The sequence below is a fragment of the Tyto alba genome, unplaced genomic scaffold (assembly GCF_018691265.1).
Source record: "Tyto alba isolate M040663 unplaced genomic scaffold, T.alba_DEE_v4.0 Super-Scaffold_42, whole genome shotgun sequence".
NCBI lineage: Eukaryota > Metazoa > Chordata > Aves > Strigiformes > Tytonidae > Tyto > Tyto alba.
Genome location: NW_024881318.1, coordinates 7,428,429 through 7,561,544, shown reverse-complemented (window position 1 = coordinate 7,561,544; position 133,116 = coordinate 7,428,429). Strand labels below are relative to the sequence as shown.

The following is a 133,116-nucleotide window of genomic DNA, read 5'->3' as shown; positions in this document are numbered from 1 at the left end:
CTGTAAGTCCGTGAGGGGAGGCCAGGCTGCCCTGTAAGTCCGTGAGGGGAGGCCAGGCTGCCCTGTAAGTCCGTGAGGGGAGGCCAGGCTGTCCTGTAAGTACACGAGGGGAGGCCAGGCTGCCCTGTAAGTCCGTGAGGGGAGGCCAGGCTGCCCTGTAAGTCCGTGAGGGGAGGCCAGGCTGCCCTGTAAGTCCGTGAGGGGAGGCCAGGCTGCCCTGTAAGTCCGTGAGGGGAGGCCAGGCTGCCCTGTAAGTCCGTGAGGGGAGGCCAAGCTGCCCTGTAAGTCCGTGAGGGGAGGCCAGGCTGTCCTGTAAGTACACGAGGGGAGGCCAGGCTGCCCTGTAAGTCCGTGAGGGGAGGCCAGGCTGCCCTGTAAGTCCGTGAGGGGAGGCCAGGCTGCCCTGTAAGTCCGTGAGGGGAGGCCAAGCTGCCCTGTAAGTCCGTGAGGGGAGGCCAGGCTGTCCTGTAAGTCCGTGAGGGGAGGCCAGGCTGCCCTGTAAGTCCGTGAGGGGAGGCCAGGCTGTCCTGTAAGTCCGTGAGGGGAGGGCAGGCTGCCCTGTAAGTCCGTGAGGGGAGGCCAAGCTGCCCTGTAAGTCCGTGAGGGGAGGCCAGGCTGTCCTGTAAGTCCGTGAGGGGAGGCCAGGCTGCCCTGTAAGTCCGTGAGGGGAGGCCAGGCTGTCCTGTAAGTCCGTGAGGGGAGGGCAGGCTGCCCTGTAAGTCCGTGAGGGGAGGGCAGGCTGTCCTGTAAGTCCGTGAGGGGAGGCCAGGCTGCCCTGTAAGTCCGTGAGGGGAGGCCAGGCTGCCCTGTAAGTCCGTGAGGGGAGGCCAAGCTGCCCTGTAAGTCCGTGAGGGGAGGCCAGGCTGTCCTGTAAGTACACGAGGGGAGGCCAGGCTGCCCTGTAAGTCCGTGAGGGGAGGCCAGGCTGCCCTGTAAGTCCGTGAGGGGAGGCCAGGCTGCCCTGTAAGTCCGTGAGGGGAGGCCAGGCTGCCCTGTGAGTCCGTGAGGGGAGGCCAGGCTGTCCTGTAAGTCCGTGAGGGGAGGCCAGGCTGCCCTGTAAGTCCGTGAGGGGAGGCCAGGCTGCCCTGTAAGTCCGTGAGGGGAGGCCAGGCTGCCCTGTAAGTCCGTGAGGGGAGGCCAGGCTGTCCTGTAAGTACACGAGGGGAGGCCAGGCTGCCCTGTAAGTCCGTGAGGGGAGGCCAGGCTGCCCTGTAAGTCCGTGAGGGGAGGCCAGGCTGCCCTGTAAGTCCGTGAGGGGAGGCCAGGCTGCCCTGTAAGTCCGTGAGGGGAGGCCAGGCTGCCCTGTAAGTCCGTGAGGGGAGGCCAAGCTGCCCTGTAAGTCCGTGAGGGGAGGCCAGGCTGTCCTGTAAGTACACGAGGGGAGGCCAGGCTGCCCTGTAAGTCCGTGAGGGGAGGCCAGGCTGCCCTGTAAGTCCGTGAGGGGAGGCCAGGCTGCCCTGTAAGTCCGTGAGGGGAGGCCAAGCTGCCCTGTAAGTCCGTGAGGGGAGGCCAGGCTGTCCTGTAAGTCCGTGAGGGGAGGCCAGGCTGCCCTGTAAGTCCGTGAGGGGAGGCCAGGCTGTCCTGTAAGTCCGTGAGGGGAGGGCAGGCTGCCCTGTAAGTCCGTGAGGGGAGGGCAGGCTGTCCTGTAAGTCCGTGAGGGGAGGGCAGGCTGCCCTGTAAGTCCGTGAGGGGAGGCCAGGCTGCCCTGTAAGTACGAGAGGGGAGGCCAGGCTGCCCTGTAAGTACGTGAGGGGAGGCCAGGCTGCCCTGTAAAGACCTGAGGGGGGGCCAGGCTGCCCTGTAAGTCCGTGAGGGGAGGCCAAGCTGCCCTGTAAGTCCGTGAGGGGAGGCCAGGCTGTCCTGTAAGTCCGTGAGGGGAGGGCAGGCTGCCCTGTAAGTCCGTGAGGGGAGGCCAGGCTGTCCTGTAAGTCCGTGAGGGGAGGGCAGGCTGCCCTGTAAGTCCGTGAGGGCAGGCCAGGCTGCCCTGTAAGTACGAGAGGGGAGTCCAGGCTGCCCTGTAAGTACGTGAGGGGAGGCCAGGCTGCCCTGTAAGTACGTGAGGGGAGGCCAGGCTGCCCTGTAAGTCCGTGAGGGGAGGCCAGGCTGCCCTGCAAGTCCGTGAGGGGAGGCCAGGCTGCCCTGTAAGTCCGTGAGGGGAGGCCAGGCTGCCCTGTAAGTACGAGAGGGGAGGCCAGGCTGTCCTGCAAGTCCGTGAGGGGAGGCCAGGCTGTCCTGCAAGTCCGTGAGGGGAGGCCAGGCTGTCCTGTAAGTCCGTGAGGGGAGGCCAGGCTGCCCTGTAAGTAAGTACACGAGGGGAGGCCAGGCTGCCCTGTAAGTCCGTGAGGGGAGGCCAGGCTGCCCTGTAAGTCCGTGAGGGGAGGCCAGGCTGCCCTGCAAGTCCGTGAGGGGAGGCCAGGCTGCCCTGTAAGTCCGTGAGGGGAGGCCAGGCTGCCCTGCAAGTCCGTGAGGGGAGGCCAGGCTGCCCTGTAAGTCCGTGAGGGGAGGCCAGGCTGCCCTGTAAGTCCGTGAGGGGAGGCCAGGCTGCCCTGTAAGTCCGTGAGGGGAGGCCAGGCTGCCCTGTAAGTACGTGAGGGGAGGCCAGGCTGCCCTGTAAGTACGTGAGGGGAGGCCAGGCTGCCCTGTAAGTAAGTACATGAGGGGAGGCCAGGCTGCCCTGTAAGTCCGTGAGGGGAGGCCAGGCTGCCCTGTAAGTACACGAGGGGAGGCCAAGCTGCCCTGTAAGTCCGTGAGGGGAGGCCAGGCTGCCCTGTAAGTCCGTGAGGGGAGGCCAGGCTGCCCTGTAAGTCCGTGAGGGGAGGCCAGGCTGCCCTGTAAGTCCGTGAGGGGAGGCCAGGCTGTCCTGTAAGTACGTGAGGGGAGGCCAGGCTGTCCTGTAAGTCCGTGAGGGGAGGCCAGGCTGTCCTGTAAGTCCGTGAGGGGAGGCCAGGCTGCCCTGTAAGTCCGTGAGGGGAGGCCAGGCTGCCCTGTAAGTCCGTGAGGGGAGGCCAGGCTGCCCTGTAAGTCCGTGAGGGGAGGCCAGGCTGCCCTGTAAGTACACGAGGGGAGGCCAGGCTGCCCTGTAAGTACACGAGGGGAGGCCAGGCTGCCCTGTAAGTACACGAGGGGAGGCCAGGCTGTCCTGTAAGTACACGAGGGGAGGCCAGGCTGTCCTGTAAGTACACGAGGGGAGGCCAGGCTGCCCTGTAAGTCCGTGAGGGGAGGCCAGGCTGCCCTGTAAGTACACGAGGGGAGGCCAGGCTGCCCTGTAAGTACACGAGGGGAGGCCAGGCTGCCCTGTAAGTACACGAGGGGAGGCCAGGCTGCCCTGTAAGTACACGAGGGGAGGCCAGGCTGCCCTGTAAGTACACGAGGGGAGGCCAGGCTGCCCTGTAAGTCCGTGAGGGGAGGCCAGGCTGTCCTGTAAGTCCGTGAGGGGAGGCCAGGCTGCCCTGCAAGTCCGTGAGGGGAGGCCAGGCTGCCCTGCAAGTCCGTGAGGGGTGGCCAGGCTGCCCTGCAAGTCCGTGAGGGGAGGCCAGGCTGCCCTGCAAGTCCGTGAGGGGAGGCCAGGCTGCCCTGTAAGTCCGTGAGGGGAGGCCAGGCTGCCCTGTAAGTCCGTGAGGGGAGGCCAGGCTGCCCTGCAAGTCCGTGAGGGGAGGCCAGGCTGCCCTGCAAGTCCGTGAGGGGAGGCCAGGCTGCCCTGCAAGTCCGTGAGGGGAGGCCAGGCTGCCCTGCAAGTCCGTGAGGGGAGGCCAGGCTGCCCTGCAAGTCCGTGAGGGGAGGCCAGGCTGCCCTGCAAGTCTCTGAGGGGAGGCCAGGCTGCCCTGCAAGTCCGTGAGGGGAGGCCAGGCTGCCCTGTAAGTCCGTGAGGGGAGGCCAGGCTGCCCTGTAAGTACACGAGGGGAGGCCAGGCTGCCCTGTAAGTCCGTGAGGGGAGGCCAGGCTGCCCTGTAAGTCCGTGAGGGGAGGCCAGGCTGCCCTGTAAGTCCGTGAGGGGAGGCCAGGCTGCCCTGTAAGTCCGTGAGGGGAGGCCAGGCTGCCCTGTAAGTCCGTGAGGGGAGGCCAGGCTGCCCTGTAAGTAAGTACATGAGGGGAGGCCAGGCTGCCCTGTAAGTACACGAGGGGAGGCCAGGCTGCCCTGTAAGTCCGTGAGGGGAGGCCAGGCTGCCCTGTAAGTACACGAGGGGAGGCCAGGCTGTCCTGTAAGTCCGTGAGGGGAGGCCAGGCTGCCCTGTAAGTCCGTGAGGGGAGGCCAGGCTGCCCTGTAAGTACACGAGGGGAGGCCAGGCTGCCCTGTAAGTACACGAGGGGAGGCCAGGCTGCCCTGTAAGTACACGAGGGGAGGCCAGGCTGTCCTGTAAGTACACGAGGGGAGGCCAGGCTGCCCTGTAAGTCCGTGAGGGGAGGCCAGGCTGCCCTGTAAGTACACGAGGGGAGGCCAGGCTGCCCTGTAAGTACACGAGGGGAGGCCAGGCTGCCCTGTAAGTACACGAGGGGAGGCCAGGCTGCCCTGTAAGTCCGTGAGGGGAGGCCAGGCTGTCCTGTAAGTCCGTGAGGGGAGGCCAGGCTGCCCTGCAAGTCCGTGAGGGGAGGCCAGGCTGCCCTGCAAGTCCGTGAGGGGAGGCCAGGCTGCCCTGCAAGTCCGTGAGGGGAGGCCAGGCTGCCCTGCAAGTCCGTGACGGGAGGCCAGGCTGCCCTGCAAGTCCGTGAGGGGAGGCCAGGCTGCCCTGTAAGTCCGTGAGGGGAGGCCAGGCTGCCCTGTAAGTCCGTGAGGGGAGGCCAGGCTGCCCTGCAAGTCCGTGAGGGGAGGCCAGGCTGCCCTGCAAGTCCGTGAGGGGAGGCCAGGCTGCCCTGCAAGTCCGTGAGGGGAGGCCAGGCTGCCCTGCAAGTCCGTGAGGGGAGGCCAGGCTGCCCTGCAAGTCCGTGAGGGGAGGCCAGGCTGCCCTGTAAGTCCGTGAGGGGAGGCCAGGCTGTCCTGTAAGTACACGAGGGGAGGCCAGGCTGCCCTGTAAGTCCGTGAGGGGAGGCCAGGCTGCCCTGTAAGTCCGTGAGGGGAGGCCAGGCTGCCCTGTAAGTCCGTGAGGGGAGGCCAGGCTGCCCTGTAAGTCCGTGAGGGGAGGCCAGGCTGCCCTGTAAGTCCGTGAGGGGAGGCCAGGCTGCCCTGTAAGTCCGTGAGGGGAGGCCAGGCTGTCCTGTAAGTCCGTGAGGGGAGGCCAGGCTGCCCTGTAAGTCCGTGAGGGGAGGCCAGGCTGTCCTGTAAGTCCGTGAGGGGAGGGCAGGCTGCCCTGTAAGTCCGTGAGGGGAGGGCAGGCTGTCCTGTAAGTCCGTGAGGGGAGGCCAGGCTGCCCTGTAAGTCCGTGAGGGGAGGCCAGGCTGCCCTGTAAGTCCGTGAGGGGAGGCCAAGCTGCCCTGTAAGTCCGTGAGGGGAGGCCAGGCTGTCCTGTAAGTACACGAGGGGAGGCCAGGCTGCCCTGTAAGTCCGTGAGGGGAGGCCAGGCTGCCCTGTAAGTCCGTGAGGGGAGGCCAGGCTGCCCTGTAAGTCCGTGAGGGGAGGCCAGGCTGCCCTGTGAGTCCGTGAGGGGAGGCCAGGCTGTCCTGTAAGTCCGTGAGGGGAGGCCAGGCTGCCCTGTAAGTCCGTGAGGGGAGGCCAGGCTGCCCTGTAAGTCCGTGAGGGGAGGCCAGGCTGCCCTGTAAGTCCGTGAGGGGAGGCCAGGCTGTCCTGTAAGTACACGAGGGGAGGCCAGGCTGCCCTGTAAGTCCGTGAGGGGAGGCCAGGCTGCCCTGTAAGTCCGTGAGGGGAGGCCAGGCTGCCCTGTAAGTCCGTGAGGGGAGGCCAGGCTGCCCTGTAAGTCCGTGAGGGGAGGCCAGGCTGCCCTGTAAGTCCGTGAGGGGAGGCCAAGCTGCCCTGTAAGTCCGTGAGGGGAGGCCAGGCTGTCCTGTAAGTACACGAGGGGAGGCCAGGCTGCCCTGTAAGTCCGTGAGGGGAGGCCAGGCTGCCCTGTAAGTCCGTGAGGGGAGGCCAGGCTGCCCTGTAAGTCCGTGAGGGGAGGCCAAGCTGCCCTGTAAGTCCGTGAGGGGAGGCCAGGCTGTCCTGTAAGTCCGTGAGGGGAGGCCAGGCTGCCCTGTAAGTCCGTGAGGGGAGGCCAGGCTGTCCTGTAAGTCCGTGAGGGGAGGGCAGGCTGCCCTGTAAGTCCGTGAGGGGAGGCCAAGCTGCCCTGTAAGTCCGTGAGGGGAGGCCAGGCTGTCCTGTAAGTCCGTGAGGGGAGGCCAGGCTGCCCTGTAAGTCCGTGAGGGGAGGCCAGGCTGTCCTGTAAGTCCGTGAGGGGAGGGCAGGCTGCCCTGTAAGTCCGTGAGGGGAGGGCAGGCTGTCCTGTAAGTCCGTGAGGGGAGGCCAGGCTGCCCTGTAAGTCCGTGAGGGGAGGCCAGGCTGCCCTGTAAGTCCGTGAGGGGAGGCCAAGCTGCCCTGTAAGTCCGTGAGGGGAGGCCAGGCTGTCCTGTAAGTACACGAGGGGAGGCCAGGCTGCCCTGTAAGTCCGTGAGGGGAGGCCAGGCTGCCCTGTAAGTCCGTGAGGGGAGGCCAGGCTGCCCTGTAAGTCCGTGAGGGGAGGCCAGGCTGCCCTGTGAGTCCGTGAGGGGAGGCCAGGCTGTCCTGTAAGTCCGTGAGGGGAGGCCAGGCTGCCCTGTAAGTCCGTGAGGGGAGGCCAGGCTGCCCTGTAAGTCCGTGAGGGGAGGCCAGGCTGCCCTGTAAGTCCGTGAGGGGAGGCCAGGCTGTCCTGTAAGTACACGAGGGGAGGCCAGGCTGCCCTGTAAGTCCGTGAGGGGAGGCCAGGCTGCCCTGTAAGTCCGTGAGGGGAGGCCAGGCTGCCCTGTAAGTCCGTGAGGGGAGGCCAGGCTGCCCTGTAAGTCCGTGAGGGGAGGCCAGGCTGCCCTGTAAGTCCGTGAGGGGAGGCCAAGCTGCCCTGTAAGTCCGTGAGGGGAGGCCAGGCTGTCCTGTAAGTACACGAGGGGAGGCCAGGCTGCCCTGTAAGTCCGTGAGGGGAGGCCAGGCTGCCCTGTAAGTCCGTGAGGGGAGGCCAGGCTGCCCTGTAAGTCCGTGAGGGGAGGCCAAGCTGCCCTGTAAGTCCGTGAGGGGAGGCCAGGCTGTCCTGTAAGTCCGTGAGGGGAGGCCAGGCTGCCCTGTAAGTCCGTGAGGGGAGGCCAGGCTGTCCTGTAAGTCCGTGAGGGGAGGGCAGGCTGCCCTGTAAGTCCGTGAGGGGAGGGCAGGCTGTCCTGTAAGTCCGTGAGGGGAGGGCAGGCTGCCCTGTAAGTCCGTGAGGGGAGGCCAGGCTGCCCTGTAAGTACGAGAGGGGAGGCCAGGCTGCCCTGTAAGTACGTGAGGGGAGGCCAGGCTGCCCTGTAAAGACCTGAGGGGGGGCCAGGCTGCCCTGTAAGTCCGTGAGGGGAGGCCAAGCTGCCCTGTAAGTCCGTGAGGGGAGGCCAGGCTGTCCTGTAAGTCCGTGAGGGGAGGGCAGGCTGCCCTGTAAGTCCGTGAGGGGAGGCCAGGCTGTCCTGTAAGTCCGTGAGGGGAGGGCAGGCTGCCCTGTAAGTCCGTGAGGGCAGGCCAGGCTGCCCTGTAAGTACGAGAGGGGAGTCCAGGCTGCCCTGTAAGTACGTGAGGGGAGGCCAGGCTGCCCTGTAAGTACGTGAGGGGAGGCCAGGCTGCCCTGTAAGTCCGTGAGGGGAGGCCAGGCTGCCCTGCAAGTCCGTGAGGGGAGGCCAGGCTGCCCTGTAAGTCCGTGAGGGGAGGCCAGGCTGCCCTGTAAGTACGAGAGGGGAGGCCAGGCTGTCCTGCAAGTCCGTGAGGGGAGGCCAGGCTGTCCTGCAAGTCCGTGAGGGGAGGCCAGGCTGTCCTGTAAGTCCGTGAGGGGAGGCCAGGCTGCCCTGTAAGTAAGTACACGAGGGGAGGCCAGGCTGCCCTGTAAGTCCGTGAGGGGAGGCCAGGCTGCCCTGTAAGTCCGTGAGGGGAGGCCAGGCTGCCCTGCAAGTCCGTGAGGGGAGGCCAGGCTGCCCTGTAAGTCCGTGAGGGGAGGCCAGGCTGCCCTGCAAGTCCGTGAGGGGAGGCCAGGCTGCCCTGTAAGTCCGTGAGGGGAGGCCAGGCTGCCCTGTAAGTCCGTGAGGGGAGGCCAGGCTGCCCTGTAAGTCCGTGAGGGGAGGCCAGGCTGCCCTGTAAGTACGTGAGGGGAGGCCAGGCTGCCCTGTAAGTACGTGAGGGGAGGCCAGGCTGCCCTGTAAGTAAGTACATGAGGGGAGGCCAGGCTGCCCTGTAAGTCCGTGAGGGGAGGCCAGGCTGCCCTGTAAGTACACGAGGGGAGGCCAAGCTGCCCTGTAAGTCCGTGAGGGGAGGCCAGGCTGCCCTGTAAGTCCGTGAGGGGAGGCCAGGCTGCCCTGTAAGTCCGTGAGGGGAGGCCAGGCTGCCCTGTAAGTCCGTGAGGGGAGGCCAGGCTGTCCTGTAAGTACGTGAGGGGAGGCCAGGCTGTCCTGTAAGTCCGTGAGGGGAGGCCAGGCTGTCCTGTAAGTCCGTGAGGGGAGGCCAGGCTGCCCTGTAAGTCCGTGAGGGGAGGCCAGGCTGCCCTGTAAGTCCGTGAGGGGAGGCCAGGCTGCCCTGTAAGTCCGTGAGGGGAGGCCAGGCTGCCCTGTAAGTACACGAGGGGAGGCCAGGCTGCCCTGTAAGTACACGAGGGGAGGCCAGGCTGCCCTGTAAGTACACGAGGGGAGGCCAGGCTGTCCTGTAAGTACACGAGGGGAGGCCAGGCTGTCCTGTAAGTACACGAGGGGAGGCCAGGCTGCCCTGTAAGTCCGTGAGGGGAGGCCAGGCTGCCCTGTAAGTACACGAGGGGAGGCCAGGCTGCCCTGTAAGTACACGAGGGGAGGCCAGGCTGCCCTGTAAGTACACGAGGGGAGGCCAGGCTGCCCTGTAAGTACACGAGGGGAGGCCAGGCTGCCCTGTAAGTACACGAGGGGAGGCCAGGCTGCCCTGTAAGTCCGTGAGGGGAGGCCAGGCTGTCCTGTAAGTCCGTGAGGGGAGGCCAGGCTGCCCTGCAAGTCCGTGAGGGGAGGCCAGGCTGCCCTGCAAGTCCGTGAGGGGTGGCCAGGCTGCCCTGCAAGTCCGTGAGGGGAGGCCAGGCTGCCCTGCAAGTCCGTGAGGGGAGGCCAGGCTGCCCTGTAAGTCCGTGAGGGGAGGCCAGGCTGCCCTGTAAGTCCGTGAGGGGAGGCCAGGCTGCCCTGCAAGTCCGTGAGGGGAGGCCAGGCTGCCCTGCAAGTCCGTGAGGGGAGGCCAGGCTGCCCTGCAAGTCCGTGAGGGGAGGCCAGGCTGCCCTGCAAGTCCGTGAGGGGAGGCCAGGCTGCCCTGCAAGTCCGTGAGGGGAGGCCAGGCTGCCCTGCAAGTCTCTGAGGGGAGGCCAGGCTGCCCTGCAAGTCCGTGAGGGGAGGCCAGGCTGCCCTGTAAGTCCGTGAGGGGAGGCCAGGCTGCCCTGTAAGTACACGAGGGGAGGCCAGGCTGCCCTGTAAGTCCGTGAGGGGAGGCCAGGCTGCCCTGTAAGTCCGTGAGGGGAGGCCAGGCTGCCCTGTAAGTCCGTGAGGGGAGGCCAGGCTGCCCTGTAAGTCCGTGAGGGGAGGCCAGGCTGCCCTGTAAGTCCGTGAGGGGAGGCCAGGCTGCCCTGTAAGTAAGTACATGAGGGGAGGCCAGGCTGCCCTGTAAGTACACGAGGGGAGGCCAGGCTGCCCTGTAAGTCCGTGAGGGGAGGCCAGGCTGCCCTGTAAGTACACGAGGGGAGGCCAGGCTGTCCTGTAAGTCCGTGAGGGGAGGCCAGGCTGCCCTGTAAGTCCGTGAGGGGAGGCCAGGCTGCCCTGTAAGTACACGAGGGGAGGCCAGGCTGCCCTGTAAGTACACGAGGGGAGGCCAGGCTGCCCTGTAAGTACACGAGGGGAGGCCAGGCTGTCCTGTAAGTACACGAGGGGAGGCCAGGCTGCCCTGTAAGTCCGTGAGGGGAGGCCAGGCTGCCCTGTAAGTACACGAGGGGAGGCCAGGCTGCCCTGTAAGTACACGAGGGGAGGCCAGGCTGCCCTGTAAGTACACGAGGGGAGGCCAGGCTGCCCTGTAAGTCCGTGAGGGGAGGCCAGGCTGTCCTGTAAGTCCGTGAGGGGAGGCCAGGCTGCCCTGCAAGTCCGTGAGGGGAGGCCAGGCTGCCCTGCAAGTCCGTGAGGGGAGGCCAGGCTGCCCTGCAAGTCCGTGAGGGGAGGCCAGGCTGCCCTGCAAGTCCGTGACGGGAGGCCAGGCTGCCCTGCAAGTCCGTGAGGGGAGGCCAGGCTGCCCTGTAAGTCCGTGAGGGGAGGCCAGGCTGCCCTGTAAGTCCGTGAGGGGAGGCCAGGCTGCCCTGTAAGTCCGTGAGGGGAGGCCAGGCTGCCCTGCAAGTCCGTGAGGGGAGGCCAGGCTGCCCTGCAAGTCCGTGAGGGGAGGCCAGGCTGCCCTGCAAGTCCGTGAGGGGAGGCCAGGCTGCCCTGCAAGTCCGTGAGGGGAGGCCAGGCTGCCCTGCAAGTCCGTGAGGGGAGGCCAGGCTGCCCTGCAAGTCCGTGAGGGGAGGCCAGGCTGCCCTGCAAGTCCGTGAGGGGAGGCCAGGCTGCCCTGCAAGTCCGTGAGGGGAGGCCAGGCTGCCCTGTAAGTCCGTGAGGGGAGGCCAGGCTGCCCTGTAAGTACACGAGGGGAGGCCAGGCTGCCCTGTAAGTCCGTGAGGGGAGGCCAGGCTGCCCTGTAAGTCCGTGAGGGGAGGCCAGGCTGCCCTGTAAGTCCATGAGGGGAGGCCAGGCTGCCCTGTAAGTCCGTGAGGGGAGGCCTGGCTGCCCTGTAAGTCCGTGAGGGGAGGCCAGGCTGCCCTGTAAGTAAGTACATGAGGGGAGGCCAGGCTGCCCTGTAGGTACACGAGGGGAGGCCAGGCTGCCCTGTAAGTCCGTGAGGGGAGGCCAGGCTGTCCTGTAAGTCCGCGAGGGGAGGCCAGGCTGCCCTGTAAGTCCGTGAGGGGAGGCCAGGCTGTCCTGTAAGTCCGTGAGGGGAGGCCAAGCTGCCCTGTAAGTGCGTGAGGGGAGGCCAGGCTGCCCTGTAAGTCCATGAGGGGAGGCCAGGCTGCCCTGTAAGTCCGTGAGGGGAGGCCAGGCTGTCCTGTAAGTCCGTGAGGGGAGGCCAAGCTGCCCTGTAAGTGCGTGAGGGGAGGCCAGGCTGTCCTGTAAGTACACGAGGGGAGGCCAGGCTGCCCTGTAAGTCCGTGAGGGGAGGCCAGGCTGTCCTGTAAGTACACGAGGGGAGGCCAGGCTGCCCTGTAAGTCCGTGAGGGGAGGCCAGGCTGCCCTGTAAGTAAGTACACGAGGGGAGGCCAGGCTGCCCTGTAAGTCCGTGAGGGGAGGCCAGGCTGCCCTGTAAGTCCGTGAGGGGAGGCCAGGCTGCCCTGTAAGTCCGTGAGGGGAGGCCAGGCTGCCCTGTAAGTCCGTGAGGGGAGGCCAGGCTGCCCTGTAAGTCCGTGAGGGGAGGCCAGGCTGCCCTGTAAGTAAGTACACGAGGGGAGGCCAGGCTGTCCTGTAAGTACACGAGGGGAGGCCAGGCTGCCCTGTAAGTACGTGAGGGGAGGCCAGGCTGTCCTGTAAGTCCGTGAGGGGAGGCCAGGCTGTCCTGTAAGTCCGTGAGGGGAGGCCAGGCTGTCCTGTAAGTCCGTGAGGGGAGGCCAGGCTGCCCTGTAAGTCCGTGAGGGGAGGCCAGGCTGTCCTGTAAGTCCGTGAGGGGAGGCCAAGCTGCCCTGTAAGTGCGTGAGGGGAGGCCAGGCTGTCCTGTAAGTACACGAGGGGAGGCCAGGCTGCCCTGTAAGTCCGTGAGGGGAGGCCAGGCTGCCCTGTAAGTCCGTGAGGGGAGTCCAGGCTGCCCTGTAAGTCCGTGAGGGGAGTCCAGGCTGCCCTGTAAGTCCGTGAGGGGAGTCCAGGCTGCCCTGTAAGTCCGTGAGGGGAGGCCAGGCTGCCCTGTAAGTCCGTGAGGGAGGCCAGGCTGCCCTGTAAGTCCGTGAGGGGAGGCCAGGCTGCCCTGTAAGTACACGAGGGGAGGCCAGGCTGTCCTGTAAGTCCGTGAGGGGAGGCCAGGCTGTCCTGTAAGTGCGTGAGGGGAGGCCAGGCTGTCCTGTAAGTGCGTGAGGGGAGGCCAGGCTGCCCTGTAAGTCCACGAGGGGAGGCCAGGCTGCCCTGTAAGTCCGTGAGGGGAGGCCAGGCTGCCCTGTAAGTCCGTGAGGGGAGGCCAGGCTGCCCTGTAAGTTCGTGAGGGGAGGCCAGGCTGCCCTGTAAGTACACGAGGGGAGGCCAGGCTGCCCTGTAAGTACACGAGGGGAGGCCAGGCTGCCCTGTAAGTACACGAGGGGAGGCCAGGCTGCCCTGTAAGTACACGAGGGGAGGCCAGGCTGCCCTGTAAGTCCGTGAGGGGAGGCCAGGCTGCCCTGTAAGTACACGAGGGGAGGCCAGGCTGCCCTGTAAGTACACGAGGGGAGGCCAGGCTGCCCTGTAAGTACACGAGGGGAGGCCAGGCTGCCCTGTAAGTCCGTGAGGGGAGGCCAGGCTGTCCTGTAAGTCCGTGAGGGGAGGCCAGGCTGCCCTGCAAGTCCGTGAGGGGAGGCCAGGCTGCCCTGCAAGTCCGTGAGGGGAGGCCAGGCTGCCCTGCAAGTCCGTGAGGGGAGGCCAGGCTGCCCTGCAAGTCCGTGAGGGGAGGCCAGGCTGCCCTGTAAGTCCGTGAGGGGAGGCCAGGCTGCCCTGTAAGTCCGTGAGGGGAGGCCAGGCTGCCCTGTAAGTCCGTGAGGGGAGGCCAGGCTGCCCTGTAAGTAAGTACACGAGGGGAGGCCAGGCTGCCCTGTAGGTACACGAGGGGAGGCCAGGCTGCCCTGTAAGTACACGAGGGGAGGCCAGGCTGTCCTGTAAGTACACGAGGGGAGGCCAGGCTGCCCTGTAAGTCCGTGAGGGGAGGCCAGGCTGCCCTGTAAGTACACGAGGGGAGGCCAGGCTGCCCTGTAAGTACACGAGGGGAGGCCAGGCTGCCCTGTAAGTACACGAGGGGAGGCCAGGCTGCCCTGTAAGTCCGTGAGGGGAGGCCAGGCTGTCCTGTAAGTCCGTGAGGGGAGGCCAGGCTGCCCTGCAAGTCCGTGAGGGGAGGCCAGGCTGCCCTGCAAGTCCGTGAGGGGAGGCCAGGCTGCCCTGCAAGTCCGTGAGGGGAGGCCAGGCTGCCCTGCAAGTCCGTGAGGGGAGGCCAGGCTGCCCTGTAAGTCCGTGAGGGGAGGCCAGGCTGCCCTGTAAGTCCGTGAGGGGAGGCCAGGCTGCCCTGCAAGTCCGTGAGGGGAGTCCAGGCTGCCCTGCAAGTCCGTGAGGGGAGGCCAGGCTGCCCTGCAAGTCCGTGAGGGGAGGCCAGGCTGCCCTGCAAGTCCGTGAGGGGAGGCCAGGCTGCCCTGCAAGTCCGTGAGGGGAGGCCAGGCTGCCCTGCAAGTCCGTGAGGGGAGGCCAGGCTGCCCTGCAAGTCCGTGAGGGGAGGCCAGGCTGCCCTGTAAGTCCGTGAGGGGAGGCCAGGCTGCCCTGTAAGTACACGAGGGGAGGCCAGGCTGCCCTGTAAGTCCGTGAGGGGAGGCCAGGCTGCCCTGTAAGTCCGTGAGGGGAGGCCAGGCTGCCCTGTAAGTCCGTGAGGGGAGGCCAGGCTGCCCTGTAAGTCCGTGAGGGGAGGCCAGGCTGCCCTGTAAGTCCGTGAGGGGAGGCCAGGCTGCCCTGTAAGTAAGTACATGAGGGGAGGCCAGGCTGCCCTGTAGGTACACGAGGGGAGGCCAGGCTGCCCTGTAAGTCCGTGAGGGGAGGCCAGGCTGTCCTGTAAGTCCGTGAGGGGAGGCCAAGCTGCCCTGTAAGTGCGTGAGGGGAGGCCAGGCTGTCCTGTAAGTACATGAGGGGAGGCCAGGCTGCCCTGTAAGTCCGTGAGGGGAGGCCACGCTGTCCTGTAAGTCCGTGAGGGGAGGCCAAGCTGCCCTGTAAGTGCGTGAGGGGAGGCCAGGCTGTCCTGTAAGTACACGAGGGGAGGCCAGGCTGCCCTGTAAGTCCGTGAGGGGAGGCCAGGCTGTCCTGTAAGTACACGAGGGGAGGCCAGGCTGCCCTGTAAGTCTGTGAGGGGAGGCCAGGCTGCCCTGTAAGTCCGTGAGGGGAGGCCAGGCTGCCCTGTAAGTAAGTCCGTGAGGGGAGGCCAGGCTGCCCTGTAAGTAAGTACACGAGGGGAGGCCAGGCTGCCCTGTAAGTACACGAGGGGAGGCCAGGCTGCCCTGTAAGTACACGAGGGGAGGCCAGGCTGCCCTGTAAGTCCGTGAGGGGAGGCCAGGCTGCCCTGTAAGTCCGTGAGGGGAGGCCAGGCTGCCCTGTAAGTCCGTGAGGGGAGGCCAGGCTGCCCTGTAAGTCCGTGAGGGGAGGCCAGGCTGCCCTGTAAGTCCGTGAGGGGAGGCCAGGCTGCCCTGTAAGTCCGTGAGGGGAGGCCAGGCTGCCCTGTAAGTCCGTGAGGGGAGGCCAGGCTGCCCTGCAAGTCCGTGAGGGGAGGCCAGGCTGCCCTGCAAGTCCGTGAGGGGAGGCCAGGCTGCCCTGCAAGTCCGTGAGGGGAGGCCAGGCTGCCCTGCAAGTCCGTGAGGGGAGGCCAGGCTGCCCTGCAAGTCCGTGAGGGGAGGCCAGGCTGCCCTGCAAGTCCGTGAGGGGAGGCCAGGCTGCCCTGTAAGTCCGTGAGGGGAGGCCAGGCTGCCCTGTAAGTACACGAGGGGAGGCCAGGCTGCCCTGTAAGTCCGTGAGGGGAGGCCAGGCTGCCCTGTAAGTCCGTGAGGGGAGGCCAGGCTGCCCTGTAAGTCCATGAGGGGAGGCCAGGCTGCCCTGTAAGTCCGTGAGGGGAGGCCAGGCTGCCCTGTAAGTCCGTGAGGGGAGGCCAGGCTGCCCTGTAAGTAAGTACATGAGGGGAGGCCAGGCTGCCCTGTAGGTACACGAGGGGAGGCCAGGCTGCCCTGTAAGTCCGTGAGGGGAGGCCAGGCTGTCCTGTAAGTCCGCGAGGGGAGGCCAGGCTGCCCTGTAAGTCCGTGAGGGGAGGCCAGGCTGTCCTGTAAGTCCGTGAGGGGAGGCCAAGCTGCCCTGTAAGTGCGTGAGGGGAGGCCAGGCTGCCCTGTAAGTCCGTGAGGGGAGGCCAGGCTGCCCTGTAAGTCCGTGAGGGGAGGCCAGGCTGTCCTGTAAGTCCGTGAGGGGAGGCCAAGCTGCCCTGTAAGTGCGTGAGGGGAGGCCAGGCTGTCCTGTAAGTACACGAGGGGAGGCCAGGCTGCCCTGTAAGTCCGTGAGGGGAGGCCAGGCTGTCCTGTAAGTACACGAGGGGAGGCCAGGCTGCCCTGTAAGTCCGTGAGGGGAGGCCAGGCTGCCCTGTAAGTAAGTACACGAGGGGAGGCCAGGCTGCCCTGTAAGTCCGTGAGGGGAGGCCAGGCTGCCCTGTAAGTCCGTGAGGGGAGGCCAGGCTGCCCTGTAAGTCCGTGAGGGGAGGCCAGGCTGCCCTGTAAGTAAGTACACGAGGGGAGGCCAGGCTGTCCTGTAAGTACACGAGGGGAGGCCAGGCTGCCCTGTAAGTACGTGAGGGGAGGCCAGGCTGCCCTGTAAGTCCGTGAGGGGAGGCCAAGCTGCCCTGTAAGTGCGTGAGGGGAGGCCAGGCTGTCCTGTAAGTCCGTGAGGGGAGGCCAGGCTGTCCTGTAAGTCCGTGAGGGGAGGCCAGGCTGTCCTGTAAGTCCGTGAGGGGAGGCCAGGCTGCCCTGTAAGTCCGTGAGGGGAGGCCAGGCTGTCCTGTAAGTCCGTGAGGGGAGGCCAAGCTGCCCTGTAAGTGCGTGAGGGGAGGCCAGGCTGTCCTGTAAGTACACGAGGGGAGGCCAGGCTGCCCTGTAAGTCCGTGAGGGGAGGCCAGGCTGCCCTGTAAGTCCGTGAGGGGAGTCCAGGCTGCCCTGTAAGTCCGTGAGGGGAGTCCAGGCTGCCCTGTAAGTCCGTGAGGGGAGTCCAGGCTGCCCTGTAAGTACACGAGGGGAGGCCAGGCTGCCCTGTAAGTCCGTGAGGGGAGGCCAGGCTGCCCTGTAAGTCCGTGAGGGGAGGCCAGGCTGCCCTGTAAGTACACGAGGGGAGGCCAGGCTGTCCTGTAAGTCCGTGAGGGGAGGCCAGGCTGCCCTGTAAGTGCGTGAGGGGAGGCCAGGCTGTCCTGTAAGTGCGTGAGGGGAGGCCAGGCTGCCCTGTAAGTCCGTGAGGGGAGGCCAGGCTGCCCTGTAAGTCCGTGAGGGGAGGCCAGGCTGCCCTGTAAGTCCGTGAGGGGAGGCCAGGCTGCCCTGTAAGTCCGTGAGGGGAGGCCAGGCTGCCCTGTAAGTACACGAGGGGAGGCCAGGCTGCCCTGTAAGTACACGAGGGGAGGCCAGGCTGCCCTGTAAGTACACGAGGGGAGGCCAGGCTGCCCTGTAAGTACATGAGGGGAGGCCAGGCTGTCCTGTAAGTACACGAGGGGAGGCCAGGCTGCCCTGTAAGTACACGAGGGGAGGCCAGGCTGCCCTGTAAGTACACGAGGGGAGGCCAGGCTGCCCTGTAAGTACACGAGGGGAGGCCAGGCTGCCCTGTAAGTCCGTGAGGGGAGGCCAGGCTGTCCTGTAAGTCCGTGAGGGGAGGCCAGGCTGCCCTGCAAGTCCGTGAGGGGAGGCCAGGCTGCCCTGCAAGTCCGTGAGGGGAGGCCAGGCTGCCCTGCAAGTCCGTGAGGGGAGGCCAGGCTGCCCTGTAAGTCCGTGAGGGGAGGCCAGGCTGCCCTGTAAGTCCGTGAGGGGAGGCCAGGCTGCCCTGTAAGTCCGTGAGGGGAGGCCAGGCTGCCCTGCAAGTCCGTGAGGGGAGGCCAGGCTGCCCTGCAAGTCCGTGAGGGGGGGCCAGGCTGCCCTGCAAGTCCGTGAGGGGAGGCCAGGCTGCCCTGTAAGTCCGTGAGGGGAGGCCAGGCTGCCCTGCAAGTCCGTGAGGGGAGGCCAGGCTGCCCTGTAAGTCCGTGAGGGGAGGCCAGGCTGCCCTGTAAGTACACGAGGGGAGGCCAGGCTGCCCTGTAAGTCCATGAGGGGAGGCCAGGCTGCCCTGTAAGTCCGTGAGGGGAGGCCAGGCTGCCCTGTAAGTAAGTACATGAGGGGAGGCCAGGCTGCCCTGTAGGTACACGAGGGGAGGCCAGGCTGCCCTGTAAGTCCGTGAGGGGAGGCCAGGCTGTCCTGTAAGTCCGCGAGGGGAGGCCAGGCTGCCCTGTAAGTCCGTGAGGGGAGGCCAGGCTGTCCTGTAAGTCCGTGAGGGGAGGCCAAGCTGCCCTGTAAGTGCGTGAGGGGAGGCCAGGCTGCCCTGTAAGTCCATGAGGGGAGGCCAGGCTGCCCTGTAAGTCCGTGAGGGGAGGCCAGGCTGTCCTGTAAGTCCGTGAGGGGAGGCCAAGCTGCCCTGTAAGTGCGTGAGGGGAGGCCAGGCTGTCCTGTAAGTACACGAGGGGAGGCCAGGCTGCCCTGTAAGTCCGTGAGGGGAGGCCAGGCTGTCCTGTAAGTACACGAGGGGAGGCCAGGCTGCCCTGTAAGTCCGTGAGGGGAGGCCAGGCTGCCCTGTAAGTAAGTACACGAGGGGAGGCCAGGCTGCCCTGTAAGTCCGTGAGGGGAGGCCAGGCTGCCCTGTAAGTCCGTGAGGGGAGGCCAGGCTGCCCTGTAAGTCCGTGAGGGGAGGCCAGGCTGCCCTGTAAGTCCGTGAGGGGAGGCCAGGCTGCCCTGTAAGTAAGTACACGAGGGGAGGCCAGGCTGCCCTGTAAGTACACGAGGGGAGGCCAGGCTGCCCTGTAAGTACACGAGGGGAGGCCAGGCTGCCCTGTAAGTACACGAGGGGAGGCCAGGCTGCCCTGTAAGTACATGAGGGGAGGCCAGGCTGTCCTGTAAGTACACGAGGGGAGGCCAGGCTGCCCTGTAAGTCCGTGAGGGGAGGCCAGGCTGCCCTGTAAGTACACGAGGGGAGGCCAGGCTGCCCTGTAAGTACACGAGGGGAGGCCAGGCTGCCCTGTAAGTACACGAGGGGAGGCCAGGCTGCCCTGTAAGTCCGTGAGGGGAGGCCAGGCTGTCCTGTAAGTCCGTGAGGGGAGGCCAGGCTGCCCTGCAAGTCCGTGAGGGGAGGCCAGGCTGCCCTGCAAGTCCGTGAGGGGAGGCCAGGCTGCCCTGCAAGTCCGTGAGGGGAGGCCAGGCTGCCCTGTAAGTCCGTGAGGGGAGGCCAGGCTGCCCTGTAAGTCCGTGAGGGGAGGCCAGGCTGCCCTGTAAGTCCGTGAGGGGAGGCCAGGCTGCCCTGCAAGTCCGTGAGGGGAGGCCAGGCTGCCCTGCAAGTCCGTGAGGGGGGGCCAGGCTGCCCTGCAAGTCCGTGAGGGGAGGCCAGGCTGCCCTGTAAGTCCGTGAGGGGAGGCCAGGCTGCCCTGCAAGTCCGTGAGGGGAGGCCAGGCTGCCCTGTAAGTCCGTGAGGGGAGGCCAGGCTGCCCTGTAAGTACACGAGGGGAGGCCAGGCTGCCCTGTAAGTCCATGAGGGGAGGCCAGGCTGCCCTGTAAGTCCGTGAGGGGAGGCCAGGCTGCCCTGTAAGTAAGTACATGAGGGGAGGCCAGGCTGCCCTGTAGGTACACGAGGGGAGGCCAGGCTGCCCTGTAAGTACACGAGGGGAGGCCAGGCTGTCCTGTAAGTACACGAGGGGAGGCCAGGCTGCCCTGTAAGTCCGTGAGGGGAGGCCAGGCTGCCCTGTAAGTACACGAGGGGAGGCCAGGCTGCCCTGTAAGTACACGAGGGGAGGCCAGGCTGCCCTGTAAGTACACGAGGGGAGGCCAGGCTGCCCTGTAAGTCCGTGAGGGGAGGCCAGGCTGTCCTGTAAGTCCGTGAGGGGAGGCCAGGCTGCCCTGCAAGTCCGTGAGGGGAGGCCAGGCTGCCCTGCAAGTCCGTGAGGGGAGGCCAGGCTGCCCTGCAAGTCCGTGAGGGGAGGCCAGGCTGCCCTGCAAGTCCGTGAGGGGAGGCCAGGCTGCCCTGTAAGTCCCTGAGGGGAGGCCAGGCTGCCCTGTAAGTCCGTGAGGGGAGGCCAGGCTGCCCTGCAAGTCCGTGAGGGGAGTCCAGGCTGCCCTGCAAGTCCGTGAGGGGAGGCCAGGCTGCCCTGCAAGTCCGTGAGGGGAGGCCAGGCTGCCCTGCAAGTCCGTGAGGGGAGGCCAGGCTGCCCTGCAAGTCCGTGAGGGGAGGCCAGGCTGCCCTGCAAGTCCGTGAGGGGAGGCCAGGCTGCCCTGCAAGTCCGTGAGGGGAGGCCAGGCTGCCCTGCAAGTCCGTGAGGGGAGGCCAGGCTGCCCTGTAAGTCCGTGAGGGGAGGCCAGGCTGCCCTGCAAGTCCGTGAGGGGAGGCCAGGCTGCCCTGCAAGTCCGTGAGGGGAGGCCAGGCTGCCCTGTAAGTACACGAGGGGAGGCCAGGCTGCCCTGTAAGTCCGTGAGGGGAGGCCAGGCTGCCCTGTAGGTACACGAGGGGAGGCCAGGCTGCCCTGTAAGTCCGTGAGGGGAGGCCAGGCTGTCCTGTAAGTCCGTGAGGGGAGGCCAGGCTGCCCTGTAAGTCCGTGAGGGGAGGCCAGGCTGTCCTGTAAGTCCGTGAGGGGAGGCCAAGCTGCCCTGTAAGTGCGTGAGGGGAGGCCAGGCTGTCCTGTAAGTACATGAGGGGAGGCCAGGCTGCCCTGTAAGTCCGTGAGGGGAGGCCACGCTGTCCTGTAAGTCCGTGAGGGGAGGCCAAGCTGCCCTGTAAGTGCGTGAGGGGAGGCCAGGCTGTCCTGTAAGTACACGAGGGGAGGCCAGGCTGCCCTGTAAGTCCGTGAGGGGAGGCCAGGCTGTCCTGTAAGTACACGAGGGGAGGCCAGGCTGCCCTGTAAGTCTGTGAGGGGAGGCCAGGCTGCCCTGTAAGTCCGTGAGGGGAGGCCAGGCTGCCCTGTAAGTAAGTACACGAGGGGAGGCCAGGCTGTCCTGTAAGTACACGAGGGGAGGCCAGGCTGCCCTGTAAGTACACGAGGGGAGGCCAGGCTGCCCTGTAAGTCCGTGAGGGGAGGCCAGGCTGCCCTGTAAGTACATGAGGGGAGGCCAGGCTGCCCTGTAAGTCCGTGAGGGGAGGCCAGGCTGCCCTGTAAGTCCGTGAGGGGAGGCCAGGCTGCCCTGTAAGTCCGTGAGGGGAGGCCAGGCTGCCCTGTAAGTCCGTGAGGGGAGGCCAGGCTGCCCTGTAAGTCCGTGAGGGGAGGCCAGGCTGCCCTGTAAGTCCGTGAGGGGAGGCCAGGCTGCCCTGTAAGTCCGTGAGGGGAGGCCAGGCTGCCCTGTAAGTACATGAGGGGAGGCCAGGCTGCCCTGTACGTCCGTGAGGGGAGGCCAGGCTGCCCTGTAAGTCCGTGAGGGGAGGCCAAGCTGCCCTGTAAGTACACGAGGGGAGGCCAGGCTGCCCTGCAAGTCCGTGAGGGGAGGCCAGGCTGCCCTGCAAGTCCGTGAGGGGAGGCCAGGCTGCCCTGTAAGTCCGTGAGGGGAGGCCAGGCTGCCCTGTAAGTAAGTACACGAGGGGAGGCCAGGCTGTCCTGTAAGTACACGAGGGGAGGCCAGGCTGCCCTGTAAGTACGTGAGGGGAGGCCAGGCTGCCCTGTAAGTCCGTGAGGGGAGTCCAGGCTGCCCTGTAAGTCCGTGAGGGGAGTCCAGGCTGCCCTGTAAGTCCGTGAGGGGAGGCCAGGCTGCCCTGTAAGTCCGTGAGGGGAGGCCAAGCTGCCCTGTAAGTGCGTGAGGGGAGGCCAGGCTGTCCTGTAAGTCCGTGAGGGGAGGCCAGGCTGCCCTGTAAGTCCGTGAGGGGAGGCCAGGCTGCCCTGTAAGTCCGTGAGGGGAGGCCAGGCTGCCCTGTAAGTCCGTGAGGGGAGGCCAGGCTGCCCTGTAAGTAAGTACACGAGGGGAGGCCAGGCTGTCCTGTAAGTACACGAGGGGAGGCCAGGCTGCCCTGTAAGTCCGTGAGGGGAGGCCAGGCTGCCCTGTAAGTCCGTGAGGGGAGGCCAGGCTGCCCTGTAAGTCCGTGAGGGGAGGCCAGGCTGCCCTGTAAGTCCGTGAGGGGAGGCCAGGCTGCCCTGTAAGTCCGTGAGGGGAGGCCAGGCTGCCCTGTAAGTAAGTACATGAGGGGAGGCCAGGCTGCCCTGTAAGTAAGTACATGAGGGGAGGCCAGGCTGCCCTGTAAGTAAGTACATGAGGGGAGGCCAGGCTGCCCTGTAAGTACGTGAGGGGAGGCCAGGCTGCCCTATAAGGACCTGAGGGGCGGCCCGGGCTGCCCTACAGGGGCCTGGGGGTAGGCAGGGCTGCCTTATAAGGACCTGAGGGGATTCCAGGCTACGCTATAGGGGCCTGGGGGGTGGCCAGTTGCCCCTATGAGGGGAGACCTGTGGGCACCTGTCCCCTCCCAGTCCTGTGGGGAGGGCAGGCTCCTGCTAGAGGGAATGTGAGGTGAGAAGTGGACCCCCTGCTGCAGAGGATGGGGAGGGTGAGCTGGTTTCACGCTGCACTGTAGCAGGACCTGGAGACGCAGTTGGAGTGGGGCAGCCTGTCCTGTAGTGCCTGAGGCTCCTCTGGTGCTTTCTCGGCCTTGGGGGCCAGGCACTGCTGCACTGTCTGATCCCTGCCCTGGCACCCAGCCATCCCCAGGGACCCATAGCAGGAGTCGAGTCCAAACACCACCGGGAGCAAAAGTCCCAGTCCCCAGATGGACCAGCCCCTGCAGACCTCAGGCAGAAGACATCTTAATTGAGGAGTTAATAATCTTGAACAGGCAATGTCAACTCTATTAGACCTTTTCCTTAGGGCTTGAGAAACCCATATGTTACTGACACAATCTGTAATTTACTATATCTCTAGAAAGGGCAAACTGTATGTGACTCAAGGCAGGGATACACTGATCCTGACCAGGAGGCAGTGATCCCCACAGCAGGCATGGGGCTGTGCTGTGCTGCACAAGCCCCTTGGCGGCAGGATAAGCTCAGCCAGCTCATGGCAGCAGCAGTCTGCAGGCAGTTCCTGTGTCGTCCCAGCCCTTATGCCACCTGCCTGCATCTGGAAGTGCAGCAAGAAGTTCTTGTGTGAACATAATTTAGGAATAGAGATGTTTTCTTGTAAGTAATTTATATGTTGTCTCTGTGTGAGCTGACACAGGCCAGATGCAGGTCCAACCACAAAACCATGGACGAAATGCAAAGAGTAAATTTATTCTCATTACCTCATGACCCAGAGGATCTCTGCAGCAGCATGTGGGTAGAGAAACACAAGCAAGGAGCTTGGTCCTTGCTAGCCAGAAAGAGGAGGTGAAGAAAGAAAAGATCTCAGACCTGCTGCTTTCACCTGTGTATATATCAAGGGTTTTTGCAGGTGTAGTTTTCAACAATGTTTTGATCTTTCCCACAGCAAGGTAGGAATCTCAAGGATGTTCGATAAGGTGCCGGAGTCTCTCACAGACTGTAAATGCAGACATTCTACCCATCAAGCACGCAAAGCTGAACAATAATTGATGTATTTGTTTGTTGGGACCCTAGTTGCAAGTCATTTGACCGTGTTTACAATCTTCCTTGCCAATCTCCCATTGCATTCCCGCAGGTCAAAGGACCAAAAAGGGAAACCTCTCTCAGACTGTGCCTGAAAGCAGGCTGCCCAGCTTCTGAAGGGACGTAAGATTTACTTGCAATCTGTATTCCTCTTTATATTGTGTCTTATTAATGCAGTTATCTTATTAAGACATTTGTTGTCTTGCTCTCATCCCAGGGTGGGATGGCAGGAGCTGTGCAGACAGCACTGCTCTGAGAAGCTGGCACAGCTGGCTATCAGGGTCTGTAGGGAGGACAGGCACTTCTGTAGGGGCCCAGCAGGAGGCCAGGCTCCTCCATAGGTGCCTGGGAAGAGGCTGAAGTCATTGGCACCGCTTGGAAGACAACCAGACAAGTGAAGTTAATGAAGACAAAAAGTTGTTTTGGTGCTCATGGGCACACAGACTTCCTTCCCAGTAGCTCCATGTCTAGACACTCCTCTTCCAAGCCAGGGTTTGCTTGGCTTTAGGTCTAATCAAAGAGTTGGTGTATTCAGAATTAGAACCAGCACCCCTGTTTTGGGATTACTTCTGTGCATTTAGTGAATGTGCAAGCCAAGTCTCAGCGTCGCTGGGGACGTTGGCATCCAAAAAAGCCTAACACCATCTATTGTGCTCAGTCAGCTGAAAAATCCCTATAAAGAAACCATGCAACATATTATAGACTGTATGCTCTTCCAGCCCTATATGGTCTGCAATTCTTGGCTAATCACAAGTACTTCTTCTCATGTCAGCCTTCCTTCAGATGTACTCTCCCACAACTGAATTGGTACTGAGCAAGTACAGAAATAATAGGCCAAGCAAGGATATGCCCTTGTAGGCTTCCTTCCAGGAGAGGCAACTCACACCACCCAATCTTCGTAGGATGCTTTGAAGGTGTACCAGTCCCAACCCCAGCCCTGACAAAGTGAACATGACAGCCTTTAGGAGAAAAAAAAAAAAAAAAAAAACAAAAAAAAACAAAATCCAGCACACAAGTCTCAAGACTTATTTTTAAAATGTGTATTTAAAGAACTAAGACTACAAAAGGCTCCTTCAGAATAATATTTGTACACTTGGTCTTTCAGAAATAAAATAGGACAACTGATGCCTCGAGTGCTTTGCACAGTTCATTATAATGCAGCAGTACCGATGTTAAATCTCGCCATGGTCTCTGCACAAGGAAATACATTAAAAGCCCTGGGGACTAGAAGTCATGCAGCTTCAACTTGAAGAACTTCATACACCTAGCCACTTCTGTTCCTCCAAAGCTAGTGACCTAGCTCTAGGTTTAAACAGCTAAACTGTGTCCTGGTTCCCACTGTCCTGTGTCCCTGTGCCCAGTGTTGCTAGCAACACTGGGCACAGGGACTTCAGAGAGACCAGCAGCCCTGAGGCATGTGAGCTTCTGAGTCAAAGCCATAATCATATATATGGTAACAAAAAGGGCACAAACTTTGAGGAGACCTGGTCAGAAAACAAGTTTGATGGCTTCAGCCCACTGTTAGTACCTAAGTTTGCTTCTAGGGGTGCACAGTCAGAACAAGTCCAAAGTTTAGGGATTCCCACAAATTAATCAAATGGGAGTCTCCAGAGCCTACCAGGGGCAAGCTATACCATGAACCTAAAAAACTGCAAGCCCCTCGTTGGAGAGGCAGTTGGAGAAGCTGACTGACGTCCTTCAGATCCTCAACAACACTGTAGGGTGCGGCACTTCCCAGTGTGTTTGTGGCAGCACAGCCTCTCGCTAGATAACTGTGCTGTGGTCTGCTGCACCAGGCAAGGTGCAAATCAGCTTCCAGTATCACTGCTTAAGCCTGGAGCACATCTACAGTTAAGCCAGACACACGGTGTAACTGTTGGTGCTCCTCTAAGTAAGCTCCCTGAGAGACATGACCGAAATGAAACCTAAATTACAAGTTTATTCACCATTAATGAAAGACTTCAGGAACAGGCAAAAGTATAACCTGAGATCTGAGTGGGATACATATGCCCCAAACACAGGGCAGCATGCCCGAAGCTTTGCACAGTGCTCTCCTTGGCATGTATGACTTCTAGCTCTCTGGAGAGTGGGAGGCTCCAGCCTCTCCCAGACGGCTGAACTTTAGAAGAAGTTCAAATCAAAAACTTCTGACGCAGATAGCCTCTGTGTCTGGGTCTGTGGCTTATATTCCTTTTCTTCCCCTGAGTGCAAAGATGGGATATCCGTCCAAGGAGTTTGCTGATCAAAGGCACAGATTTTTAGTAAGCACTTTCTGACTGTACAAATAATTATCAAAGTCCTCAAATACTTCCTTAAAACGGAGAAACACCAGCTCTGTGTGGCTGTGAATAAATGGAAACACGACCTCCGCGACACTGGCCAGACCAACAGTGTCTTCTGCCTGTAGGACCTACAGAACAAGATTAACAGCATTTAAACCACAGATCCAGCTCAGACAAGTGATCACTCCCAGTCAGTCACCTGAAAATGTCACCCCTTAACCAGTGGCCTTTCTTTCTCCACTGTCCCTCCTCTGTGTAGCTGCATCTCATATTAAATCCTTTCTGCATCAAATGTGAGTACTTACTGTGGCTATTAGTGATGTATCAAGCTGTAGCCGTCAACTGTGGCATAATCAGGCTCACCTGAAACAGAGAGCACAAAAAAATTAAGTCTGCTCATAAGAAGTGCTCGTTACAAGACTTCACACAGGACAGAAACAACCATGCACTGGCCACCCATGTTAAAGGGATGGGAAGAAAGGGTGCATGAGGCTCAAAGAGATGATTTGCTGAAGAACCAAAGCAGGACCTCATTTTACTGCGTCTCACTGCAGTATCCCATCACTGAAGTGTCAGTGGGAATTATATAGTTTATGCTGTTGAAGCAGAGGAAGTCCCAAACTGCAGATACTGGTGGGATCCCAAGCATAGATGGCCTTAAGCTTCAGAAATACCTACGTATAGGGCTTTGATCGGAACTTCTCCTGGGTTAAACCTTGCCTCCAAAGTCGGTGCCCAACTTTACAGCATCCCAGTGGGGACTGGACTTAGAGCAAGAGCTTCACCTAAAGCAATCCCTTTAGAGAGCTAAAGCTTATGGTCTGATGGGAAAGAGGAAAAGAAGAGACTTCCTCTGTGGGGCCAGAAACCCCATAAAGCAAATAACTCACCTGGCGCACTGGTCGGGGTGGGTAGAGGTCCCCTCCTGCACAAAAGGAAACACAGAGCTGAGGACCTGCATGGCTATGGGACTCCTGTTGTCCTGGCTCTGCGCTCCCCAGCTGCCCTCTCAGAGCTGGTGGAGGGCAAGAGGTTTGGCCAGGCTGGGCTTTATGGATACGTGGTACCAAGGCATGTCATGTTGGGCTCACCACCGACAGCCAGCTTGGCAAACATGGGAATTTAAGCTGTTACGGTGGGGGAGAGGAAAAAGTAACCAAAAAGCACTAAGTTCGGGAAACAGTCCCCAGGGAGCCTCAGGGCATGCCCTTTTACATGCCTTTGCCCAGAGTGAGACATCAGAAAGCCATAACTGGACATGACTCCTCTTCCAATGTGACAGTCAAAGTGGCACACTCATCTTTTGCACAGTCTTTAGCCCTGAATTGTCTTCTTCCCCCTCCGGCAGAAAGGAAGATGTCAGCCTGTCCTCTCTGCCCAGCTTCTGTCCCAGGGGAGTGAATTTGGCTTTGCTGTTCCTCCCTCTACCCACGCATGCTTTTAACTGATCCATCTCTCCTTAGATAGACAGACCACATGGAGAACCATGCAGGGAAGCCTGGAAAATTTCATTCTGGTATCAAAGGCTGCTCTAAAAGGGAGCTCAGAGAGTTCCCAGAGAGAACAAGACATGAAATTCAGTATACTCCAAGCTGCCTTGCTTTTCTGCTGTCCAAGCACCACAGCCACTCACCTACATGCAAAGGACTTTTGGAATAGGCTTGGTACAAGAAAAAATGAGCAGACCCACACCACAGACACTTTCAGAATAGGATTCCCAACCATGAGAAGGGAGAAAATGACCCCAAAAGGGGGAGCAAAAACCTCTGACTGGGCTTGAGGGGGTTCTTGAACAGCTTACAGTAGGCAGGATATTGGGATAACTCGTAGTGAAGTGATGGACTACATAACATGGGAAATATTCCCAAGTCAAGCCTCCAGTAGACTGAGAAGCAACAAAATATGGGTTTTTTGGGGGGGAAAGCATCATTTACAATAGCAATTGCAACTGTATATATTATGTCCTTTACCTTGATATAGGTACAGGAACCGGACTTCTCACAGGAGTTGCATTTCTCTGCGTATTATAGTAGTTTTCATAAACAACAGGAGCTAGGAGAAGTTAACAATATTAAAGTCAGACATTTTATAGCCATCAACTACTTGTCGTACCAACATTCAGCTGCTAAGTCTTTCCCCTCTCTGGGAAAATGCCTTATCGCAAAATTGAAAGTTACAGAAAGGGGAAATTATCTTCTGTTGCTGGTGATAAGTGACAGACTAGTGCTGCATGCCAGTGAATGAAAGGACTAATGTTGCAAAATCAATGTTTTTTGCATCCAAACTGATACTGATCAGAGCAGCAGCTCCATGAGAACAAGGAAGTCACTACTACTTTGTGAGATTGTATGAGCTCTTACCTGGAGCCAAACTTCCAGTTTTGCGCAGATTTACAAAAAAATCAATATCCTTCTCAATACTGCACATTTCTAAACTCTTGCGGATTTCCTCATATTTCTGTCAAAGAGAAATAAAAAGTATTTCTAGACATCAGGTCAAAAAACAAGAGGGTTTCTTCCAATCATTTATCACACGTGGGGTGAAAGTCCAGTGCTCACCCAGGACACAAGCTGCAATGGTATGGGAATCATAGAAACACAGAATGGTCTGGGTTGGAAGTGACCTTTGAAGGGCATCTAGTCCAACCCCCCTTGAATGAGCAGGAACATCTTCAGCTAGATCAGGATGCTCAAAACCCCATCCAACTTGGCTCTGAATGTCAACAGGGATGAGGCATCTACAACCTTTCTGGGCAACCTGTTCCAGTGCCACCCTCAGAAAATGTGGGAATCCCAGAGGGAACCTCACCTGCAAGAGCTCTGACCAAAACCTTCTGCCTGTACATTCATGCTGGTGCCTGGTGGCTGATCAAAGGCCACAGCCCAACTCAGACATAACACAGCTCAGTGCACAGGAAAGAAAATTCTGCTTTCCAAATAGAAAAATGAAGTTATGGAGTGACCTTCATTTGACGTACCTCATCATTCTGGACACAGTCCTGGGAGAGCTGGTTGACATGAAGCCAGAGGGCATTTCGGAAGTAGTTGATCCGCTCGCACTCCTGAGTCTCAAAGAACTGTAACAACACAGGCAAAACAGCCCTAAAGTCTTCAAAACAAGAGCAAATATTTTTTATCCTGAATGTTTCTTACTCCCAAGTACCACTACAAAGACAACTGTCCTCAGTGAGGAGCAGGTGATAGTGGTCTCCTGTAGGAAATATGGAAACCACAAGTCCTCCAGTTTGTCCGGAAGAGAAATCATCTCTCTACACAACCAGATATTTCAAAGATGAGTGTTAAGCTTGGGAAAGTCTGCAGGACCAATGTCAAAGGGGTCACCTGGCACACTGTGCCCTCTGGGGGAACCAAGCCAGCTTCTGAAGGCAGCGCATGTTCCCTGTTCACCCTGTGGTCCCACGGACCCAGATCACTTCGCTCCCACAGGTACAGAGCAATAAAAAAGTACTGGTGATGTATGGAAACAGAGGTGCGTTGACTGGCTGGTCTTCTCACTCTCTCCTGCCCAGCCTTTTTCCAAGCAGGTTTAAAACCAAGTCTTTTGAAATCTGCTGTCTGATAGACCTCAATTTCACATGCCTTTATTCATTTCCATGAAAGATAACTTTTCATCCAAAGTGTACATATGCACTTGTTATCAGTTATGACCTTTGCAACACACTGAGGGGAAAACTTTCATGTGATCCATCTGCAGAACTGAAACTACTGCTTCTCACACCCCACCATGAGAGAGGCTTTTGGAGACCTCAGACACCAAAAGCACACCAGCACTGAGACACCAATGCACGCCACACAAAACAGGCAGCAAATTCCATTTCAAAAGGAAAAATTAAAATAGAAGCCTGAAGAGAAGAAGCTTGGGAAGGGATTGGTGTGGCTGGGGATGGGCAGACCTTTTTCAAGCTTGCAGCAGACCTGGGGATAAAACCTGGACATCTGCAGTCCCTGTCTACTGTCAGTCACAGATCACAGGCGGCTGCAGGACACCCGTCAACAGCAGAGCAGCTGCACAGTCCTCTTGCCACCAGCTCTGGACTTCCCCAGCACATGCTATAAATCCTTGCTAGACCACTTCACTAAGGGACAGTCTGCTTTAAGCTGATACCATCGCTCAGAGGGGTTTCCACACCACCATGTGGTCCGTGAGATAAAGGCGAAAGGCTCCTGGTGCATGGGGATGGCTTCACCCAGCCCAAATCCCCAGCCTGCCACCAGCCTCTGCTGCAAAGTCATTTAAAGTCTTTCAGAGTTTCAGGCCGCTGGGTGGTCTTGCAGCTATAGCACGTATTGGCCTGGAGTTGCCAGGTGTGCAGAGGTGACCATGGCCAAGATTGGTCAAGACAATGGCAACACCAAATGTGCAAGCAGGTAATGAGCAAAAATGTCACTACTTAGTGCACTGACTTTCAGATTTAAAAGGTGGTGGAAGAAAATAAAAATAAAAATAAAAATAAAAATAAAAATAAAAATAAAAATAAAAATAAAAATAAAAATAAAAATAAAAATAAAAACTAAAACAGTGGAAATTTCAAAGTAGTGGGACATTGAATCCAGAAGCCAAGTGTGAGACAAACACAGGGTTAGCTGCAACACCTGCCAGAGAAATACAGAGAAGGCAAATCTGCACTGTCCCTGGCCTCCGCAGCAAGGAGACAGACATCCAGAGGACCATGCTGACACATGAAAGTGTTTTGAGGCATTTACCTCGCAAGCTTTGATGTGCTCTTTCTGCCATTCTTCCCGGATCTTCTCCAGTGTGATAACGTTCTGCTGGTAACTCCTGTCTGCGAGAGAAATCATGTTGTCATCTGATTAACATTAAGGGAAAAAAACCCTTCTCTAGAAGGTAATATGTGAAGCCTGGAACATCTGGGACATCAGGGAGAAAGCAGCAGTAATGTGTGGGCTCGGCTGTTGGTGGACACTGCAAGGGGACACAGAGCCGCACATCATGGTGGAGGGTTGTGCCATGGGAGCAGCCTTGGTGGGGCCGTGCAGGCTTCTCCAGGGCAGGTTACCACCTCTGGTATCTTGGGCACCTGTTTCTGAGGAGCCATGCCTGACCCAAGAGCTGGAGCTCGCCCAAAAGCCATGCCACAGCTTCAGAACCCTGGACCCCGGGAAACTCTGCCCTCAGTCTCCAAACACTGCCCTTTCCACACTCACCAGAGTCCTCCAGAGCTGATTTTGTCTGAGCCAGCTTCAGGAACAACTGCCAAAAATGGGAGAGAGAAGAAAGGTAGAGGAGATCCTTGGTGCATCACAGGTGGCATTGCAGCCCAACTAGGGAACATCAGCAGCCTTTCCGACTCATCTCAAACCCCAGAGCTGGGAACTGGGGCAGGAGAGCTGCAAGAAGAGACACCCTTTTCTCCCCCTGCCCCATGGCCACCTCTCTCCCCATACCTTCTCCTGCTGCTTCTGCGTCACCAGGTTTGCGTTGCGGTGCACAGCGTGTTCCGCCTCATCCTTATCCCTGCAGCGCTGCTCGTAGAGCCGCTTGGCCTAGGAGAGCCACCAAACGGGGCAGGAGCATGTCAGCAAGCAATGAAATGCAAATTCAGCTCACGCGGGATGCTTTGGAGGAAAGCACAGCCTACGAGTGAAGAGGTGGGCGCAGGCTGCCAGCTAAGCAGGGGATGGCATGGGAGGTCCCACATGCCCCACTGCCTAGGCAAATCCAAGTTCACAAGACAAGCTACTTATCACTCAATATGAAAAGCTCAAGGCAATCAAGTCTGTGACATTTAAATCACTCATATCCAACCCTGCAAGGCTACCACAAGCCAAGTCCCATGCATACTTTTCAATTTTGCTGAGCATGCCCTGCACACCACTCATGCAGACACAACAGAGGGACTTGCAGCAGACAAGGAAGGCCTTGTGTGTGCATGTTAGCAGCATTTACCTATACAGCAAGAAACAGCAGCACATTTGCTTTACCTCCATGGTCTTCTTGTACTGCAAATTCCTGTTTTTGTGAATCGCCTCCATTATCAGCTCTATCTGTGAAGACAACAGACTCGGAGTCAGCACATCACTGACTATCAAAGCTCCAAGATGATCTATGTAGCTTAGGAAAGGAAGAGGCACAGAGCAGGTTGAGGTGGGTTTAAGGACCCTCCTCTACCCAAAGCATCTTTACAAAACCCATCCAAGACATTCATTATTCTGTGCTTCTATCTAAGCTTTCACTTGTGCATGCAAAGGTGATCTACAAATGAAATCCTAGCCATACATAGTGCTGTACTGTCTCCATATGGTCTGGCAAAATTGGGAAGCCCACTCCCCTCTGCAAGGTCCAAACCAGCCCCTGGTTTTCACAGTTTTTCTTCATTTTCCAGACAAAGGAATCTCAAGCCAGAAGAACTTAAAAAGCTTGCCAATGTTAGCAGACCCTATGGACATCATACAGCACTATTTGGGCCAGTTCTGTAATGTCTTTATCAGAGATCTGGACGAGGGGATTGAGTGCACCCTCAGTAAGTTTTCAGATGACACCGAGTTGGGCAGAAGCGTTGATCTGCTTGAGAGTAGGAAGGCTCTACAGAGGTGTGTGGACAGGCTAGACCGATAAGCTGAGGCCAATTGTACGAGGTTCAACAAGGCTGAGTGCTGGGTTCTGCTTTAAAAATATTTCTAGTTGAGGCTGGAATCTCTGGAGCTGAGCCCCTGCTATCACTGTCTGCAAAAGGCACCCAAAGGAGAAGATGCGGCAGTGAGAAGGAGGAAGTTGAAGGTTGCCACACATTTCACCAACATGGTTACAACACGTAGGAAGGAGCTCAGGACTTCCCAGCAGCAGCAGGCACCAGGGACACGGAGGGGGCTGGGGCACAGGCAGGAGACACCAGCCAGGAACAGTGCATTGCTGGGGCAGGATCAACACCCTGCAGCAAAGGCTGCAGGCCACAGGAAACTCCTGCGTCTCCTGACCTTTTTCCGATGCAGTTTTTGTTTTTCCCTGAAGTCTTCCATCTTCTTTGCTTCCTCCCGAAGGGTTTGAGCCAGCTGGATGTGACCTTGCCCCACATTGTCTACCTCTGCAAATCAAAAAAAATGAAATATATATCTATATATTCCTAAAAGGACTCCGTTGCTCAAGTCAACTGGTGTAGCTGACATCAAACTGAATCCATATCATACATCTCCTTGCAGAAATGTATAAAAGTGGCAGCACTTTTGAAGCAGCCTCCAAGCAGCACTTGCCTATGTAAGGAGCTATTCAGGATCAGTCCTGCTGGGGCCTGCCCTTCAGTTTAAGAAAACTCATATCAAGAGAATTTATTCAAATGAGCATTCACATTTCCCCCCTCATCCAGAGGAATTCAGGCATGTTTTGGCACATTGCAGCCTAAAGCAACTGTCTGAAGGAATCGTTGCCCCAGGCTAGCAGACAACGAACCTGGGGCACAGAAAAGCTAATGCTAAAAAACCTCAGGCTCATCTTGCTGAAGGCGAGCAGCTATACCTCAGCAAGCTCATCAAGGGAGCTAAGACCAACTGTAGCTCAGGATTCAAGCCCCAGTTCTGTTTCAAACCTGCAGCTATTAATAGGGCTGAGCCTCGTTAGAGAGTCCCACCAAGGTGCAGGGCAGCAGACAAACCTGGCTGGGGCAGAGGGCGGACTCAGCACAGGGTAGCAGAGTGCTAGCCCTCGAGGTACAGATGCTGGCATCCTGTACCTCAGTGGACTGTGACACATGGCAATGAAGGGACAATGTAAGGTGGGCAAAGTGGTATCTTGGAGATGCTCCAATAAGAATCATAGAATCATTTAGGTTGGGAAAGACCTTTAAAATCAACAAGTCCAACCATTAATGTAACACTGTCAAGCCCACCACTAAACCATATCCAGAAATACTACATCTACGCATCTTTTAAATACCTTCAGGGCTGGTGACTCCACCACTTCCCCGCGGAGCCTGTTCCAATGCTTGATAACCCTTTCAGCGAAGAAAGTTTTCTTAATACCCAATCTAAACCTCCCCTGGAGCAACTTGAGGCCATTTCCTCTCATGCTATCACTTGTTACCAGGGAGAAGAGACCGACCCCCCCTGGCTCCAGCCTCCTTTCAGGCAGTTGTAGAGAGCCATCAGGTCTCCCCTCAGCCGCCTCCTCTCCAGGCTGAACCCCCCCAGGTCCCTCAGCCGCTCGTGACAGAACTTGTGCTTCAGACCCCTCACCAGCTTCGTTGCCCTTCTCTGGACACGCTCCAGCACCTCAGTGTCTTTCTTGTGGTGAGGGGCCCAAAGCTGAACCCAGTATTCAAGATGCAAATTACTGCATATGTGTGTGAAGAGGGCAAGGCAAGCCAATCCAGCAAAATCCAGCTGAGCTTCCAATGCACAGCTTCTGATGTACAATGCAAGCATGACTTCTGAGCTGCAGCCAGCCCCAAAAGCCAAAGAGATCCCCAAAGGGATGCCCCATGGGTCTCCTCTCCCAAACATGCCATGGAGCACTCCATCCCAAAGCCATGTGCTGAACTGAGCCAGGCCAGGAGGACAGCCTATGCCTCACTCCAGCATCACATTGTTTTGGAGGTTTTTCTGCTGTTTTCTTCTCATGCAGTTGCCTGCAGGTTTTGGCACTGCCAAATGCCCTGACAAACACAAAGAAGAAGAATTACTTACGTTGCTTGAAAACATCCAGGGATCTCTTCAGTGTGCTGAAAAACAGACAGAGCATTAAAAAGAGTGGGAAAGCACAGCCAGGTTCAGGCATCAGCAGAGCACCTCTCCCAAACCAGAGAGCAACTCTCACTTGACATTGGCCAAAGCAGCTTGAAGCAGGTTTATTTACCCTCTTTACACCTCTAGATTTTTCCCTCCCAGTGAGTATAACAAAGCTCACTTGATTTGAGATCTACTTTACATCTTTCTGAACACTGGATGCTATTAAAAATCCTGACTTTCATAACAAATGTTTCAGGCAACCTCCTAAAAGTATCATTTGGGACATACAAACACCTACAAGGTGCATTGGCCAGTGGTTAGAAATGTAGGGAACTTTTCTCCCTGTTAATATTGTACAACAGATATTTCAGAAACTGTAAATAAATGATCAGAGAATATCAGACCAGGCATGTATAAAGTGCAGAAGCAAAGCAGGAAGCAGAAGGTGCCAATGGTCACTGAGGAAATGGAGACCCACTCGTGGAATCAACCGCTGTGGCCACAGCACCCCTGTGGCATGGTAACATGCTGGGCTTTGAAGATTTCCGTGGTTTGAGTCAAGGAAGTACCTGTACTTCCCTCTGAACACAAAAACAGTGAGGAGCAAAGCTAAGGTCTCACAATCCTTGTCCCTCTGCTGAACGGCCAGCCCACATCTTGAAAGCCTGAGCATCTATGATGCTTTGGTTAGTCTACAGCTGGTGGGAACTTGGTGGAGTCCAACTCGTTTATTGGCAGAGGCCAACCCAGGTGTTCACCGTTCACTCACAAGACTGATTTCAGATCATCTTCTGGTAGCATCCTAATCACATTTTATGCTTAGTGTCTCGCAGTCTCCCTCCTTCTCCTCCTCATTCGTTGCTCCAAGTAAGGGTACCCATAAAAGCAAAACACACGCAAGTCTGAACTTACTTCAGCTCCGTCTGCCCACAGGGCTTCTTCTTTGACAAGTTAATGAGCTCTTTGCCATATTTTTCTTCTATAATTGCCCTGTTGGGGAAAGAGGGAAACGAGAGGAAGTTCTCATTTCATAAACTGATACTTGCTTGCAGCAGAGGTCAACACCCTCCCTATCCTCTGACCTGCTGCAAACCAACTGTGGACAGTTGGCTGAAGGAAGACTTCTTTGCGGTTACCCAACTACCTTTCTAGTGAAAACACTTTGTTTTGCTCTGTCTGTGGTCCCTATGCATTGCTCATCTCCCCATGGCAGTGGGTGCAAGGACCACTCTGCAGGAGATGGAGGACCAAGAAGCCAGTGCAGCTGGTGGCTAGATGCAGCCAGGTGAGTCACCTCAGTAGTTTTTAGCTCAGTTTCCTGCGGGGACAAGGCTTGTGCAATCACATGTTTTCTGCACCTCAGCCATCAATATCTGTCAGTCCACCCACACAAAGTACTTTTGAATCCTATTTGTCTGATTTAAACCAAATGTGACAGAAGGGAGTAGGCACCTCAAAGACCATTCAGCCACCATACATGCACCCCAAAGCTCAGCTGAGTCATTTCAGCTCTTCAGGTCTTTTTAAAATGAGGCAATAGGTACCCTCTCCCACTTTCTCTATTGTCACAGTTCTCAGGGTTCAGCGGATGGTTCCTCGGGCAGCTGGAAAGCCCAAATTTTCCTGGAACATGGGATTACAGCCTAGACAGACGTAGGTGCATTAGACACTTTTAACTGCACATTTTCCTCCTCTTCATCCCCATTACATTTGTTCCAGGTTGGTTTGTACCAAGTCTTGTATTCAGAGGTTTGTTTTCTTCAGTTCTCAACACCAAAATTACATTAATTCAGGGTTATTCTGCAGTGCTCTTTGTATTTAAGCATTGCCAACCAGGTGAACCATAAAGTCAAAATACTTGGCCAGACCATCTCAATTGTAGCTTTGTAGCCACAGAACCTCTACTTGGGTCATATCATCTCATTAATAAACACACTATCTAATCCTGCTCCTTCTTTGTAACATCAAATCTGTGGGCTGTCCATAATATACAAAGACAAATTCAGGACAAAATTGTGCATCTCCTATGCCGAGGTCTTCACCATCTTCTACAAGCTGAACTGCAAGGTGAACTTCCTGGGAGAGTGTGTGGCCTGGGCAGGCCACCAACAGCTACAAACACATCAGTACAGATGTCTGACAACATGTAAGACTGAATTATTAAACTGCTCCTGAGTCCCCTTTTTTTTTAACAGGCAGTTCAAAATGTGAGGATCAAACTCTGGCACTATCCCGGCCTCACAGCTAAGGATTCCTGGGCATGGAGTTCATAGCACAACACCAGCCGTGCAAGGAAAGAACAGCGTAAGAAAACAAGTTCCTCATCGGTCAAAAGTAAGAGGTGGTTTACCGCAGTGGACAGTTAAACGCAACAAACAAAACTGGGAATTCAAGGAGTAATAGTGGCACCACCTCGCTTCCCACGTTCAACCCAACCGATTTTCAGAGGTAGCTCCATACCTTTCCTTCAGAAAGTCTTCAAACTCTTTGCAGTTCTTCCTGCTTTCATTCAGATGTTGAATGATGCTGTCGTAGCCAACTGTGCTCGTCAGATCTGTACTCTGAAAGCACAAGAACAGGAGTCACATCCTTGTCAGTGCAGTCCACAGCCACTGCCACCTTTGGCAGCATTTGCACAAGTGATGGCTCAGCTGGGAGCCGGTGTGCAAGTACCTCTTTATGAAATAAGCTCTTTTTGTTTTAGGGGTGGGAGAGGCTCCAGAATGAGAACAGTGGTGGCAATTTGGGAGAAGGCACTTCCATGACTTTCAGAAAACAGAAGAGCTCGGTCCTACCACATCCTATTGCTCCCCTCTGGCCTCAGCACAGCTGGCCCCACAGTGTATGTCATCTCCTCCTGGGAGCTTAGCTGTCAGCTCTAACTTGATGAAATCAAACACTAAAAACCCTCCAAGTCCCTAGATATAGCCCATCTGTCTACCGCTCCTCCCCGTTTCTTCAGACATGGAGATGGATCTTGGTTAGCATTGACTTGCACTGTTCTGGGTATCACCCTCACATCTGGCTGTAGGAGCCTACATCTGGGCTGGAGGTGAATTTATCCGACCTTTCTACACAGGATCACCGAGCTATGGGCTTCTCTCACTGCCCTCAGTATGTGTGGATGCACCCAATGACCGCTGCTGCAACAGCCTTCTCCTTGGCCTCGCAAAAAAGCAACACTGTCCCACATATCAGTTCAAAACACCACTGCAAATATAATTTCCCTAAGTACCAGGTCTTCCCCTCCCACTGCTGCGTGCCCTCCAACACATCACACAGGGCTAGCTTCTTCAACCCCCCCCCAAACATCACAGCCATGGAAAGGTCCTGCCTACACCACCCATGGGGCCAAGTCCCATCTTCCAAAGGCTCAATGCTTTCCTTCAAATTACTTCTCAAAAACATATATCATACTGATGCTTATTAAAAAAAAAAAGAAAAAAAAAAAAAGACACATGTGTCGATATAGGTAGGCTAGGATGAAGGTTGACTAACTCTACTCCATTCTTTCCTCATACCCATGCCTGGAACCAGTTTAGTACAAAAACTGGATTTTTGCCTTATGACTGTTGAGGATTTACCCTTCTGGAGACCCAGGACAAAAGCAGGGCTTCTGAGTGCTATGATAATGCAAAGAGATGCTCTGACCATGAATTGTCCTTCTCTGGAAGAAGCCCAAAGCAGATGAGGGGAGCTGAGAAGAAGGTGCTACTGGTTGTCATCTGCGAAGAGGATCAGTTGGTATTGCATAGAACAGCATGTGTGGGAGCAAAAAGGTATAGGGAAAGAGGATGCAAAAAGGAAACAATGGTAGGACCGGATGTGAAACTCAGTGAAAGGAAGCAAAAGTGGCAAACTTTAAGAATCCTGAAGAGAAATAATGGCAGGACAGAGAAACTCGGTAAATTGTTGAAAATCAGGATGAGAGTTTGCAGAGAACTGGGACAAAAGTGTGGGCAGCAGAGGCGGGGGGATTTCTTAGGAGGTCACCCCTGATGCAAGAAATGAGGAAGAACAGGGCTAGTATTTGTGATGAATGAAGTATTGAATTATGTAGACTGCTCTAAGGAGTCATGGACTTGAACGTCAGTGGGCAGAAAGCAAGAAGTGAGGAGGGAGGTCTGGTGGAGTGGGACCTTCAGGAAATCCCCGCGTATCCCAGATGAGCTTTGCTCCGTCTGTGACATGCATGGGAAGAGAGAACTGTGGAGCAGGACCTAAGCAGAAGCCAGAACGGTTTCTGTTTCTTTAGAAAGCACAAACATCGCTCCAAAATGGGCTTATTACTGATAAACCCGCTACCAGTTCTTAGTTCACATCACGTCTTTGCTAATCAGGTCTGTGAAAAAGGAAACGCGCTTGCAGTGAAGTCAGTCTTCAGTTGCAAAAGACAGGAACATCCTAACTTGACCTCTCATCCCCAGTCTTAAAGGAAATAAGATGGATGAAGAGAACAACTTTTGGTTCCTGCAAGGCCTGGCAGGAGAGGGTGGTCGGAGGCACATCGCTGCGTGTCAGGAGGCACCCGAAGGCTCCTGCATCCCGCTCTGCTGCCTGGGACACCTGGGCTCGCTGCGCCAGCCAGAAGTGCCAGGGGAAAAATTGGGGGCATCCATCAAAAATGTGCACTAAGCTCTTTATTTTGTCACTCTTGCTCCCGCCGTAGAAGGATTTTATTCCAGCTCATAGCCATTTCCTAAGCGCCCAAGGCTGGACCAGGCCTCACAGCGCAAGGTGTACACGAGACATGGGAGGTCACAGAGACGGTGGAGGTCTCCAGAAGAGCTGCTTCCAGGCAGGAGGAGCTCCTGGTCCAGAAGATGCTGGGCAGAGTTGTATGCTGTGAAACCAGCCTTCTCAGCAAACCTCTGGGCAGATGTTGGCACAGAAAGGATAAAAAGGACCAACGTGACTGCCCGTGGGACGTCGCAAAGGCAGGGCTGGCAGGGAGCAATGAAAAAAGAAAGGCAACACAGCGAGCACAGAGCCATGGGCACAGAGGACAAGATTTAAAGACATAATCGACTAAGCCAAAGACGGGCGTGGAGGATGGGGAGTTGCACCAAGCCCTCCCTGACCAGAGGGATGCGGGAGGATGAGCATCTCTCCTCCTCCCCTGCAGCACGTGGCTGTCATGGTCCTCCCCACTGCGCAGAGCTCTGAGCCCATGTGCTATTTAGAGGACAGCCCGTGGAAACTACAAGGAGATGATTTCAAGGTGACAAAGCAGCAGCTGATGTTTCCCAGGCCTTCGGGGCTCTGCAGGATGTGCCCCCCCTTCCTGATCTGTTGCCCGGGTTTGCACCATCCTCCCAAGGGACTCCATGAAGAGAAGGAATTTGTGTGCTTGTTGTGATATTTTGGTGTTTGTTTGCACTTTTATCCAAAAAGGAGCTAAAATGCTCTAGTGGGGATCTGAAGTAACATTATGACCTTGTGTGAGTCACAGCTAAGAGGCAAGCTGCTGAGCTTGATATTTCCATCTTCCAGCCCACTTTACATGGAAAACTCCTTCCAGATACACAGCCTACAAAGCCCATGACATGAGAGAATCAGAATCAGAATTTTTTTGCTTGGAAAAGACCTTTAAGATCATTGAATCCAGCTATTAACCTAACAATGCCAAGCCCACCCCTAAACCAAGTCCCCAAGTGCCACATGTACACGTCTTTTAAATACCTCCAGGGCTGGTGACTGCACCACTTCCCCGCGGAGCCTGTTCCAGTGCTTGACAACCCTTTTGGTGAAGAAATTTTTCCTAATACCCAACCTAAACCTCCCCTGGCTCAACTTGAGGCTGTTTCCCCTTGTCCTATCCCTGTCACCAGGGAGAAGAGACCGACCCCCCTGGCTCCAGCCTCCTTTCAGGCAGTTGTAGAGAGCCATCAGGTCTCCCCTCAGCCGCCTCCTCTCCAGGCTGAACCCCCCCAGGTCCCTCAGCCGCTCGTGACAGAACTTGTGCTCCAGACCCCTCACCAGCTCCGTTGCCCTTCTCCGGACACGCTCCAGCACCTCAGTGTGTTTCTTGTGGCGAGGGGCCCAAAGCTGAACCCAGTATTGGAGCTGCGGCCTCCCCGGTGCCGAGTACAGGGGCACGATCCCTGCCCCAGGCCTGCTGGCCACACTACTGCTGACACCAGCCAGGGTGCCACTGGCCGCCTTGGCCACTTGGGCACGCTGCCCGCTCACACTCAGCTGGCTGTTGACCAGCACCCCCAGGCCCTTTTCTTCTGAGCAGATTTCCAGTCACTCTGCCCCAAGCCTGTGGCACTGCGTGGGGGTTGTTGTGACCCAAGTGCAGGACCCGGCACTGAGCCTTGTTGAACCTCATACAATTGGCCTCAGCCCATCAATCCAGCCTGTCCAGGTCCCACTATAGATCCTTCCTACCCTCAAGCAGTCTGTCCCAGCCTGCCCAAAAATGAAAGGTTTGAGGCAGTGTACTGCTCACAGACCATCGCTTGAAAGATCTTTATTTATGCAGAGATCTTAGTATCTCTCCTCAGCCTTATCTGCTTAGAGAAACACAGCAGAAGCTGGATCAGAATTTTAGTAGTCAGAAACACCATCCAACAATAAATGGCTATGCTATTCTTGCTCACAGTTAGGACAGCCTCAAAATCACTTGGGGTGTCCTGGGTTGAGTGAGTGGTGGAGTTTTTTGGTGGCAGGGGAAGGGGCTATCGGGGCAGCCCCCTGTGAGAAGCTTCTCGAAGCTCCCCCAGCTCTATATCAGCTCCACTTCTGTTTGGAAACTGAGCCAATCGGCTGCGCCTCTGCGATAATGTATTTAAGAAGGGACGTGGTGACGGGCAGTAGGACTGGTGAGGAGGAGTTGGGGCAGCTGCGTGAACACCAAGGTCAGTGGAGGAACAGAGGAAGAAAGGAGGGGGGAGGTGTGCCGGAGCAGAGACCCCCCTGTATCCTGTGGGGAGACGGCAGGGCGGCCCCCCCCTGCCACCCATGAAGATCTACAGTGGAGCAGACATTGATTTGTGGCCTGTGGCTCCTGCTCGCCTGATCAAGGTGCTGTGCCCGAAGAAGGCCGAGGTCTCATGGGAAAAGGCAGCCCCGCTGCTGTAATTCAGTGCTGGGAGGATTGCAGCATGGGGGGGAGTCCCACGCCGGAGCAGCTCGGGAAGGGCTGCAGCCGTGGGAGGGAATCCAGTCGGAGAAAGTTAGTGACCCATGACGGAGCAGTGTGGGGAACGCTGCGGCCCATGGGAGGAATTCAAGTCGGAGAAAGTTTGTGGAGGACTGTCTCCTGTGAGAGGGGGACCACGATGGAGCAGGAGGAACAAGTTCCGGACACTCCCCTCACCGAAGATGAAGAAAGCGGCAGCGCTGACTGCACCCCCCATTCCCTGCCCCTGCGCCACTGGGGGAGGAGGTAGAGATATCGGGAGCAGAGCTGAGCCCGGGAAGAAGGGAGGGGTGGGGGGAAGGTGTTCTCAAGATGTGACAATGCTTCTTACTGTCCTACTCTGTTATGTGTTGTTAGTGTCTGTAATAAATGTATGTTCTTTTTTTCTTCCCCTAACAAGTCTGCCTTTTGCTCGTGATCATAAAAGGGGAATTTTCCCCCATCCCAGTCCTATCTTGAACCCCAAGCCTGGCTCTCTGTCCCTTCTCATTGCCGGAGGGGAAGGGAGAGAGAGCTGCTGCATTGTGGTTGGCTGCCAACCAGGCCCAAACCATGACATGGGGTCCTTCAGAGGTTGCTGAGATCAAGAAAAATGCTTGTGCTGGTGCCTGCAGAGAGCGGGGTGAGGAGAGCAGGAGACACTGCAGATCCTCCCCGTCTGATAACCAGATGGGTACAACAGGACCGACGAAACTCATCACAGGGAGGAAAAGGACTGGTGGGGAATTCACCCACCTGAGAACAGCATCCTGCAAACAGCAGCTCTTTCATTAATAAACTTGGGCTTTAAGTTTCCTTCCCCTATGCCAACACACCAACCCTGCTCCTCCCAGAGACACAGAAAGCAATGGACCATCCCACCCCGGTGCAATTGCTTCTTCCCACAAACTTCACCTGGTTCCTTTCAAACAACAACCTGAGGATTTCATAACGCTGTCAATAAACCCTGTCAAACCAGTCCCCAATGAAAGAAGGGCAAGCAGGGGCAAGTGGAAGTGAAACAGCCCAGCCAGACGCACCATGAGTCAGCAGCTGGGGAATGAACCCAGGAGCCCAGGGCTGGCAGATCTCCCCATCCCTCGACAGTAGGGGCACAGAAAAAAGTAGTTTATTCCTGGCCAGTCTCTCAAGGCTAAAAAAAACCTTCTCATGCACCGGCATTCTCTTGCTGTGCAACAAGGGTCAAAGCACTTACTGTCCCCCATGTTTCCATTATGCCATTGCAAAAAGACATGCAATAGCTTTTTCCTAGGCATCGGGGAGTAAATACATGTTTTCAGATACCTTGCCACATGCTCTGTTAGAAAATTAAATATGCCAGTGCAGCTTTTACTGCAGATAACTTGCCTGAGCCATGGATTGTTTTAGCAGCATCACTTTTTCTTGGTGTGACAAAGAAATATTTGAGACTACCTAAAAGATTTATATACCGAAGTCTGATTTTCAAAAACCACTTCACCAGACCAACCTTAGTGAGAGTCTTCAGGTCTCAGTCTTCATCATTATTTGCTTATTATTTTTAATGTTTTACCAAATGCTTCTTTTTAATGAACCCCGCAATACACTGAAAAGAGCATTGCTTTTGTCTCATTAAAAGCAAGATGACCAAAAACCCGCTCTCCAAGTGGCAAGCTGTTAGCCAATACATCAGACTTGAAGTGGTTTTTAGCATTGTAATCATTTCTGGTTTTCCTACATACTTTCACAGGACCAAAGTGCTCTGATGAGACCCAGAGCTTTGCTCTTGGGTAACCCAAAATACTCCACAAGAACAGGCTTGAGGAGTGCCAGGCACATACCAAAAAGTGAAAAAGAAATGTCGTATATTAAAAGAAGAACAGGAGGTTGCAAAAGCAAATGAAAACAAAACCCCACACTTGCTCAACTTGTGGCAATCACTACAGGCAGGGAAAGCGGAAACAAACATGATCTTCAGTGTGTTTTTATTTTTGCACAGCTCTTTTTCAGGCAGCTGCAGGCAGCACAGGCTGTGGGAGGGAGCGTCAGACGAACGGGGGCATTCAGGGCAATGGATATGTGGCTTTGGGCACCTCCTGACATCAGTAGGATGTAAAAGAACAAACCCTGTCCTTTACTAAAGGAAATTTGTCATCTTGTGCTGAGACCTAAGAGCATAAGCAAACTCAAATGCAAAGATCAAAGTCACAGTGTTGCATCCCAATGAAGCACATCATGAGCATCATGACATGAACTTCGGCAGGAACCAGGTTCCAGTGCAGGGAAAGACAGACACACTCACCCCACCAAAGAAACCAGAACCGTCGGGGTTTAAAGCTAAATCAGTCCCCAGATAAGGCTTGAAGCACAGCCCTGCTGTCCTGGCAGATCAAGGGGGGACTGCAACTTGTTCCTGCAAAGAAATTCAGCATTCGCCATTCACAACCAGCTGCACTTCAAAGCTGGGAGATGCAACACCAGAAATGGCTCAGCTTTTGGGGGTCTGGCTATTTTTTATACTTTGTCCCATCAACTGGAGCATCCCTCCTCTGGAGCCCTCTCAAAATTTCCCCTTTCCCATCTGACCACTGTGAAATCTCTTGCTTTGGCAAAGAAGAGTTCTCCTTTCCTTTTTGGCTTACACGGAGTAATTTAAGAGGAAAAATTGCAGGAGGAAGTTTGCACTCTCTCATAGCACTTAAGAGCAAACCAAAGCCAGATGAGCAGCCCTCCGCACCTCATGTAAATTTGTTTTTTTTCTGCCCATCCCTCATTCCCCCCCCTCCCTCCCCAGCCCTCACAGCTGATGCACAGTCACCAGTACATGGCGTGGAGACTGTTTGGGGTGGTACCTGCCTTTTCCATGGGCCAAACGACCACAGCAGGGCCTCGATGTCTCCACTGAGTCATGTCCATCACGCTCACTTCCAACTTCTGCCCCAGCTGCCTGCCCCAGGCATGTTTCCTCAGTGGTGGGGGGGGGGGGGGGGGTTGCGGGGGCTGGAAGCACACAGGCTTCCGAAAGAAAAAAGCAGAGCAAAATCCCTGGCACCACCAATAGTTTTGTGCTCAGCAAGAGGATTATTCAGTAAACAGACCTGTTTGCTATAAAAGGGCAAGTATGAGCACCCTATGCAATGTTCTGGCTCCTCCTCGCCTTTGGGGCTTGGGACAGCTCCTACCCCTGTATTTTCTCTCACCGAGCCCCTCCTCCAGGATCCTCCTTCAAAAAGCTGCAGCAGGAGAGGAATAAACTGAGCAGTGCTAGATAAAGCCAGCCCCATGGTGTCGACCTCTTCTACAGTCCAAGACCCAGCTGAAGCACAACAGACCCTGTTCACTCAACTCTCCTGGCATCACACTTATTCCCCCCAAGCCTGAGGGATGCTGCCACTACCCTCTCATTCCTCCCCTCCTGCACATTTGCAAAGCAGAGGGAGCACCGTGGAAATTTCTGGGCAACGAATAGCTGAGAAATGGCTGCCAGATGCAAAACTGGCTTTATTTTCCAAGCCAGGCTCAAATACTTCTGTGGCATTTACATACCTGACGGCGCTCTGCCAGGCAACATGCTCATGATGCTGGGCGGCTCGCACTTACCCCTCTCATTCCACAGCATGGAGCCCCAAACCCAGCACCCACTCCTCCCATGGCCCATGCACCTTTCCCCAGCCCTGCAAGGTGGGAGCTGCTTCCCAGGCATCAGCTGGGAAACCCTGAGTGCAATTCACAGATGAGGATTTTCAGCCCCGAAAGCCAAAATGTTGTCATTTATTTCCCGGTTGCCGGTACCTGGAACAAAAGCCCATACACCAAGAGGAAATGAGCATCCACAGTGTCAGCACTCTTCAATGGCTATTGAGCACTTCTCCATTCCCAAAAAGCAGAGATTAGACTCAAAAGAATAAATCATGGCTTTCCCCGAACCGTGGTTTTTCCTCCGCAGCTGGCAGCAGCACACCGAGGGGTTCGCTCCCAGTCCGGGATTATCCCAACATCAAAGGGAGTTATTTGTCCGTGGTGTCTCCAAGTAGTTTACCAGTGGCCAATTAATATTACCAAGCCCTCAGCCTGGCACCGACTTCCTCCGGCACGGCAGCGGCAGCTCACCGCGGCACATTTCGGCTGCCCCAGGGCGGGTCGCGAAGCCACAGCTCTCAGGACAGGCGTGGAGGGGGCAGCGCCAGCCGGGGGGGGGGGGGGGGGGGGATGCTCGGAGCCTTCAGCAAAGTCACCACGAAGTCGCCTTTGGAGCCCACTCTGCCCCAGAGAGAGGTGACACCCCCCTCCACCCCGACCCAGCTGCGATCCCCCCCCCCCCCCCCCCGCATCCCGCTGTGACAACACCCGCCGCAGCTCCGTCCCCGTTCCCACGCCCCACCGCCTCCCAGTTCACCGTGCCCCCCACACACCCCCCCTCACCCCACTCACCCAGAAGTGGTCCCTGAACCGCGACTCCCGCATGCTGCTGCCACCGCCGCTGTCCCCGCCGCCTCTCCCGGCCCCTCCCCACCCGGCCGGTCCCACCCCCGCGGCGCGGTCACATCCACACCCCGCTGGCGTGGATCTTCGCCGGGCTCTCCCGGGTGTCGGTGGGTTGGGGGACCGGGGCGGGGGGCTGCGGATGGAGGCGGCGGAGGGGGGGGGGGGGGGTGCGAGGCACGGGGAGAAACCCACTGGTGACGGCCAAACGCGGGGTTCCACGGAGGAGGTGGGGAGCCGAGGGCCGAGCACAGCCGTGCCCAGGCGACCGGCAGCACCTTCCCCACCTGTCTTGGCCACGGGCTGGCAGAGTATTTTGGGAAGGCTTCACCACACGCGTCCTGTCCTTATCCTTAGTGTATCAGGGGGCCGCAGCCCCAGACGAGAGGCTGAGTCGAGCGACCTCTGAGCAGTTCTTAAAAAAGATGAAGGCAGATGAGATAGGACACTGTGTGACGGAAATCCTGAATCATACCCTCAGCCCTAACCTGCTGCCTCTGCTTTAACACAGGGACTGCTAAAACAGTCCAGTAACATAAAAAAAAAAAAAAAAAAAAAAAAAAAAGGCATTTTCCACTTCATTAAGTGACCCGAGGCCACTGCTACTTGCCAAACATTTCTGAGGCTTATGCTGAAGAAACCAGGTTTGCATGGATTTTTCACTGTTTGTGGCTCTGCCTGCCCCATCAGCATAATGCCACATCTTCAGATCTGAATCAGAAAACCACAGGCTGGTTTTGGTTGGAAGGGACTTTAAAGCCCCCCCAGTGCCACCCCCTGCCCCGGGCAGGGCCCCCTTCCCCCAGCCCAGGGGGCTCCCAGCCCCGTCCAACCTGGCCTTGAACCCTTCCAGGGAGGGGGCACCCACAGCTGCTCTGGGCACCCTGGGCCAGCGCCTTACCTCCCAAACAGGGAGGAATTGCTGCCTTAAATCTAACCTAAATCTGCCCTCTGTCAGTTTAAAACCATCACCCCTCGTCCTATCCCTACACCCCCTGAACCAGAGTCGTCCCCCCCCTCTCCTGTCCCCCCTTTAAGCCCTGGGAGGCCGCTCGAAGGGCTCCCCGGAGCCTTCTCTTCTCCAGGCTGAACCCCCCCAACTCTCTCAGCCCGGCCCCCCAGGGGAGCTGCTCCAGCCCCCCCAGCATCTCCGTGGCCTCCTCTGGCCCCGCTCGAGCAGCTCCGGGTCCTTCTGCTGTTGGGGGCCCCCGAGCTGGCCCCAGCACTGCAGGGGGGTCTCCCCAGAGCGGAGCAGAGGGGGTTTCAGTCAAAGCTTTGAAGAGGTTTTAGCAACCTCATCTGGACATCTATCAGCTGAGCCACAATCTGCCCAGCTGCAAGCACACGAAAAATTCCAAAAGTGTGAATTCTGGAATAAATATCCAAGTTTTCTCCATCCAGTCTGAGTGCACTGAAAGGGCATGCTTTGGGACAGGCAGATGAGCCCGAGTGGGGTTAAGACCGAAAGCGAGCCGGACAGAGCAGCAGGGCTGCGGGCACGGCAGCTCAGGGCAGCACGCACAAGTCATCACCCGCCCTGCAGCAACAGCCCCACATCAGCTTTGGTGTCACCCGCAGAGGGAGCGTTGCCTCAGTGCTGACAGTGACACATCACAGGACACTGCCTTGAAAATGTGTTCCTGGGATCTTTCTGGGGTTTTTTTGTTTTGTTTTGTTTTGTTTTTTTTTAATCAGCTCTTCAGCTGGCTCAACCCCTGGCCCCACGCACACTCCCAGCGGAGGGCAGAGACCCTGACCACAAATCCACACCGCCACCACCCACTCGCTGTTTCTCAGCACCACCTCTGTCCTGGGTTGAGTGAGTGGTGGAGTTTTTTGGTGGCAGGGGAGGGGGCTATCGGGGCGGCCCCCTGTGAGAAGCTTCTCGAAGCTCCCCCAGCTCCAAGCCAGCTCCACTTCTGTTTGGGAAATTGAGTCAATTGGCTGCGCCTCTGCGATAACGTATTTAAGAAGGGACGTGGTGACGGGCAGTGGGACTTGTGAGGAGGAGTTGCTGCAGCTGTGTGAACACCAAGGTCAGTGGAGGAACAGAGGAAGAAAGGAGGGGGGAGGTGTGCCGGAGCAGAGACCCCCCTGTATCCTGTGGGGAGACGGCAGGGCGGCCCCCCTCTGCCACCCATGGAGATCTACGGTGGAGCAGACACTGATTTATGGCCTGTTGCTCCTGCTCGCCTGATCAAGGTGCTGTGCCCAAAGCAGGCCGGGGTCTCATGGGAAAAGGCAGCCCCGCTGCTGTAATTCAGCGCTGGGAGGATTGCAGCATGGGGGAGGGGGGGTCCCACGCTGGAGCAGCTCGGGAAGGGCTGCAGCCGTGGGAGGGAATCCAGTCGGAGAAAGTTAGTGACCCATGACGGAGCAGTGTGGGGAATGCTGCGGCCCATGGGAGGAATTCAAGTCGGAGAAAGTTTGTGGAGGACTGTCTCCTGTGAGAGGGGGACCACGATGGAGCAGGAGGAACAAGTTCCGGACACTCCCCTCACTGAAGATGAAGGGAAGTGGCAGCGCTGACTGCACCCCCCATTCCCTGCCCCTGCGCCACTGGGGGAGGAGGTAGAGATATCGGGAGCAGAGCTGAGCCCGGGAAGAAGGGAGGGGTGGGGGGAAGGTGTTCTCAAGATGTAGTAATGCTTCTCACTGTCCTGCTCTGTTATGTGTTGTTAGTGTCTGTAATAAATGTATGTTCTTTTTTTCTTCCCCTAACGAGTCTGCCTTTTGCTCGTGATCATAAAAGGGGGATTTTCCCCCATCCCAGTCCTACCTTGAACCCCAAGCCTGGCTCTCTGTCCCTTCTCATTGCTGGAGGGGAAGGGAGAGAGAGCTGCTGCATTGTGGTTGGCTGCCAACCAGGCCTAAACCACGACAACCCCACAGACAGGGCACCCCACAGCACCTCGGGACTTGCGACTGACCCTTCAAAACCAGCCCCACCGCCCTTCTGCCTGTATTTACCACACAGTGCGGGTATTACCGCCTTCCTGCCTCACAGCAGCAGCAGGGCAGAAATCACAAGTTTTGGAATTCGTTACCAGAATACATCTCTGCAATTTTGGACTAGGACGCCCCTGAGCTTGGTGCTTCCTAACTACAGCAGCATGCGAGTACAACATGACACAGCAACACCAACAAGTAACTGGGGTTTAGTCACTCTGCAAGAACAGAGGTGGAAGGGACAAGCGGGGCAGGGCACCGGAGACAAAGGCTCCACCCCAGCATTCCGTCACGCCTGCGAAGGCCCCCAGGCACACGTGCTGGAGCTGTGTACAAGGGTTGGTGAAAGACAAAAGGAACTCCACAGGAAGCCCTCCTCCAGGACTGCAGCGCTCCTCCAACACACCAGCCCTTCCCAGAAAGGTGTCCAACACTTGTGGACTAAAAACGTTTTGTTTTTTTTTTTTTTTTCCTGTCCTGCAGAAGCCAGAGCTCCCACTCGCAAAGAACTTCAAGCCACGAACAAAGCAGCTTGCCAGCCTGGAGCTGTGTGAAAGGCTGAGATGAAATGTTTCCAGCTGTTCGTAACACAGCAGGTTTGGAGGCAGGATGAAGGAAGTTGACTGGGGACAGCGCGAACGGCCTCAACAGCAGTGCCGATCACAGGTAACCGTGGGGCAGCGGCGCACCCAGGATTAGGGACCGAGTTCCGCCGTACCCTGTAAGGCTGAACGCACCACACAAAGCGACGGGACTTTGAACTTCCCCGCATCCCAGACACAAGTTCTAAACACGGGGATCCCGTACCTCGCGCAGCACGCACCAAGCCAGGCAACGGAACAGGTGCCCTGGTACATAACCTGCCCCCAGGTTACTAACAACCGCAGAACTGGAGTCGAGCAGAGGATGGTGGCGTTTAAATCTCTGGTGGCTACGGCTTCAGCAGCCGCACGTGCGGTTGTCCCAAGACACAAGGAGAGTCACGCTCGTGTGCTGAGAGCCAGGCACCAGGATGGGTTCGCAGCAAGTCTGAGCAACACGCTGCCGCAGCACCGGACTGTTACAGAAGGCCCTGCAGTCCAACTAGTTACCACCCGTGACGGGACAGCGTGAACTGCTTCCCCACTTGTTTGCCCTCCCCCGAGATCAGCTGCCTCGCGGAAGGGACAAACCGCACAACCAAGAGCTCTGGCACGATGGGAGCTGCATCCTCAGCCACAGGCTCTGACTGGTACCTACTCCTTCTTGCAAGGGGAGTTTCATCCACCCCACAGATAAGACACCCCACGATTTTTCAGCATTCCTTTAGTAAGCACGTGCCCAGGGGAATTTAACTCTGTGGTTTTACAGGCATGTGCTGCTCAAGCAGCAGTAATTCAGAAATGAATATAGAAGCCTTTTTACATGGAAATCTTTATTCTCGCAGATCTGTACATTCAAGTCGCACATAATTTTAAGTCTTTGATGGAGCTGGAGCACGGGATCACAACAGCTTGGTCTGGTTGAACTTTTGAGTTTATGACTCAAAAGTAGCCAGGAAACTTGTGACTATTTCCTTCAGCTTTGCTTCTGTCTGGTCAGAGATCTTCCCTTCAGTCCTGTTGAAAGAGTTTAGTTAAACTTCTGATGCAGGAATAGATATATGATCGATCACTGACTAAGCCAAAGAAAAAAAAACTTCACATCAAACCTTCCAATTTCTAACAAAATTATCAAATGAATTAACACATTTCTGTTTGATGCATGAAGCTATACCTCTGAAAACAATGAGACACCCCTTCTGTTAAAATTAATTCTAAGAACTAAGGTTTATTAACAAATACTTTCAAAGCAGCTGTACGTAGTTCAACAAGAGTCTACCCTCTACAGAGCTGTGCCTCAGATGGAAGGCACGTGATGTGTCTCGTGACAGAACAAGCCAGGGCCAGCTGGCAGAACAGGACTATGGAAATTCTCAGTCCCCATCGGCCCACTCAGCAGCACGGAAGGCAGCGAGCAGCACTTAACGCACAGCACTGGAAGTCAAAAGCTGACAAAAACATGGGAACTGACTAGACAAAGTGATTTATTTCCGTATCAGATTAGAGAGTTAGGCGAGTAGGTTCATTCTAAGCATCAACTGGATTTCTTAAGTAGAAACTGAAGACATAAAGCTGAGCTCTGGCAAGTGTAAGGACGGTAGAAAGGCTGATTTAGCCTCCAGTTGTGGTACAAGTAGCTTAAGTCCCGACATTCTAGGATACACTAAATTAACAGTTCAGCGACCATCATCTGCGCTCCAGCCATCAAGACAATACCCTTGGGATGAAGTAAGATAAATCAGCATACCTGATTGTGGAGAGGAGGGCCTGGTGCTGACTCAGCACATGAGCTAGGAAAGCGCTCTCAAATTTCGTGATTTTGCCGGGCTCCAGCTTGTCCAAGTGACCTCTTACGCCAGCATAGATGACTGCAACTTGTTCCTCAATAGCCATGGGAACTGCAGAAAAGCAAGCATCCATGCCGTTGGTAACATCTACATCAGCACACACCAGTACTACAGAGTCCTCCTCTGACGATCAACTGCACACATGCAACATGGTTCAAGTACTGCAGCCACACAGGCTAACCTTGTTAGCACAAGAGACTAATGGGAAATGCAGCCTCGTTACATCCAAGGCACTCACCATACTGTCCTTGTTTGAGAAGCTCTGTCAGACGTACACCACGGTTCAGCAGCTGTTGTGTGGCAGCATCCAGATCAGACCCAAATTGAGCAAAGGCAGCTACTTCACGATACTGAGCCAATTCCAGCTTCATGGTACCTGCCACCTACAACACAAGACAGGGCAGACTGAGCCTGACCACCTTTTAAATGAGCCTAGTAGTTTGCAGGTTATCTTCAGCTGACAGTTGTCACAAGTCAACTGTGTCCTGTGTACCAGCCAAGTCAATCTCAAGATTCTGACAATTATAGGCATTGCTAAAAATCCCACCGCCTGCTTGGCCTTTTAACGTAAGCATCCCATTCCTCCCTAAAATGGTGACAGTTAGTATTAAACCTCTCTAATTCCATAACTGGACTAAAAGCACAGGGTTAAGAGAGCATCCTCTATTTCTAGGTAGATCAGTACCCAGTTCAGCATACTGAAACTTAACAGTTCTACATCTTTATGCAGACACTATTTTCCTTTCTCTACCCTCTCTCTCAGCAGGCAATGGAAATATCAAAAAGATCCCCCAAGTTTGTTCTTTTGTAATTTCTTTTGTAATGCTAAGGAACACAAAGCTTTATTCTCACCCTAGTTACAATTCTTTAAAGTGAAATGGGTTGAAAAGCCTGCAAACTACTTGTCTCTAGTGAGACAAGATCATCAGTTTCATGCTTACCTGCTTCATAGCCCTGGTCTGAGCAGCTGAACCCACACGAGACACAGACAGACCAACATTGATGGCTGGACGGATACCTTTGTAGAACAATTCAGTTTCCAAGAAGATCTGTAGGAAAAATCGGTTTATTATCTTGGTATCTGAACACCTCCTAGGAGATGTTACCCGGAAGTACTGGCATGTGAAGATGTCCCACCTGTCCATCAGTGATGGAGATGACATTGGTTGGAATGTAAGCAGAGACGTCACCAGCCTGAGTTTCAATGACAGGCAAGGCAGTCAGAGAGCCACCTCCAAAGGAATCGTTCATTTTGGCTGCTCTCTCCAGCAGACGAGAGTGCAGGTAGAACACATCACCTGGGTAAGCTTCACGACCAGGTGGACGACGCAGCAGCAGAGACATCTGACGATAGGCAACAGCCTGCATGGTATAAAGAAAGCTTTCAGACTTCAGTACCTCACTTAAAATTTTAAATTTCTAAACCTGAGGTGATCTTGCAGCTACAAACACCAGTACTAGACTATAAGGCCTATAAACAACATTTCCTGACCTGTTTGGATAAGTCATCATAGATGATTAACGCATGTTTCCCATTGTCTCTGAAGTATTCCCCCATGGAGCAGCCTGAATAGGGAGCCAGATACTGAAGGGGTGCTGCATCGGATGCTGTGGCAGACACCACAATAGTGTACTTCATGGCATCTGGAAAGAATTGAAGACACACACACCACTGAGTATATGACCTCATCATGTCCGTAATCAGTGAATACAACACGCACGTGCAGTGCTAGTTGCTGAAGCAAGCCCAGGCAGCATCACTACATTGTTACGTGAAATAACACCATACTAGATTAACACATCCATCAGATCAATTAACTCAAGAAGTTTCAAGAGCAAGTTTGTGGCACCTAATGTCTAACATTAGAGATGTCTTTCTCATTTAAAATTAAGTTTAAGCTTCCTGTAAGATACACTTTGGTTCTAGCAGTAACTCAGCCTTAAAGCGTCTGTGATTTCCTAGCTTCTGCAAGGAGATACTGCCCTTTCTTTCACAGTACCAAAAAATTAATGTCTTTACTATGGGCTTATTTTCCTGCTAGGTGTGACTCTGACCAGCAGGCAAAAGGTAAGGTGCCTGATCTCCTGCAAGCTGTTACATATGCAACTCGAGTCAATGAGGACAGTTTCTGAAAAAATGCTATCATTTAATCCCTTACATTTGGGCAGTAAAGTCTCTCCACTGAACTTGCAACTGCTGTTCACTATTGACTTGTACACATATAAAAAAATGCCAAGTCCATAAATACTTGTAGCCCATAGCCTGTCATCAGGCCTGCCCGACTGCCAAGAGGAAGCTCTCAACTATGCTGAAAAAAAAACAGACTGACTTTTCCAGAATCAATTCAGTTTTCAGGCCTTGTACTGGTCTTTTAATATGATGTAACAAAAAGGAGGTTTTATTTCCCAGATACCTAGAAAGATTTCTTGTACACAAAAGCAAGTAGATCACTCATTCAGTAAGACAATAATTCTGTCTATACATGCAGCCAGGAGATCATTACATCATTAGTAGTATTTAGCATTATAATGAGAACAGGGTGTCACTAGTGGCCAAGCTCAACAATCTTCAAAAATCTGTACCTGCATCAGTGAGCCTCTTCACCAGCTGAGCAACAGTAGATCTCTTCTGGCCAATTGCAACATAGATACAGTACAGCTTCTTTTTCTCATCTGTTCCATCATTAAATCGTTTCTGATTGATTATTGTGTCAATTGCAATTGAAGTTTTCCTGTGTAAGACAGAGGTTGGTGAGCTAAGCTGTCTACAGTTCTCCCAACCTCTACACAGTTCTGTGTTCCACTTTGGACATCAGCACATGCTGTACCCAAGTCTCTGTTTAAGGAAATATTTTTAGCTTGGGCATTTAACTTACCCGGTCTGCCTGTCACCAATGATCAGCTCACGCTGGCCACGACCAATTGGCACCAAGCTGTCCACAGCCTTAATACCAGTCTGCATAGGTTCACGCACAGAAATTCTGGGAATGATCCCAGGGGCCTTTAAGCCAACTCTTCTACGTGCCTTAGATGTAATAGGACCCTTAAAAGACAGGAAAAAAACTGTTGCAGTGTGCATCACATAGATAAAAGCAGAGGTAGTACACACCTAGTTACACTTACCTTCCCATCAATTGGATTGCCCAGGGCATCTACAACACGGCCCAGCAGCTCTTCCCCAACTGGAACATCCACAATGGCACCAGTCCTCTTCACAACATCCCCTTCCTTGATCAGTCTGTCATTACCAAACACGACAACACCAACATTGTCGGGCTCCAAATTCAAGGACATACCCTAGAACAAAAATCACATCATCCTAAGAAAATTCATACCAACATTTACAAAAATTTTGACAGTTTAATACCAACGTGATTATTCTATGTGTACAATATCCAACATAATCTACCTCAATCTTATTTATAAGAAATCAATGTTCTGCTTTTATGTACAATGCACGTATGTTCTTCCATACTGGTTAAACAACCTGCCTAAGCCTTCAGCATACTACATAACTATACTTGCAGCAGTCTAGTGTTCAGTCATTTATCTCTCCAAAACAGAAAGGATACGCAGGGTTCAAATACAACATTTCTTGACTAAGAATTGGCCAAGGGAAAAACACTGTCTGCTGCTCTGCTTAAGGCAAATTTGGTCATTAAAAATACTGCAAAAGCTGTTGCATTACTCTCAGAACAGTCGGACAGCTTTTTAACTCGTCTACTCTTAGGACTATAGGAAGCCACCAAACTGCACACTCTATTGGAGCCAAGAAGCTATTTGTTATTCAACAGTAAACAGAAAAGCCAGCCTGAAGCCAAAGAAAACAAAATCCAATTGCCCATTAGTTCTTGTACTTCCTAGATGAAGACAAATAAAACTCAGATGCTGGCCAAGAACCAGATACTGATACTGAAAGCAAGGTGTTACAAATTCAAAGAATAATTAGTTTTTGTAGTATTATTTCAACTTGTTACTACGTATCGAGGTTGCAATGAAGTCTGTAAAAGGTCCATACGGGTACCTCCAAGTGTAGTCTCATGTTGTTCTCAAAGAAGTCTTCTTTATATCTCTAGGCAAAACAAACTGCTTCAGTGAAAGCTTACCTTCAGTCCAGAGGAGAATTCAACCATTTCTTCTGCTTGGACATTTCTTAGGCCATACACACGGGCAATACCATCACCAATCGAGAGCACACGGCCAGTCTCCTCAAGTTCAGCAGATGTGTCAGCTCCCAAAATACGTTCCTCAAGAATAGAGGATACCTCTGCAGTACCTGGAAAGAGGTGTTTCAAACCAGATTTAGCACATTAAGGCACAGTATGAATTCAGCCTTCAATTCACAAGCCAAGATACCCTTCCTCAGGTATGTCACAAGGTCCAGCAAGCAACACTCTCCCTTATATAGGATGCATAAGATAAATTTCCGCTTCTGTAAAGATGAATTGTTTCTGTATTCACAGACAATAAAAGCAGCTTCAACTCATCATAACAATCCAGCTTTGACCAAAACACTGTTGGCTATTTAGTTATCAGTTTCCTTCATTATGTCCTAGATTATTAGCAATTGCTCCTCCTGTAAAGCAATTAGATTAAACCAATACTCTTAGCTCAGAACAGACATGCTAGCTCCACTTGCAGAACATTTACTGAGACCGGAGACATCAAAATACCCTGTCAACTGATTTGTAATCCAAGATCTCAATATATTTAAAGGAACTCAATTACATTTAAGGAGCAATTTATTTGATATAAGCTCTAAAAATGTATTCTCTATCTTCCTCACATTTGTTCTGCATTGTACCTTCAACAGCTTTTTTATTTCCTCAGCTAGGAAACAGTAATTAACATTGTGAAACTGTTATTTCCTAATAATACTTTTAATCACCCTTAAACCACTTCAGAAATTGTACATGAATCACTACGAAAAATAGAGCTATGCAGTGCCGCTGCCTTCTCTAAACACCATGATGTTGGCAGCAAAAAATTTATACTCAAGGACACAAGGTCAAACACCACCAGGCCCAGCAAAGTCATCCGCTCTTCCACACTGTTACAAACAAGACAGGAAACTGGAATTTGAGACCCTTCTTTTTTAAATAATTCTTCAGGAGTTGAAGACTGAATTGAATCCTCGTGAAGCAGGTAAGGTGTGTAAGCCAACTAACATGTCACTACTCCTTTGATTTAAGCATAATTTGAGTAGTTATTAAAGTGAAGTTCTCTGGAAGTGACTGTGCAAGAGATAGTTAACCGTTAAATACTGCCAGGACATAAACGTCAAGTGTTTTGTCAACTAACACACATACCCCTCACACTCCATATTCAAATGCCCTTTTGTCTGACAGAGCAAGTTCTTAAATCACACTCTCATACAAAGACCTTTCTCAGACTCACCAGTTTTCTGAAAGCATGTTTTGGAGGCATGAATATTTCTTGTAGCAATAAATGCTGCACCCAGGGTGTTTCTGGAAATCTAAAACAAGTAATTGTTTCAGTAACAGTGAGATTTTCTCAATCATTCAAACAAGTATTAAGAGAAAACACAGTGAAATTCTTGATCATGAGCTTATCCATTTAATGTGTCTCAGTTTTGAGTGAGCTTCACAGCACTCCAGTCACAAGCTGTGGTTATGGAACCAAGTCCAGCACTATTAAGCAAGTACAGATGGTAAAGGAGATTGCTCTAAATTATTCGCTGCATTTTTCTGCATTGCACTGATGTCACCATCACAGCACCGCAGCAGCTCCCAAACCAACACCTCCTTTCGTTTGCCACCTCTGCGCTAAACATCGTAACCTCGGGGCGTAAAGGAATCCGTGCACCTCTCGTGGTTCTGCACAAGCAATTAAATAAGACGCCATTTTCTAAGGGTTGGCCTTTCCAATAAAAATCTAACTGCAGAATTTCCGAAGTATGACAATAACGTATACAATAGCAAAAATTAAAAAAAAAAAAAAAATCTGGGATAATGAGTGCATTCAAAACCTATAATCCTATATCCCAAGCCCACTGCAGCACTATGCAGCGTTAACGCTATTTCTCTGAAAGCCTGGTCAGGCCTCTCCTCCATTCACCTTCACAAGGGACAACGGCGGGGAGAGGGCCCTGACAGATCTTCGCACCCTTGTCCTCCCCACGAACAGCGGGGGAAAAAACGGCACCTGGCACAGCCTCGCAGCTCAAATGCCTAACCCTGACTACGACCCAGCAGCCTTCAGACACGACCCCGAGCCCCAGCTGCGCCAACCCGCACCCCAAGCAGAAGGGCACGCCGCGCCCCAAAAGCCCTCCAACCTCCCAGGGGAGGGCACCCCCGCTTCTCAGCAAAGGGTCGGCCCCCGCCATCGCCCTGCGCTGAGGCGAGTGCCCCCCGCGCACCCCCCCCCACCACCCCCGCTGTCCCAAGGCTCCCGACGGCGGGAGCCCGCGGCCCCTCAATGTCACCGCGGGCCACAAGATGGCGGCGGCGGCGCGTATCCTCCTCCCCTCTCGCCCCAGGGAAAGAACAAGGCGCTCACCAGGCCGGCCCGCCGCGGCAGGGAGCGGGCGAGGGCGGCAGCGACGCGGGCGGACAGCATGGCGGCGGCGGCGGCGGCGGCGGCGGCGGGACGCTCCGGGAGGAGAGTGAAGCGAACAGCAGGCGGCTGCCGGCCCGGCGCTCTCCCCACAAAATGGCGGCGGCGCGCTCCGCCCCTTTTGGGCGGCGAGGCCACGCCCACGGAGCGGAAGTGCCGCCTCAGCCGTGCCGCCCGCCCCTGCGCCTCGGCGGCGTGAGGGCGGGTAGAGAGCTATATAAAAATAATAATTTAAAAAAAAAAAAAAATTTAAACGGAGATTTTAGAAAAATACCCTGCTGCGGAAGGTGCTCTTAGAATATCTTTGGGCGGGCAGCGGCGGCGTGAGGCGGTGAGGTGTGAGGGGCAGCAGTGAGGGGCAAGATGTCGCCTTTTCTTTTCTGGGAGCTGGGGGATGCTCGCCTTCCTGCCCGCCCCCCGCTGTAGCAGCGGGTGGTGGCCGAAGGAAAGCGTCAGGGGAGTGCTGGCCTCTCACGCCTTGGAAGCGGGGGTAGAACAGAGGCAGTGTGCGGTGAATGCTGATGAGGCGCTTAAATTTTTATTTATTTATTTATTACGCAGCCCACTGATAACTGCATGAAATACAAAAGCTGGCCCCACTTGTGCCATAAGAGGTGATGGGGCAGCAGCGCCACGAGCTCTGGGGAATCTCGCTGTGAGAGGCCGTTGTGCTTCCAGGGTTTTCTCCACGCTCTGATCCAAGGCCTAACCCTGTGGGGACAGCGCACTGGGCAGCAGGTCGCCTGTGGGAGACAGGATTTGGTCTGTCAGGGAGAAAATGCCACAGCTGGGGTAAGTGGGGTGTAGAAGAATTTCTGATGGAGAATGGCCACGATATCTTGTTGCAAGGTTTGGACACTCCAGGCCTGAGATCAGACTGCTAACAACACCTGTGTTATGAGAATGACCTTGAAGGGCTGTTTTGTGAGGAACTGTATCTGTTGAGTAAAGATAAATGAGGAATTTTCCCAGCTATGTATCTGGCTAAGCTAAGCACAAATATGCAGCAAACAGCAAGATGCTTGCCTATCACAGTTTCCCTTTGGGTGTGTGGTAAGTTGCTTATGACCAATAATTAAGGGGTATGGGGCACGTGAGCAGCGGGTGCTTGCTTTGCGAAGGATATAAGCAAGGGATTCGGGCGATAAAGTGGCAACAACATGTAGCCGCATCGGTGTGATTGTTGTTCCTCGGCCGACACTCCGAGGGGCCCTGTTGCGTCTGGCGCCCGAACAGGGACCCTGTAGAAGACTAGGACTGTGATGAGGTGTCTGAAGTCTGGCGTTTAAATATGGGAAGTCTCCGCAGCATTGGACGACGGATCCAGTTTGGGAGCCGGAGAGTTGGGGGCAAGAGAGTTGCTGCAGTAGGAAAAGACGCTAGCAACCAGTCAGCTGGCCGACTGACCCTTGCTGGAGGTAAGTCCGCGATGGAAACGGACGCGGTAATAAGACTTGCTCCTTAGCATGCTAGGAGAGGCAAGAGGCTAAAGGAAGGAGATGTCCACGATCTGGTTAAGTGGGCTAGAAAACGGGACAGAATGGGTCACCCCTCACTAATATTTAGCCAACAGGAGTGGCGCGAAGTAGGTGATTTATTGTGGGACGAGAGTATCACTGGAGGCAATAAAGGCAGTGAAGCACGACAGCAAGGGGTGGTCTGGCGAACGATCATAAAAGCTCTGGGGGAGATGCCAGCAGAAAAGAAAGTAGCTGCTGCTGCTGCTATGGCGGCTGTCGGCGCTGTACCATCTCCACCGGTCCCTGCCGAAACCAATCGTCCCTCACGATTAGCCACCTTCTTCGGGGTTAATCAGCTGCTCCACTCTATTAAGGGCATGTCACCAAGTATTGTTTGCTCCACCGCGCAAGAAGCGGCAGAGAAATCCGGCGGCGCGGGAGAACAAGGGGCAGTGCCCGCGGAACGCGGTGCAGCGCCGGGCAAGAACCCGGAAGTAGCGCCGCCGCGAGCCGAGGAGACGGGCCCACCTGACCCCTCCCGCCAGGGGGGAGCGGCGTGCCGCCCCAAACTCCGCCTGCCCCCCCCCCCCCCCGCCCTTCGGATGGTTCCGGCCCTGACGGCGCGTCAGCGTCTGGCTGAGAGTCAGACGGCGGCTCTGTCCGAATTAAAGCGAGAGGGTCACACATCGGGAAAGGACAGTGACAGAGTCCAAGGACTTGAAAGAAAATTACAGCAGTTAAGCTACAGAACAGAACTCTGCATTTACAATTACAAGAAAAGGAAGCGCTGCCGTCAGCCCCGCTATACCCACTCCCGTCACCCTTACCAGAACCAGCTCTGCTTTTAGCTCAGTCCCGATGGAGTGGGGCGATTTGTGATGCCTTGTTAGAAGGGGACTGGCATGCTGCTGGGGCGTTGGCCTGCCCAGTAGTGACAAAAAATGGGGGACCTAATTGGGAACCCCATGATTGGAAGATCTTGAACCAGGCCAAACAAACTGTGATTTATGGGCTACAATCTGAGGCAGCGAGAAACATTATACAGTTCATTTTTACAGCTGATGTTTTATGTCCAAATGATAGTAACCAGATAGCATCACTGCTTCTATCACCATCGGGGAAAGAGAGTGGAAGAGACTAGCGGTAGCAGAAACCAGTGTTCCCCAACGACAGGGAGATGCACTCTATGGAGTGACAGCTCAGATGCTAATTGGGGACGGACAATATTTGACAACAGCTGCCCAATTAGCTCTGCCGACTCTGGTCCACCAGCAGTCACAATCATTGGCTCATCGTGCATTGTTAGCAGTACCAGATAAGAAGAAAGCACCATCTTGTATGTAACGGTGCGACAGGGGGCCACTGAACCATTTAGCCAATTCGTTGACCAACTCCATGTGGTGTTGAAAGATGCTCCAGAACTCACTGAGGGCATGCAGACCCAGTTGTTCTGCACACTAGCTTTTGACAATAGTAATGCAACCATCAAGCACCTAATAGCCACACTCTCGCAAGGATGGGGGGTAGATGACATGTTACTGTTAACATCTCGGGCTGAGCAATCGAACCAAGCTGCAGCTTTCTCAGCAGCCATGAAGGAAACTTTTCATCAGCCATTAACGGCAATGGCTGCTGCGTTGAGAAGTAGTGGAGGGTGGCCAAAGAGGCAGCTGGCTAAAAGTAGTCAGACCACGGGCGCATGCTATCGTTGTGGTGAGACAGGTCATTGGAAACATAGATGCACCAAGCCTGTTTGGTGCCGTACCTGCAATACAGACACTCATGCAGCTATGGCCTGCAGAAAGTTGGGAAACAGCAGGCGCAGCGCGAAGGGACCTCACGCGATGACACAAGTCCAGGTCTCAGCCCCCCAGGTTTCCTACTCAACCACACACCAGCGACCCCAGGAAGCCTCGGAGCAGATGCGACAACAGCAGTAGAGACCACATTAACCAGTACTTCTGTGACACTTATAGCAACCACAGCATATGGACCTTTGTTTTCTGGAGATTCCCCAGTGGGTGGGTTATTAATTGGTCGATGGTCCATGGGAAAGCAGGGCGTTGTTGTGCTCCCTGGTGTCATTGATGCGGATTACACAGGTCAAATCCAAATTATGGCATATGCATTGCAACCACCGGTAACCGTTCCAAAAGGTAGTAAAATTGCTCAAATTGTTGCTTTAGAGTCAAAACATCCCTTGCATCAATCACTTCCAGAGGGCCCTTCCGACATTCGAGGAGACGCGGGTTTTGGGTCAACAGGATATGATGTGTTTCTAACACTTGATTTAAATCAGCGACCATAGCAACGTCTTGGAATCAGTGGATGGTTAGCTAGCTTATTAAGAGAAGGCCTTCGCTTGCTTATTTACTGTCTGCTTATATTTTTAGCTGTCTGTCTTTGTATTTCATGTATATGAAAAGGGCTGACAAAGGTCATGAATCAAGTCTGGATTGTCCAAAAAGAAAAAGGGCGATATGTAGAAGAATTTCTGGCAGAGAATGGCCACGATATCTTGTTGCAAGGTTTGGACACTCCAGGCCTGAGATCAGACTGCTAACAACACCTGTGTTATGAGAATGACCTTGAAGGGCTGTTTTGTGAGGAACTGTATCTGTTGAGTAAAGATAAATGAGGAATTTTCCCAGCTATGTATCTGGCTAAGCTAAGCACAAATATGCATCAAACAGCAAGATGCTTGCCTATCACAGTTTCCCTTTGGGTGCGTGATAAGTTGCTTATGACCAATAATCAAGGGGTGTGGGGCGCGTGAACAGCGGGTGCTTGCTGTGCAAAGGATATAACCAAGGGATTCGGGCGATAAAGGGGGACGACATGTAGCCGCATCGGGGTGATTGTCGTTCCTCGGCCGACACTCCGAGGGGACCCCATTGCGGCGGGGTGTGATCATGTCCCCGTGGTAATCCATTGCGGGTAGGGAAGCGCAGATCCCCAACAGGCCTTTCTGGGCATTGAAAAGTGAAAAGCCTTCAACTGTTCTGGCACGTGTTGTGTCAGACACGGTGCTTCAGCAGTGTTTCTCCTGCAGATTATTTTGATCTGAGGAAACACTAACCTGATAGCCTCCCCCCTTTTCAGGGGATGCTCACACTAACCCGATAGCCCCCCCCTTCTTGGGATGCTCCCCAGATGGCCTCCGTCCCTCAAAGGATGGTAACTCCCTTGCAGTGGAATGAGAAAGAACAAGATGGGCCATTGATGGGCCCTATCAAAGGAAGGTAACTCCCTTGTGATTGAATGGAAGGAAGACAGGATGGGCCATCTCTGGTATCTCTTGTCCATGAGGTAAGAGGGGAACTAAAACCACTGAGCCATAGAGACAAAGCAGCTGCAAATTAGCCCAGATTTGAAGGACAAGGTGTCCGGGACTACAGGACTGAGTTTGGGCAGAAGTAAGGGTCAGCTAGCGAACACAGTGAAGAAGACTACGGGCCTTCATCTGCAGACCCCTGCCCACGACCACCAGGGAGCACTGCCCAAGTGTGACGGGAGGAATTTGGGGTGGGGGGCTATGTTAATGATTTCTCAGAACTAATTGTAATATTCCCTCCCTGTCCTCAGAGTAGTGATGCGTATGTATTAGGATAGATAATGAATATGTAACATTTTATACAATAAAAGGGAGCCCCTTGTAGCTCCTGGGGTGCACGCATTTGGAGGAAATTATTCCCCCATGCGCCCAGCGCTGAATAAACATACCTACTTTATAACCTTACTGGTTGTAAAGTCATGATTCCGTGCCTCAATTTCAGTAATCAGTTTGAATAATTTAAAATGGCCTAAAAAAAAAAAATTGGTTTACATTTGAGTCTCGTGTCTTTGTACTTTTGCTATGTCGCTGAAGAAATGTGTTTCCTTGGTAATGAAGAGTTTGGTGCAGAAGATGTGTTTTTATGGTGTATTTTCTGACACAGAGTACAAATTTTTACATGAATTTATGTAAGAAATTGTATACAAACTATTTGGATGTCAATTTTTACCCTTGAACTTCTAGTATAATTCACGCCTTCTTGATTAAGGGTTTTATATATCTTTGTATGCATGAAATACACGAAACACACAATTCCACCAAAAAAAAAAAAAAAAAAAAAAAAAAAAAAAAGAGAGATCCCCTGAAATTATTTTACTGATTCAAGACATTTTTTTGGAAGTACTGGGTATAGGGGGAAACACATTCTTCTGAAACACTTCAGAGCATTTGAATCCTCTTTGGCAAAAGCGATCACTGCAGCTAGTTGAATTGATTTTTAAAATAATTTTCCGTGTTTCAAGAATTTAAAGCCGAGAAACTGGGGTCCTGCGGGAGCGGGGGGGGTGGGGTGGGGTGGGGTGTCCCGCCCCTGACCTATAAATCCCATGAGGCCCCGCGGCGCGCGGGGGTCGCCGGGATTGAGGCGGGAGGAGATGGAGTTTGAACTGGAGAGGAAGCTGCGGCGGGTAACGGCGCGGCTGGTTCGGGGGTTTTGGGGAGCGGGGGGAGGAGGAGGAGGAGGAGGAGGAGGAGGAGGAGGAGGAGGAGGAGGCAGTGTCCCATCCTGGGGCCACCTCAGGCAGTGCCCCGCTGCCCCACACCCGCCCGGGGGATCCCCTTCCCCTCCAGCCCGGCCCAGGGCCTAGTGGGGCGGGCGCGGCGGCTGCTGTGCTTCCCGCCTTGGGGCGGGTGAGGCACCGGCGCGTTGTCAGAGCCCCCGTCCCTCTCTCCCGAGAGTGCCTCCCTCAGTCCTTCTACACGAGGCACCCGAGAGGTTGCGTTAAAGGTTTTGCCGGGCCCTGGCTGTTGTCGCCCTGCCTGCCTGGCGGTCGGACGTGCGTGGTTTAAGAGTCGAAAGGAGCTCATGTCACTTTCTTGCTCCTTTGAGCTCTGGGAGGCAGGCAAGGCGTGGTCACTGGCTGGGGTGCGCAGCAATGTTTGCTCAGCACTACCTACTAGATAACACCCCAAGTTCACTGACCTTTAAGTATAAGCTCACAACTGGTTTAGGGTGCTAGATTATGAACATCTTGGGTGCCTGGTGTTTTTGCATTTCACATCTTTGTAACTGGAGAGAGTGATGTTCCTCTAGGCGTTGGTATTGGGAATGAAGCTGTTGAACATCTTCGCTGGTGACGTGAATCGTGGGATCGATGCCCCCTCAGCAAGTTCCCCGACAGCACCGAGCTGTGTGGTGGGGGGCACGCTGAGGGCAGGGGTGGCATCCAGAGGGACCTGGGCAGGCTGGAGAGGGGGGCCCGGGCAAACCTCCTGGGGTTCAACAAGGCCAAGGGCAAGGTCCTGCCCGGGGGCCGGGGCAATCCCCAGCACAAACCCAGGCTGGGCCCTCGAGGGGCGGCTGGAGAGCAGCCCCGAGGAGAGGGGCTGGGGGTGCTGGGGGGGGGAAAACTGCCCGTGAGCCAGCCCCGTGCGCTGGCAGCCCAGAACCCACCCGTGCCCTGGGCTGCAGCCAGAGCAGGGGGGGCAGCAGGGCCAGGGGGGGGATTGTCCCCCTCTGCTCCGCTCTGGGGAGACCCCCCTGCAGTGCTGGGGCCAGCTCGGGGGCCCCCAACAGCAGAAGGACCCGGAGCTGCTCGAGTGGGGCCAGAGGAGGCCACGGAGATGCTGGGGGGGCTGGAGCAGCTCCCCTGGGGGGCCGGGCTGAGAGAGTTGGGGGGGTTCAGCCTGGAGAAGAGAAGGCTCCGGGGAGCCCTTCGAGCGGCCTCCCAGGGCTTAAAGGGGGGGCAGGAGAGGTGGGGGGGGACTCTGGATCAGGGAGATGGGGACAGGATGAGGGGTGATAGTTTTAAATTGAAAGAGGGGAGATTTAGATTACGTATAAGAAAATCTTTAATATGAGGGTGGTGAGACACTGAACGTGTAATTCATCCTTTGTTCATAAATTTGGCTTTCTTTTGGTGTTATTTTTCATCTACACAGAACTAGTTCTCTATACTTCTAAGGGCTTGATGGCTTTCTCTGCAGAATAGTTCAAAGTGATGCTTGCTGTGTAGTGTACATAGTTGAGATGCTAATATGTTGGAAGCATAAAGAAGGACGTGTTAGAAACAAATGTCTTTTTAAGTTATAAGGGTTGCTTAGACAGCCTTAGCCAAGAATTTATTATCTCAGTGTTGAACTACTATGTGTTCAATTATTATCAGTCACAGTCTAATCTTTCCATATCACTTGAGAGCACTGCATTGATCTCTTGCCCATTTCTGACCTTCTTTTCCATGGTAAAAACTGTACTCTGCAGGGCTCATGCTTGCACACTTTCTCCTCCACTAGCCTATGGAGTCTGTTCCCAGTGATCATGGTTTGGGCAGTTTTATTCCACACTGCTTTAATGCAGTTTTTACCAGCTGCCCAGATACCCCTTTAAGATCTCTTGGTTCATTAGTGTGTTTATAGCAAACAGCAGTTCATGCAAATAAAAAGATAAGCTTTTATCACATGGAAATAATCAGGTGTCCAGAGAAATGAGGGAGAATAAAAGGGAAATGGCTTTCTATATTACGGAGGGTGTTTGAATAAGAGACAAAAGTTGTTTCCCGTTTTTCCACCCAGGCCTCGACTGAGGTAGTAGGAGTTATTGCTCAGGAACTCAGAGCTTGCATCACTTTATATTTCTCACATCTATCAGCTATTTTCTGTCACTTCACTTCACCGCTTATTCTCTTTTTCCCTTCTTTGGCAGGTTACTCTATGGCTAAAGAAAATACATGGGAATGACCCTATTCCACCGTATGAAGTGAATAAAAGGACAGTTGGTATCTTGTATGAGCTTGCAGAATACAACGAAGGTCGAGACAGGGATGTTTCTATCCTGATAGAGGATATGAAGATGAGGGCAAGAGAATATCAAGCAAAAGGTGAGTTTGAAGCTCCAGTTCTCAGTTCCATCGAAGTTAGTTTTTCTTAGTGACCCTGAAGATTTTGTTAAAATCTTATATACACATAGAATAACTGGAGTGAACTAAGTGTTTGTTCTGGTGCAGCTTTTACTACAATGCGTCCCATGCCTTCCTTTTAGCAAAATTTACAGTGACATAAGGTTGGTCAAGACCAGTTCTTTAAGCTATCTTGATCAGACTGTAAATATGGACAAGCAGATTAATTGTTAAAACCTCCTAGCCTGCTGGGCTGAGTAGCACAGCATTGAACCACTGGCTGGATAGAGAGGGAAGCAACCGTACATCTGATTTAAGAGTCTGAGTGGTGCTAATCCACTGTTAAGGAAAGCACTTGAGGAATCTGAAACAACAGTGAGGTGATTAAATTGTGCTTGAGCAGTTTAGAGTGAGTGATATCGTTTTTTGGGAGCAAATGAGTGGTTCAGGGCACCATAATATGTATTTAACACACATGTTAAAAGAGTCCCACCTAGGCCTTAAAATAACAATAATATTTTAAAATTACGATTTTGGGTTGTATTTGTTTTCCAGTTAACCACCTATGGCACATTCTTGAAAAAGGCCTGAATATTTCCCCATTCAGTCTGTCCAGTAAAGGCACGAGGTACCTCAATGTCCTGGTAAACAGCGCAATGACACTTGAAACAAAGGACACTTCTCTTACCAGGTAATTCTTCCCACTGTGCATCAGGGGTGATGGTCTGTTCTGTTCCTCTCTATTTTTTCAATTCCGTGGTTTCAGACTTGACTTTCACACCAGGAATATTACTTAGCTATCTTCTTTTGCACCTCTTGGGCAGCTTTGGAGGACAGAGGAACTGAGCACAAAGCTCTAACTTGATTATCCCAGCAAAGGAAGTCTCTGAGGCCTAAGAAGTGTCTCAGACAGAGTTAAATCTATTTTTTTTTTTTTTTTTTTTTGCCGGTGCTTTTGAGGTCAGCAGTTTCAGGAGACTGCCACTCAGACTGTTGTGCCAGGTAGCTCAAGCCAGAGCAGGTTTCATACTGCTTAGGCAAGGACTGGGGAACTGTAACTGACCTTCCAGTCTCAGATCTTCATTATTGCCTCTCTTCTTTGGCCTCAGCAAACGTAAGGAGACTTCCTTAGCCACAGAGAAATGGCAGCTGTTAGTCTGATCATCCTGGGCCTTTCTCCCTAGCCTGGCTTTGATCCATAACACAGCAGGTTTGTACTGAGCACTGGCAGTAAGAAAGGGCCAAAAATCTGACTTGGAATCCAATTTTTATGTGTTCAGGAGCTTGGCTCTTACAGCTCTTCTCCTGAGCTGGTGGCACAAGCAGCTTTGAACCATTTGGGAAGAAATGTCATGGTTTAAACCCGTCTGATAGCATGACACCACATAAGCTGCTCACTCACCCTCCCCCACCCCAGCGAATCAGGGAGAGGATTGGAGGGAAAAGGGTAAGGACACTCATAGATTGAGATTAAAAAAATTTAATAATTTAAATAAAATAAGATGATAATAATAATAGAAAATACAAACAAGTAATGCACAATGTGATTGTTCATCACCTGCTGACTGATGCCCAGCCCATTTTCCCAGCTAGCGATTCCGGAGAAAAGAGAATCCTGAAACCACCATCCTAGAAGCCATAGTGAGTTTCTCAATCAATTTATATACTATGTATCTATACATCTATATACTGAGCATGATGCTATATAATGTGGAATATTCAGTTGGCCAATTTTGGTCCATTGCTCTGGCCGTGCTCCCTCCCAGCTTGTGTATCTGTGCACTAGCAAGACATGGGAAGTTGAGAAGTCCTTGATTTCTTAGCAACAGCTAAAAACATCACTACATTATCAACGTTTTTCTCATATCAAATCCCATACAGAATCCAAAACACAGCACTGTTCTAGCTACTAAGAAGGAAATAAAAAAAAAAAATTGCTAAATCCCAGCCAAAACCAGGACAAGAAGAGACTGAAATACTGCTGGGCATGTTTTGGGGATGTGCGTTTTCAGTTTCTCTGAAAGGCAATCTGGCAAGCCAGGAGTGGAGCATCTGATCATGTCAAACCCAGTGGCTATGTTCACTACAATGCCAGGTCTTGTTCACTGCCTCCTACTCAGATTGCTGGGCTGTTTCCCCCTCCAGATGAAATCTTTGTTAGTGAAGGGAAGCAAATACCCTTAATGACTTATTTTACTTTCCTCCTTTAAAATAGCTGGCAGTTATCTGATGTATCATAATATGAGAAAAAAAAAATGTCATTTGTGTAAAGTGTGGAGAAAATAATAATAATTCTGAATTTCAGAAGAGCTGACCCCTGAGCATTCTCGCTTAATCTCTCTTTTCACCAGCTTCTTCTGTGCCATAAATGATATGAATTTGGAGCTGTATGAAACAGAATTGAAAAACAGAAAAATGGAACTGAAATTGTCCCACATGAAATCCAAAATAGCTACAGCGCTAATGCTGGAAAAGCGATTAAAGGAGTAAGTAATGGATGAGAAAAGGGGAAGATGTAAGCAATACTGCTGCTGGTCTCTGCCATGTGGAACACTGATTGTGGCAACTAACAAGAATAACAACTTTCAGGGTTTTCTCTGATTCACAGTATTTGGAAGTATGTTTCAAAAGCTATGTGCTACAGACACATTCAGTAGTGAAAAGAGATTTGGGCTACCATCAATTCCATTATTTTAAACAAAAATTAATCTACAAGCAGTTTTCAGATATGGGCTAGCATGTTCCACCAGTTGCCTTTGTCTGAGCTTGAAGGCAAACCTGGTTTTCTTACCACACTTAGAATGGGCTCTGCAATCAGAGTAAAGGAGTCAGGCAAAACAAAAACTGTTCTCAGGTAAGAATTTCCTTTAACCAGTGTGTGAGAGACTTAAAAAAAAAAAAAGTTAAAAGAAAAACTGGTATCAAATCTGTTCTGTGGAGGGTGTAATCTGAGGTGCTTTTCCAAGCATAGCAGGATCCACCCCTGCTTTGAGTGGGGATTGGGCCAGATGATCTCCACAGCACCCTTCCAGTCTAAGTATTTTCTGCTTTTTGTCTTTTAAAGCAGTAATTGTGGCATTGCTTATACCAAAGATAACATACCAAACTTGTGTACTTTGTGCAGGTTTGCCATGGCCCCTCTCTGGGAACTTAGGTTTAGCTTGTGTAACAGGTCTCTAGCTGATTTAGGGAATTACGCAGAGGACTCTTTGCTTTTTTGCAGATGGATTTCCCCTTTGCCTTTTTTTCCTCTGGCCTTTGGGGCTCTGGATGTAGCAGTGGATGATTCCACTGGGAAATTTTACAGGGAGATGCAAGTTTTTATCCATTTTCTTCTTTCTCGTGTTGGTTGTATTACGGGGTTTAGCTTGAGGAGTTAAGGAGTATTTGTATAGTGGTATCTCTTTGAATGTAAAAGTTTGTTTCTTTCTGTATTTTTTTAAGGGATATTAAAAAAACAGAGGCATTTATGGAAAGAGAAAATGCCAAAACTGGCATCCAATCCCAGAAATTGAAGTTCCTGATAGAGAAATCTACAGATATCAAAAGAGGAATCAAGACTACTAAGGTAGATGGAAGGAATTTTCTAACAAAGTGATGTGACAGGATGGCACAGTCATGGTTGGTCAGGCCCAAAACTGTAGTTACAGAGACATCCCAGGAGCTTCCTAAACTCCAGGACTGAGGACCCCTGGCCTAACAGGACAACATGTTACTACACTTCAGTTGTTCTTGCTGTATTCATGGTCTCTCCCCAGGACATCCTATGATCAATGCAAGAACGCTTACACTGAGAACTGTATTAGCTCAGACTGCCTTGTACTTACTGTGAAGTGCTGTCATATAAGATTATACAGACGGCTACCAGTAGAGCAGCTGATTCACTGAGGTAAATTGTGTATCAAAATTCTGAATACAGCCATTTTTTTAAATGAAGGGATTATTAAACACAGAAGGCAGAAGTTGTACTATCTTCTTCACCTTTGCTACATGAGGAAGGACATGTGAATGCTTCATTTCACACTTTGATGCTGTCAAATACCTTGACAAATATGAGATGGAAAACGTTGTGTTAGAGTTGATGACATTTTACTGAGAAGCCTCTTCCCAGCCTTGCATGTGGTTTTCTCCCAGTAGTTTTCTGGAAAGACTTGTTATTATTGATATAAATTTTAGTATCAACTGATTCCATATACCAGCTATACCTGTGGTTCAAATAGCACATGTTTCTGTTGACAAACTGCATTCTTGTTTGTCTGTTTGGATCCAAACCCAAAGAAATATTAAATCTTTCTCCTCCCTGTTACATTTTGTGGTCAGTTATGAATTAACCCTTTCCTGTTTGTAGGAGCAGCTTATTGCCACGGGGTTGGACAATTCACTGACACATACGTCACTTTTGAGCCTGTCTGAGGTGGGTCTTTTGGTACAAGATGGATGTTTTTACAGTGCTACAGACCGGGCTTGTTCGTTGGGTGGTTTCAGGAAATGTAGTTTGCTGTTTGGTTACCTGGACAAATATTAATGGTAAAAAGAAACACAAATAAAAATCCTGTAAATAAATACCTCTGAACTGAGGTATGTTGGATGGGTTTGTCTCTCCTAGAAACTGAGAAGCATCTATGGGTGCTGAAGTGGTACCTTTTCTTCAGGGTTAGATGTGGGCTTATTTTGGAATTGCGAAGAAGCTTTCCTTCTAGACTGATTGAGAGGAACAATTGGAAACCTTATTTTTGTTGCCTTTTGTTTTTCACTCTCTTCTATTTCTGCCTCTGTAATTGGGAATATAGCCTAGAGATTTTTCATGGAGTAAATTCCCTGGCACAGAAGGAATACTGGCAGCCCGTGATCTGCCTCCTCTCTGTGATCCATGTTAGAAACAGCATGGATATTCTGTGGACTGTATCCTGTTATGTGGCTACCTGTGTATTGCAATTACTTGTTATAATGTCCCAGGTGATTCTTTCTAGTTTGTGTGAAATACACCTGCTTTCAGACACTCCAGAGCAAGGGTAGAAGGCCAAGTGAAACCCAAATTCTGAATAACTGTGTGCTTTTTTTTCTTGTGTCTTTAACGTTTTTCAGGTGTATTGTAAGCCCAGAGGGATAATTTGTTAAAGGAAAAATCACATTTCTTGAGTTAATAGCTATAGATTCTCCACCTCTGTGCTGAAGCATTTGTATACATATAACATGTGTTTGTGTTGTTCTGTTTGCACTCACCACGCTTTAATATAATTTGTTATTACTTTAGTGAAAACTTAATCTTTCTCCCCATTTCTTTTGCTAGCTTTTTCTACATGTTAAGTTGAACAGTGAAAATAGATTTCCTAATTTTTATGTTGTCGTTCTCATGAACCAGCACTGGGTGGCAATGTTTACATTACACAGTGTTTCGAAAGGGTACTAACCAAAAATAATTTCTGCTGAAATTTTACATACAAAAAGTCATAGACAGTTTTCTAGACGTGTCATCTTCTAGAGCCTGGGCGTAAGGCCAGGTTTGACTCCCTGACATTTCTGTGTCTGCTTTGCCAGGAGTTCAGTGTATTGAGCAGCACAAATTACTTAATTCAGAGTACATTTTTTTTTTTTACTTCAAAAGAATTGAGGACTGTGGAAGGTCCTCAATTTTCAGCCCCAGAGAGAAATTATTTCCCCTTGTTAACAGAATAAATAAAGCCATGGAAGTGAAAGGGAGGTCTTTTTGCTGCTGCGTCCGCAGAACTGTTTTCACTTAGAAGCCATAGGCATGAGAATGTGTCCCCTTCCTTGGGGCTCAGTTCTCCAGCCCACAGCAAGGTTGACAGTGGCAGTCCTTTGGTGGATTCTCATTTTAAATCCCCTCTCCTTTCAGGGAGGTAAAATGAAAAGATACCTAAATATGTCTTCAGTGCAAATTAAAATTAATTGATACCTCTGTGTAAAATTTGAACTGGTTTTGACTGACTGATAACTCAATGAATAGCAGATCTTTAGTTTTCCATGGGTTTTAAGAAAGGTCATGAAAGCAGTCAGCAACATCTGTGAATTCTGAAATGCTATAGGTAATTGTGGATCTATTTCACTGATTAACATCACTTCTACAAGTAAGACTATAAAATATAATTTGCCTTGTTCTCTTCACAGAATCTCGGAGAACTGCAGAAGGAACTTGCGCCTTTGAAGCATAAACTGAAGTCCTACCTAGATTTAACTCCTGTAATTATTTTTTCTACTGTTCTATTGTATTTGCTGACAGATTAATTTTAATGGACTTCAGAATGTGAAGGATATTGTTGTGATGGTTTTGTTGGACAGGTAGATGTCCTACAGGTCTGTTAGCAGTGTGAACAGAAGACTTTACTTAAACAGAAGGCTATCTGTTAATCAAATGCAAGAAATTAAGTATGCTTACCAGGCAAACATTTTTCTAACAGTGCACAAATTTGCTGTATGAACTCAGTATCAAGGTGAATTAGCTAGAAATTAGACAAAGAACTGTGGAAGAAAATATAATTTCTTAATATAACAATTTTTTTGAGATTTCAGTATATTAGCTATACCTGTCATCAGGCTATCAATGTGGTGGACACAGCACATTGTGCAGAAGTTGGGGCTCTGAGCAAGATTTTAATGATTATGAAAAAATAGCCAAATGTAGGTGTTGTCCCCTAAACAAGTACTCTGGCTTGTGTGAGTATTAGAGTATTAGCTGCTCCATCATTTTATTTGATTTCTCTTGAAGGTGCTGGGTACTTAGCTCTCTGAAAACACAGGCTTCTCATTTAGGTGACTAAATTGCAGTTTTGAAAGCCGCTGTCTGTGTATCTTTTCTTCACTTTATATTTTGGCGACTGTCACTATTGGTCCCTGTGCTAGGAGTTAACTATCAGACTGCTGTGGGAAGCAACTTTTTTATAAAAATCGTTTTACTCTCTTCTAATTTGAACACATGTTACAAAAGACTGTTTCAGTTTTGGGTAATTTTGTGAACGACTTTATAGTGGCTTAAAGAAATCGTGGATATACAAGGCTTTAGTCCATGAAACAGAAAGCCTTGTCTTTGTGTGATGTCTGTTCACTTCCACCTGTGATAATTGGAACTGCTAAACCCAAGTATTTCCAATTTCCTTTGGAAGATTGCAATTGCTTTTACAGGTAAGTATTAAAGACTTTTATGTCACTCAGGGAATAAATGGCAAAAGCTGGAGTGTGAATAATTGAATGGGTTTTAGTTTTATTAAACAGTGCTGTAACTGTCTAGTTTACAGTTTTGTAGTTGAGTTGCTTGATATGGCCCCTGTTACCTCATCTGAGCACCCCACAGCCTTTAATAGAGCTAGCCTCAGACATTTCTCTGTAACAGGTGAAAAGGATTTATTCCAATTGTTATAAATGGGGCATAGAGGTTCAGAGAAAGGAAGGATCTTGTCCAAAATCACATAAACACTCTGTAATTAATCATGTCTCTCATATTATGAACTAGGGACCTGTCTGCTGGGCCACACTTACCTCTACCTCTTTAGCCCTTCCATTGAGTTCCTGCCTCCTCCTGCTATCTCCCTCCTAGAAGTAAAGGATGAAGGGAGAGGTGTGGGGCTGTTTCTGTTTTAAGTCCGTCACATTCCAAAAGGCAGCTGCCTCCTTTCCTCAAGCAAAACAGGACATTTTGATTGGATTAGGTTCTCCCAATTCCACCTTCGCCTCATCTTGCTGTCAGTAGAGACGGGGAGAGCCCTGGTGCCTCACTTCTGGTGCAGGCAGAAGGAGGGAGAAAGGTTTATCCTTGCAAGCCTATTGTGCTTTGGAAAATTCATGCATGGATATGTTTGAAATCCAGTTCCTTGATCGGTAGGTTTGGAAAAGTGCCAAAACTGATAGGTTTTTTAGACTTTAGGCCATACCAGACTTTTGAAAAATATGTGATTGCTCAAACCAAAATGATACTAGGCTTTTAATGCCAGTACCTTTTGCATGTAAATGGTGTACACAAAACTGATTTAATTATCCCTGAATTCCCCTGTGGCACATCATTAGACTTGCAGTGATGCAGGGACTCTGTGTTTCCAGCTGAAATACTGATTTTTATGCCATTTTCTCTCACTAGAATCCTTCCCTTGCACGAGTGAAGATTGAAGAATTAAAACGGGAATTGGTAAGAGTTGTTTTGTCTTTCACAGATATTTAAATGAGTGCTGTCATTCCAAAACAAGCTATATATATTAATTGGTTGTGGATTTATCTATTTTAGATTATAGTCTTAATGATCTCTAGTGGGAAATTTTGCTCTGGTAAGACAGAAGCCGTGTATTTTGGTAGGAGGAACTGATGGAGGAATATATAAGCTACAGAGGCAGTTAGGAATAATGATATCAGTGGGGATTAGGTGTCTGTATCCCTTTGGACTTTGTCTGCTTCACCTGTCAGATTATTTATTCACTCAGCTGTGTTGCATCTTATTGGTCTTGCAAACTTTCTTACTGCTTCGCCTGTCAGATTATTTATTCACTCAGCTGTGTTGCATCTTATTGGTCTTGCAACCTTTCTTACTGCTTCTGAACACTGAGGGCTCTCAGGCCCATATTTTATTTAACAGCTGCCTTGAAGACTGCAATGGGGACCTTCCCCTATAAATATAATGCCCATTTCATCCATGTTTGTGTAATCTGCAGGTATAGTTGTTGGGAAATATCCCTATGAAGCTGTTTGGGAAGTTCATATGTAGCTTTCCTCAGTGAGTTGGACCATGTTTGAGCATAAAACCTGTGTTTATTTCTCTGGGCTACTGTCTGCTTCCTCACAGACAAAACACAAGGTAGTCAATGGTAAGCCTTAGAACTGTGATCAAAGAATCACAGCTATTTGAGAGTATTGAGGCTTTTACCAGGTCAGAATACTCACCTCTGGAGAGTACCTGTTAAGCTTGAAGGTGTCTAATATCACATTGGGACACAGTATAAAGGCAACTTAGCTTGTTTAGCCCTTCATTTGGAAATTTCTCTGAAGTTGTATACAGATAGTAGACAACACAGAGAACTCTGAAGTTTGTCTACAGAGAGTAGAGACACTACTAGAGAGCGTTGTTTGCAGTAGTGAGACCTTCCAATTCAATATTTGGATTAATCAGTGCTAATAATATCCCAAGGTTAGATCATCATAGATATGTTTGTCTAACAGGAGCGGAAGAAAACTGTTTCATGGTCACTGATTCCTCTTGCTTTTCTCTCCTGCTAGAATGTCGTGGAGGCAGAGTTCTCAAAGGAGGTTGATCAGCTGGTTCTTGAGATGATGAAGCCCTGTAAACCCTGGTCCACCTGAAGTGACCTGCATGGAAGAAGATTTCCCTTCTATTTTCTGTTTATTTGCACTACTAAAACATTTTGGAATTTTTGTTGTAATTCTGGAGCTTTCTGCCTTACTCTTCTTGTTGTTGGATGGTACACTTGTGACCTTTCAGCAAGCATGCCCTTTTTAAGGGGTTCATGTAGTCTTGTATTTGTAAACATCACCTATTTTTCATAAAATAACCCCCAAGCGTACTGGTTTCTGTATCAGTTCTTTTTCCTTATGTGATACACACCTGTAACTGGCCTTCCAAGGCACCTTTACCAGGAGATGTCCCTGTCAGGATTTGGTTGACCATTACCACATAGAATTAAACTGATCAGGGAGTCTGGTTTTCTTCTTTTTCTCTGTCCAGGCTCTGGATTGTGCTTTTTCCTGGAGTGTCCTCTTAGCGGGACAAGTATGGTGATGACAGATTCTCTTTACATCTACTAGATCTTTTTGGTTTTGCTCCCGTGTTTTGTTTTCTCTTGTCATTTCAGGGTTGGGGACACATAGGTTTTTTTCCACTCATAGTATGTCTGATGTTTACCAAATTTGTGAAAATGAGTTCTAGACTCATTCCTGGAGTGCTGCTTTAGTTTGAGCATTTTCTTTAAACAGAAGTGACCAGTTTTCCTTAGTGTCTTCAGCAGGGATTTGATATGTTAATCGAAGTGAAGGATACGGAAATTGTGATCTATGACCTAGAATAGTAGTCCCCGTTGCCTTCTAAAGCCCTGCAGCACCTGAGACAAAAAAAATCCCACAAACGAGATTTTTTTGCATGTGTGATGGCTGTCAACCTTCATGGAAACGGGCTGAACCCTGACTTGTTTCATGTGGGTCATAGTATTGGCTTCACAGATCAGCAAACTGTACTGCTCACACAGGTAGATGCTGAGATGAGATGTAGCAGCATCAACCTCCCGAGGTTCTGTAGCTTGTTGTCAGCTGAGAATATGGAAACCCATGGCATGAACCTGTAAGGCTTGCCCATGTTCAAGGCTTTGAGAGATACCAGTCTGCTGTTGACTACTTGTTGTTTCTCCTTAAATTATAATGAGAGCTAAGCGAATTACAGATAAATAGCTTTATGGATAGTGAAGCAATAGCTTTAAAAAGGGCTTTATAGTAAGACCTTTCTAGGTCTGAAAAATGAGTATTTTAGCAGAACTGCTGTGGGTTGTGACCATCTTGAAGCTAGATTGTCCTTTCCAATCCTACCTTAAATGTCATCTTCCAAAGTGGTCCCCAGAGCCCTCCTCTTATTTCTATGCCAGCAGCACAGCAGCCTTAAACTCCTCAGCTTTTAAAAGTTGTTTTGTACTAAAGCCAAAAATCTGAAAATCTCCTGTGGATGGGGAAAAATCAAAATCTAGAAATAGTGGCAGCACCTAAGGACATCAGGCGTGGACTAAGGGCCTGTTTGTACTGGGCAACGTCCAGACAAGTAGCAGTGGTGCTCTCGGTGACAATTTATAGATATATCTGTTTGCAATTAAAGTTGCAAAAGATTATGGTAATGATTTACCATGGTGTGCCTGTCCCCAGGAGCTGTTATTTCACTACAGAAATTGATTTCACTGACCTGCAGGAAAAGAGATGCTATTGCTTCATGTCCTCCCTTGAAGCAATAGGATCATGGGATCTGTTTCCGATCGTGCCTAGGGTGTAGCTCTGATTTCTAAGAAGCCACAAGCTCAGAATGACACTAGTGTTTTTAAAGTGCCACAGACTCCTCACCTCGTGATCTTTTTCACCTAATTTCTTCCACTGTGATGGGGGAGAATTGAAGGATGTTTGGAGAGACACTGCTCATGGGAATCTTCGGCCTCATCTTCCATACACCAGAGGGAGTCGCTGTTTAGTTTCAGGTTTTAAATCAAGATGTTAGGAAAGGGTGAGTTGTCTTAGTTTTGTGGCTATTTATCTTCAATTCCTTCTCGGCTAGAAATCAAGATGGAAAAAGCAAGTGGACAAGCATCTCCTGTATGTGTGGGATAAACTGACAAAGGGGAAATTTCACATCAGTTGCCTCTGAGGTAATCTAGAGCAGGCACAGTAGTGCAGGGGTGACTACAGGTACAGCTGCTGCTTACCAAGAACACACCAGAAGAAAGCAAGAGAGTAAGTCTTTGAATCTGGAAAGAGCAAGAGCATAATCCGATCTTTCCTGTTGTGAAAGGAGAAGGAAGGCATCAAAACATAGCTGGCTAGACATTGGAGAATGATCTAACAAGAAAGCCAGTGTGAGGCACGTGACAATTAAGCAATCTTAAGTGCTGGCGGCTTTGAAGAACAGATCACAAATGCTTTGCTTAAGTGTATATAATGCGAGGGAGTGTCCATCATGCCTTGGTATAGAAAGATAAATTTGATGAGGGCTCGAGGATGCTACCAGCCCTGCTTTTCAGTGAGAGCCTCAAGACTTGAACAGCTAACCTTAGAGGGGCGCTTTTTACCACGCACGCGTAACCATGACTCAAAGCCTGGGAGGATTTCCTGGGAATCTGGCACTCCCTTCGCACCACTTCATCACAGAACACTGCACCAGTCGTGAAACCCAGGGGCTGTTCTTCCCCCTGCGCCCCCAGGGCAGCTGCACTGCTCCCCGGCTGCTGCTGTTGCGCCGCATGTGCCGTCCCCCATTCATCGGCGGAGAGCCCCAGTGTAGGCACCAGCAGGGCCAGACTGGCCCAAGGCGTGTTCCTTCCCAGCACTGGAAACCCCAGGAGCAAAAATTACCCGGCAGCTGCCTACGTGCCACAGCTGAGCCATCTGCAGCACGTGCAGCCTAGATCAGCGGCCAGCTGTCAGGCCCGACGGCTCAGCTTTGGGTGGAAAGGGAGAAAGTCAAAACAAACGAGATGTTCGCAGCCAGCGTGGACCGTCGGCAGGATCTCTCAGCTCTTCAGCTACGCGTCGGCACGGGCAGGGCGAGTTCCTCGCTGCTGGCGTTTTTGGGGCGGTCCAGCTTTCCCTTTCGGGGATGGGAGGCCGGTGGGGGAAGGCCTCGCGGAGGTCCCGCTGAGGCGGGAGCGTGCCAGCCTGAGCGTGGGGCTGGGAAAAGGTCCCTCGCCCTCTTCCCTGGCAGCCGCGGCATGCTCCCACCGAGGTCTCAGCGGGTGGTGAGGGGCTGTGGCAGCCTGGAGGGAGGCCAGCTGGACTCCTCGTATATTATGAAATAATCGCCCAGCTGAGAATGAGGAGAATGCCTGGAGAGGCCTCCCCGCCCCCCCCCCCCCGGCCCCCGCTGCTTCAGCCCCACTTCGGATTATATCAGCTGCTCCGTTCTGAACTCCCAGCCTGGTTTTTGGAGACACCCATCGAGTAACACCTGCAAGCCGAGAGCAGTTCTGCTCACCGGGAGCTTTGCATGGGGATCCCACGGCAGGGCCCAGCTGAGCTGCCGACCCCTCAGTTTTACAGAGTGCGAAAGATGTGCACGCTTCTATCACCGTGCGCTCAATTCCTCCTGCAGGAAAATGTGAGGGCCCAAATTCCACCTGAAAAAAAAAAAAAAAAAAAAAAAAAAATTATGCACCAGTTGTTAGAAACAGTGGTCAACATCCAGTGTAAATGTATGTAAGTTTTACCACAAAGTGATATCCTGTTCTTATGAGGCCAATATGCAAAATAATAATTGCTTTAGAAAAAAAAAATGAGAATTAATTCCCAAATTACCTAGGGGATAGGGATTTATTTAAAAGAAAACATGTAGGTACTAAAACCAGAATAATAAAATGCTAGAGAAATGCAAAATACATGAGTCAAATTTAAGGCTACTGAGCTGAAATATGTATTTACTCAAAATATGTTGAATCAGAAGATGTGGATGAACCTCTTTTGGCTGTATATTTTGGCTGGTACTGTTCAAATAACTGTTTGTTGCAAACATTTCATTGTGGTTGCCTTTCAATCTTTGAAAGTATTCAAAGTTTGTTTTCATTCATATAAATCCTTTAGTAGATACAGAATATTAATATGGGACTTTGTCATTAAATAAATTCTTAAAAAATATTAAAATAGTTTCAGGATTTATTTTAAAAGTAAGCTGGTTGCATTTTGTATCACCTCATGTAAAACAGATATTCTTTTGATACTCAGTTCTGGTTTGGGTACGTATAAGCAAAAAATATGGTGTGTCAAATTGTAAGCACACTTAAGATTTTTTTTTTAATTATAACTAGTACTGAATAGGCCTTGTCTTACGTGTTTGGGAAAGGCTTTGTATTTCTGAGGTATTCTTTGAATTTTTAAATTAGAGGGTCAGAAGTGAAACAATAGTAATCCTGGTCTGTGTGGCCTTGTGTGCTGCAGTAAATCAATTTGTATCCAAGTTTGAAGTTACTGTTAGTAACCTCCAGCAGCTTTATAAATGTTTTGTGTTTTCTTACACGCTCACTTCATTAAAAAAAAAAATCAGTACCATGCTGGATGTATTTCTGCTTCTCCAATTCAGAAATATTTCTTCTGCAAAAAAACCCGAAGCGAGTAAGCAGAGACTTTACCAATAAGCATGTGTTTAAAGTAAAACTTGCAGCCCCTACTCTCTTCACTGGGTACCACCTACGTGGGAGAATACAGCGCTGCCTCCATCTGCCTGGAAGCCATTCAGCATTACACCATCCTTCATGAACCATGTTAAAAAAAAAAAAAAAACAAACAACAACTCCAACACTGCAACCTAATCTAATAAATGCTTTCTTTAGCCCCTTGCTCCGGATGCCTTTAATGCCAATTAAGCAGCACAGCACAGCTGCTTAATTAGCCAATATTGGCTGGTAAAACCCAGCACCAAGGAAAGGATTTCTCTCTCCAGGAGCTGTGGGGGTGGGTGAACCCCTCGGTGTCCTGGGCACCTTTCCCGTGGTCCCCGTCCGGCCGCCGCTGGAGGCTGCAGAGGCGCCTGGGTGACTGCGAAGGAGCGGGAGCGAGGGGAGGGGAGGGCTTGGCCGGGTTTCAGTGGCACATTTGGGATTTCAGATGCTTGGCAGCCTGCAGCCCAGCCTGGAACATGGGCGTTGTTTAAATGTTACTCGGAAGGTGAAGTTTCTATATATTCCTTTCTGCAGAGGATGCTTAGTAATGTGCCTACGGATGCTGCTGTCGGGTGCATGGGCATGGGCCCTTGAAAAGTCACTCTCCCAGTCTGGAGGGAAACTTTAGGCCTAGGGCTGAGACGGGAGCTGGGGCAGGGGAGCTCCGCTCCCCCCCGCCCCGCCAAGAGCTGGGTGAGGGAAGCCAGCCTGGAAGCTCTTGCCAAAGTCCTCTCACAACCAGCTTTTACTTTGACAGAGGACGGTGGCTCGGGGTCGCTCCTGCTTCTGCCCCAGCGCTAATTTCCTCCCATTGTCTTCGGGGAAGCGGAGGGGCGGTGGCGGTGCCCTGGGAGCTCAGGCGCCGGGTCCCTCCGCAGCTGGAGGAGCCTCTGACGCTCCCTTCCCCGGTGATCCTCCCCAGAGATGTCCCGCCCCGGCTCCCACTCCTCAACCACGTCTCTTCATGCTCTTCTCACTTCCCTGTGGAAGTAACTAATGCTGAAATCATTTCACTCTTGGCAGAGGCGTTCGAAGAATGATAAAACAGAGCCAAAGGAGCCTAGAAGAGGCGCTGGGGCTGTACTCCCTAAATTCCGAGAGCCAGCACCACCTCTTGCCTCTCCTCCCCCCTTCCTAATCTTTCAGCCCATCTCCCCAACAATTCAGAAGGAGTCCCCTGGTATTTCTCCTAATCTGACATGTAAAATCTCAGGCAATAAACCTTTCACCACTTCCCTTAGGGAGACAATTTTCCAGCCCACAGTTCTCCATCCAAAATCTTTCCACCCTGATTCTCAGCTTAAAATTGTCCTTCCTTAATTTCACTCCATTAAAATCATGAACGTATCACCAGTCTTCTCCCTTCGTGCCACTTCATTCAAATATTTACAGATCACTAACGTCTCCCTGCTTAGTTTACTAATTCGGTTGTACCTATGACAGTCAGAATTTCTTATTTTTCTTTCATAATGCCTCCAGCCTGCCAACTGCTTCAGTCGTGGCTCTTTGAGCTCCTTTCCATCTACCACCCTTCTTGCAAATCCAAGGCAGATGCTCACCGCCCTCGCCTGTGTCATTATGCTTTTCTGTACACCATCCAGAACTGCATTGCCTGTTCCTCGCTGCCGTGTCCCAACGCCTGTGCAACAGCATGCCGTCCTCCGGGTGTCTTTCAGGAGTCGTGCCTCCAAAGCACATCCTTCCCTGTAAATACAGATTCTGGATTATTTTCCCAGATGTAGCCAGCCGGGTTGTGGAGGTTGATTTTACTTGATGGCAGGGCACGGCTAGAGCCCTGTGGGAAATGAGAGCGGATCGGATTAGAGCCCCAGCAGCCCCACGCAGGGCAGGTTTTGTCTTAAGTCTGGATTTCGTTAGCACTCTGCTTGTTCCATCTTACGTTGACACCGCCAATATTGGACGCACCAGTGAGGCTGGTGCTCTTGCAGAGGAAGTCTTTTGCATGTTTGGTGAGAAATATCCTGCAAAGTACCGTTTTAAAAGTACGCAGCTCTACTTCTACCTGAATCTCTCTTATTCGTGTTTCTCCTCACTGTCATAAATTCTTCTGAGGTAGTCTGTGATGTCTTTGTTTCCCCCAAGTCCACGTGTGTGATTTGGGTGGGGGTAGGTGCATACGGCTGTTTCTATACTATCAACCCTACCACTGATTCCGTGCCACGAGCAGCGGCTGCGGAGGAGCGGGATCCTCCACCTTTCACGCCCGCATTTCCCGGGCGTCTGCGGGCCGTGATCAAGATTTAGGGGCAACACCAAAGTGATTGCCGCCGCAGGTTTCCAAATCGCAGAGCGGGACCTGCAGTGGGTTGTGCAGCCACGCAGCACACACACCCCGGGGCTGCACAGCTAAATACTGCGATTAAGAAACACCGGGACGGTGTTCCTCGCATGCCTTATACCGTCGCCCTAATTGCACCCCACGCTTCCTCCCCACCCAGCCCCCAGGTCTCTGATCTCCAGGATGGCAGCAGCGGGGTCACCGCCAACCAGTTCGAAGGCAGAAGCAGCGCTGGCGGCGCTGGTCCTGCTGCCTCCGCCCGCATCTCTCCCACGCGTGCTCCCCGCTCACTGCCGGGCCCCTGCGCGGGGCGGGGTGGGAGGAAGATGTTTCTTTTTCCTTATTTTCCCGGTTACCAAACCAAAGCGTCGCGCCGGTAGCCCGCGGGCAGGTCTCGGCTCGCACGCAGCTTTCCCCCCGTGGCGGGAGGCCCACGGCGCCCGCTGGCACGAACAGCTCGGGCCTCCCTCCCGCCTCCATGGGCAGCGGCCGCTTCGGCAGCCCGTGGCGGGAGCGTGTGTGTGTGGGTGGGGGTGTGTCTCCCGTGGGTGCCGGGGTGCCCGTGGGTGGGTCGGGTAGGCGGAGCTTGCCGCCCTGCGCCGCTAGGTGGCGCTGCCGGGCGGGGCGGGCGCTCTGCGCCACGCTCGGCTGCTCCGGCGGCGGGAGGAAGTGACGTCGCGCAGCAGGAGCTCCCGCGGCCTCCGGTGACATTTTCAGGTGGCGGCGGCGTGAGGGAGGGAAGGGGGCGGAGGGGGTGGGGGGTGGGTGGCGGGTGAAACTCAACGACCGGGACCCGACCCCTCCCGCCGCCCATGCCCCGGTTGCAGCCCCCCTGCGGGGAGCCCAGGAGGGGCCCTGCGACGTCCAGGTGAGGGGGCCCGCCTCGCCGCAGCCGGGCGGGCGGTGGAGCCGTTGCAGCCGTTGCTGGGTGGGGGGTGGGGGGTACCGGCCGTGTGTCGTGTCCGTCTGTCTGGCAGCCCCCCGGGGAGGGAGGTGGGGGTGGTGCCGCCGGGGAAGGGCACCCCCCGCCTTGGCCCCGAGGGGTTTTGAGCGAAACGCGGTGGGAGCGGGTGGGCGCCGGCCGCCCCGGTGAGCGGTGACCTCCATCGCCGTGCTTGGGACGTACCTGCACGCCGCTTTTTGCGTGGGTTTTGTGTTTTTCGGGGGGGTTGTGTTTTTGTTTTTGTTTTTTTCTTTTTTTTTTTTTTTTTTGGGAGGGGGGGTCCTCACTTTGCCCGGACCCAGCGGACGAAAAGCCTTGCCGCAGCTCCTGGAAGCAACTTCTGGTGACCGCTTGGTGTTTTCCAGGACTTGTGGAATGTGTTGTGGGGTCGTAGGAGCCGCTTGGAGAACAACCTTTTGAAAATCAAGGCGTGTAATTGCCCGAGCTTTACGCTTCCCCGGTTTGCTCCTTTGTTTACCTTTGGATGATGTGGGAATACGTATTTTATGTGGGGGAAAAAAGTTCGAGTTGCTCGTTGCTTACCTAGCTTGAGTTCCACTCGAGCTCCCAGCATCTAATGGGTTGCAGATGTGGCTTTCAGTGACGCAGCCATCTGAGGAGAATATAAATTTTAACTGTGCTACTTGTTGTTTTTAAAAAGGAAAAGAGGCAGTCTGAGCAGACTTGTAATATTTTAACTATTTCCCCAGTTCCAGTACTGTAACTTCCTTTACATTGAGGTTATCGGACAACTACTTAAAAGGCCACTTTTTGTGAGACTTGGGGATTCGAGGTTTTTTTTTAGGTTTACATTTTCTAGCTGTCAGGGAGGGCTTCCATCTTCGTTAAGTAGCATCTAATTGTATTTATGTTTTAGTTTGTTAATAGTGGAACAACACTACTTGTATTAAAAATAGTGGAACAACACTACTTGTATTAAAGTTTGTAGGTAACTTTATAGAACCATAACTACAATAACTTAGTTAAACAAGGTCTTGGTTGTAACTGGTAATACACTTTAAACAAGCACAAAGTACCTAATGGCATTTCAAAGGCTAAAAATCCTCTGTATGTAGAAATGCGGTGGCATAAGTCAGTCCTGTTTGCTATTGGGGTTCTTTCATTGGTAAATGATTCTAGCTTTTAAAAATCAATGAGCAGTAAGACTTTGAACCCTTGAGCATCTCTTAAAAAAATGTAAAAAATCTCTTACTCTGCTCTTCCGCCCCCCCCCCCCCCCCAAGATTTTGTTTGATTTCAAGTTTTCTCTGGTACTTGTCAAGCATAAGAGCAAGTAATAGTTACACTTATAGGCAAGTGCTAGCCTATTTCTAGTTTTCAAGCTAAAATTTTAAGCACAAACAGTAATAGCTATCCCCCTAAACCAGTAAGCTAATATTAAATTTAAAATGTTTCTCTTAAAGTATGTTGCATTGCTTAAGTCTATTAAAAAACTTAATGTTTGACCTTGAGGTGGAAACTGGGTATGTTGCTCTTTTGAGGTCTTCATCTTGTGGTTCTCCTGCCCTAGTTAACACCTGTAATTGCTGTTTCTGTGATATAAGAGCTGACAGTCAGGCAGTCACAACAGCACAGCTTCCCATGTTGCCCTGGAGGAGGGAAACATTGCCTTTGCAAAGCGAATAGGTTTGTAACAAGCTCTAAGGAGAACAGTACCTTGCTTGTCATGTATTTGCTAAACCCAAACATCCCCCCCTATGTATGTGTACGACACAAAAGCAGTGAGTTGAAGAACTCTGCTGTCCAACAGTTATTTTTAAGCATCATTTTCTGAGTATTTCTTGCATCTAGTGATCTAGAGCAATCTGGTTCTGGCAGAAGCAGTTCCATAGAGGGGTGGTTGTGTGGCTACTAAAAGCTAATAAAATACGGCGCTCTGTGGTTCTGGTATACCAGTAACACTGGTGTTTTGTCTGTGGGATTAGAAGGAGAGACAGTGGGGGTGATGGAAGGTAGTACGTGAGTTTGGGCAGCTGGTATTTATGCTCAAGTATGAGGATAACAGTTCTGACTCATTTTTAAACACTTGAATTTTTAATTATAATGTGTCGACTATTTCTGTTTGCTCTTCAGCCTAATTGCTAGTTGGCATCATGAAGAGGTGCAATGAGAAATTCCTGAGAAATCAGGAAGAGGAAAGGACTGTGGTCTTACACATTCAAGCGTACGATGTGAATTGCAGTTAGCCTGGCCTTCTATGCTTGTGCTCGATAAGTGCATGAAGGCTGCCTGATTGATAGAAGTTAAAGTGCATAAACAAGTTGGGAAATGAGTGGATACATCAAACTGGGTACTGCGGAGGGAAGGGAAAAGGGAAGGAACCTGAAGCCAACCACAAGGCAGTTGAGAGTGGTCACAGCACACACAAACCAAGCACTGCTCTAACTGATAGAAGAGAGGTAGGAAGGATGTTTGTGTGCGTTTGACAAATGGGCAGATCATGCTGTCAGCTGGCAGTGTGGAGGAGGTGAGGATTAATGGAGTAGGATAAGGTTGAACGAACAAAGAGTGAATACAGGGAATTATGAGGGGCTTTGAACACTAGGTGTTAGCAAGATAAATTGGTATAACTTGATCAGAGCAACAAGAAATAATTGCCTTGGTTGTCCTGACCCCCCCCCCGACCTCCTTGTGGTGCATTTACCTTTAAAGTGCAGGCTACTTTGCCATGCCTTGATTTTGTTCACTTTCATTGCTATCTCTTGTATATTACCACACCAACTCCCTGCTCTACAAAGGATGTTTGCCCCTCTGTGACCCGCCTGTGTATCAACATCTCACTTAAACATCTGGTAATGAGATGGGAGTCTCTATGTACCACACTGTGAAAGCGTCTGCAGACTAAGCATTTGCAATTGTCTGGTTACTCTCCGACCAAAATGTCACCACTAGATATGTTACAGCTTTGGAAACTTTTCCAATGAGTAAATAGTTTCAAGCAACCTGTATTTAATTTCCTATAGCACTTCCAAGTTAGTGTGTTGATGGTACTTTTTGACAGAATTGGGTCTATGGTCAATCTCAGCTTCTGTGTTTTTATCTGCAGTTGACTAAATTACTTAGAAAACTGTAAACATTGACAGAAACTGAGCAGCAGATTTAATAACACATTTACTAGATCAGAGTGGAAGATTTAAATACCGTAGTTGCAAGTATATAACTCGTGCATCAGAACAAGCACTCTGAAAAAGAGCTACCAAAACTTGAAAATCTTTTCTGGCTTGAACATTATCAGTAGCAATGGGGAACCAAAAAATGAAGCAGCAGTGGGAGAAGGCAACAGGCATAGTGCTGGGAAAGAGCTCCGGAATAGAGTTGTCTGGTACAGTACGTGTCACTGCACAGTTACAGCTCCGAGATAACTTGAGGCTTATGTGGCAAGGAAACCACTTTTGTCTTTGTTTTCCAGTACGTGAACTGAAGTTCAGCAGAGAACTGACACTCAGGCCTTTAACTTTAGCACTGTAACTCCGGAGCAGCTGAATTGTTACGACCGCAGAATCTGTGGCCGCAAGTATTATTGCAGGGAACTTGGTATGATTGTCGTGGTGATTTGTATTGTCTTTCTGTCGCATCTCTGTTCCAGGTTTTTAATGCATGATGGAGGTCTGGGTCTGTGACTTGAGGTCTAGAATGCAACATCTACAAATGTGCAATTCTGAGCAAAAAGAAAACTGGATGAAAGAGACTGTACATTAAAATGTGCAGTTAGTGTAAATATTAGCCTCTGTAGCTGCTTTGTCATAACAGAGTGCATCTCTGAGCTAGACTGGAGCGACTGATACCTTGTCACATATTCAGTGCTTCTGCTAAGGGTTAGAATTTAACTTTGTGGTTGCCCATTCCCACTTGTTTGTGTTCCCTCTTCACATGCCTATTCAGCATGAATAGAACCTGTACAGTATAGCAGTCTCTCCACAGATATGGCTTACTTTCTGCAGTCGGTGCACACGTTGATTACTCATTCAGGACTGAAAATGAGATGCGGCTCAGACACTGAGGTGTTGCTGTTACATGGTTCCAGATGCATTACTGAATGCACAGGGAGGTCAAGTAACATGCCTGTGGTCATGTGGTGAGTCAGCTTTAGGTCCTGAATGATCCAACCTAATATCCCTTTTTGAGAAGGTGTTTAGGGGTTTGTGTCAATTTGACCACACAGTCTGTCTCTTGAAGGCTCAGAAATTGATTTTTAGTAGCAGAATTCTGTACAGGCTCCAGACATATCATGCCTTGTGATATCTGGTCTCCAAGAAGACAACTTAAAAGCTGTTGGGACTCAATCTGACAGCTTTTTAACCATAAGCAGAACAGGTGGTCACTTTTTAATTAAATGCAAGTATTTAAGACACTTTCAAGCTAGCATTTTTGTTTCAATATACGTAGATCATGGATTTGACTGTGTAGTGATACTTCTACAATGTCCAGCACAATGCTCTTCTGCTTTGATGCTTCAAAATTTCCTGGAAATGAGCAGGAAGAGCTAGAGCATGATTGGATATGTGTTCTTCTTGCTGCTTTTTTTCTGTAATGTCTTGTTTTGTGGTGCTTGGTCATTAGCCTTTCAAGACTTACTTTGGATGAGACACATTTCATTTCCATTCATCCAAAATGGGTAGAGACCAAATGACTCACAGTAGCAGAGCTGGGAATAACTAAGAGCCAGACTTCATAATATCAGTTGTCTGTGTGATGATGCAGTTATTACCATTTCAGTGGTTTGTTTTTCTTTGGGAATATTACATTTTCATGATACCAGTTTGAGGTTGGTGCTGTATGCTCCAATAGTATTGTCAACCTTTCTGAATTAAAAAGAAGCAAATTGACATGATAGCCAGGTAAGATTAAGACAGTACTGTTCTCTTGTACTGTAGTTTTCTCATCAGGTGGTAATCTCCTGATTCCTCAGCTCACCCTCCCAGTTCTTGCTCTCTGAGAATGCCAACTATTGCTAGTAAGACATTCCAGGTATTCTAGGGGTTGGAACTAGATGATCTTCAAGGTCCCTTCCAACCCAAACTATTCTGTGATTCTGTAATCTAGCAAAAGAAAAATTTTGGGGGAAAAGGTCAGTAAAGAATAGGTCAGGAAGCTGCTTACTGATTCCATGTGCTTGTGGTTGGAATTACAATGTAAGGGAAGGGGGGTTTAGAGGCTGTCTCTTAATGAAGTTGGATGAAATGCCAGTAGCCTGTGAGCTCATTGTGTTTAATATGATGTCTTTTGGAAGTGAAGTTGTCATTGTGGGAAAGAATGGGTTTGTGGGTAGCAGTACCCATGAGCTGAATTACTAATTAATACAGTTTAAGTTATCAGTAGCTGTGGTTCCACCAGAGCTGGTAATACCTTTTGATCAGCACTACGCAGAATCTGTGAGGAGTTATGGGAAAAAACAAAACAAAACAAAACAAAACAAAACCAAACCAAACAACAATTTCTTTGAATATTATTTTTAAAAAGCCTTTAAGGTGAAATTTTATTTTCCATGGTTCCAGTTACTGATATCAGTAAGTCATCTGAAAGTCAATTTACAGGCTTTGGGGTCTACTCACAGTAATGAAGAAAATCCAGAAATTGGTCAATACCATAAAACTAAGCTAGGGAAATTTAGGAAATTTACTGAGTGTCTTGACAGAGATAACCAGTTAAGGATTTCTGGAGTTATAGACCTCATCTCAGTTTAAAGTTGGTTTGACAGCAGACACTTGATTTCCCTTTTTTATTTTCAAGATCAAGATGGTTTTTCTACTTTTTAACACCTGTAGTGGATTTCACTGTTTGTATGGAATTCATCAAGATACAATAATAAGACTGTACTGAATGAACAGAATGGGGCTGAATTAATATTCCAGACTTGATGCTCTTTTTTCTTTTATCTCCCCTTTTGTTGAGAAAGTCATATATATTGTTTACACCTATTGTTGCTAACCATTAGTTTTATTCTTAAGAAAGCTCTGCCAACTGAGCCCCTTTTTCCTAAATTAAGAACAATAATGCAACAAATCATTTTGGGGTAAATGGTGCTTTTATTTAAGGGCAAGTTTCTTGGTTTTGTGGTTTGGTTGTGTTTTTTTTTTTTTTTTTTTTTTTTCTTCTGTCAATACTTGCATGGTACTGATGAAAACTACCTTTTAATTTTCTTTTGCTCTTTTTATAGCTGGTAACTTGGTATCCTCTTACATGCTGTTGTTTAATTTCTGTAGTCAAATATATGCAAAATCTTCTGTATGTTGTAGGAAAGAAATGTCTGTTTCCTGGTCTATCTGTTATCCTCTGAAAGTAGAGGTCAAATTTATTCACCTCTGCCAACTGGGAGTAAATACTGTAGGAAGTATCTGATAGTAAAACCCGTGTTAGAGTCAGTATTCACAACGCACATGTAACTGGCTTTTGGCCCAGTCAGTTCTGTTTTTTGAAATACCCAGAGTAGTTTTGGTTCATTTGTAGAACCAGTCTACGTTTACTTCATGCTATTTTTTCATCTGCTGTTTGTCAAAATCTTACTCTAAATTAACCCTCTCCTGCACTGTCCTTTTTCTTTACCAGGCTTCATTCTCCTTCCATAACAGAGTGTGCCACACTCCCTGTAATTCTGACATTTGTCTGTGGCTACAATGACCTACAAGAATTCAACTTTTTTGTTGCGTTCATGTCTGAAGAAAGCTCAACTGAGGAGAGTGTTAGGACTGGTAAATATACAGACTCAGAGGTTAGCTACCTCGAGTTAGTTCTACTCTTGAGCATGGTTCAGTGGCACACGTGAGCTTAGTGACAAGCTGGTGGCTTGTTTCCAGTGAAGCTATACTTGTTTCTTACTAAGTCCTACCTAGGTCATGGCAGACCAGAGTCAGCGATGCTCTTTAGGAGCACTTTGGACATGTAAAGACTATGGTATCGATTGTTAGCAGTCTGGTGGATGATGAAATCAATTGGCATGTCTTATTATTGGTCAAAAAACGATCAAGGGTTTGGTGTCAAGAACTGCCCAACAGTAGTTGGTATCTTAACTGTCACTGAAATTTTCGTCCATTTATGCCATTTATTTTTCAGCAATATACCTACTGCAAATTCATGTTGCAATATTTGGATTTTTTACTACTAGCTTAGTAATTAAAGAAACAAATAATATTAGTGATTTGTGGATGAGAAAATTACTTCAGATCAGGGTTTGGTTGGCTTGCAGCTCCTTCCCATCCTTCCTGTAGAATTTGGGCATGTCACCTAATCTCTTCTTCTTCAGCTGACCAGCCCATAAAATGGGTATGTTATGGTTGGTTGGTTAGGTTAGTAGCACTGTAACTGGAAAGAAACGTTACATAGAACTTGACAAAACAGCCCTTATCTGCTGAGAGTATCTCTCCTCCTGATGTCAAGGGTTATGCAATTTTGGAGTGGTGTTTTGCAAGATCTGGTGATTTGTCCAGTGCTCTGCCTTGCTCTAGGCCTGTCGCTGCTGTCTGTTGTGTAAGATTTTCTCACCTTGCTGTCATACTGGACCTTGATCTCATTCAGCCAACTAGCCTGACCATAAGGTGCACAGTTTTCCTTTGGGAAGTTTAATTACAAAAGGATTTGATGGGTGCTAACTGGCCTATCGGGCTGGCAGTTCTGCCTCTTCGCAGTGGACTGGGAGATGTATTTACAGTCTCCTGGAAATGCAGCCTGTGTCCCAGAGCACTCACTGTTGCTCCCAGATTTCCAAATAACAGCAATAGCAAGGTGCATCTGTGCCTGTCTGTGCTGGACCGGCTTTGATTTTTGGAGGAGACAGCACAAGCCCTTCTCGAATGAATACTGCAGTACTGAGATGACTTGACTTCTTGGAAATTACATTGCAGTTGTCCTGATCTGCCAATTGGAGCTATCAGCAGGTGATGCAACGTGTGGTTACTTTCAGGGTATTTCAGATAACTGTTCTTAATAGAAAGAAAATCTGTGCTCTGAAAATCACGATTAATTTGTTACTGTTATACTCAGTGGCTTTTCCGTGAGCATTACTTTATTGACCACAGTAGAACAGACTAACATTTCTTAAGAAGAGGAGGTCTGTTTATATAGAATGGCATGAACCAGTGGAGGAAGCACAGAATACATTTCCTTTGAGTAACAGAAATGGATATGTAAGGTAGGAAAATTTGTTAAACTCAAAATCTTAGAAAAACATGGTGCATCTGTACGACTATCCTCAGTAGGGTGATCTGCAAGCTAATACAGGGCAGAGAAAAAAAGAAATTAAGCATGTCTATCCTAGCATTGATTTCTGACAGTAGTTTTGTCGAAGAATAATGAAAAATCTAAAAGTAAGCTGCTTAAATTGTTAGGAACAGATAGTAATAAAAATATGCCCCCTCTAATTTTTAGAATAGAGAGCATTGTAGACTTAAAATTGCTGTACCCTTGAGAAAAATGGTTTCACTTTGAGAAGGAAATGAGATTTTTAGAAGTCTTAAGTGCAGCCAACCCTGTATGCCTTTATCTGTATGCTAATGAATTTATGAGGCCTGTGATTTTTTTTATTTTTTTTTGTGGTATTCCAGTGCAGCTGGTGAATGTTTCTGGAAGCCTGTGTGCAGTCTTGTGAACTAACCCATACCTGGTAGTTACCTTTCATTTGAAAGAGGTAGAGTACGTGCATTAAGCATTACAATGCAAACCCCTGTATTTAAATGTGAAGTCTTGCTTCTTATTTACGATGAACAATGTTGCTTTTCAAGGTTGCAAAGGATGCCCCGCAAACCTTTGTTTTAACACAGATACTTGCAGTTTTTATTCCGTCTTGGGTAATTGGTATATGCAGCCTGTTGAGTACTCAGTAGGGGCAGCCTATTTTTAACCTTCATTTGTTTATGCAAAACCAGTTGAAACACAGCATTAGTTTAATCCTTTCCTCTTTTGTTTCACATCACAGTTCTCTTACCATGTTAGTTGCAAAGGGTCCTGTTCTTTAGGATTGCTACCAGGCCTGATTTATGAATCATCTGATAAAGAGCCAGCTCCACTCCTAGAAATGTGCCTTAGGTAGAATTGTATGCCAGTGAGTCAGCTCTAGGGCAGCATTTTCAAAGGAACACTATATAAATTACATGGTATCCGTGTGGGGGTGGCTTAGTGTTATGAAAAATCTGCTCCAGAGCATCGTGCACCCACATCCACACAGAGCTGAGTCAACTGTCTTGAGTTAAATTGAGTGCTGGTCACACTTCTGTTGTTTTAAGCACATGGATGTGTGTGACACTTGTAAGAAAATAACAAAGAATGTATGGTATCTTGGGGAGGAGATGAACAAGTCCAAAAGACAGCAGTTGGGAAGTCCGGAAAGTGTTGGTACTCCACCGTTTGTCTGGATGCAGATTAGTCTTCTCTGATAGAGGTCTAATTATTTAGACTGATTGTTTTTTAGTTACTTAGACATTTTGTCGTTGGGCATATCTGTATGTGTTATTCATGCTAGAATGTCACTGGTGAGTTTGCTGTGTTAAGCATGTTGGCTTTTAATGGACAGGAAGGCAATGCAAGTAGAAAAAAATAATTACCAACATGCTGATACACCTACAGAGGTTTTTGGTGAAGCTTTGGAAGTAGCCAGAGTCACCTCTTCAGAGTTATATGTCTCTCTGTCAGAAGAAGACATAACTTTGGTCTTTGCCAAAAGTTTCTCCTGTATTATGAAGTGGACTTACCCAGGTCATGTGCTGCCTCTGTCCTTTCCCAGCCCACCTTGATGAGCTTGCCTGAGTGTTGACTTTTTAAAAAAAACTTAGCTGTTTTACATAATTTTATTTGCCTCAGTTGTATACATTTGGCATTACCTCTCACACACCTTTGATTTATTCCACCTATGCTCAGTTATATTGGGTAAATGTGAGATAATGTAATCCACAAGTGATGGAAATAATTGTTTATGTAGGTATGAGCCACTATAGTCTTTAGTTCTGTATAAATACAAAACCATATTCAGATTTAGATGAAAATACTGATTTCTGTGACTCTGGAAGGATCTCTGTAGTTAGCTGTGTATTCTGAACAAGTAACTTCTATGCAGCAGTACAGTTTTTCATTTACATAGTCACAAAAGCTTAAAGAATGTACTTGAAATTAGTTTCTGCAAAAATGTAGAAACAATTTATCATTTCTGCAAAATTACAGTTTGTCAATGAGTGGCTAGTGGTACAAGAAGGCAGGTTGTTCAAACTGTTTTCTTTCAGCGCTAACTGAAATGACATTAAAAGACAATGTTCCCCTAGATAATTTTTTTAAATTAAACAACTGCTAGAACAGGCATAAGAAGGTGATATGGTCATAAGCAGGGAAAATAAGTGGTCTGTTGGACTCTGAATAAGAGGAAATATGTCAGTAATAAACTAAAATGGATTTATCAGCAAGCTGCTATGAAAAACTTAGTATTTCTGAAGTAACAATCTGCCATATCCACAGCTGCTAAGAAAAAGAGCTGGTTTACTTTATATAAGCTAGGCATTCATTATCATTAATCAGTTCAATAACACCTAAAATGTCAATGTACAATTAAGGTTAGGGTGTCATGGTGTTTATTAAGTATTTTAGGCCTTATCATTTGTTTGGGTGAAACTGATTTTCTTCTGACATTGCAGGTGATGCAATTATAAAAAGCAACATTTACTGAGAGCAAACCAAATAAAAATATTATGAAGGATGCGTTGTCACTGAAATCAAGAATGAAAACTCCTTAACGCTGGGTTTAGCATTACTTTATTTGGCTGGGGACATGAGGGAAGCATTCCACCTGACCTGTCCACTGTACATTATAATAGCCAAAGCTTGTATCACTCTGTTACGTACATACTCATTAAATTTCCTAAAATTCATTATCATATTTACATAGTTATTTCGCATGCAGTTTAAGCCTCTGAGGGGCTTCCATGGGGGTTATTGATGGTCTCTAGCAGTCTCTGGTGGTCTTTGGAGAGGAGCCCTTCTTGAACTTTGTTTACACTTTGGAATTGGCCTTTCTTTGATTTTTGTCTGCACTTTCTTATCTGCCACCTAGCTTCAGCTTGTTCAGTATTTTTCAGAGAGCCTTAATCTTCAAGTAGAGGGGCTTCTGATTAGGAGTCTTCCAGTTTACACATGGAGCCCCTTCACTTACACATTTCGCAGGAGGTGGTTATCATACTTGCTTAGCTCAAGGACCTCTGTGCAATGGACAGTGTGTTGCAGTTCAACTGATTGCTTAAGTTCTTATGCTACCCTAAACAATTCACCCATTTTCCAACAGTATGAGTGGCCAGTTATTGATTAATAAAGGGCATGGCTGCCATCTTCAGTGTAACTCTGTGCAGTAGTGCACATTACTTAATATCATACTTTCTATAATAGTTGTTCTTTAGGATGCTACTAACATCTCTGAATTTAACTTTTTGCTTCTTAATATTTTATCTTCAAGAATCTTGCAGAACAAACAGTGCTGTGAAAGAAACAGTACCCTCTCCTGTGTCTAGTTGGAACCCGTGAGACCAAACAGCAGGTAGTTTTTAATCAGATTTGTTTTTTTCTGAAGGGATGATTTGTGCTCGCCCTTCCTTCCCTCCTTCCTGCCAGCTCTGGCAGAAAATTTCACTTACTTGTTTTCTTCTGGCTTAGTGAAGTAAATCTACCCAAGAAAGAATGAGCCAGTTCTGGTGTAAAGGAGTGTATATGACTACATGGTCACAATTAGCTGGTAAAAAAGTAGGGGATAAAACCCATCTCTGTTAGTGACAGTGAACTGGTAGACTGGCTGGGCTGTCTCTGCTAATCTTGCCTTCAAAATCCTTCTGTTTTTTTTCGCTGAAGTGCAGGTTTCATAGTGTACAAATTATATGCCTTTACAAATAAGTCTATGACTTGAAAATATTTCCCAGGTAAAGGTACAGTTAGATATTTAATGGCTTCTGCATACTGGTATGTTCTGTGTGTAGCTGAAAAAATAATTTCAGTTGGAAAAATTTACCACAGAAGTTTTTACAGAATTGCCTTTTAAAATCATCAGTGCAGTATCTGTGCATCAGAAAAAGGAGAATGACGTTTCAGAACAATTTCTAATTAAGTATCCATCTGTGTCTGTAAGCATCACAACTTACTCTTCAGTGCTGTGTTCTCATTTAAGTAAAAAAATGTTCCTTCTCTAGCCTCACTTTGAGATTACCTTTTCTACTACTGCTACCAGAAAAGTGGGTGGCAAGAAGGGAATGGGAGTTTTTCAATGTAGTCTCTTCCTGTCTTTGATCTATACATTTCTCAAGTAGAACTAAATCAGTATGTTTTTTCTGTCTTGGAGACAATGCTTTCCTTGGCATAGATGTTTTCCCCTGAACTGTCTGTATTCTTCTCTGTGGCAGTCTGAGTCATGATAGACTTTTTTTCCACTGAGATAAATATGAAGTGCTTTTTTATATACATACTAATACTTGGATTGTTGATGTTTAAATAGTCAGTTCAGGGGACATGGAGAGTACAAACCTTATCAGAGTTAAGTATTTTTTTCACACTCAGAATCCAGATGTACTTTTGTGAAGTTACTAGTCTCTATGCTGCCTTCTCGCTGAAAATATAACTCCTTGATCACTCTATGAGGTTCCAGCATGGTTTGAGTAAGTAAAGTAAGATCCTACTTAATTATAAAAAAAATCTTCTTAAATCATTGTAACTAGGCTGTTAGCAAGGTGGCAATGTGTAGAGGAAACATAATTTTTTCTGGCTGATAGGCCAGAGACATGGAAAGACAAGTACAGGTATTCTTATAGTCCCTTTGGGAGCTGTGAGGTAGATGATGTCCCCAGACAGGACGTTTGTGAAAGAAGTGTCTAGTTCACTGTGGCTGTCCTTTAGATTTGTGTCAAGGTCTATTGTTTATGCTTCCAGATTTAAAAGGATGAATAGTGCAGAAGCTGTTCTGCAGTTATTAGTATGAATATTTAAATATACTTATTTTTCTTCTGGTATGTGTCTGAGCAGCCAGTTTTTTCACTGCATGTACATTTCAAAAACTCTTAGAAAAAATATTTCTCTTTTCAAAGCGCATGATGAGAGCAGAGCTGGGAGTTGCACTAGCAGGTACAACACACGTCCCACTGTGTATAACTCTTGGCCAGTCATCAAACCTGTGTTTTACTTACCGGTATGGTAGAATTATTTGATAATGTAGATTTGCAGATTAAATATGTAGAAATACCGATTTTATTAGAGAATTGGGATGTGTTTATGTCTCAAACACACATGTATTCATCATTTGGGTTTGATGCTGTGGTGTGGCCTTGAAAATAAATTGGTTCTTAAGTTCTTACTGCCCATATTAAATTATCATCTCCAGAAATTCTTCTTTTAAGTTTCTTTCAAGAGAGTTTTACTTACTGCAAGTATTGGCAAATGTTTTTCTTTATATATAATGTTTCTGTATTTTACAGTATATATTTTATTCTCTTTTTTTTCTCCTTTGGAAAGTAAAATGTTGGGTTTACTGTTTCCGTTTTGGGTTTTGTTGTGGTGCTTTTGTTTTTTTGGGTTTGGGTTTTTTTTTAAACTATATTTAGCAGTCCTAGAGTTGTCATCTCCATCTTTTTTGTGTTGTCTGGTATTAACTAAGCTTTCTTTAACTGGTGTTTCTCTCTCATAAGTATTTTCATAATTCCTTTGCACCATACAGCATTTAATTAGTTAGCTTGAAGGGTGCATGAACTCTATTTCAGTATTCTTTAAAAATGAAGTTTCAAAGTGGGTTAGGGCAGACAGGACAACACTAAGCTTTTCACAGCACCCCTTAGAAGTAGGGAAGTAGCCGCCTGTGCTGCAGATGGGGGGAAGCAGCATACAGTTACATACGTACAATTACAGGCATCTTGGGATGGATCAGGAAACTGAAGAAGGATTGTCAGGGCAAAGAAAAATCTTGCTGAAGCATCCATGCTTTCTCAGGCTGCTCAAGTACTAATGGCCCTTATCTGCAGAAATGCATTTTTAAAAAACAGTGGATTAAATCTTACCACTGCTTTTTCTTGCCTATGCTTTTTTGAAGTGCCATAAATTTGTTTACTATATTTCTAAACCCATAAATGATTTGTTCCATACCACTCATCTGTAGGTGAATGTAGTAATTGAAAGATACTTATTCTGTGTTGAATTCCAAGTGAAAAGTCAGATGGAAGGCAAAATGTGAAAAATGAAGATAAAATAATAAGTACTGGTCTCTAAACCAGAATTTCACTGAAAGTGCTTCAAGTACTTTTGGGTTGATAATGTGCAAGTTATCAATCAGGTAAATAGCTTGGGTTTTGTATTTGCACTGAAGCAATGCAGTTGTTTAAATTGTAACTTGAAGTAAAATGTAGGATACTGGTGTGGGTGGATACTGTTTCTTGCTTGTAGCCTATACTACTTAATGCTGTTTTCCTGGCAGATTTGAGAGAACTAGGTCAGCTTGTAGGTTCTCATACAACTAGGACTTGTATGGGAGACACTCAGGGAGCACTTGAATGGTGTATTGGAGGCTCCTAAAAAATCTTTGCCTGACTCACCAGCATGATGAGAGCAAATCTGTGGTACAGACAGCTGATGCTTCCAAAGACGTTGCCTGTAGATGTCGTAAACCCTGTGTCTCTGACAAGTTACTATCACTTCATGGCACTTCTTGTAAACACATCTTTGGTATGTAAGATCTACTGGCAGAGCAGTTCCACTGGAAAAGGAAGGTGTTTTCAATCTTGGTCTATAATGTTCAGCAGCTGCTCAGTTTCCGTTCAAAGTGACTGGATTTCTCCTATGTCACTCTGGTACTCTAACTTTGCAAATCGATGTAAAACATTGTAATTTTACAAGGTTGAGGTGCTCTTCAACTGAAAGTAGATTTCTCGTAGATAAGGAAACTGAACTACATTCCGGTCTGTCCTAGTAGATGACTACAAAGTCTGGGAATTTTCAAGCTGGCATTATTCATAAGGGCTAAAATTCCCCACTAAAATATGTCCAAAGTTCTAGGTAAAGAAGTTTAGCATATGTTGCTTATAATACACTGATGTAAATTTTGGAAAGTAAGAGTTTAGAAATTTTACTATTTTCTGATCTGTTCTGATTATTCTCATCAATTGAATCACATTTAATGGGATTTCAATACCATTTTTCATGGGTGTATAAAAGGAAGAACAGTTTGGTGTGACTGGATGAGTTCACTAGGAAAAAGTAAATAAAGAAAACCAGTATGATATTGAACCACACTGTCTGTAATTGAAAGCAATGAGTTGCGTAGGTAATACTGTGAAGAGCAGGATTGAGTGAATTATGTAGGTAAATTATTTTTCCTGTTCTGTTCTTGTGCAGGCTGCTGTATTGCTGAAGTCAGTAACTAGTTCATCCAGTCTTCCAGACCACATACTCCATGCTTTGAGACCAGGAGGACCTTGCTGTTCTGAAATGAAGATGGAGGCAGTGGGAAAAGCAGAAGAACTTGTTGATTCGGAAGTTCCACCAAAGACTTCTGAAAAGCAAGAGACTACTCCTGATGAAGATGGGCCTATAGAACTCGAGACACAAACTCAGAAAGACGACGTGCCCACTGTAGCAGACTCTGCAGTGCTGTCTTCAATGCCTTGCTTACTGATGGAACTGAGGCGAGACTCCTCAGAGTCTCAGCTAGCATCTACAGAGAGCGATAAGCCCACGGGTGGTCGAGTTTATGAGAGTGACTCTTCTAATCACTGCATGCTTTCCCCTTCTTCCAGTGGGCATTTGGCTGACTCAGATACATTGTCTTCCACAGAAGAGAATGAGCCCTGTCAAGCTGAAACTGCTGCAGAGGGAGACCCTTCTGCAGTGTCTGGGGCTGCAGTTGGGAGGAAATCCAGGCGATCCAGGTCTGAAAGTGAAACTTCAACAATGGCTGCCAAGAAAAATCGACAGTCTAGTGATAAGCAGAATGGTCGAGTTACCAAGGTAAAAGGTCATCGAAGCCAAAAGCACAAAGAAAGAATCCGGCTCTTAAGACAGAAACGAGAGGCAGCTGCTCGCAAGAAGTACAACCTGCTGCAGGACAGCAGTACCAGTGATAGTGACCTGACGTGTGACTCGAGCACGAGTTCATCAGATGATGATGAAGAGGTTTCAGGGAGCAGCAAGACAATCACTGCAGAGATACCAGGTAGAGGATGTTTTTTAAACTGAACTGTAACGCATCTGACATCGTTTCTCAGCTGTCATGTTAAATTAGATGAGTGACGCTTGAGAAAAACCAGGAGAACTGCAGCTCTGTGTAAATTTGAAGACTGCAGTATATTAACACGACATGGGCAAATTTTAAAATCTGGTCTGAGGTTTCAGTGCATTTTTGCACACCAACAAAGCATAGAAATGCTAAATTGGAGGAAGGACTATCTTTGAATTCTGGAATTTTCAGATCTTTTCCATTGTTAGCTTATATGAACTCCTATCAGTGCTGTCAAATCCCATTAGATGGTGGTAATCTAATAATTACATTCTTAAGATAAGTGGCCAGCTTTGCTTTAATATAGTAAGACCACAGCTTGGCAGCTGTGTTGGAAATAACATGGCATACCTGTTGCCTTTGTTACAGTAAGGCCATGTTCCTTATTGCACTTATGCTGTGCTTTCAGCTCTGTGTTTCAGTGCATGACAAACCTACTTAGCCTTATTGTAAATTCTTGCAGATTGCAGCTGGTCACCTATTTTAGGACATAAATATGAATTTGTTTACACAGGTGCCCAAGCTATATCTACACCTACATTTACAACGTTTTAGACAAAGCTGTTACCATTTCCTATGTCATAAGGATCTATAATTTCTATACTTTGAATTTTCTGATATATCTCTTAAGGTTGGAGGCAGCAAATTATAGGGGCCTTCTCCTGATTTTATTAGCAGAAGAGGAATTGCTCAAGGTTTTTGTCTGCTGAGTCTTTGTTATTTTAATAGCCCAAGTGCCGTGAGCAGGATTTTGTGTGAATTATTCTTGCAGCGTATTATACCATAGAACCGTCATCATGTGGCAATCTTCATATCGCAATCAAAAATAAAACCACATAAAAATAAACTTTTCGGCTTGCCAATTTTTACTGGGTTACATGCCTTTATGCCTCTTGTGCTAGAAGTTTGGGTTTTTTTGGAGATAAATATCTGATTACATAGTGCAAGAATATTTAAAGGAAAACTGCAGTAATTAGTCTTCAGTTGCTGAACTAGTGTTTGTTAGATGAATTATTTAAAATATGTACATCAGAGTTTACAAATAACTGTGTTTTAATTAACTTGGTTATGGTGAATGATTCTGTCACCATGAGAACTGGCATTTTCCCCACATATTGCTGGGAAGCAGGTTGCATTAAGGAAGCCAATGTTTATTATTAGAAAGTCTGGGAAAGGCATAGTCCCTCTATAATTTTTGTGTAGTAAACTTTTAATAGAGATCTAAAATTCTTTTTACCAATTTAGTAGTTAGACTTCTAGCTTTCATAGTTTTGTGCCTTTTTATTTACTCTATTTACACTTTGCTGGGCAGTTCAAGCCCAATTTAAAGGCTGTCAAATAAGACTATTTAATTGAATTTTAGGACAGGTTACTACTATCCTCCAAAAAACCCAAACCACACATGATAAATCCCCGAGTTTATATTTTTTTTTTAAGTCATAAAAGCACCTTGTGACCCAGAAAGTTGCCACACAGTATTTTCAGATCTGCTTAGATTTCTGACTTCCATTTTAGAGACCTGAAACCACTCTCGGGTACTTTTTCTGTGTCACTAGGCTCTTCTGTATTTGAGCTTTCAGTCTTGACCGTGAGACTCTTGCAGTGAAAAGGTCCCATTGCAGTGCACAAAAAAACTTGATGATTTAGCGATGATTTAGGCCCAATTCTACCTGCGATGCAAGATGTGGGAGTGCAAAAACCATCCTGAGGAGCAATGACCTTTATTCTTATTTCATTGTCCATATCATCTGCTTGATACTAAATTACATTATAGGCATTAAAACTGTGAGCTGTCCTTTTGGAATTAGGTACAACACGTACCTGCCACATTGCGGTTTTCCTTTAAATAGAAACGACTTTGGTTTGTGGGAACAGTCTCCAAGTACAAGAGAAAAATATTCTCTGTAGAGATAAGGACAAGGTTGGCCAAAAATGCATCCTGTGCTACTTGTGGGTTAATGAAACGTTGTGGTCTTAACAGATGCAGTGGAGCTGTGAGTCTGAGTGGGACTCCCAGCACTCCATCGCAGTGGTAGGTTCACATGCCATCTGTGATCCCTCCTCTTCTTGGAACTGGCGAAGTGCTTAACTTAAATTATTTTTTTTACTAGAAAGCCATTTTAGTCCACTTAGCATTACACCGTGAACGTCCTCAAAAATAAGGGGATGAACACATAGTTAGAAAATAATACAGGGTATCAAAAAACATTACTTGAAATTCAGGCCATGAGTGTCCTGTGCACACAGCCAAAAACAAACTAAGAGGTTTAACATGACACTTGAACTTGAGTGTCAAGAAACTACAGTGCACCTGTCAGAAGAACATAAGCATGAAAAACTTTTGCCTTTACTTTTGAAAAAAGTCTGTACACATTGATGCAGAAGAGTTTTACAGGTAGCCTGTGTTCCCCTTAATCTTTCTGTATCTGGACACTTCCACTGTAGTGTTGGTTACTGTCTCAACATAGCTTTTTATTGGGACTGATTTTCAAATGTCTGTTGTCTGAAAAATAGCTTTGCCAACAGAGATGCTGTAAAATTTTTAGTGATGGTTAATGCGGCCTTCATGTACAGCGGAAGACAGTTCACTTGCATGTGGTCTGAAAAATTAAAGTTCCACATTTGAGAATATAGTAGTCTTAATGTTGTGTGACTAAACCTTGTCCATTTTAATAGTGCAGTTATTTTTTTCAAACCATCCACATTACTGGCTCTGAAATATGTTTGGCTAAATGAGTAAGGTAAGGGAAATATCCAGTGAAATACATAATGATGCCATGAAGTGAACTGAGCAGTTGTACAATAGTCAGTTCTCTGCTGAACTCAAATGTAATGTGGGTTAAAATACTGACAGGCTTGGGTTTTTTCTCAAGAAAGACTGAAGAATAAAGAGTTGAGATTTTACTGGTAATACTTCAATACAAATATTGTGAGCTCAGTAGGAGCTAAGCACAATACATGTTAAGTTATTCTGAATTCATTATATGGTGTTAATTGAAAATACAGGTTCGATCTAAATTTCATGGGTGCTACTGAGAATCTTTTCACTGACCTGAGCAGTCATAATCTTGGGCTCTTTCATTCAGCGTATGCCATGAATTTTTAATTATTTCAGATGAGGAACAATTTCTTATCGTTTAATGATTGAGCCCTCTCTGTTGGCATTTAGGATTTTACCATTCTTAAGCAAACACCAGATAGCATTCATGGTGTAAGAGGATGATCTTTGAGTCCTGAAGTAGGTTCTGCTAGACCTGCTGATGTTGAAAGTTTTTCCTTTAAGCAATTTCAAATTTGACCATGAAAATTAACTCTGAATGAAATTGGCATGAGAGCAAGTCTGGGAATCAATATTTATTTCTGTGTAAACATTTTATTTGGAAGAAGGAAGGGTTTTTTAAAAATTCAAATATAATATGAAAATATTGGCATTTCACCACCATTGTGCTTTCTACAGCTCAAAAAAATCTGAATTGAAATAGGGGCAACTCATGTTTTAGGCTTTCAAAAAATCTGTTAAAAAGTTTGAATATGCAGAAATCCAAAGAGAGGAGCACAGTGTGTGTGAGGGACTCTCAGCCACATTATTTCATTCTAAGAATTAGTGTAGACCTTGTGTGAAGCATCTTTCAAGGGATGAATTTGGTTGAAGTAACTCAGAATGACGATTATATAAGAACAAGTTAAAAAAACCCCATCTGTTAAGAGTGATTTGCAGTAAGGTACTCATTTGGAAATGTTGGGTAGCATAACGGCACAGAGGATTCCACTATTGCTAATTAAAACGAAGATGAGGCATAACTTCTTAAATTGTTAGGTTATTGGATTTTCTAAATTAAATAATTTTTAATTTCGTCATTATTTGGATAGTACTTAATAGATCCCATAATGAGTCAGCATTGAAGAATTTCTTAGGTGCTTTTCTGCACGAGGTATTGTCTTGAAAATAGGATACAAGCCTTGGATTCTAACCGCTTTGTAATTGCAGATTTATTTTCTTTTTAACTTGGTGTTTGTCGTGGTTTGGGCCTGGTTGGCAGCCAACCCCCGCAGGTGGTCACCCTCCCGTCCCCCTCCCCACCTGGGAATGGGGGAGGGGATCAGAGGGGTGAAGGGAGACTCGCAGGCTGAGATAGGAACAGTTTAATAATGGCAATAAAACGAGAACAATGACGATGATGGGGGGAAAACAAAAAGAAATATATAACCAGGCAATGTACAGCGTAATTGCTCCCCACCCGCTGACCAACCCCCAGCCCGTTCCCGGCCAGCGACCCCGAGATACCAAGATCCCACAGTCGCCATCCTGGAAGGGAGAGAGAGAGAGAGCCCCTTCCCCACCACCCCTCCTCTCTGTAGTGAGCATGACGTGCCATGATATGGAATATTTCACGGGCCAGTTTGGGTCAGGTGCTGTGGCCGTGCTCCCTCCCTGCTCCCTGTGCCCTGGCGCACGGGCAGGACACGGGCAGTCGGAGAGTCCTTGAAGTCTCGGTAGCAGCTGGAAACATCAGTGTGCTGTCAGCATTCTTCCCATACCAAACCCAAAGCTAAATCCAAAACACAGCACTCATCTAGTCCCTGAAAAGGAATATTAACTCTATTTCAGCCCAAACCAAGACAGTGTTAACTTCAAAAACTTTAGAGCTGTAAGCTTACAGATAGCAAAGGAACCGATTAGATAAATGGTAGCATTTTTACTATAATAAAAATGCATTTTTAGATCTTTTTTTCTTAATACTGAAGCCCACCTTTAAAGAAAGGATTGACTGAGTCTTTTTATAAGAACTGCAAGGGAAGCATTTGAAACGTTGATTTGCTGCTACTGTAAATTGTAAATATACTATGAATGATGCCTTTCAAAAATAATATTGCAGGGTAATACATATTTCAACGTATAGTCTCTTCAGTTTACAAAACCATTTTGTCAACTTTAACTAAGCTAGTTCATTTTTAACTTCAAAAGCCTAGCTAGATTGTCTCACGTGTCACCATCAATAGTTTTTTTTTCAGACTGCAATTAAAACTTATTCAACATTACTTAAAGGTATCTGATCGTAAGCCTGTGGAAGTCAGAAAGACTGCAGTTTAGTTACTGGACTTTGGAATAAGATCCCTGACTAAAGACGAATAGAATTGTATTGCATGTTCAACAGTAGGAGTATATGAACAGAAGGAGTATTTTTTTCAGGAAGGAAGACGACACTGAGTATACAAACAGACCCATATCTTAGGAAAGAGGTACCATTTTCTTAATTGTAGTTAAAATGTGGTCAGAGGGATGTAAAATAGATACTGTAAAGTAAATTATTTATGAGCAGAGGAACGGAATTCTAAATTTCCAGCCTGTTTGATAGGTAAGCAGATGAGAGAGAACTTTAAAAGTATGGCTTTTAGTAGAAGGTTTTTGGCCCCTGCTGGATAGCACTGCTACTGCTCAGAAATAAGAGAATAATCTTGGGCTTTGTTTAGCTGTTACTGAAGAACTTACGTATACCTCATTTAAATATCTCCTAAAAAGAATGTGTTGATTAAGTAATACTGTAATTTCATGTGCAGAGTGAAATCCCAGTAAAAATTTAGTGCCTTATGTTTTTATTAGTAAAAATTTGCTTAGGCTGTGCAATGATTTCTCTCATTCTTTGGGTTTTTTCTATTAAGCTAGAGGATCCCACAAGTTTTCATGTTTGCATATTAAATCGTCAGGTTCTGTAGCTGCTTTGTGTAGTTTAGTGTGATGCTTGTCTTGTTTTAGAATTACCTTAGGTAAGGTTTGTGTGTTTGGAGAGCATGCATTCATTGTTTATTATTTCTCAAACAGGTACAGAGCCTCATATTCTTGGGGTTTTATTGCTTCCTAGAGGATTCTGGAGTAAACTCTAAACTTAAATATATAGATACCACTACCTTTTCTTACTGATATGTAGAGTAAGGTAATGAGGATGCCTTTCTTGCTGCTAAAGTTCTTCCTGATAATCCCAAAGCCAGTCATTTTAACCATCTTTTTGATGGATAGAAGGAAAGAGGACAATTTCCTTCCAGCTATGTCCTGTCTGTTTTCTTCCTTGTCTAGAATACCATGAGCCGGTAGCTCATGGAATGAAGAGCACACTTCTAGTTGGTGTGAGGCTGATCACTCCTACATGTTGTGTGGATAAGCCTGTCACGTAGCTGTGTCCATCAGACCCAACAGAAGTTTCTTCCACTTCATGTAGTAGCATAGCATTAAAAAATCTTTTCATGTTTGTGTTGTGTATTCTCTTCATTGGTGTTTAGTGTGTTTCGAAAATCAAACCGAGAGATTTGGGCTTGCATACTTCAGATGCTAGAATCACTGTATCAGCCTTTATCTCTGTTATCTTGTGTACAATTTTGTCTGTGTTTATCAGTCTATTATAAAAGGTTTCAAGTGTGTAAGTAAAATATGCATAATTATTCAAGTTATCAGTTAAACAGTAGTATTTTGGATTGCAGTTTAACAGAACTAAACATGTTATTGTATGTTTTTGACACCTTCAGTTGCATTCAAAACAGAAATTGCCAGGGAATTGGACAAATCTGGTTTATTTATAAAAAAAAAAAAAACACAAAAGCAAAACAAAAAACCCAAACGCTTTGTGACAGAATTGTCTGAGAATTCTAGAATAAAAATAATTTTGAAGTCAAAATTTCTATTACAATCTCAGTGAGTGTAATTTTTTTTCGACGGTAATGCTGTTGGTTACTATTCGCTAATTTCTCCCCTGTTGTCATAACCAAGGGACGCAATTAGAAAAGTTGTTTTCCTGAGTTAACATGCCTTAATAAACAATATTATGTTCTTACTTAATGATGTCTTATCAAATGGCCTCAATGTCTTTAAAGCTGGCTTCAGTCGTGCTGGGGGATCTGGAGGAGCGACCAGGGAAATTCCAGGATTGCTTGACAGGGGCACCGTGTGGGATAGGAACTGCATAGGCAATGTCCTGGAAGAGGCCATGAACTGCTTTGCCGAGATGCAGAGGCAGACAGAGGAGAAATTTCGCATGTGGATAGAAAAGCTAACCCGTCTTGACACGGATGAAGAAAGCAAGCAACAACTGGAGCCCAGGGAACCTAAAATTCAACTAGTTGGCCAAAGAATCCCCCCAACCACACAGTCAGGGGCTTTCATACAGATGCCTGATAGCCAAGTACTTCCACAGCAGTCGTTTAATTCTTATGTGAGCTATCAAAATGTCGATGCTACGCTAGAGTTTCCAGCGACTTTTAATAACAATTTTCCACCTATCTTTCCAGAGAATGGGAATATTGCAGAGCCTGATCTGAATCAATCATAAACTTAAAAAAATCCAGTCTTTGCAATCTTGATGTTACTTTGGATTATGCTAAAACTAAGGTTGGCTTTTATCTTCGTATATGTTTGTTTCATTTTTTTTATTGTTTGGATTTTATTACCATGGTATAATTTTTTATTTTAAATTTATAGAGAATATATACATAGTTTAAAAAACCCCACAGCATACCCACATGCATGTGCCAGCACACACGTACCAGCACCTTTAAAGGTGGTGGTGGGGGAACTATCCTAAGCTTTCATCACCAAACTTGGGAAAATATAACTTAGAATCCTTGTTTAGGTACCCCAAAGTCAGTAGAGCTACGTTTGCTACAATAGGAGCATTCAGAGTATTCACCCAAATGCTCTTTTTGCATGTTAAAACATTTATATAAGGAAATAAGTTTTATATTTAAAGATAGAGAACCAGACTAGATACAGACCCGTAACATTTCCTTCACTATCTGTTTACTCCCAAGTTTTGCAGCTTGACCATATCACACATGAGTTTTTTCTTGCTTTTTAGGCAGAATTAATAAATCAGCTTAACCTAAAGATTTAGCTATATATAACAAATATGCATAACTGATTTTTTTTTTGTCTCTCATTTAGTAGTTCATTTTTTGTCCAGAGTTTTTATTAATGTCACTGCAGTGTTGCACATGGCATATTTATGGAAGCAGCTGTCTTCTACTGTGTGCACAAATACACACATGTATACGTACATATATATATATATGTATGTTTGGTTTGGGTGGAAGTCATCTCCTCTAATTTTAGGTGTCTAGTTTGATGTTCTGTGGATCTCCTTCTGAGTCAATGGGAAGAGAGAAGTACCTACAGAGGATTCTTCCTGGCAGTGTCTTTCTCTTCAATTAGTTGCCTAACCCTCCCTTATAAAGAGTTTAGAATAGATAACTTTTGGCTAACGTTAGGTGAGATGAGTCACACTCAACTGCGTGTGCATGCATGACCTGTGCACACAAAGTGCTGCTGCTTCCTTCTGTATATATGATCAAACTGCATCCTTCATGCTGGAACAAAATTAGTCGTGTCAGTCCTAAGATAAGCAGCCGTCGATGGATGGATTGAGCCTTGGCACAGGAATTTAAATGAAAGCTTGACAGTCAGATTAGTAAACACTGTGGTGGTCTGAATGTATGGGTTGCTGCTCTGGGTCAGACAGCAAGAGCTTCTTCTGAACCATGTCTGAATGCCACTGAAATCGTTATTGTGATGGGAAATGCCAGAACATTAGTTTCATTTAAATAATACAATAACTTGCTATTGTGTGGATTTTTAAATGCTGATAGTTATCCTGAATAGGCAGGCTTGAAACTGTGATGTTTAAAGTAGGATTAATTTAAGGTATATATTAGAAATCTCTATTTAATTACTATTATCACTACACACAGGGAATGTTTGGTCACCTCTCTATTGAGGCCTTTCTTCATGTAAAGTAACTTCTCTGTAGCTAGAAATTGCTAAAAGTTTCTAATGCAAATGAAATCAAAATTCTAATAATAGAAATTGAAAGTCTTTTCATAGACGTAATTTAAGTAGACCACTATAGGTCTCCTTTAGCTCTGTTTTGCTTTTTAAGCCACAGTCACTTTTTTCTAATTTCGTGTAATTCCTTTTCATCCTGTTAGGAGTAACCCGTATATCTTCTGTAGGTCTGATTTTTTTTTTTTTTTTTTTTTTTTTTCCCTCCCTGAAGTCTGGGAATTTTTCCATCAAGTTATATGGGGATTTGGATCAAACCTGTAACAAGAACTCAAGAACTGCTTTTTGTTACCAGTATAACATTAACACTGGTATGTTTACATTATTCTTGACCCACACTTTTTTTTTAAGTATGTGATGCCTTCATTAAAAAAAAAATTAGGTTAGAGAGCTGTGTTATTTTCAGAGTAACGATTTGAAAGACTATGCAGGAGATAATTTTTAAGTACTGGAATAAATTCTTTACAGATCACCTTCATCCATAATTTTGATACAAAGATTTTGATACGAACTTGTAAGAAAACTCCCTTGTCTGACATTGTGTGCATTTTTAACTTAACTATAGGTAAATGAGTTATTCTGTGTTTGATTACAATTTAATGAACTTGTCGTTGGTTGTTTAAAATTTAAGATCCTTCAGGGAAGATTATTTGCTGATAGTAAAAAGAAAAAAAATCCGATCCTTCTGGTGTTCATACATTTGAGATATATATATAATACACACACACATACTTTCATGATGATGATAATAGCAGCATATTTTAAAGCATGACAACTTTACAAACCTTCCTGTGCATGCAGAAGCAGCTTTTTGCAGTGACTAGTTTCTTTTAATGTGTAAGAGTCACTTAACTCAATATGTCTGTAAGCATGCCCTTCACCTTTTTTATAAAATAGTGTATATGGAGAAATTAGGTATTTCAAAACAAATTGTGTAAGGAGATCATTTGAACTTATTTATCTCTCAGACTGAAACAGACTTTTATGTACTGATCTCATAAATGGATGATAACTTTGTTAGGAATGTAGCCAGTGAAATTTCTGCCAATTTTCAATGCCTTGGTTAGGTAATCTCTTTAGAAAAAAACAACCAAACAAACATTGAAATCATTCAGTGTATTAACAGATAAAAAATTGGATTTGGTTACTATAGGCAGAAATTAAAATCTGTCAGGCAGTTTATTCCATTTGTGCTAATTGGTTTTTTTCAATGCAGATAGCTATGAATGTGAAAGAACAAGAAAAGGATTACAGCAGTTGAGCATACAGACTTTAAAGCTGTACTCTTTCTGGGATAAAATTATTCCAAGGCATCCAGGAGACTGAGGGAATACTTCATATTGGATATAATTTTAACTTCATTTCCCCACAAAAGATTCCTAGTGTTAAGAACACCTGTGCAAGACCGGCAGTTGTAAATGGTTTTGTAAATGGTAAATACTATTTTGTTTGGTTTCTCTTTTCACTTGCCTCAAAACTGGAGCCAGAACTTCAGCTGTCATAAATCAGCTCCTTTGAAATGAAAAGTGTGTGCTGATTGACACAGTTGAGCATCAGGTCCATTAGTTTGTTTTCCATGTGAGGCAGGATGTTTCTCCTTCTAGGAACTGGGAGGGGAACCCCACCTTTCTGCTGTTCAAGTGTAGTATAACCTGCCTGATGAAGGATTTGGCAGGCTGTGCAATTAAACAGGAGCATCTCTCTTCTTGCTTTGTATTGGGAATTTGAAAGATGCAGAGCACTGAAGAAATCAACCTTCAGATACCAATACTAGTGATGAGTCTGTATTTTAAATGTGTGTGTGACAGCCTTTGACATCTCTTTGGGAAAACAGATTTCTAATGCATAATTTCAGATTTTTTTTTTTTTCCCCTGGAAATATTTTTGCTATGTTATATGTCCGCAATTAAGTTTGTCATGTTTTCTATTATAAGCTCTTATTTTCAAAGGGCTTTGACTAGAAACTTTCAGGGATTTAAAATTTCTTCAGCTGAAATTTTAAAACAAATTCCATTCTGTATTTCATTAAAGCACTCTGGCCTTTTTTAAGACTATTTTAAGATTATCATCAGGAAACTCTTCTACTTTCCAACCCAGAGATACATTTTGAATGTATGTTTATGCTCACAGCTCAACAAATTACTTCAAAACCACCAAATTTAACAAGTAGAGGAGAAATCAGTAGGAGTTTTGCAGAGACGTGGAAAAATCACAGATGATAATTTAGAATTTGTCTAATTGCCCTAGGCTTTATACTTCAGAATGGAGTAAAGAAACATTCTAGTTTCTTTAAAGAATTTTATTTATATTCTGGTTTTCAAAGAGTGAATGCATCAGGTCAGATCAGCTGGTGTAAACTGGTTTAGTTCCAGGGAAGATGGTGCTAATTTAAACCCAACTGGCTTATTCAAGTTTCTATATTGCCATTTTTAATATTGAATTATATGTTTTCAATGTGGCAGCTGTTTGCATGGGAGTAACTGAACACCCATGTGACTGCAGAGTTGGGATTTAGTAGCAGAGGAAACACAGCTACTTTGTTGGCACTTTTTCTGTGAGTGCAAAAGAAATAAGTCTTTATATAAAGGCTCAATTTAAATGTCACTAAATGTCAAACTGACAATTCAGTACAGGAAAATTAGAGGATCTGCTCCTAGAATTGGACCATATTAGGAGTCCTTGGAAGTCCAGGGGCTTTATCATGCTGTTTTTGCAGGCTTGGCTGCAGGTTCTTCCCTGGCCATTTGTGCTACTTCCCTCCCTGAAGTGGGGTTTGGTAAGGAAGGCCTATAGGAAATTCTACCCTTCACACATCATGTTGTCTGGGGGGTTTGGGGTTTTGCTTCACATGCTTCTAAGGAAACATCTGAATTTTCAGGTTTTATTTAGGAAAAAATAAGGTAATACACAACATAAAACAAATTCAAGTAAAGGCAGTGAAACTTTATTCAGTGTTTCTATTGCAAAAAATAATGAGGGAAAAAACAGAAAAATCTTAAACCTTTCAGATATATACTGCTCTTCAGTGTTATTTTTAACAGTATTATGACAAAATAATTCAGGCAGAATTATACCTCTTTTTTTAAGTTCACAGTGTCTTTCAGTGTTTTTGCAGGATTGTTAGTTTATTTTATCTGAGCTGCTAGAGTTAAGACTGGAGGACCAGTTTTAACTTCAATGAAATGGGATTATTTTTGGCAGTTATTTTTACAAATTGAAATGTATTTATTATCACTGATTTCTCTTGTTAATATATTACGTCTCTTCCTGTATCTACATACTGTAAATCTCTCTTTTTTATTTTTTTTAAAGTAAATATTTCAACGGCATTAAGAAATTAAATCCTAGCCCTATTAAAACCAGTAGAAAATTTCTACCCATTTCAATGGGGCTCGCATTCATCTCATTAGAAATTGAACTTATTCTGCAGTTTTTGGTCAGAGAATCCTTCAGCTGTCTTAAGGGGAGTCTTGCCTGATGAGTGTGTGTAAATCAGGCCAGTTGAATAGATGTTTTTAAAATAGTCAAGGTCTGCCCTGTGACCACTGCAGTTACATTTGGAAGCATTAGAACAAAATGCGCTGTGTAATTTGTACTGTAGAAGCTAAAATATTCAGACTGATTGAGAGAGATGGACAGTACCTTGCAAAACAGGAAGCTAGAAACCGGTGTTTCTCACAAATTGTATTAGTCTCACAGTGTTAGATCAGCAAAATGAAGGCACATGGAAAATAGGCTTATTAAGTTAGAAGCGATTTCAAGCGCTCTGTTAAGTCTCGCAGACTGATCAACAAGGGGGTTAGTCTGGACCATCAAAAGTTTTGCATGAAGGCTGTATCAGTCCTTCCATGAAAGGATGTAGTCTCTACTTGCAAAAATGTGATGTTTTCTGAAGGGGTTTGTATGGGGTGCAGTTTGCCTGCCTTTCCCTAATGTAAATTTCATTTACATAGGGAATTTTTTTTTTTTAGCTGCCATAACTATGTAAGAATAGGGTGTGATGGTTTCCAAAATGCTCCTGATACACTTTTGGAAGTAGAACTGGGGAAGAGATCTGGATAATATCGCTGCTTCCGTAATTAAGGAATCATTAGGTAGCATCAGGGAAAAGAGATCCTATCATTAGATACGAAGTGTACACCACTTCCTGATATTTTAAATACACAGCCATGTTCCATGTGCCTTTGCTTAATGCACAACAAAAAAGACTTTTATGTCTTTATATGTAATATGGTAAAACAAATCCAAGATATTTTCCATCTAGTCATCAAAAAGTCTGAAAGAATGAATGTTGATCAGCAAGACTTGAATTTTCAAGATTTCTTTTGATGTGATATATTAAAAATGATCCAGTCTGAGAACAGATACTCGTTTGATCATGTTGTTTTTATTTTATTACTGTTACGGTTAAAAAAAAAAAAAAACAAACACAAAAGCTTTACTGTGTGAAATGAAGGAAAATGTGAGAAAAGTGGGTAAATTGATAGCTTTTTGTTCACTTTACGATTTTAGAAAGAATGTTGTTACACTATTATTGTTTTTTATTGTATTTACAATGTATTCTTTGCCTAACCCTGTAAATTTTGAAATGTAACTACTGTAACCTGGAATAAATAAATAAATATAAATAGTAATGAAGTGTTTCATGTTGCTAAACAACATAAAAAAGCACAGATCTTCTGCCCTTCAACCCCCTTTGGGAATTGTTTTGGGGTTCAGCTAGTATATGCCACTTGAACTGCACATAATTTATGAAACTGCAGGTCTGGATCATGTTTTGAATAATGCCAGGTTTGTATTGTTTTATCTAAAACAAAAAGACTGCCACTTCAACCTGTAGTCCTGTATATGGAACCTTTTTGTTTTAATCAAAGTTACTGATGTGTCTACTGTAAAACTAATTTGACAAGTCATTTAAGATGAATCTTCTAGTTTTTGACACACAAATTATTATTTTTCTTAGTATAATGATCATCGGATGTTAAAATTTATATAAGTGTTAAAGTCCATTCTATGTTTTGCTTCATCTTGAAGTAAATGGAGTTACCTCTTAAATTTAAGTGTCAAGTATAAATGAGGGCATTCTTAGATCTTTTGTTACTTTAAAATGTCTTGGTGTTGTCTTTAATTATATAAAAATAAGTGCAATTTAGGTTAGAGAACTGAGATTGAAGCTAAGCAGTGCATATACCCACAGTGAAAATGCAGAGGTGAGGCTGGAAGAAGCCACGTCTCCTTGGGCTTGCAATTACCTGGGTGCCTCTGTGTGTTGCCTTTTTAGCTTTTGCATGTTTCCCAAAGGCACTCCTCAACACTATTTTTAAACTCCACAGTAATTTACTAGTTAAAAATAGCTCAATAATTTGGGGGGAGTATTGTTTTCAGCAAAGCTGAGCTCCTCTGCTTGTTAGCCTTGAGCAAGCTGCAAATCTCTGCTTGCCTCAGTTTCCCCCATAGGCAAAAGGAGGTTAATAACCACCTCAGAGATCTTTGAGATGGAATGGATTGCTTTTTGTAAGAATAAAGTGCTGTAATTATTATTGCTATTATTGTTGTACCTGTTCTGTGTGTTTTAAAGTTTAGGGTGATACAATTAAATAAGGCTCCACGTCTCTGCAAAGACAGTGATGACTCCAGAGGGCAAGTCAGACCACCAAAATTAGGCTTTTAATTTTGAAATTATTCCAGTCAGGATTTAATTCAGTCCAGTCCTCTGGAGATTTCAGTCTTTTTCCAATACTTGTGGAGAAAATACAGCAAAGTTTAAATTCCATCTCTAAGTTGAATTCATCTTGCTGAACTTCAGCAGTGTAAAAGATAGGTGCCTTGTGTAATGGTAGCTACTATCTTTTGTTTCCTGTGATAAAGTACTGCTGTGCATTGATACACCACTGTTGCAGTGCAAAGGTACAGTGCTTCTTACAGGATTGCTGTTCTTAACCTACAGCTAAAATGTTACAGTTGATTCCCCTTTTTTACTTGTGCTCCATTATAATGAATTAAGGGATGATAGGAGTGTGGATCTTGCAGCACAGTTTAGACTGCTGAATATTGAGATGTGGCACTATGAAAAACATGGGAGTGGCTAGCAGATAAGAAATTACTGAGTTTTCTGTGTTGCAAGATGAAAGTTGATATGCGTGGGCCTGGATTTTTGTGCATGTGGCTTTTGATTTAGTTGTCCTGAGCGGAATTAGTTTTGATGAGCTGGGTAAAATAAGGGAGAATTGGACACTTGGAAATGCTGTCCCGGTGGTGATGTCTGCCTCTGAATTATTTTAAACAAAAAAAAAAAAAAAAAAAAAGGGGGAGCAGTCTTTTACTCCTCCTGTTAACATTAAATGTCAACAGTTGTATCTTGTTGCTGGTACTTACTAACTTTCAGTCTTGTCTTTTTCAAGCATTTATTGTTTTATAAATGAATTAAAGCTTAGCACCAGGGAAATTTAAGTCTTTCAACTACCTTGGCTTCTCAAAAGATGTGACTTTTCTTAAATAGATTATTTAAATTACTGACCAGGGAACCTCCTAATTGTGCTACATTAAATTTTGATTCTGGCATGGTTTGTTTTGGTGTCTGTTTTTCTATCTGTTGAAATCCTGCTAAAGTCAGTAATTATGAGGAGTGACTCTACTGTAAAGAAAAGATGATAAGTTACAACCATGGTTGTTAATCCTTTTACCTTTTCAGCCTGAGAGCATTTTTTCACTTATTTCCTAGCTGAAGCCAGTTGTCCTTATTTCTTGGTACCACACACTCACTTCGCATCACATCATCAGATAATCACATAGTTGGCTAGGGAAGTATTATTTATTTCCAACTTTAACCTCTCCTGTCCCGTCCCTGTAGCACTGAAAAGGAAAAAGGCTTTTGGGAACAGAGCATTTTTAGAGCATTTTTTTAACATGCCTTTGCTGCAACCTTCATCTAGTTGTAATTGTCTACAACTTAGTTATTGGTTTGGTTTTGGTTTGTTTGTTTTTTTGTTTTTTTTTGGTTTTTTTTAAACACACAGTCATTTATTGCTTATTTCTTCTTCTATCCATGCTTGGAATCCTAAGATCTGTTGCAGCATCGTCACCATTATCTTGGCGATAGGTATGGATAACCCTAGTGTCAGTGGGTCTTTCGTTTCCAAATCTGATTCTGAAAGGCAAGACTGAGAAAAGCAAAAATAGATCTCTGCTGTGATTGCTTTGTAAATAGGCAACTTATTTTTTCTAGACTGTTAAATTGGTGGCTATGACACTGACAAAATTACAGTATGTAAATTATATTGAAAATATTTTTGTCTGTTTGATGTATACTAAATTTAAGCTAAGTTATAAGGTGTGCTGTTTGGAAGTGTGGAAGATACAAGAGTGGAGCTACAGATAACAAGTTTATGCTTGTATTTCCTACTGATGAAGACTTTCACACAAGTTATTTCTATGGGTAGGTGATGAGAATATCACTCTGCATGTATATACATTTATTATACATTTTTGCATGATTATACATGTAGGAGTGGTACAATTTTGACTTGAGACTATTGGTGCCTTTTGTCCAAATATAATTTTACTTGTGTAGACACATCTATCTAAAATCAAATTTCGCTTCTGCTTTTGGAGATCTTAGTAAGAAGCAAAACAGAGACCTGAAAGAACAGTACATAGCTCCTGAAATTTTAGGTAACCTATTGAAAAAATGGTCAAATAGTCAATATTGTACTTGACCCTCGTATCTTCTGCACTCAACTGTTTATTTTTATAGCTCACATTATATATGTTCACACTGAACTCTGATGATAAGACTGAAAGAAAACATACCTCTCATGATTCAGTCCAGTTGTAACTTCTGCATGTAATTTAATCATCAGCTTTCACAAATAATTAACTGAACATCAGCCAGCTTAATTTTGAACTTGGTATTCCATTATTTTGCATATACCTTTTAAAAAGAGAAAGATTGCCTTTCAGTTAATTATCGGGACTTCTTTTCCAGTCATAATCATCAGCGTTTCATGTTGCGAACAATTTGGTCTTTAATACATTGGCATTTAACTACCCATGATTTTTGTTGGGTCTGTTTTAAGTTTGTAATACAACATTGTTTTATGAAATTGTTGTTTTGGAGGCAGGTCTGATCTGAAATATTTTGTGAATTTCTTCATACCTTGTTGCAAAACTGATCTTTAGTACAGCTTAAGCAATATGGTCACTCTTTAATGAAGTGTGTTGCTAATCACAAAATAGGCATTTCTTAAAATAGTGAGTTATGTTTAAGGGACCAGGTTACAAAAAAAAAAAAAAAAACAAAAAAACAAAACAACAAAACCAAACCAACCAAAAAAAACCCTTCAAACCCCAAAACAAACAAACAAAACCCCCCACCCTAAAAACCTCAGTAGAAACAGCTTTTCAGAGAACTAAATTTCAAACTTTTATTTCATCATGTTCTTTCTCTCTTCAGCAGCCATTTAACACTCCTAAAAGAAACCAGTCTGTCCTGAAAAGTGTTTTCATTTTATTCTTTGTGGCTTTTAAAAATTTCTTTAGTCATTTTGTAACTCTGGACATCCTATCTTCCTAAACACATTATTAGTTATGATTACTTTGTATTATCCCTTACAAATTACACCCTTTATGTGTCATACCCATAACAGAAAAGTTCTGCAGAAGCTCGACTGCCAGAACTTCCTTGGAGTTAAAGAATTGCACTAGTAAAGCAGCTGAGATTTGGCCCAGCCTGTTTTTGTATTTTGTATTTGTTTTTGTAGATGAAGTCTTGGCCCAAAGAAAGTTTTATTTTCTCATTTGGGGAGTGGGAACTCTTACTACATTCATCCACTTTGAGTTGATGAGCTGTAGCAGTGACAAGGCATTTGGGTGAAAATGTGCATCCTTTGAGAATTACAATATTTACCTGTTCTCTCTTTGCTTCCACATTAATCCTTGTCATAAATTTGACTTTTTCCTGAGCCTCTTCTGTTTCTAGCATGCTTTCCAATTATAAGTGATTTTCATTCCTCACAAAGAAAATAGTCCATCCTAACAAAATAGACAAAAAACAGCTTTTTGTTATTCCTCAAGAACAGATTTCATAATCACATAAGCAGTTTTCTCCCTCTTTTCCCCTTCACTTTTGTGGGCAAAAATGCATATGGTAATCATATTGAATTAAAAGCATATTTATCACTGCACACTATAGTTTTGTTTCTTGTAATTCTTGATCTTAAAAACAAACAAACAAACAAACAAACAAAAAAAACCACAAAACATTGCCATTTTGAAAAATTCCCCTGTTCTTGACAGGTAAATGTTATGAAAGGAAAGTTGCCTAATGTTAAAGTTACTGTCACTGGATCAGTTATATCAAAAAGTTAGTTTTATTCAGTCTGCCCTAAAGTAATGTAAGCTGTAAACTGAGTTTTGTAAAATTCTCTAGATAAATATCTTGTCTTGCCAAATTTTGTGTCCTGTAACATTTTTTATTTTAAAGTGAAGATTTTAACCTTTTAAAATTGTAAATGTAACATTGTCAGATACGAAGATGTTTATGTGTTAATGTAAAAAATAATACACAAATAACTGATACACTGATAAATGTGGTTTTCTTACATTTATGTTTTCTGTGTATGCAAAAGTTAAAATGTCTCTGTAATCGCAGACTTCATTAACTGAAGTTTAATAATTCATATATAGTTCTTTAAGAGCTTCATGTAGGAGATTGCATTAATCCTTAAACAAATGATTTTTACTTTTAAAAGTGTCTTTCACAGTATGCTGAGTTCTAATCCACATTGCTTTTCTCTCCTTCTGCAGATGGACCTCCAGTTGTAGCTCATTATGATATATCAGACACAAATTCAGACCCAGAAGTGGTAAATGTGGACAATCTGTTGGCAGCTGCAGTAGTTCAAGAGCACAATAATTCTTTAGGAAATCAAGACTCAGGATCTACTTGGAGAACCAGAGGGCTGCTAGATGAACTGAGTGCTGATACAGGTTTGTTTAAATTCTCTTTCTCTGATGCTTGTTCCAGTATCTCAGTTGATGTCTTTCCCTTTCTTGCTTTCCGTATTTTTGTAGTTTATATAGTTTTAAAAGCTCCCTATGTGGATTTTGCCATACAACAGTACAGGTGCTTATTAAAAAGGTCTGACATTTACTCCAAATAACAACTGATACAAACTGACAAAGAATCCTGCAATGTATATTTGACACTAATTTTCTTAATTACTTTTTATCCTTATTTTCTCTCTAATTACTTTGTGGAACTTAGCTCTGGCATTTTGGTGTTGTTTTTTTAAAAAAACAAAGTGAGCCAAGCTTGTTACTGAATGGTTGATTGTGACAACCCATGCCACCAGCTAGTAAATGATCATAATCTCATTTTAAGTATTGTATTTGTCTGTGTAAGTCTTTTTGTTTGTCTCTTTATTTCCTTAAAATACAAGCCTTAATTATTCCTATATTCCATCTGCATTTCTAACATACCTGAGAAAACTGGACAGACCAGCATCAGATAAAGATGAAGGGTGAAAAGATGCTGGTAATGGGCTTAGCATCAAAAGACAGCAAAGAAATTTCCATCAGAAAGGCAAGAGCAGAAATACTGTGGAAGAATTCAGAGAAGTTCGTGTAGCTCATAAAAATTGTTCAGCTTCACTAAGTGCTTGCAACTCTTACTGACAAAAGAGTTGACAACATTAAATGCTACTGTGTTTTGTATGCAGAGAGCTAATGAAATATTTGCTGTTGACTTCATCCCTGCAGCCTAGTATGCCAACATATTGCCTTCCTTTCCACTCATTTTTTTAATACTCATGTTAAGATTTTTAGCTGCATAAGACAGTGTCTTGCCTGCAGTGGTGGACCATGGCAGGTTTTTTTCATGCTGACTTTTCCAAACAGAAGCCTGCCAAAGGGCACCTGAATTGAAAGTGTCCTGGTAGCTCTGAACTACTTTTCAGTGTCTGTAAGACTTGAAGAAATACATGTGGCTGATTTTGAAACAGATATTCCATTATAATACAGTAGACAAGTCCGTTATTTGAATATGAGAATCTTTGTTGCATTTCACTGTGGTCTGTGGCTGGATGTTGTTTCAGACTTTTTGAAGCTAGCTGGTGTTTTCCAAGCTCACTGGTATTGTTTGCAGGATAGCAGCTGACTGATAGTTAACTATTTGACCCCTAGGAAGGCCACTCCCTTATAAAGTGATTTATTAAATTATTAGAACAGCTGAAATTAACTTTATTGTATAGCATTAATAGATTGGTACTTCAAAGGAGTGTAAGGAAATAAAAAGTAATGTTTCTTACCAAGCTTTCTTCCACTTTCTGCTTACAAGTACAATGCTGCGATTCAGGTGGAACTTTGTCTTCCTTCCTCCACCTGTATCCAAGGGACCTTGCGAGAAAGAGTTTGCCAGGTAAAAGAAAACTAGAAAACTTCAGGAAGCCTCTTCATCCCTGACCGGGTGGGAACATGTCCAGACAAATTTGCTCTTGGAGCTACAGCCATGTCAATGTCTGAAAGGATGAATCTCTTTTTCTTCCTGAATACACCTTGCCCCAGAGCCCTGTAGCCTCGGTACACTTCTGACTGCACATTTGTCAGTACTGGCCTTTTCTTACCATGTCTGGGATTGCATATTTGGAAAGCAGGATTTTAGAATCTTACATCTCATTCCCAAATTAATCTTCAGCCAGTATCTAGTTTAACAGACATTAAATGATGTGTTCCCGTGGGAAAATAACAACATAAGCTTTATCTAAGTAAAAAATCTTATTAGGACACACTATCACATCTTTGTGCATGGGCAAGTATTTTGGGCTGTGTTGCAAGCCCTGATGTTGTAGGCCAAACAAAACATCTCCTTTGGGCATCATCTTAATGTTCATGCAAAGAAATTAACAGCATAGGCACATTATCAGGCATGAAATTTCTATGGCCAGAGGCTGCAAATCTACCTGTATGCTATAATCCTGATTTACACTCAGCTACTGTTGCAATAGTTACTCTGCTAATCATGGTTTCTGTACTGCTAGTTACCTTTTTGTTGTCCAAACTTAAAGCTATGGTAGAATACTACTCTTTTGGGGCTCTGATTTATACATCTGGGGATTCATTTGGAGGCTATTTAAGAGCTGGTCTGCTTTGCCTCTCTGCCAGGCATTACCTTGCATAGCAAAGGGTGCAGAATGGTGGTACATCATTAATACAACGTATTAAGGCAGGTTGATATCCGTACCAGTTTGCATGACTCAGTGGCCAAGGATTGTGTTGCTGTTGGGCAGCCTGTGCTGTAGCAGCAGTGATGTTCAGAAGGTTGAGGGGGGAGGCAGGAGGTGGGGCAACGTGAATCCTGGGGCGGTAATCACATAAAGCTTCTGGTTTGCATCGCCAGCACATGAATCAAAGCCTCTGAGCACTTCCATTTCATGTTTCACAGTGTGCCCAGGCACTTCTATTAAAGAAAAATCCATGACCCAGTTGGGGACTTTCTGGAACTCAGTGGTATTTGCAAAGAAATGTTCAGCTGAACTGTAATGTTAGGAAAAGCCTGCCTGTGCTATTAATTCCTTTTAAGTTCAGCTGATGAATCTTTTTTGTCCTGTGAGGTCAAAACTACTCCTTTGAGTATATGGCAGCACACAGGTTTCCTTCCCTTGCTCACCCTGATCAGATGTTGCACCGAGGATCTTCACTTTTCAAAAACTGAACATACAGTATGGTCTCTGCCCCTCTATTTGCTTGCATCTTTTCCAAGTGCTTTAAGTAGTCATTAGAAGGTTTCCCTGGCACTTGTTTTAAGTTTAATTTGTTCTGCATCCTCTTGATCTACCCAGGGGTATAATCTGTTCTGCATGTTCACACACCTTTGAAATTCTGTGGATCAGTACTGCATCCTCCTGCTCTCATCTTTGAAGAGGTGTCCAGTCAAACTAAATATACATAATATATTTATCTAATCTCAAATTTCCTGCTTGACAAATGATTCCTCCCCTGTTTAATACAGCTGAGTGTGTGGTTTCCAAGGAGTAGGTAGTGTCATCTGCCAAGCATCCCCCAGGTTGCTGCTAAAGAGGGACAGTAGAAGTAATCTTTATTTTTAATGAAAAAAAAAAAAAAAAGAAAGAAAAAGTAGAAGTTATCTCTTTATTGAAATCTTATTTTTTAATTGATTTTTTAAATTGTTTATTTTCTGTCAAGCAAATAATTTTGGCTGGCTTGTGTTCTCCATGCAAATATTATTTGATATGTCACAACACAGCTTCACTAATGGTAGTGATGAACCTTCTTAGCAGTACTTGGCAGAAAAGGCGAAGCCTACCACACTAGTTGTGAGTATTTAGATAGAACTTGTTTGACAGACTGATGAACTGGATAGCACTGAGGAGCTATAGTAACAAACCAACAGTGTTGTATATAGAATTTACGCAAAACAGATTTTTTTTTTTTCCCAAGTATTTGTAATAATGTTAGAGCAGATGTGTGAAGTAGTGTGACCAGAAACGGATAGGTTTGTTGGGTATTTACATTGACTGTCTTGCCTTATTTTAAAATAAAAAAGAAAATAAATTCATTTTCCTTGGTGTGTGTAATGTTTCTGTCCAGCCTCTAGGCTTTGTTTGCCACAGTATCATGGAGTTTGATTTATTGACAATAGATTGTCTCGTTCCTTTATTTCAAAGAGGTTTAGGCACAGTCTAACTCTTAGCATTGTCATAAAATAACAGATGGAAAGCCGAATTACATCACGTGCTACAGATGCAGTAGCCGAGCTTTGCTCACATTGGTGCAACAGCACCATGACTAGAGCTACTGAGACTGGATAAATCCAGTGGTCATCCTGTATCAGATGATGAACTGAAAGTCATATAACTCGATGTAATAAGATTTTCTGATCTCAGTGCTTCAGTCTGTTTTTTTGATAGCTTGTGAAATTCCTTTTCCAGATGATATCTGAGTTGTGTAGGCTGTTAAACATTGTCTGTATTTGCATTTTCCCCATCTATAGGTCATTTGGATCCAGGCTTCCTTGCAAGTGACAAAACCTCTTCTGGTAACGCCCAGATCAATGAAGAAATTAATATCGCCTCTTCAGATAGTGAAGTAGAGATTGTTGGAGTTCAGGAACATGCCAGGTATGAATTCCTTTTTTTCTCTTTTTCCACTTTTAGGTCTTTCATTTTATCAGAATGTCTGTATTGCCAAAATGAATAAAGAAAAAAACTGCTGACATCCACTTCTGTAGTTATCCATCCATGACTCATGACCCAAACCAGCAAAAGTTGCACTTGTTTTTTCTATTCTCATGGTCATGGTGATGTCAGAATGTTTTTCTTTAGAACATTAACAACTTCATATGTATTCAGATTAAGCTTGTGATTCGATATCAAATACTAACAGACAAAACATACATACTATTAAAATACCAATTACTGAGATACTAAATTTATATGCATCTGGAGCTACTGGTAGGAATTCATATTTTAAGGGCAGAGTGTGAATATGTAAATTCATAAACACCAATATTTATGTGGGCACTAGTTTCCTTTCAAAATATTTACTTACTTTAAGCATTTAATCAGCTTCCAGTTTATTTAATTAATCAGTAGTTGTAAAAATAGTATCAACTTTTCAATGGCAAACGTCATAAGATAGCCCCTTTAGATTAAATATCAGTTCCTTATGAATCTTGGCTTTATTTCCAGATACAGGAGAGTTCAGACCCCCAAAGCAGATGAGGGTATGTGTCATGGTTTGAGCTCAGAGGGCAACTGAGCACCACACAGCCGCTCATTCCTCCCATCTTCCCCAGCGATAAGAAGGGAAAAATAAGCCAGGCTTGGGATTCAAGATAGGACAGGGAGGGGCAAATCACCCATTATGGTCACAGGCAAAAGGCAGACTCGTTAGGGGAAGAAAAAAAGAAAATAGATCTATTACAGACACTAACAACAACAACACATAACAGAGTAGGACAGTGAGAAGCATTGCCACATCTTGAGAACACCTTCCCCCCACCCCTCCCTTCTTCCCGGGCTCAGCTCTGCTCCCGATATCTCTACCTCCTCCCCCAGTGGCACAGGGGCAGGGAATGGGGGGTGCAGTCAGTGCTGCCACTTCCCTTATCCTCGGTGAGGGGAGTGTCTGGAACGTGTTGCCCCTGCTCCATCGTGGTCCCCCTCTCACAGGAGACAGTCCTCCACAAACTTTCTCCGACTTGAATTCCTCCCATGGGCCACAGCGTTCCCCACACTGCTCCGTCATGGGTCACTAACTTCCTCCGACTGGATTCCCTCCCACGGCTGCAGCCCTTCCCGAGCTGCTCCGGCGTGGGACTCCCCCGCATGCTGCAATCCTCCCAGCACTGAATTACAGCAGCGGGGCTGCCTTTTCCCATGAGACCCCGGCCTGCTTTGGGTACAGCACATTGATCTTCCAGGTGAAAAGCACAGGCCATAAATCAGTGTCTGCTCCACTGTAGATCTTCATGGGTGGCAGGGGGGGGCTGCCCTGCTGTCTCCCCACAGGATACAGGGGGGTCTCTGCTCCGGCACACCTCCCCCCTCCTTTCTTCCCCCGTTCCTCCACTGACCTTGGTGTTCACGCAGCTGCAGCAACTCCTCCTCTGAAGTCCAACTGCCCGTCACCACGTCCCTTCTTAAATACGTTATCGCAGAGGTGCAGCTGATGGGCTCAGCCTTGGTGCAGAGGTGGGGCCAACTTGGAGCTGGGGGAGCTTCAAGAAGCTTCTCACAGGGGGCCGCCCCGATAGCCCCCTCCCCTGCCACCAAAAAAAAAAACCACCACTCACTCAAACCCAGGACAGTATGGAAGCTGGAGGTTTTCTCTCCAGCTCAGAAAGCTGTCTATCTGTGTTTCAGCTGTTTTTCTTCATAGGTGTTTTTTGATGTTACTCTTCATCTTCAGTCTTTGATCTTTCCTTGGCTTAAGGTATTATGAAGCAATTGAAGACGACTGGTGTTTTCATATAGTATGGAGGGATAATTTCGTGGAATAAAAGCAAGTTGAAACAATACAGACAAACTCTTTCTAAAACTCGTCTGCTGCTTGGTGGATGCTTGGAGGTGGAAAAGGGGTGTGAGGGACAAGGAACAGAGCTGTTCCTCCTTGTCCCTTCACTGCATCTGTCTTGAGGAATGGAAGAATAAAGGTGTGCAGGACTCAGTTTGCTGGGCAGGAAACTGTACAAATAGTGTGGGCACGCTCCAGTGCTGTTGGATGTGAAAAAAGGAAATTTTAAGGTGCCGAAGGAAAAGAGATTTAGCCCTTGCTTTTAGAATATTGAAAGTACTTGCATGGCTAACTCTTTTTGAAGACACGGAATCTTTAGCTTGCCTGGCTATTTATCCAGCAGACCCAGGGCTTGCAGGATCTTTGTTCTAATAAGCAGTGTGGACTTCTCCTCCAATACTAGTTCGTGTAAATCTGACTAGCACTATGTACACACAGCCCTTCTTCTTGAGATCCCCTAGTGTCATGGTTTAGGCTCAGAGGGCAACTGAGCACCACACACAGCCACTCACTCCTTCCCCCATCAGCGATGGGAGGAGAATATGACCACTTAAGGACAAGGAGGAGTCACTCACCCATTATGGTCACAGGCAAAAGACAGACTCCTTAGGGGAAGAAAAAGAAAACATCACTTTAATTCAAATGCTAACAAAGACAAGACTTAACAGACCAGGTGGGACAGTGAGAACCACCAACCACATCCAAAAAACACACCTCCCCCCACTCTGCTCCCCATCTCTCCCCCTCCTCCCCCAGCAGCACAGGGGCAGGGGATGGGGGTCACAGTCAGCTCCTGCTCGGGAGCTGGGGGGAACACCGCACTTCCCTCCCCTGCTCCACGGGGCTCCCCTCTCAATTCAGGCAGTTCTCCACGAACCTTCTCCAGTGTGAGTCCTCCCCACGGGCCGCAGCCGTTCCCGAGCTGCTCTGGCGTGGGTCCCCCCTGCGTGTTCCAGTCCTGCCAGCACCAAGCTACAATAGCAGGGGCATCTCATTTCCTCAGGCTCCTGGCTTACTGCAAGCACAGCCGCCTGTCCCAGAGTCACTTTCTTCTCGGGCTTCAGGTCGACCTCTGCTCTGCCATGGACCTCCATGGGTGGTGGTGGGGGCCCTGCCGTCTCCCCATGGGATACAGGGGTCTCTGCTCCGGCGCAGCTCCCCATTTCCTTCTCCTTCCTTCCACTGGCCTGGGTGTTTGTCATTCTCGCAACTCCTCCTCACAAGTCCCAACATCATCCCTGCTCCGCTGCCCAGGTCCCTTCTTAAATATGTTATTGCAGAGGTGCAGCCACCTTTGCTAATTGGCTCAGCCCTGGCCAGAGGTGGGGCTGACTTGGAGCTGGGGGAGCTCCGAGAAGCTTCTCACAGGGGACACAGCTGTAGCCCCCTCCCCCACCACCAAAAAACGCTCCACAGAAACCCAGCACATCTAGTCAAAAGCATTCCATGCTGCTTTCCTCAATACTTATCTTGTACAACAGTGAAAATTTTAAGTAAATGCAGTGTTGCTGTTTAAAATCAGTTTTAGTAGATACAGACTGAAATAATTTTGTCAAAGACAGACTTAAAGCACGCTTCTGTGCTTTCCTTTGCTCGTGTAATCATCTACCATCTCCCAAAGACTCATTCTTACTGGCTCCGTTGAATACTCACACATTTCAGTTGTTCAAATCCTATTTAGAATTTTATTTCTCTTGCGGGTCTGGGCTTGCGGTTATGAAGTATTGATGGACTTCTGACAGGGTTGTAGTTTTCTGGAAAAGGTTTAGGTTTTTGATCAGTATTTTTTGCATGTTTAGTCAGGATGCTGTTTGGATTCAGTTCTTTTGCTCACACTATTTTTTATCATGCTTCATATTCCGTGTTGTTGGGGTTATGTGAGTTGTGACACCCTGGAGTTTGTCCATCATTTTTAGTTTTTTGAATTTCTAGTGAATTGGTGGCATTTCTCATCATTGGAAGATTATTTGGCATCTACTTAGAACACCAAGTCATGTTTCTCAATTTGTTTAGTTTTTCTCCAGTAGATTTTATTTGCTTTATTATGCATGTATATAAAACAGCATTCCTCTGGTTTTTTCCTCTTTTTTTTTTTTTTCCCTCTCTTTTTTGATTGCCTTTACTTGGTATCCTCCCTTAGCTACAGATTGGAAGGCATGTTCCCTAAGCTAATGTTTGATTGAACATTTTTCTCTTGGCTGTTTGTGTGACTTGTTTGAGGATAAATACTTCTATTTTGGAAAAGGATTATTTTTATGAGATAATTTGTAGCTTGCTTTTTGTCATCATCAGGGAGGAAAGTTAGTATTAGCTTTGCCTAAGCACTGAGGACTGTTCTGTATCAGAACAATGGATCGTAGTCCCTGAGATTGATCATTGTATTTAATGTGCTTTGGCACCAAGCTTTTCTTGTCAGTTTTGTTTAAAAATATGTATTCTTAAAGCTTTTAAAAAAAAAAAATCCTCTACATTTGTTAGAGTTCCAGTCTTGTTTCTTTGTAGATACATACTTCAAGTATATATTTTTAAGACTGAAGAAGTAATAAAAAAGTCATTCTGAACATCACATCCAAAACTAAGTAGCATATTGGAGAAGGAAATCAGACATTTATATTCAGAGAAGTTAGAGCTCAGAGAATGAGATTTTTCATTCTATTTCATGAAACTCTAACCAGAGCTAAGAGAGATGTTCATAACCTAAGTAGTTCTGGGGGAAAAAATGGCACTACCTTAAGTATAAATGTCAGGGATATTTGACCAGTGCAGAAGCCTGTTTCCTGAAATCCAGTACACCTGTCTTCACAAAGAAGCAGGAAAAGGTTTCCCCAGCAGCCAAATGTCTCCTGCTATGTCTGCAGCCAGGAGCAGCTGCAGCCACCACCAGTGCTTACAAAAGCAAAACAACTTTTGGAGCACTAGGTACAAAGTTTTACTATCTCTTTGTTAAGATTCACAACAGGAAATGGAGTGAACATCTTAAAGATTCCAGTAAATTCTTGTGATTGCTTCATCACATAGCAAAATTAGGCTGTCTTTCATTCTGTTTTTTTCTAATTATTGTTAGCTTGTACTTCGATTGTTACATATCTATTATTAATATAATAGGTAAAATGCTGTGCAAATAAGTAGATATGTACCTCTCTTCAGCAAGGCACTTGAGTGTATGCTTATCTTTAAATACATGATTTAGTGTCATTGACTATAATCACTGAAAGCTTAAATATTTTGCTGAAGTAGGGCTGTACTGTTATCAGTGAGCATTTTCCAGCATGTTTGTAATTTTTAGCTAAGACCAAAGAAAAATCAAATCTAACGGCTGCAAAATGTCGTTACAAGATGTCTTTTGTAATTATTGTAATGAAAGCATCATTATGTCCTTATTTTAACATGGTTTTGATTTCATATAGAGAGCGCTTTTCTCTTTGTCTCATCAAGACTCACTTAAAATTTTTCTCTTTTAAAAAGTCCAGTGGGTAAAACTACTAGCAGGAAACTATGCTTCTGAATAATGCATGGTACTACATGTGATGGGTCAGACTTCAAGATCCTTGGGATCCATGCACATATTTTGTAAGGAATATCACTTTACACCCACTGGCAGAATTCAGTTCTTAAAAATAATTTAATCCTTACCACCCCCAAGTTTAAATTTAAGTTGTTTACTGGGTGTTTAAGATGTCATGAACTCTACAAACGGAAAATCCACAAGGACATTTTGGAGAGGGACATGTTAACAAGATGCCTAAGTGATGAAATTGTGCCTGAATTGAAAAAGTGATGAACTGAAAAGTGATGAAAATGTGCCTGAATTGAAGAGCAGCTTTAATCCTTTGTGTTTTTTGCCTTGCTACAGGTGTGTGCATCCCAGGGGAGGTGTGATTCAGAGTGTGTCTTCCTGGAAGCATGCCTCAGGCTCACAGTACATTAACACTCAGCAAACACAATCATGGACAGCTGTGACTCCCCAGCAGAATTGGTCTTCGCCCCCAGAAGTAGTAGACCTCACTTTGGATGAGGATACCAGACGCAAATATCTACTGTAATGCAGTGTCACTGTGTTTCTGTCCTTACCCCTTCTCCCCTTCGTTGCACAGAAGTTCGTTGTTGAAGTTTCAGCTTCAGGAGGCCTGTTCCTGGCATTATGAAATTCAAACTCATGAAGTTTTTGATTTCCATATGAATGTGGTGTAATTTCAATATAATTTAAAATGGTTTTGCCTTCTCGAAGGAGGATTCCTCCCAGAATTAAAACCCAATAGCACCCCATTTAAAACACAATTACAGTTACTAACGTGTGTGTTAATCTGAAGAAATAACTGTGCGCAAGCTTAGGTCCTCCCACCCTATCCCACCTCTGACTTCAGAACATTTTTAATTTATCAGTATATTGAGTTTGTTAGTAGAAGTTAGTGTTTTGCTGTGTGAGCATCAGTGATTTTGAGAAATGCTGTGTCCTCACTGATGTCAGTGGAACTGGGGGCATTCAACACTTCTGAAAATTGGGCCAAGAGTATTTATACTCAAGCTGATTAGGTTACATTACCAGCAGGAGAGGACTGTCTTTAATACAAATGGCCCATAACACATGCACTGAACAGCTTCTAATTAAAGGATTTTTATTTTCAATGTAATTTATAGTTTACAGTCTTCAGTGCTGAGTCTTCTCTCTACTTGACTACTGTTTCACTGATCATTTCCTACAGCTTGTTATAGCTCAAAATAGTAATAGTAGTGACTTAGTAACAGCTGATTATTGCAAAAGCACAAGAAAAAAAAGAGTAATAAAAAGACCCAGCATGCCTCTCCTTTCTAAATACAGCTGAACTTTTTTACCTCTATCTGAGTCTTGCCCGAAGTAGAAGTGAAACATTTTGCTCATAGTCTTCATTTCTTATTTGCTTCGTTGACCATCTCAAAAAAAAAAAAAAACAAAACAAACAAACAAACAAACAAAAAAAAACAAAAAAAAACACCACCACAACAACAAAAAAAAACACACAAAAAACCCCAAACCAACAACAGCAAACAACAAACAAACAGAAACCCAACAAAACAACCAACCTTGCAAAGCCTGAATCTGGCAAAGTACTTTAGCAGCTGTGTAGGTTCAGCTCAGACAGTTAGCTGAAACTCCTGGGGCCATCCAAGTGCTTAAACCTTTGCCCTAAAAGTTGTTGCAGGATCAGGGCCTATGGTTGTGATCTTTCTGTTTCTTTAAAAAAACTACATCGGCACCATTTTTCTGGTTTTAGCTCATATCTTTTATCCTAGTTTCGGAATTGTTTTTAGGCTATGATCCAGAAAGCACTTTTTGCCAGAATATTTACTGAAATCAGTGGAACTAACTTTAGCGGGCTGTAGTTCCTGTAGTGTATATGGAAATACCTGCCCCTCATCTATCATTTTGAGCCTTTCTCAAGGCAAAAACCAAAGATTAGACTTTAACAAGATGATACTCATTTTAAATGTCTGTTGTGCAATTAAAATGTTCCTCTGTATTCAAAATGTTTCTAGTGGGAATTTTGTACAGTGCTCTCATCAGATTTTTTAGCTGTTTAAGGCTGAACAGGGGATAGTCAGGACATAGGAAGTTCTGCTTTCTTTTTGTGTGGGCCGGTTTTTAAATTTATTGGCTTCCAATAATTCTATCTGTAGGCCAAAAAAAAAAAAAAATTACCTATGTTGTCACATACCTTAAAGGAAAAATTACGAGCAGTAGTGGTATAGATAGTAACAGCCAGCTTTTTCTTCAATAAGCAGAGCAGTTATGACTGCACTTTAAAGAACAACTAGGTAAGGGATTGATAGTCCAGTTTCAAGCTTTCTAAAGCATCGAACGTAAGTGTATTGCATGGCCAGAAAAATGTATGTAGTGCTTCTAGTGACTGATTTCTTTCTCTGGGGGCGGGAGGGAGCGGCGCATGGACGGAGCCCATTCGCACTGCAATAGGGAAAAGCCCTGTACTGTTGGGGCACTGTATCAGTAGTGGCTGTTGGTCTTTTCTCCTCATATTTTAATCATGCAACTCAGCCGTCATTTTAGTGGGCTAGCACACATGCTGTAAAGGCAACTTCGGAACGGTGGTTTAGTGTGGCTGCTTTTTCCTGTTTCACAGCGTCTTTTAAAGATCAGTTTTGAAGAAAGCTGCAGGGACCCATTTGTAGTCCTTCCATGAAAAATGCAAACTAACTCTCTTGTTTTTCAGTTTGTATATGATGTGACTTCCATGTATATATAAAAATGACTGTGTCCTAACCAAACTTCCTCCAATTGTGCACTGTGTTTGTTTAAACAATTCATGTATTGTAGTCTGATGCAGGTTTTCTTTTATTTAAAACACTATGTATTTTCTCTTAACAAATTTGAAAGGGTAGTGATCTGAAAACCACAATCACTGGATAACTAGGAAGTGGTTTTGTTGTTGTTTTTTTTTTTTTTCTTTTCTTTTTTTTGTTTTTGTTTTTTGTTTTGTTTTGTTTTTAAAAGAGAGCAAAAGGTGCCTGGATGTTTTTTCTCTTCTCAGCAGGAAAGACAAATGCTAGCCGTTGTATGGCTAAGAACCAGTGCACTTGGGGCCTGATCCAGAACCCACTGGAGTTGATGGAGGGCTTTCCATCAATTTCAGTGTGCATTGGCTCAAGCCCTTCATGGTTTAGCAGTTCCTGAATTGCTGGAGTGTGAACATGGAATCTACTCTAGTGAAGACAAATCATTGCTTAGAATATAAATGTTTAAAACGTGCGACTCTAGTTAAAAAAGTTGATTCTTCTTGACACTCATTATTTAGTTCTCATTTTCCACCTAGTATTTAATGGTCTTTGGAGAAAAAATAATAATAAAACAGAGTGTTATATATATATAAAAATATATATATTTTTGGTGCAAGATGAGACCTTCTGTTTTTTGAAACAAGTCTGTAGCATAAAGCTTAAACTATTTTAAGACAAAATAAAATAGAGTGTATTATTTAAACAATATCTATTTGTTTGGGATTTTTTTTTCCACTTTCATTCAACGTGCTTCAGTTTGTCACATCTCAAAAATGAAGGTTTAAGTTCCGGGAACGGGCTTACAGCTGCCCAGATTCGGCACGGTTGCCTGCTGCGACGCAGCGTTTTAGTTTTGAACATCCGGAACGGGAACGTGAATTCCTGACCACAGAAGCTTCCCCTTATCTCCCCGAGCGGGTCAGGACCACCGCTTCTCCCCCCGGTAGCGCTGGTGGGGGGCACCGGGGGGCTGGGACGAGCGGGCCGCTGCCCGTCGCGCTCCGCAGAATGCCTTCTAGGGACGCGGCTTCTGCACAGCCTCCATCTCCCCGCGCGTCACACCCCGTCGGGTGCCCGAGCAGCCTGCACACCGGCGTTTCTCCAACTGCCTCCCCTTGTCCCATCCTCCCGGCTGTCTTCCGCCTGGTCGGTAAGAGCGTGTGAGTAAGAGACCGCTGTTACGCTCGGGTTTTCTCACGCAGCCGGGTGGTGCTGGGAAGCTCAGATCTGCTGCCGTCTGGAATGGGTGCGTAGACCAGCTGTGAAGGTCTGGGCAGCTTCTCACAGACCCCAAGGGGTGGTGCCAGGCTGAACAGCGTTCGGAGAACCACCAAACCACAGCGGGGAATTTGCAGCCGCGAGTAAAGAGAAAGGATGGTAAGTTTAACTGCACTGTGCTAAACACGGTCCCACTGCCTGCCAGTCTTCTCATATCCAAAAAGGAAATAGGAATGATAACAATAATAATAAAGAAGAAGAAAGAAGAAAGAAGAAGAAGAAGAAGAAGAAGAAGAAGAAGAAGAAGAAGAAGAAGAAGAAGAAGAAGAAGAAGAAGAAGAAGAAGAAGAAGAAGAAGAAGAAGAAGAAGAAGAAGAAGAAGAAGAAGAAGAAGAAGAAGAAGAAGAAGAAGAAGAAGAAGAAGAAGAAGAAGAAGAAGAAGAAGAAGAAGAAGAAGAAGAAGAAGAAGAAAAGGAAGAAGAAGAAAGAAGAAGAAAATAAGGAAGAAGACAAGAAGAAAAGACAAGAAGAAAAATAGAAGAAAATGGAAGAAGGAAAGAAGAAAGAAGAAGAAAAGGAAGAAGAAGAAAAGAAAGAAAAAAAAGAAGAAGAAGAAAAAATAAAAGGAAGAAGAAGAAGAAAGAAGAAGAAAATAAGAGAAGGAAGAAGACAAGAAGAAAAGAAAAGGAAGAAGAAAAATAGAAGAAAATGGAAGAAGAAAAGAAGAAAGAAGAAGAAGAAAAGAAGAAGAAAAGAAAAGGAAGAAGAAGAAAATAATAATAAGAAGAAATAGTAGTAGTTTCCAGCTAATTAGGGAGTTTGCTTTAGTTCTGATGTTTTTATCACGTGAGAAGGCTGTCAGTGGTGAGAATAAGGAGAGCCATTTACTCACGTATTTTAAATGTCAAGATGCATGATGAGAGTCAAGTGAGGCGTCATTTTAGCCCCACTGAGTCCTTGGCTTTTGTGAAGTTTGAAAATAGAAATTCTGGGTCTGGTGGTGGTTCTGGAGGTAGATGCCAGGCTCGGATTTTATTTCATGTGTATCACCAGCTCTGCGGAGTTTGGTGCAGATGTGGGAAGGTAAGAGTTGACCTATCTCCTGAATCTTTTTTTCCTCCAGCACCAAGAGATACCCACAATCTTTGGACTTCAGGATACACCAAATGGAAAGCTTAAAATTCCTCCTGCAGCACTCAGCACCTTCCTCATGGCTCGGGCGACTCTGCTTTTCAATGCAGGAGTCAGTTGGCTTTGTGGGAATTGTCATTCTTGGGGCAATACAAGAACTGACAAAAACTACCCAAACAGGTTAGATTTTCTGTTGCTTTGCCCAGTGAAATCATTGCAATACGGATTAATTTTGTGACTGCAAATTTAGTTTGTCTGCCTTAAAATTGGAACTCAAAGGGTTCTGCTAAGTGGATTAGCTCCCCAGTTCCCTGGAGAATCTGCAAATGGTGTCCTTTGCTGAGCACATCATCCATCCCCCTTTGCTGAAATACTGCTTGGTTTTGCCTCTCCTTTTTAGGGTCATCATCTGTGAATGTCAGCTGCTCTGTGGCTTTCTCTCCAGAGCATCACAGGGATGCAGTTTCCCTTCCATCTGCAGAGGAAAGGAACAGCATGCCTGCAAAACTCAAACTTGCAATGAACAAACCCTGCATCTACTTTTGTCCTTGGTGCAAATAAGGTGAACGTCTTCCTTTTACTGAAACTAAACATCAGATGAGGATCCAACCCCCCTCCCCCGGTCTACAGCTTGATACCAGGGAGTTTATGAAAAGTATAAATGAACTCCTGAGAGTCCTTATGACTACTGATTTATACACGCCCATTGGAAGTTTTCTCTTGGAGCTGGTTAGTCATCTGGATTTGCAATTCAGTTTAAAATTAGAATTGAGTGCCAGCTACTGGGAA

At 47.4% G+C, this 133,116-nt stretch overlaps 4 protein-coding genes and 1 long non-coding RNA gene across 8 annotated transcripts; 2 read left to right on the top strand and 3 right to left on the bottom strand.

The window, feature by feature from the left end:
• Nucleotides 1-24,579: 24,579 nt before the first annotated feature.
• Nucleotides 24,580-45,229, bottom strand: PSTPIP2 (proline-serine-threonine phosphatase interacting protein 2). Its single transcript, XM_042804871.1, has 15 exons — nucleotides 45,178-45,229; nucleotides 36,102-36,202; nucleotides 34,554-34,631; nucleotides 33,600-33,634; nucleotides 31,899-32,005; nucleotides 30,906-30,968; nucleotides 30,369-30,467; nucleotides 30,129-30,174; nucleotides 29,667-29,746; nucleotides 27,920-28,018; nucleotides 27,303-27,399; nucleotides 26,913-26,994; nucleotides 25,833-25,867; nucleotides 25,248-25,305; nucleotides 24,580-25,070 (listed from the first exon to the last, which is right to left on the bottom strand). The coding sequence occupies exons 1-14, from the start codon at nucleotides 45,208-45,210 to the stop codon at nucleotides 25,256-25,258; spliced, it is 1,005 nt and encodes a 334-aa protein (XP_042660805.1). The 5' UTR covers nucleotides 45,211-45,229; the 3' UTR covers nucleotides 24,580-25,070; nucleotides 25,248-25,255.
• Nucleotides 45,230-49,574: 4,345 nt separating this feature from the next.
• On the bottom strand, nucleotides 49,575-57,298 carry ATP5F1A (ATP synthase F1 subunit alpha). Its single transcript, XM_042804470.1, has 12 exons — nucleotides 57,128-57,298; nucleotides 56,003-56,081; nucleotides 54,712-54,881; nucleotides 53,729-53,902; nucleotides 53,482-53,648; nucleotides 53,189-53,337; nucleotides 52,098-52,249; nucleotides 51,743-51,967; nucleotides 51,547-51,654; nucleotides 50,844-50,988; nucleotides 50,506-50,656; nucleotides 49,575-49,775 (listed from the first exon to the last, which is right to left on the bottom strand). Exons 1-12 carry the CDS (start codon nucleotides 57,185-57,187, stop codon nucleotides 49,694-49,696), a joined length of 1,662 nt encoding a protein of 553 aa, XP_042660404.1. The 5' UTR covers nucleotides 57,188-57,298; the 3' UTR covers nucleotides 49,575-49,693.
• Nucleotides 57,299-57,363: 65 nt separating this feature from the next.
• HAUS1 (HAUS augmin like complex subunit 1) lies at nucleotides 57,364-75,053 on the top strand. Of its 3 annotated transcripts, XM_033011129.2 has the most exons (11): nucleotides 57,364-57,515; nucleotides 57,746-57,976; nucleotides 58,421-58,602; nucleotides 65,340-65,514; nucleotides 66,088-66,223; nucleotides 67,884-68,018; nucleotides 68,977-69,100; nucleotides 69,881-69,946; nucleotides 71,662-71,733; nucleotides 73,622-73,669; nucleotides 74,749-75,053. In XM_033011129.2, exons 4-11 carry the CDS (start codon nucleotides 65,481-65,483, stop codon nucleotides 74,830-74,832), a joined length of 699 nt encoding a protein of 232 aa, XP_032867020.1. In that variant the 5' UTR covers nucleotides 57,364-57,515; nucleotides 57,746-57,976; nucleotides 58,421-58,602; nucleotides 65,340-65,480; the 3' UTR covers nucleotides 74,833-75,053. The 3 variants fall into 3 exon arrangements, with proteins under 3 accessions (XP_032867020.1, XP_032867021.1, XP_032867017.1); XM_033011130.2 differs by lacking the exon at nucleotides 57,746-57,976; XM_033011126.1 differs by lacking the exons at nucleotides 57,364-57,515; nucleotides 57,746-57,976; nucleotides 58,421-58,602 and adding an exon at nucleotides 63,040-63,105.
• A 103-nt stretch (nucleotides 75,054-75,156) lies between these two features.
• LOC116965872 lies at nucleotides 75,157-82,185 on the bottom strand. Its single transcript, XR_004409751.2, has 3 exons — nucleotides 82,038-82,185; nucleotides 80,942-81,086; nucleotides 75,157-78,347 (listed from the first exon to the last, which is right to left on the bottom strand). It is a non-coding gene; the product is annotated as an uncharacterized LOC116965872 (long non-coding RNA).
• A 134-nt stretch (nucleotides 82,186-82,319) lies between these two features.
• On the top strand, nucleotides 82,320-129,392 carry CUNH18orf25 (chromosome unknown C18orf25 homolog). Of its 2 annotated transcripts, none has more exons than XM_042804662.1 (5): nucleotides 82,320-82,398; nucleotides 97,973-98,789; nucleotides 117,481-117,663; nucleotides 121,685-121,811; nucleotides 127,562-129,392. In XM_042804662.1, exons 2-5 carry the CDS (start codon nucleotides 98,066-98,068, stop codon nucleotides 127,749-127,751), a joined length of 1,224 nt encoding a protein of 407 aa, XP_042660596.1. In that variant the 5' UTR covers nucleotides 82,320-82,398; nucleotides 97,973-98,065; the 3' UTR covers nucleotides 127,752-129,392. The 2 variants fall into 2 exon arrangements, with proteins under 2 accessions (XP_042660596.1, XP_042660597.1); XM_042804663.1 differs by lacking the exon at nucleotides 82,320-82,398 and adding an exon at nucleotides 82,430-82,549.
• The last annotated feature ends 3,724 nt before the right edge of the window (nucleotides 129,393-133,116 follow it).

Excerpts from the sequence above, each read along its gene's own strand:
- PSTPIP2 (XM_042804871.1), bottom strand. The coding sequence starts at position 45,210 with ATGCGGGAGTCGCGGTTCAGGGACCACTTCTGG. Across the intron at positions 29,747-30,128 it reads ATCAGCTCTGGAGGACTCTG|ACAGGAGTTACCAGCAGAAC; the intron begins GTGAGTGTGGAA and ends TTTCTCTCGCAG. Across the intron at positions 25,306-25,832 it reads CACCCCGACCAGTGCGCCAG|GTGAGCCTGATTATGCCACA; the intron begins GTGAGTTATTTG and ends TCTCTGTTTCAG.
- ATP5F1A (XM_042804470.1), bottom strand. The coding sequence starts at position 57,187 with ATGCTGTCCGCCCGCGTCGCTGCCGCCCTCGCCCGCTCCCTGCCGCGG. Across the intron at positions 51,968-52,097 it reads ATGATGACTTATCCAAACAG|GCTGTTGCCTATCGTCAGAT; the intron begins GTCAGGAAATGT and ends TATACCATGCAG. Across the intron at positions 51,655-51,742 it reads TCTCCATCACTGATGGACAG|ATCTTCTTGGAAACTGAATT; the intron begins GTGGGACATCTT and ends TTTTTCCTACAG.
- HAUS1 (XM_033011126.1), top strand. The coding sequence starts at position 63,073 with ATGGAGTTTGAACTGGAGAGGAAGCTGCGGCGG. Across the intron at positions 69,947-71,661 it reads CACTTTTGAGCCTGTCTGAG|AATCTCGGAGAACTGCAGAA; the intron begins GTGGGTCTTTTG and ends TTCTCTTCACAG. Across the intron at positions 73,670-74,748 it reads AAGAATTAAAACGGGAATTG|AATGTCGTGGAGGCAGAGTT; the intron begins GTAAGAGTTGTT and ends CTCTCCTGCTAG.
- CUNH18orf25 (XM_042804662.1), top strand. The coding sequence starts at position 98,066 with ATGAAGATGGAGGCAGTGGGAAAAGCAGAAGAACTTGTTGATTCGGAA. Across the intron at positions 98,790-117,480 it reads AATCACTGCAGAGATACCAG|ATGGACCTCCAGTTGTAGCT; the intron begins GTAGAGGATGTT and ends CTCCTTCTGCAG. Across the intron at positions 121,812-127,561 it reads GGAGTTCAGGAACATGCCAG|GTGTGTGCATCCCAGGGGAG; the intron begins GTATGAATTCCT and ends GCCTTGCTACAG.